Source organism: Entelurus aequoreus, linkage group LG12, assembly GCF_033978785.1.
Source record: "Entelurus aequoreus isolate RoL-2023_Sb linkage group LG12, RoL_Eaeq_v1.1, whole genome shotgun sequence".
Lineage (NCBI taxonomy): Eukaryota > Metazoa > Chordata > Actinopteri > Syngnathiformes > Syngnathidae > Entelurus > Entelurus aequoreus.
In genome coordinates, this window is record NC_084742.1 from 11,672,704 (window position 1) to 11,802,703 (window position 130,000).

General features: G+C 40.5%; 6 protein-coding genes across 19 annotated transcripts in view; 3 read left to right on the forward strand and 3 right to left on the reverse strand.

The window, feature by feature from the left end:
* Positions 1 to 7,160, reverse strand: part of ppfia2 (PTPRF interacting protein alpha 2) — a 149,266-nt gene extending 142,106 nt beyond the window's left edge. For all 7 annotated transcript variants that reach the window (XM_062064700.1, XM_062064699.1, XM_062064698.1 and 4 more), the window contains exon 1: positions 7,081 to 7,160. The gene's annotated coding sequence lies outside the window, so the exon portion shown is untranslated. The remainder of the gene's footprint in view (positions 1 to 7,080) is intronic.
* Positions 7,161 to 23,048: 15,888 nt separating this feature from the next.
* On the forward strand, positions 23,049 to 32,501 carry si:ch73-352p4.8 (cystine/glutamate transporter). Its single transcript, XM_062064721.1, has 12 exons — positions 23,049 to 23,425; positions 25,936 to 26,062; positions 26,131 to 26,246; positions 26,332 to 26,457; positions 26,518 to 26,617; positions 26,679 to 26,723; positions 26,788 to 26,911; positions 27,494 to 27,597; positions 27,679 to 27,775; positions 30,077 to 30,226; positions 30,289 to 30,466; positions 32,047 to 32,501. The coding sequence occupies exons 1-12, from the start codon at positions 23,203 to 23,205 to the stop codon at positions 32,109 to 32,111; spliced, it is 1,455 nt and encodes a 484-aa protein (XP_061920705.1). The 5' UTR covers positions 23,049 to 23,202; the 3' UTR covers positions 32,112 to 32,501.
* Positions 32,269 to 40,764, reverse strand: foxm1 (forkhead box M1). 6 transcript variants are annotated; one of them, XM_062064717.1, is made up of 9 exons: positions 40,696 to 40,764; positions 37,871 to 38,323; positions 37,666 to 37,796; positions 37,402 to 37,587; positions 37,200 to 37,328; positions 34,292 to 34,351; positions 34,116 to 34,158; positions 33,768 to 33,916; positions 32,269 to 33,704 (listed from the first exon to the last, which is right to left on the reverse strand). In XM_062064717.1, the coding sequence occupies exons 2-9, from the start codon at positions 38,277 to 38,279 to the stop codon at positions 32,943 to 32,945; spliced, it is 1,869 nt and encodes a 622-aa protein (XP_061920701.1). In that variant the 5' UTR covers positions 38,280 to 38,323; positions 40,696 to 40,764; the 3' UTR covers positions 32,269 to 32,942. The 6 variants fall into 6 exon arrangements, with proteins under 6 accessions (XP_061920701.1, XP_061920699.1, XP_061920696.1 ...); XM_062064715.1 differs by lacking the exon at positions 40,696 to 40,764 and adding an exon at positions 40,513 to 40,689; XM_062064712.1 differs by having other exon boundaries at positions 37,402 to 37,796.
* Positions 40,765 to 43,687: 2,923 nt separating this feature from the next.
* On the forward strand, positions 43,688 to 60,639 carry tulp3 (TUB like protein 3). 3 transcript variants are annotated; one of them, XM_062064719.1, is made up of 11 exons: positions 43,688 to 43,822; positions 49,608 to 49,652; positions 54,922 to 54,970; positions 55,105 to 55,267; positions 55,341 to 55,562; positions 57,075 to 57,391; positions 58,517 to 58,629; positions 58,695 to 58,812; positions 58,882 to 58,980; positions 59,682 to 59,853; positions 59,932 to 60,638. In XM_062064719.1, the coding sequence occupies exons 1-11, from the start codon at positions 43,803 to 43,805 to the stop codon at positions 60,063 to 60,065; spliced, it is 1,452 nt and encodes a 483-aa protein (XP_061920703.1). In that variant the 5' UTR covers positions 43,688 to 43,802; the 3' UTR covers positions 60,066 to 60,638. The 3 variants fall into 3 exon arrangements, with proteins under 3 accessions (XP_061920703.1, XP_061920704.1, XP_061920702.1); XM_062064720.1 differs by having other exon boundaries at positions 43,763 to 43,822; positions 54,831 to 54,970; XM_062064718.1 differs by lacking the exon at positions 43,688 to 43,822 and adding an exon at positions 46,409 to 48,661 and having other exon boundaries at positions 59,932 to 60,639.
* A 1,221-nt stretch (positions 60,640 to 61,860) lies between these two features.
* trim35-14 (tripartite motif containing 35-14) lies at positions 61,861 to 79,588 on the reverse strand. The gene is made up of 6 exons (XM_062064722.1): positions 78,790 to 79,588; positions 75,234 to 75,329; positions 74,932 to 75,162; positions 66,913 to 66,944; positions 66,712 to 66,833; positions 61,861 to 66,647 (listed from the first exon to the last, which is right to left on the reverse strand). Exons 1-6 carry the CDS (start codon positions 79,216 to 79,218, stop codon positions 66,100 to 66,102), a joined length of 1,458 nt encoding a protein of 485 aa, XP_061920706.1. The 5' UTR covers positions 79,219 to 79,588; the 3' UTR covers positions 61,861 to 66,099.
* A 45,397-nt stretch (positions 79,589 to 124,985) lies between these two features.
* Positions 124,986 to 130,000, forward strand: part of ptn (pleiotrophin) — a 78,837-nt gene continuing 73,822 nt past the window's right edge. The window contains exon 1 of the mRNA XM_062064723.1: positions 124,986 to 125,134. Within this exon, the coding sequence (XP_061920707.1) occupies positions 125,133 to 125,134 (2 nt within the window). The 5' untranslated portion in view covers positions 124,986 to 125,132. The remainder of the gene's footprint in view (positions 125,135 to 130,000) is intronic.

Below are 130,000 nucleotides of genomic sequence, written 5' to 3' on the forward strand. Positions count from 1 at the left end.
CATTCTATTATTTTGTCCAAATTAGGACACGTGGTAGAAAATGAATTATTAATCTACTTGTTCATTTACTGTTAATATCTGCTTACTTTCTCTTTTAACATGTTCTATCTACACTTCTGTTAAAATGTAACAATCACTTATTCTTCTGTTGTTTGATACTTTACATTAGTTTGGATGATACCACAAATTTGGGTATCAATCCGATACCAAGTAGTTCCAGGATCATACAATGGTCATATTCAAAGTCCTCATGTGTCCAGGGACATATTTCCTGAGTTTATAAACATAATATGAATTTTTTTTTTAGATGAAAGATGTTGTGATGCAAAAAAATATCCACGTAATCATAGTAGTATCGACTAGATACGCTCCTGTACTTGATATCATTACAGTGGATGTCAGGTGTGGATCCACCAATGGCATTTGTTTACATTGTGACGCCGGTGACCTACAGGGTGTAGTGAAACATGTTTAGCTATTCCTCGTCTTGCAGGGATGATACTTGTAAGAAATGTACTTAATTTGTCGCCATGGAGACTAGGATTAGTGATTTAGAAGTAGCTAAAACACTACAGACCGCGGCTGGTCTTTAGCCGCTAGCTAGCTATGTCTTAAAGCACCTCTTCCTGAGGGTGTTTCAGTGTTATAACTTCACCTTTATCGTTAGTTTTTAAGCCAAAATGCGTCCGTTTCTCCCTTTTCTGTCTACACACATTGTCGGCTTGTAAGTACTCCGTGATTGTGTGCCGCCGAACATGCTCGTCTGCTCGCAAACCAGCAATGACACGACGTGACGACGACAAGGGGCTGGGGACGGGTACTTTTTAGAGGCGATATAATACCGAATATGATTCGTTAGTATCGCGATACGACACTAATACTGGTATACTGTACAACCCTAACTTTTACATTGCACAACTTGCTTTGAAAACATTAGTATTTTATTTCTATTTAAAAATGGTTTGAATGTTTGATAATAAATTTTTGCATAATTAGACAATATTTAAGTTAACATAATTTGCGATTACATGGAGTACTAGAAATGTCTGATAATATCGGACTGCCGATATTATCGACCGATAAATGCTTTAAAATGTAATATCGGAAATTATCGCCACAGTGTTCAAAAAGTAAAACGTATGACTTTTTAAAATGCCGCTGTACGGAGTGGTACACGGATGTAGGGAGAAGTACAGAGTGTCAAACCTTAAAAGGCACTGCCTTTGCGTGCCGGCCCAATCACATAATATCTACGGCATTTCACACAAACAAGTGAATGCAACGCATACTTGGTCAACAGCCATACAGGTCACACAGAGTGGCCGTATAAACAACTTTAACACTGTTACAAATATGCGCCACACTGTGAACCCACACCAAACAAGAATGACAAACACATTTCGGGAGAACATCCGCACCGTAACACAACATAAACACAACAGAACAAATATCCAGAACCCCTTTCAGCACTAACTCTTCCGGGACGCTACAATATACATCCCCGCTACCCCCAACCCCCCCAACCTCCTCATGCTCTCTCAGGAAGAGCATATCCCAAATTCCAAGCTGCTGTTTTGAGGCATGTTAAAAAAAATAATGCACTTTGTGACTTCAATACTAAATATTGCAGTGCCATGTTGGCATTTTTTTTCCATAACTTGAGTTGATTTATTTTGGAAAACCTTGTTACATTGTTTAATGCATCCAGCGAGGCATCACAACAAAATTAAGCATAATAATGTGTTAATTCCACGACTGTATGTATCGGTATCGGTTGATATCGGAATCGGTAATTAAGAGTTGGACAATATCGGAATATCGGCAAAAAAGCCATTATCGGACATCTCTATGGAGTACACTTTTTTTTCTCCCAAAATAGAAAGAAATAATTCATTTAGTAAGAAAAGTTACAGTACTTTATTGATACACATTTACAGGCTTTCGAGGGCCGAAAAAATGATGCTGCGGGCCGTATCTGGCCCCCGGGCCTTGAGTTTGACACCTGTGACTTAGGGTGAATTTTCCCTAAACAGAAAAAAAATCATGCCTACTGATTGTGTGCGATACGACACGCGATACATGAAGTATCTGGGGTTAAAGGTCATATTTTGCAATGAGCCCACTCATGAGAAAAAAATACAAACCCACTACACCTGTTAAACTTTTCTGCTTCTGACCGTCCCAGACATGCAAGTGCACTCCTATATAAGAAAGGTGTGTGGCCCACAATCCCTTGCAGCGAAGTTACGCTAAGCCTCGAATCGATGCTCCCGCAAAGTCAGCAAAAAGTCAACGAAAGTATCGAGACACATCTTGTAATGAATCGTCCTCATTGGACCAGTGATTCTCCAACTGTGGTACGCCAAAGAATCACTTGATGAAAGTACAGTGTTTTATTTTCCCATATTCAAACTCGGTGTTACTGTTCAAACTTTGTGTAATGTTAGTGGCCAAAAATATGAAATATACTTGTTAAATAAAACCTCTGTCTTGTTTTTAATGAATACTTAGGCCTACTACGCTACTGTATTTTATTGTTGGTGATTCTAGTGGTGCTTGGAGAGCTTTCTGAGGTGTCATTCGGTGGAAAAAAAAAGTTAGACAACCACTGATTTAGACCGGTCGTCATCTGTCAGGCGCAGGACTCATCCATTCCACTCACGGTCATTCACGGGGAGAACATTACAGCGTCATATACGGGGATGCTCCCACAGAGTCGAACCCGGGTCACCTGACTGCAGAGGTGGGTAGTAACGCGCTACAGTTACTCCGTTACATCTACTTGAGTAACTTTTGGGATAAATTGTACTTCTAAGAGTAGTTTTAACGCAACATACCGTATTTCCTTGAATTGGCGCAGGGAATATAGTATTCGCACGTCTAGAATTACTGCCGGGTCAAACTCGTTTCTCAAAATAATTAACGCATGCTTGGCCTTATCGCCGGTTTATTATTGAAGCTGGATCAAATTTGTTTCGCAAAATATTAATGTTATTATCGCATGTCTATAATTTTCGCCGGGTCAAACTCGTTTCGCAAAATATTTAACATATGGCTAGAACTTCCACCGGGTCAAATTCGTTACGTCACGAGTGACGCATCTGTCCTCATTTTCAAAATGGAGGAAGCTGCTTTCAGTAGTTTACAATCGCACAAAGGAAAAAAGATAAAGAGCTTTTCAGTAGGATTTAAGGTCCAAGCTATTGAATACCGGTACAGTATGCTAAAGAGAACAGTAAGCAGCTATGTTGTATTAATATACCGTAGCTGCGTGTGTGAAATACTGTATAAGTCATTAAATGACTCCCGCCTCCTGGTGGTAGAGGGCGCTGCCGCGCTAGTGATCCTTCTTGCGACTTCCGGTACTGCAGAAGAAGTGAACACACGCAGCAAGAGATTTTTTTTTCTTCCTTTTAACAAGGATTACATACCGGTATCTAAAATAAAACAGTTTTCTAAACTGGACTTTCAATCGAAGCAGGAGGTAATAATTAAAGGAATATCTCCATCGAAACAGAGACTTTTAAAACTGAAGAAAGAAAATAAGGAAGACTTCTATAAACAAGTTATCGATGCTTTTGGTCAGAAGGAGCTGCAAATGGACTCCATTTATAAGTACAGGTAAGACCATAACGTTTTTTTAATTAAATGTGCTTTTCATGATGGTATGCTTACATCACACTCAAAGCGCACGCCTAAATTTTATGGATTCCTTTTGGTAAACGCCGGAGTGAGAAGAGGTTTTAAAATAATTACCGCATGCACGGCCATCTCGCCGGTTTCCGGTAAACGCAGGTGTGACAGGAGGTTTTAAATTAATTAACGCCCCTGCGGCTATTCAAGGAAATACGGTACTTTTACTTGAGTATATTTATAGAGAAGAAACGCTACTTTTACTCCGCTCCATTTATCTACATTCAGCTCGCTACTCGCTACTGATTTTTATCGATCTGTTAATGCACGCTTTGTTTGTTTTGGTTTGTCAGACAGACCTTCAAAGTAGGATCTATGGCATGCCTGTGTTTCACCAATCAGACGCTGTCACTGGTGACGTTTGACTCCATTTCACCAATCAAACAGAGCCAGGCGGTCACATGACCGTCACACGTGGACCCCGACTTAACCAAGTTGAAAAACGTATTGGGGTGTTACCATTTATTGGTCAATTGTACAGAATATGTACTGCACTGTACAATCTACTAATAAAAGTTTCAATCAAAAGTGTAAAGGAAAAAAAAGACACTTTTATTTCAACCGTACTTCCCGTCAAAAGCCTAAAGACTGACCACACAGTTCCTGTCTTCACAATAAAAGTGCCGCTCCATCGCGCCTGCGCTAACAAAATAAGAGTCTCCGAAAGCCAGCGCAAACAAGCTAGCAAGCTACGGAGTTTGCCGCCAATGTATTTCTTGTAAAGTGTATAAAAACGAATTTGAAGCTGGACATATAAGATGCCAAAAACCAACCACTTTCATGTGGTATTAGACAGAAAGGAGGAACTTTTTTCTCCTCCATTTGAAAACGTGGACATTATCAGCACTGCTGTCTGATTCCAATCAATGCAAGTCATCAGAATCAGGTAATACACCAACTTATATTCTTGTCTTCATGAAAGAAAGGAATCCGTATGTGGGCTCTGTACCGAGGATGTCGTTGTGGCTTGTGCAGCCCTTTGAGACACTTGTGATTTAGGGCTATATAAATAAACATTGATTGATTGATTGATTGATATATGTTAAACATGCATGTATATTCATTAAAACACCTTTAACATGTGAACAAAAACGGCAAAATAAATATAAATTATATACTGTGTATATAAATGTATGTATGTATATATATGATATGTGTGTGTATGTGTATGTATATATGAGGTAGATCACCTCGACTTGCTCATTTAAAAAGTAGCTCGCCTGCTGAAAAAGTGTGGGCACCCCTGGCTTACATGAACTCAACGTCAAATTTGAAGAAGCACATCGCGGTAAGTGACGTTAGTAGATTGGCTGTCACCGTAGGCTGATGTTAGCTCCCCTGCTATGAATCACTGTCAAATGTACATCGTGTGGGGACATTTATTAACGCACTGCAGACTCGCAGACACACACACACATACACACACACACACAGAAACACCAATCAGAAGTGCACAGTGTGTTTACCATGAATTGATAGCAGTCAATTGTATGGAATATGTACTGTACTGTGCAATCTACTAATACAAGTTTCAATCAATCAATCGATGAATGCCTACTGAGCCTACGGTGCTGTTAAGTTATTGTGGCTCAATTTGCCTTAATTTTTTTTTATTTTAATGTATTATTATTTAATATATATTATTGTTTTACTTGCTTAAGAGATATACCTGGCTCTGAATTTGCTCATTGCTATTTTTATGTTTTTGTGGATTATTTGTTAGCAGACGCGCTATCCGACGCTAGCCGCCGACCGCATCGATGATCGGGTGAAGTCCTTCGTCGCGCCGTCGATCGCTGGAACGCAGGTGAGCACGGGTGTTGCTGAGCAGATGAGGGCTGGCGTAGGTGGAGCGCTAATGTTTTTATCATAGCTCTGACGAGGTCCCGTAGCTAAGTTAGCTTCAATGGCGTCGTTAGCAACAGCATTGCTAGGCTTCGACAGGCGGCACAGCATTAACCGTGTAGTTACAGGTCCAGTGTTTGGTTCGGTGTCTCCTGATAGTAGTATTGTTGATCTGCTGTCTATCCTTCCAGTCAGGGGCTTATTTCTTTTGTTTCTATCTGCATTTAAGCACGATGCTATCACGTTAGCTCCGTAGCTAAAGTGCTTCACCGATGTATTGTCGTGGAGATAACAGTCACTGTGAATGCCCATTTTGCGTTCTCGACTCTCATTCTCAAGAGGATATAGTATCCGAGGTGGTTTAAAATACAAATCCGTGATCCACAATAGAAAAAGGAGAAAGTGTGGAATCCAATGAGCCCTTTTATCTAAGTTACGGTCAGAGCGAAAAAAGATACGTCCTGCACTGCCCTCTAGTCCTTCACTCTCACGTTCCTCATCCACGAATCTTTCATCCTCGCTCAAATTAATGGGGTAATCGTCGCTTTCTCGGTCCAAATCGCTCTTGCTGCTGGTGTAAACAATGGGGAAATGTGACGTCACGCTACTTCCGGTACAGGCAAGGCTTTTTTTTTATCAGCGACCAAAAGTTGCGAACTTTATCGTCGATGTTCTCTACTAAATCCTTTCAGCAAAAATATGGCAATATCGCGAAATGATCAAGTATGACACATAGAATGGATCTGCTATCCCAGTTTAAATTAAAAAAAATCATTTCAGCAGGCCTTTAAACGAACAAGTTACTCATCAGTTACTCAGTACTTGAGTAGTTTTTTCACAACATATTTTTTTTTACTTTTACTCAAGTAAATATTTGGGTGACTACTCCTTACTTTTACTTGAGTAATAGATCTCTAAAAGTAACAGTACTCTTACTTGAGTACAATTTCTGGCTACTCTACACCACCTCTGCCTGACAGTAATAAAACCATGAACCATTTAGGAGCAATTGTTGCGCAACACTGAAGAGTGCACAGAGCAAAGTCACACACACACACACACACACACTCCACATTTACACTTCCTGTGTCAATACTTATGTCTACATGTGACACACACTCACACACGCACACGTACAAGCCTTATCTACACTTGTGTGTGTGTGTGTGTGCAAAGTGAAAAAAGAAATGACGTCTTCGCCTGCAGCCATTCACCCCTCCAGAGCTTGTGTGTGTGTGTGTGTGTGTGTGTGTTCATTCATTAAAACACACACCGGCAGCAGTGTGTGTGTATGCATGTGTGTGTGTGTGTGTGTGTGACAAGCCGCTTGATGCATTATGGTTTGTAAAAATGTGTGTGTAGGTGGGGGCTGGGGGGGGGGGAGCATCCTTGGCTATTGTCTCAAGTGCATTACATCATGCCCCCCCCCCCCCCGTTTCCCCGCAATGTCACGCACGCACACAATCACCTTGAGCGTCCACCGTGCACAATGTAGGTCAATTGCGCGCGACACCCAGACACACAAACGCACGCACGGCTCACCTTTTCTCCCTGCGCGTTCACGAGGCTGACGACTGCGGCTTCCACGTACACGCACCTTCCTCGCCCCCCCACCAACCCCCACCAAAAAAAAAAAAAAAAAAAAAAAAAAAAAAAAAAAAAAAAAAAGCTGCCCACCACCACCACCACCACCACCACTCCCGCCCCCACGGTGAGACAGTCAGTCCGTCAGTCAGTGGTGGGTCCGCGCGGCCCCCCCACGCATCACCGCCGCTGCTGCTGCTGCTGGCATGGTCACGAACACGCGCGCGCGCGCGCCCGTGCGCCACGAAGCCCACGACATTTGGTTTCCGGTGCTGCACGCACGCGCGGCGGTCACGGCGTCACGGCGCGTTCGGCGCGCTGGAGGAAGGAGACGAGGAAGAGGAGGAGGAAGAGGAGGACGAGCCGGGAAAGACCATTGAGGGGAGCAGCGTGGGGGCGGCGGTGAGGGAGGGGCGTCTTAAAGTTGCAGCTGATCAGCCTTTCTTCCTCATTAAAGCGTCCACCAATCAGGGGGAGGAGCTTCGAGCACACCTGCGCGCGCTCATCCCAAGCTTTGATTGATTGATTGAGACTTTTATTAGTAGATTGCACAGTACAGAACATATTCCGTACCATTGACCACTAAATGGTAACACCCCAATAAGTTTTTCAACTCGTTTAATCAATTCACGGTATAACATGCTAATGCTCGCTGCAAGTGTAAAAAGAAGCGAACCACTGGAGCATACTTGCCAACCGTGAGACTTCCAAATTCGGGAGATTTGGTGGGGGGGTTGAGGTGGGCGGGGTGGTGCTGGGGTGTTACGGGGGAGGAGTATATTTATAGCTAGAATTCACTGAAATTTAAAGGCCTACTGAAATGAATTTTTTTTATTTAAACGGGGATAGCAGATCTATTCTATGTGTCATACTTGATCATTTCGCGATATTGCCATATTTTTGCTGAAAGGATTTAGTATAGAACAACGACGATAAAGATTGCAACTTTTGGTATCTGATAAAAAAAAAAGGCTTGCCCCTACCGGAAGTAGCGTGACGTAGTCAGTTGAACATATACGCAAAGTTCCCTATTGTTTACAATGATGGCCGCATGAAGTGAGAGAGATTCGGACCGAGAAAGCGACAATTTCCCCATTAATTTGAGCGAGGATGAAAGATTTGTGGATGAGTAAAGTGCAAGTGAAGGACTAGTGGGGAGTTGAAGCTATTCAGATAGGGAAGATGCTGTGAGAGCCGGGGGTGACCTGATATTCAGCTGGGAATGACTACAACAGTAAATAAACACAAGACATATATATACTCTATTAGCCACAACACAACCAGGCTTATATTTAATATGCCACAAATTAATCCTGCATAAAAACACCTGCGTGTTTGTTATGCTAGCTCCTAGCTCCTCTGCTAGCTCCTAGCTCCATAGAACACGCCAATACAATTCAAACACCTGATCAACACACACAATCACTCGGCCCAAAAGACCGTTCACCTAACCCAAGGTTCATAAAGCTTATATATTTTTAAAAAGTTACGTACATACGCAAAAAAAAGTTGCGCACATACGGTCAAGCGATCAAATGTTTAGAAGCCAAAGCTGCATACTCACAGTAGCACGTCTGCGTCTTTGTCATCCAAATCAAAGTAATCCTGGTAAGAGTCTGTGTTGTCCCAGTTCTCTACAGGCGTCTGTGTATCGAAGTCAAAAGTCCTCCTGGTTAGAGTCTCTGTTATCCGAGTTCTTCCATCTTGACTGCATCTTCCGGGAATGTAAACAAAGAAGCGCCGGCTGTGTACTGTTGTTGCTGACTACGTTCGAAAAATACGTCCATTTCGCACCGACAACTTTCTTCTTTGTTGGCTCAGCTTCCTTCTCCATAATGCAATGAACATGATTGAAACAGATTCACGAACACAGATGTCCAGAATACTGTGGAATTATGAAATGAAAACAGAGCTTTTTCGTATTGGCTTCAATGTGGAAGGCATACCCGTGTTCGCCGGTCTACGTCACGCGCATACGTCATCCTCAGAGGGGTTTCGAACCGGAAGTTTAGCGGCAAATTTAAAATGTCACTTTATAAGTTAACCCGGCCGTATTGGCATGTGTTATAATGTTAAGATATCATCATTGATATATAAACTATCAGACTGCGTGGTCGGTAGTAGTGGCTTTCAGTAGGCCTTTAAAGGCCGACTGAAATGCGATTTTCTTATTTAAACGGGGATAGCAGGTCCATTCTATGTGTCATACTTGATCATTTCGCAATATTGCCATATTTTTGCTGAAAGGATTTAGTAGAGAACATCGACGACAAAGTTTGCAACTTTTGGTCGCTGATAAAAAAAAGCCTTTCCTGTACCGGAAGTAGCGTGACGTCACAGGTTGTGGAGCGCCTCACATCTGCACATTGTTTACAATCATGGCCACCAGCAGCGAGAGCGATTCGGACCGAGAACGCGACGATTTCTCCATTAATTTGAGTGAGGATGAAAGATTCGTGGATGAGGAAAGTGAGAGTGAAGGACTAGAGGGCAGTGGAAGCGATTCAGATAGGGAAGATGCTGTGAGAGGCGGGTGGGACCTGATATTCAGCTGGGAATGATTAAAACAGTGAATAAACACAAGACATATATATACTCTATTAGCCACAACACAACCAGGCTTATATTTAATATGCCACAAATTAATCCCGCATAACAAACACCCCCCCCCCCCGTCCATACAACCCGCCAATACAAATCAAAAACCTGCACAACACACTCAATCCCACAGCCCAAAGTAACGTTCACCTCCCCTAAGTTCATACAGCACATATATTTCCCCAAAGTTACGTACGTGACATGCACATAGCGGCACGCACGTACGGGCAAGCGATCAAATGTTTGGAAGCCGCAGCTGCGTACGTACTCACGGTACCGCGTCTGCGCATCCAACTCAAAGTCCTCCTGGTAAGAGTCTCTGTTGTCCCAGTTTTCCACAAGCCAATGGTAAAGCTTGACTGTCATCTTTCGGGAATGTAAACAATCAAACACCGGCTACGTGTTTGTGTTGCTGCAGCCGGCCGCTAATACACCGCTTCCCACCTACAGCTTTCTTCTTAGCTGTCTCCATTGTTCATTGAACAAATTGCAAAAGATTCACCAACACAGATGTCCAGAATACTGTGGAATTTTGCGATGAAAACAGACGACTTAATAGCTGGCCACAATGCTGTCCCAAAATGTCCTCTACAATCCGTGACGTCACGCGCAAACGTCATCATACCGAGACGTTTTCAGCAGGATATTTCGCGGGAAATTTAAAATTGCACTTTACTAATCTAACCCGGCCGTATTGGCATGTGTTGTAATGTTAAGATTTCATCATTGATATATAAACTATCAGACTGCGTGGTCGGTAGTAGTGGGTTTCAGTAGGCCTTTAAGTATTTCTTATATATATATATATATATATATATATATATATATATATATATATATATATATATATATATATATATATATATATATATATAAATAAAATAAATACTTGACTTTCAGTTAATTCTAGCTATATATACTGTATATATATGTATTTTATTATATATATATATATATACATACATATAAATAAAATAAATACTTGAATTTCAGTGTTCATTTATTTACACATATACACACAACACTCCTCTCTACTCATTGTTGTATTTGAAAGTGCAATGCTTTGCAGCCAGTAGCACAGCCTTTGAAGGGGCATAGGTATGGGCAGTGTAATATTCTGGGTTGGAGTCAATAACCAGGCGAGGTGACAAAGTTACGTCTCTTTACTTCATACTTCAGAACCGACTCCCACACTTGCCGCCAGGGTGCGCAATACAACGTAAACCGTTGGCCAACCAAAAAGTAACCACAGAACACTATACGGTATAGTGTTCTGTGGTTACTTTTTGGTTGGCCTCGCGAACGTGACGACAGGCTGTCCTCACTGAGGTCCGCACGGACCTGGAGGGGGCGTACCTTAAGTACGGCTGGAAATCGGGAGAAATTCGGGAGAATGGTTGTCCCGGGAGATTTTCGGGAGAGGCACTGAAATTCGGGAGTCTCCCGGAAAATTCGGAGGGTTGGCAATTATGCACTGGAGAATCATGTGATGATTTATCTCTCAGCGTTACAGTAATCCAAAGTAAATTGGTTCCGTGCCAATTTTTCCCCGCTATTATTAATGATACATTTTCATAGCCAGAGGATAAAAACATGTCTCTGAGCTTCTAAATATGTTTTTTTTTTAATTATAAGAGCCCTCTCAAAATGAAATAACACTCATTAGTCACCTTTACATTCCTTCCATCCAGTCTGGCTGAGGCTGAGCCAATCAGTGGCCACGATACTAAACAGCACTCTTTCTTTTCATCCAGTGGCCAATACTACTTCAGTATTGATATTTTTAGACCGTTTGTGTCAGGTTCAAACACTGACGACATCTATTAAACAAGACAAGAAGCAAGGAATTAAACAGAGACAGAATTAAATTTGGCTCAATTGAGGAGAGACGTCTGGGCTGTACTCTTGCACAGTCTCCATCACGCTCTGGCGAAAGATTGTACGCCTCCTCTTTTATTTGGACTTTCCCTGATTAAAGTTAAAGTACCAATGATTGTCACACACACTAGGTGTGGTGAAATTTGTACTCTGCATTTGACCCATCCCCTTGTTCACCCCCTGGGAGGTGAGGGGAGCAGTGGGCAGCAGCGGTGGCCGCGCCCGGGAATCATTGTTGGTGATTTAACCCTTCATCCAATTCCAACCCTTGATGCTGAGTGCCAAGCAGGGAGGTAATGGGTCCCATTTTTAGTCTTTGGTATGACTCGGCCGGGGTTTGAACTCACAACCGGCAACAGCTGTTTCTAAGGGACAGGGGTCGTAAACAGCCATCGCCTTTGATTACAACAGTTCAAAGAAAAGGTCGTAAAACAGTTCAAAGAAGCGGTGCCTGGAGGGGAGTCTGGTCCTGCTTCCTCTCCCCTTTGTAGTTCTCGGGTCAAAACAATATCTTTCTGTTGATTACAATACATCAAAGAAACAGAACACCTTCATGTTGCTTCCCATCCTACACAGTGGAGTTTTACAAGCCTTCTGCTTGGTAGGATTAAAGACAGCTTTTGTCTGCTCGCCGGGAACTCATTGAAACACGTTTTGTGATAACTTAGATACAATTATTCTAACAGTTTGTATGCTAGAAATGCTTGATTTAGGGCAATAATATTTAAAAATGTTAAAAAAAATGTGATTCTGGTAAATGGGTTATACTTGTATAGCGCTTTTCTACCTTTAAGGTGCTCAAAGCGCTTTGACACTATTTCCACATTCACCCATTCACACACACATTCACACACTGATGGTGGGAGCTGCCATGCAAGGCCCTAACCACGACCCATCAGGAGCAAGGGTGAAGTGTCTCGCTCAAGGCAACAACAGACGTGACGAGGTTGGTAGAAGGTGGGGATCAAACCAGGAACCCTCATGCTGCTGGCACGGCCACTCTCCCAACCTCGCCACGCGAGGTTGGGATGTACTGTATATCCATCCATCCATTTTCTACCGCTTGTCCCTCTCGGGGTCGCGGGGGGTGCTGGAGCCTATCCCAGCTGCACTCGGGCGGAAGGCGGGGTACATCCTGGACAAGTTGCCACCTCATCGCAGGGCCAACACAGATAGACAACATTCACACACTAGGGCCATTTAGTGTTGCCAATCAACCTATCCCCAGGTGCATGTCTTTGGAGGTGGGAGGAAGCCGGAGTATCCGGAGGGAACCCACCCACCAACATGCAAATTCCACACAGAAATACCCAGAGCCCGGGGATTGAACCCAGGACCTTGGTATTGTGAGGCACACGCACTAACCCTTCCTCCACCGTGCTGCCCTATATATATATATATGTTTTAAAGGCGTCCATGCCTGGCTAACTTACCTCCTTTAAGTTCCTTCAACATATAGCATTTCTCTCATTTCTGGTGTTTGTTTTTGCAATTTGCAGCATTTTTCTGTTGCATTTGTTTTATGGCATGTGTGTGTGTGTGTGTGTTAGGGTCATTTCTGTGTTTGGAGTCCGGCTATCATAGTTATGAAATGCAAATATGAATTTATTTCTATAAGTTTACAAAATCAGCAGTTATTTTGACCTTTTCCCAGCGTATATATTCTTAAGTTCTTCCTGTAGTGCCTTTTAGTACCCCCATATGACTACCAGACGCTCACTGAGCTAAAGTCTCACGTGATTTGCTGACGTTTGGACTCCAAGTTTTGTTTGAGTTCCTGCAATATCTGATTTACTTTCAGACACGTCTGTGTCCACATTTGTGTGTCCAGTTGCCATGGTAACAACCCGCTGACCAGCCAAAATAGTTTGAGCTTAAATACAAAAAGCAGTGTGTGTCGCTGTCCATGGTGCTGAAAGCTACATGCTAACACTATTAGTTTGACAGATTGGCCAACTTAATGCAACCAAATTATTGTTGTTGACATTAAAGTTGTGTTTACACTCACTCATCACAGTATTTGGTACATAGGTGTCTCCATACTCACACCAACTTTAATATAAACAAACAGAAAATGTGTCGCATAGTCTGTGCACATGCAAAGACGTTTTGTATTCCATGTTTTTCAACCAATCTTGCTCCAATTTGTCAAACACGCAGTGTATATTGCCTTTTTTCTTACTTACCATTACATATACTGTCTTTTTTTTTATCGTACTCATTTACATTTTTTAAATGGGACTATTTTATATATATTTTCCTCCAACACCTTTCCTTTATTCTTCCCTGCTTAATTCATAAGCATATTTTTTTATATATATTATTGAATTTTGCCTTTCTGTCAGAATGTTTCATTCATTATCTATTGATTGTTACATGTATCCTAAATATTGTTACTTTTTGATATGATTAGCATTCTATTCATTCATATTTTATTCACACCTACTGAATTTTTTAAATTTAAATGTTAACATGTTCATTGCATTTTCACGTACCACTGCACATAATGTATTTTTTAAATTGATCATTAATTACATTTATTCTTAAGTACATTTTTGTAATCTTTGTTTCAACTTTATTTTTCAAACTACTAATTATTTACTTCAACACCTTTTTTCCCCCAATCCTTAATGTTTATGAATAGTGCATTTGTGTTAACATTTTACTTCAGTACTTTTTTAAAATTTCTTCTTTATATATTTAATATACAATACATGGGGGTTTTTTTGGTAACATTTTTATTTGTGTTATTACTTTTTTTTGGATTGCTTTTAAAGGGTGTTTGTCGAAATCTCAAGTTTTGTCGACTGATTTGCTTGTTAGCCTGCAGTGAACGCTGGTAATCAAAGAGAGAAGGGGAGTGTTATTGCTGCTGGATCTAATAGAAACGTTATACTATACGTGTTCATTGCAAATATTTACATGAAATCAGAAGTGATGGCGTTGATAAAGGGGGGCTGTATGTCCCTAAAAAGTATACGCACAGGAAATAATGTAAAAAAAAAAAAAAGCTGACAAACTACATCCTTTACAGTCAACATTGCCGCAGGTAAAAAAAAACTGGAAACAAAGCAGCATCTTCACCAGGTTTCTTACGATGAGAAGACAAGCTCAGGTACAACTCCTGTTGCATGTGGTGCTCCTGATTGGCCGGAGCCGGGTTCCAGTTGCCAGGCAACCATGCAACTGGGGCCTCTTGCCGACAGACGGACGTTAATGAAGGAAAAGGGTTGGGCCGGGTCGCTTTTTTTTGTTTTCATGCCTCGCACGTCCTCCTGCCGCTGCGCACAGGTACATGCATCTAGACCCACTGTACTTCCTCCTGTGTTTGTGTGTGTATTTGTGTGTGCAAGAGATAAGAGCTCCCGCTGGGAGCATTGATGCAATCATGTCTCATCGAAACCGACCCCCAGCTCTGAGTGGGGATGCAAAGACGCACACTGCAAACTTGATTCACACTTCGTTCGTAAACACAATCTGCTATTTTGTAAGTGTCTGACCAAACAGGTGGCAGTGAGACATCCTGACGCCGCCAGTGTCATCAGCACACATCAATAATTCACACGATGCTCCATTCCAGCAGACAACTGGTTATGAGAAGAGGGGTTGGGGGGTACACTCTGGACAAGTCACTACCTTATCGCATGGCCAACACAGATATCATTTTTTTAATTTTCAAAACTTAATTTAGATTTGTTTATTGCGTCTTTTTACCCAACATTGTCTTTTACAAACTCCTATTTTATTTATTTTACTTCTTAAAACATTTTTCAAAAATTTTTTTTATTTGCATTTATTCATATTTGTTAAAAAAAAAAAAAATATATATATATATATATATATATATATATATATATATATATATATATATATATATATATATATATATATATATATATATATATATATATATATATATATATATATACAGTATATATATATATATATATTTTTTATTTTACTTAACACTGCATATACTGCCTTTTAAGCTTGAGTACTGTTTTATTTGTTTTACTCAGTGAAACTTTAATTTTTTTTTTAACTTGATATTTCTATTTATTCTTAATTGTTTTTATCTTTTTTTTTTAACCTGCTTTCTCTTTTTTTGGCAATTGAAAGAGGACTGAGGTTTTCCCAGAAAGTAATGTCATGTCTACTTGTCCGTCGTCTGCTTCATTCTAACTACTGTTTTATTTATTCATTCAATGTTTAAAAAATAAATAAAAATGTATTATTATTTATCTTTCTTTATCTTTATTTTATGGTGTTTATTGCTTCTTTTTACTTAACACTGCATGCACTGCCTTTTTCAAAACTACTGTTTTATTTATTTTAATTTTTCCAAAAAATGTTGTACATTTGTCGAGTATATTTATTTCTATAAAATGAATAATTATTATAAATAATAACTAATAAAAATTATTTTTTTTCCAACAATGCATATACTTTTACCTCATTTTGTTATGCTACATCCTTATTCCAAAACGAAATAAATCCATGTTGGCCTTAAAATTCTACACACAATACCCCATACTAATGACAGTGTGAAAAGTAAAAAAAAAATGTTTTTAATTAAAATTAAATAAAAAAACTTCACATGTACATAAGTATTCAGACCCTTTGCTCAATACTTTATTGATGCATCTTTAGTAGCAATTACATCCTCATACGATGCCACAAGCTTAACACGCCTATCTTTGGGCAGTTTCGCCCATTCCTCTTTGACAGTTCCTTTTTGCAGCACCTTTCAAGCTCCATCAGGTTGGATGGGAAACGTTGGTTTACATCCAGGATGTATCTGTACTTTGCTACATTTATCTTAGTCTAGTCAAGGAGGTGACCAAGAACCCGATGGTCACTCTGTAAGAGTTACAGCATTCCTCAGTGGAGAGAGGAGAATCCTTCAGAAGGACAACCATCTCTGCACCAATCAGGCCTGTAGGCTGGCCAGATGAAAGCCATTTATTGGTAACAAGTTTGCCAAAATGCACCTGAGAGACTCTCAAATCATGAGAAAAAAATTATCTGGTCTGATGGGACAAAGATTTAAATCTTTGGCGTGAATGCCAGGCATCATGTTTAGAGGAAACCAGGCACCGCTCATCACCAGGCCAATACCATCCCTACAGTGAAGCCTGGTGGTGGCAGCATCATGCTGTGGGTGTGGTTTTCAGCAGCAGGAACTGGGAGGTTAATCAGGATGGAGGGAAAGATGAATGCAGCAATGTACAGAGACATCCTGGATGAAAACCAACACTTCCCATCCAACCCGATGGAGCTTAAGAGGTGCTGCAAAGAGAAATGGGCAAAGTGGAATGGGCGAAACTACCCAAAGATAGGTGTGCCAAACTTGTGGCATTGTATTCAAAAAGACTTGAGGCTCTAATTGCTGCCAAGCACGCATCAACAAAGTATTGAGCAAAGGCTGTGAATACTTATGTACATGTGATGTAGTTTTTTATTCTCATTACATTTGCAAAATAAAAGAAATAAAAAAAATCACATTGTCATCATGAGGTATTGTCAGTAGAAGTTCAAGGAAAAAAAAGAATTTATTCCATTTTGTAACATAAGAAAATGTGTAAAAAGTGAAGCACCGTGAATACTTTCCGGATGCACAGTGTTTGTTTATGAATAGCGCAGTTCTGTTCAAATGTTTACATCAATATTTAATCATTCATCTTCCATTTTTTCTTTATTCATTATTAATTATATATATTTTATTTATTTATTTGACCATTTTTCTTTAAAATCGCACAAGTTATGTACAGTTATCTTTTACTCATATTTTCCTATGAATAATGTTAAACTGTACATTACATTTAAAATATAATAGAATGGAATAACATGTAGACATATTCATCCTTTAAATCTATAAAAGCCAACAATACACATTCTCTGTTATTTATCTGCTTCTTCCTTCTTCATGACAACATAGTGTTAGCATGTCCAAAAAAAGAAAAACGTAGACTCTGGGGTGAAAACCCAAACCCTGTGCATCTCCATGGCAACCAATATAATCAACCAAATACCCATCCCACTCAGATCCACAGGTGCACCCAGTGCAACCTGCAAGCCTTCGGAATGCCGATGACTCTTCCCGTGAATAGCATAACAAGAAAAAAAAGTCAATAAGACGACAAGAGAGAAGCTAATAGCGCCGTTTGTCCACCTTTTGGACGTTCCTTCCATGTGTGTTGAGCTGCTCCATGACTTATTCATGGTTACTTCCTGCTGGAGACGCAGGAAGGAAGGCCCGGGTGCAGATCGATTAAAGCCGGAGGGAAGAAAAGCTTTGCGTCTACCGGACTTATATTGGAATATTCTCTTTTCATTCGTGGTATTGGACGGGCGTTTTCTGTGTGGTGCAGTAACGAGCAGTCATGTGCTTGCGGGAGCAACACCTGAGCTAATAGGAAACCCGAAGAAACGGGGTGTTTAATGTGTACTTTCCTCTTAAAGTTACATTCTAAAACACACAAATATCCCAAAAATTCTTGGCCAGTTAGCGTGTGGTTGAAAATGACATTTTTTATAAACCGGAACCCAAATAAACAGGAAACTGGTCCTTAATTAACCAGTAAAAAGGAGTTAAATTGTATTTTTCAACAGGAAGTGACCAAACATGGCAACCATCAAGGCGTCGCCCTACAAACAAGAGCAATCACGGCAGCTGATGACTGACTGACTGGTGTAAGGAAGAGACAGACGCAAATTGATTGATTGCAGACAAGGGAAGGCGATGGCGCCCGCCCCGTGGGTGTCTCGTCTTGAGCCGTCGTAAATTGTGGCGGGCGTAATGGCCCTTTAAATCATCCGAGGCCGCCGTGTGTAGTGTCAGTGCGGACGCCGAAGCCTCAACTCGGTCGTAGCCCGATGAGCGTCGCTTTAACAATGGCCGCACATGCACGGCGGCTGCTAGGGAGGGGTTGCCTAGCAACTAGTAACGGGCTGAGGTGTTTATCTTTACCCTCCGAACACGAGAAAAAGCTGGGGCCTTTTCTTTAATTGGCTCTTCAAGTGAAAATGGCGGGCGGGATACTCCATCACGTAAATCTACACGCCTTGGCGACTTTACACTCCCAGCGCCCCCTTAAGGTGATAAAACTCCACAATCGATCAGCACCTCATCATTTATTCCATATTCCAATCCAAACATGGAAGACGGACGGCTCCATGTTTTTTCCATACACTTGTTCAGACAAAAGTATTGGGACACAGCTCCAAATCAGTGAACAAGTGGTATTTGTCTTTTGTTTAACTGCTGCGTTGTCTTTTTTTAAATGCCGGATTTTGCAGCGGCTTTTTAAAAAAGTCGTTTTTTTTTCAAAAACTGAAATGCACAAGATTTTGACAAAGCTAACAAAATATGCTTCATTTGCACCTAAATGTGTGCATAGTTGGGAAAAACAAATATTGATGTTTACTCGTTTTATTAATACGGAGTATGAAACCTAACTTACAAGTAGACACTAGATGGCAGTAAAAGAACATTCTAGAACAGACCTGGGCAAAATACGGCCCTCGGGCCACATGCGGTCCATTAAAATTTTCAATCCGGCCCGCCGGACGTTCTACATAGTTTTTTTTAGACCTTTAACATCAAAACTGAAGCCGCCATTATGATGTGCAGTGCTATTTTTAAATGACCGTAAGTCTTGAACTATAGAAAGTATTTCAATGGTTGAAATCTGCGCTATTGAGTGTTGTACGAGTTATTACGGTCATCTATGTCACAGCAGCTCTGACGAGGAACAAAGCAGAGTGGGTGGGGTTTGTTTTCAGAGCAGCCAGCCCCAAACGCATGTGTCAGGAACAGATGGGTAAGCAAATTTGTACAACAAATGTCTGCATCAGAGTGATAATAAATCATATTGTAGGTGTTTATTACCCTTTGCGTTCATACTTTGCTGTTTGTTACATTTTTGTTGTGTTTTGCTTGATTGTAAAAGATACACAACTATCGAGGAGCTGGTTTGAGAATTAAAAGAGGAGCAATGTTCATATATTGTTAATATTCAGTGTTTTATTGTTAATAGTTATTATTGTAAATCACACTTTCTTTATTTTAATGTATTGGGTGTCCCATTCAGTAAAAAAACTGTAAAATTCCATTTCGTTTTTAGGTGGTCTGTCATAACTTTTTTAGAATTCTATTAGACATTGTGACATTTGGTATTAGTGTTCCTGAAAAAAAGGGACCCCAACACACATATACTGTACTGTAAAGCAGATTTTTACAGCTAAATGTGTCTATATCAGTTATACACACATAAACATTGGCCCCCCAGACACATTTTTTCTCTCAATGTGGCCCCCGAGTCAAAATATTTGCCCAGCTCTGTTCTAAAATCACATTGACAAATTAGTGTTTAATAAAAACAAACACCACCAAAGGCTCTCTTATTGCCCGCTGTGTGCTCTGTCGTCCACAAGTTGCAGAGATTTTCCACGCTTGTAAAGTTCCTGTCCATCGTCAACTTTAATTTATGTTCTAAAAATTGCATTCATTCAGAACATCGCGGAACTGTTGAGCTTGATTTATGGCGGGGATTTTTGTCACTAAATGAAAGACGATGAGAGATTATCATCACACTTCAAGATCTCTAACAAGAAACAAGAAAGTGCTAAATGTTTATATAGTACATTTTCCAGAAGGCTTAGCGCTGTGTGCAAAACAAGAAGGTCAGCTATGAAGAACAGGGGGGCTTAGCCCCCAGGAGGTTCCTGTGATGCTCGCGCTTGCAAGATCTTTTCGGCACTGGATTAGAATAACACAACACTGAATACGTCGAAATAGTTGATAGTGGAAGAAAGCTTTAGTCATCTTTAGTAAGCATGACATGTCATGCTTACTAAACACATAAGGACAGTGTTGTTGCATGGAAAAGCTAGCAGGCAACTTGCAAACAAGGAAACATTGCACAGATGATAGCACTGTAAACCAACTTGCACAGCACTACAGAGTTGACCTGAAAACATAGGCGGTTCTGGTAGAAACGTTCTTGCCTGGAAAACAGAGGCTGGATGTCCACCCAAAGTTATGTTGTCTGTGCACAACATGTTTGACTCAGAATTTTTGCACTTGCAAGATTTTTTTTTGCTTACAATTTGTTGTTACTGTATGAGAACTACACAGAAAATATTGAAGAAATCGTAAACTAATTTAAGGCATTTAGACCACAGGTGTCAAATTCAAGGCCCACATGCAGGCCACACCTGGCCAGTAAGGATGGGTGATATGGACTATCACAATAACCTACCATTTATGGTGAAAACGCTAAAAGTGAAGATAAAAAACACCCATAGAACTCCACCTTTTTGACTATGAGTCTGTCAGTGCATCCAGTCTTCAGAGCCCCCAAAACACGACTCTAACGTAACACTAAGGCTATTAAACTACATCCATTAAGTTTAAGTAGCTGTAGTAGAATGCTTTGCTGATCATACGGTATGGAAGTTATTTTTCTGTCAGCAATATTATACACATTATTATTATTATGAGTTTTACATTACAAATCAATCAGATATTGTTGTGACGCGACTTCAGTGTGAACTCTCCTGCACTCCGGTCGCATAGTGGAGAATTAATCGAAATAGTGGGATACAAAATAATTACTTGACATATTAGCAGAAACATGCAAAAATAATGTTTAAGGAACTCTCATCAACCAATGTTCCACCACTGATCCCCAACACGCTCTTCAGAGCAGACATCAGGGCAAATGTCCCCAAAACTGCGGGAGACATCTTCTTTCATAATCGTCTCCGCGGTTCAGAAAATGTTGACATTGATCGCACAGAATCCTTGAAATTGCCACAAATGCGCCAGTACTGAGATGACTAGAATTGAAGCATGTTAACTTCCGTAAACACTGCAGGAATGCGCAACGTCATGACGCCATGTCTGTAATCGGGTCAGTTTGCGTTGACATTTGAGTCTGAACACATTTTTTTGTAATGTGAACGACTTCATAAAAAGATCAGATTTGACAAAAAAAAATATCTGAATTGGACATCCTACCCTGCACTGTTGTGAACACACTGAATGTAGCCTTAATGTTGCTGTGGTCTGGTTCGACCTTGCTAAGGTAACAGTGAAAACATGGACTGGATTTTCAGAATAGTAATGCAGGCATTACTGATGGAATGAGTTGGATAATAAGCCCTGACAAAATGTCTTTCAATGATTTATAATCATACTGAATAATGACAGATTATATCATTATTTATTTAAACTCATATTCCTGCATATCTATATCGAAAGAAAAAAAAAAGAAATCACACAAAATTATTTAGGGGGGCTGTAAAATAGGCCTAATGACACCAATGGTTGTGTCACTAGAGCAGATCTGGGCAAAATACGACCAGTAACGATTTTTGTTTCCAAATACTTTTTTTTTTTTTTTTTTAGACCTTTAACATTAAAATTGTTGTGGGCATTATGATGTGCAGTGCCGTTTTCAAATTAACGTAAGTCTTTAAACATAAAAAGTATTTTAGTGGTTGGAATCTGCGCTTTTGAGTGATATACAGGTTATTACGGTAATATATGGTAGATAGCAAACGCAATCAGGGACTGGTTGTCAATGGCAACTCCTCCCCACTAACTCGCAATAAATGTTATCGCTCATAACTTCTTAAAGACTTTCGGAAAAAAATAAAAAAATTCAAGCTGCATGACAGTGTTGAGTGACTGATGTGTACAATTAGGAGGGAAAAAGAGCACTAAACAGCTGGAATTGAGAATAGGCAATGCATATATGCAACACTGCCATCTTGTGCGTGTAAAACAAACTGCAGCCGGCTTGTAAAGAAAAAAAAAAACAGAATCAGCCACAAAAATATGATTCTGTTCATTTCTTTCATGCACAATAACATGAATGGAACTGAACAAAAATAAATCAGCCCTTCTTAAACATTTATAGTCGCATGTTTTGGTTTCAGCTTATTTTTCCTAACTCTTTGTGGGCTCTCCAACATGAACTTGGCAAGCTGTGTTGTTGTGAGGCTGTAACTCGACGGGAGGGGTGGGTTAGGGGGCACAGGTCACAAACTTGTCCCAAGTCCCGTGATGCAGGAATGCAGGCCTCCGTGCGCGCACAAATACTCCGCTACGGTCCAGAGATAGAAGTAGGAAGGTGTACTGTACTTGTATGAGTGTTGGATATGAACACTCTGTTGAGATGGAATGAAGCTGACATGCGTTCAATGGTCAGACATGGGGAGGGGGGAAAGGGACAAGCGATGGTGGGGTCTCGCTGGATGTCTTGCTGTGCTTCACGTTTGTGCAGCTGCCTCCACATCATGGGCCCCTCCCCTTTCCCTTCTTCTGTGCACAAAACAAGTAAGCCTCCAGCCTATAAACGAGCATAATTACTGGGAAGAGTGCTGGCTTTGTTAGCCCTTTTGGGTCAGGGTGGGCGTCCAGGCAGCCAATCAGGGAAGGAGGGAGAAGGGGGATCTTTTGGTGTTTTTGCTAAACTTTCCTTCCTGCACAAGTTTCCAAAAGAGGCAGTGAAATCCCAAGGAGGAGGTTGCATACTAATTAAGTAAAGTAGGGGGTCATTTGGGGGGCGTGCACCGTATACGACCGGGACCAGGATGGACGGGAGGCAGGCAAAGGAGGACGGCGAGCCGCAAGCGAAGGAAGGGGAGGCGGTGCACCTGCGCAGGGAGATCGGTCTGCTGCCCGCCGTGTCCTTCATCATCGGCACGGTGGTGGGCAGCGGCATCTTCATCGCCCCCAAGGGGGTGCTGATGAACAGCGGCAGCGTGGGCCTCTCTCTGCTGGTGTGGCTGCTGTGTGGCGTGCTCTCTTTGTTCGGTGAGATACTTCATATACTTCTCCTTTGGCTTGTCTCACTTCCTGTTTACTTTCCGATTTAGATGGCAACCCGTTTAGGCGGCAAACTCCAATACTGTAGTTGGCCTTGGGGTTAATTGCACACTTCTGCTATGCCCCTATTAACACAAACTGCACTGAACTTCACTCACTTCCTGTTTTCTGCTCTGTATGTATTTGTGGTTTTAGCCCGTTTAGGCAGCAAACTCATAAGCTTTGCATCAACTGCGTTCTCTGTTTGCTGATAGTTGCGAAATGTAAATGAAATACCTTCATTTACAAACAATTTACGAAAACAACCACGCACAAAACTTCTGTCGCCTTCTGTTAATATTTTGGTTTCAGCTGCAGCCCATTTGGGCAGCAATTTACAAGGATTTGACCCTCTGCCGGTTGTTGACAAGTACTGAACTCTTTTACCCCTCTTTTAGGCAAACTGTTTGTATAAAATAACCCAACATAAGATTTTTTCACTTTTTGTTCATGTTTTTATTAGACTGGCAACCCGTTTAGGTAGCAGACTAGCAGGATTAGATCCTTTGCTGGTTGTTGACAAGTACTGAACTCCATTACCCCTCCTTTTAGGCAAACGGTTTGTACAAAGCAACCCAAAACAATACTTTCGCTTCATGTTTTTATTTCAGCGGCAGCCCGTTTAGGCAGCAATCTAACAGGATTTGAGCCACTTCCGGTTATTGACAAGTATTGAACTATGTTACCCTTCTTTTAGGCAAACTGTATGAAACAATAACTATACTTTTTTCACTTCCTCTTCATGTTTTTATTTCAGTGGCAGCCCGTTTAGGCAACTAATAACAGGATTTTGCCCTTTTGCCGGTTGTTGAAAAATACTGAACTCTTGTTACCCTTCTTTTAGGCAAACTGTACAAAACAATCAAACATAATACCTTTTTCACTTTTTGTTTATGTTTTTATTAGAGTGGCAACCCATTTAGGTAGCAGACTGTCAGGATTGGATCCTTTGCCGGTTGTTGACAAGTACTGAACTCCATTGCTCCTAATTTTAGGCAAACTGTTTGTACAAAAATTCCCAACACAATACTTCCTGTACATGTTTTTATTTCAGCGGCAGCCCGTTTAGGCAACAATCTAACAGGATTTGAGCCTCTTCCGGTTGTTGACAATTATTGAACTCTATAACCCCTCTTTTTAGGCAAACAGTACAAAACAACCCAACACTATACTTTTTTCACTTCCTCTTTAGGTTTTTATTTCACTGGCAGCCCGTTTAGGCAGCTAATAACAGGATTTGGCCCTTTTGCCGGTTGTTGACAAGCACTGAACTCTATTGTTCGTACAAAACAACCCAAGACAATACTTTTGTCACTTACTTTTCATGTTTTAAGTTCATCAGCCCTTTGAAGTAGCAGACTACATTAGATCCTCTGCTGCTTGTTGACAAGCACTGAACTTCCATTACTCCTTTATTTAGTTATGCAAACTGTGCAAAAGGATCTAACACAAAACTTCGCCCATTTCCTGTTTATGTTGTGGTTTCAATGGCAGCCCATTTAGGCAGCAAACTAGTAGAGTTTGTCTCATTTGCACCATCTGCCGGGAGCTTTAAGTTGAAAAATGTATTGTGCCTCAATTTACGAACTATTTGTACAAAACAACCCCTCACAAAACGCCTGTCATTTCTTGTTTTTGTTTCGGTTTCAGCAGCAGCCCGTTTAGGCAGCAAGCTAGCTGGATTGGACATTCTGCCGGGTGACAAGTACTGAACTCTATTATGTCTATATTTGCAAAAACTGTTTGTACAAAACAATCACTCGCACAACCTGTTTTGGCTTCATTGGCAGCTTATTTAGGTAGCATACTATTGTGCAAAACAACCCTGTACAAAAGATGCTCATTAACTGTTAACTGTGTGTTGGTTTGATTGACAGACAATATAGGCAGCAAACTAGTAGGGTATGGATAGATTACGTCCCCTGATGGTTGTGAAATCTTTTATTGTGTGCCTTAAAAACTATTTGTGCAAAACAACTTGGCGATAAACATATTTATTTCCTAATGTTCTGATTTCAGCAGCAGCCTGTTAAGGCAGCAAACTAGTTGGATTTGTATCACTTGTGCTCTCTACCAAGCCATGAAACCTGTTTTGTTCGATATACTGTACATAAAATATTTGTTCATCACAAAACATGGCTCTGTTCCGATCTGTTTTGGATTTAGTGGCAGCCCGATTAAGCAGTTAACTAGTTGGTGTTGAATAAGTTTTGCCATCTACCAAGTCATGAAACCCATTTTCTTATATTTCCAGAAAGTATTTGCTTATGAAAATCTCCCACAAAACGTTGCTCTGTTCCTAATTGTTTTGATATTTAACGGCAGCCCGACTAGTCAGCAAACTAGTTTGTATTGCATTAGTTAGTTGTGCCGTCAGTTGGTGTTTCCAGGTACTGAGCTCCAATGCATAACATAGCTTAATGTTGCTAACTTGTGCGTGATGCCACATGTCCCATTAGGCGCGCTGTGCTACGCTGAACTGGGCACCACGTTCACCAAATCCGGGGGTCACTACACCTATCTGCTGGAGACTCTGGGGCCCCTCCCGGCTTTCTTACGTCTGTGGGTCGAGTTCCTGTTCGTCAGGTGGGTCTTTCAACTTGCTGCATTGCGAGTCGCACGAACTAAATGTCAGACTCTCCGCCCATGTCTAGGCCGGCTGTGGCCTCCTACGTGTCGCTGGCTTTCGGGCGCTATGTGGTGGAGCCATTCTTCACCCCCTGTGAGGCCCCTATGGCGCTCATCAGAGTGGTCAGCCTCCTCGGAGTAAGTGAGTAGCCCCAACCCCACCCTCGCTTCCATTCTATCCCCACGCAAAGATGCTTTTAAGGTTGCACTGTTGTGTAACCCTGCAGCCTTCATTGTGGCCATCAACTGCTGGAGCGTCACCATGGCATCTCGCACGCAAATCACCCTGACCTTCATCAAGACCTTTGCCCTGGTCCTCATTATAGTTCCTGGCATCATGGCGCTGACCAAAGGTGGGCTGCAAATATCCAACACACCCTGACATCCTTTAAAAAACGTGGTCTTCTCGGCAGGGAAGACGGAGAACTTTCAGAATGGCTTTGAGATGGAAGCGCTAACTCTGGATAGGCTGCCTTTGGCCTTCTACAATGGCCTTTACGCATACGGTGGATGGTGAGCGACCTTAAATAACAAAAAAATAGCATAAAATGTATATTAATACCTTATTTTTTAGGTTTTATCTCAACTTTGTCACAGAGGAAGTCATCAACCCAAACAGGTACTAATTTTAGATCCTTTTGAGAACTTTGAAAGAATCTTAAGAGTCTTACATTGCGGCTCAGGACCATCCCGCTGGCCATCATTTGCTCCATGGTGACGGTGACCGTGCTCTACGTGCTCGTCAACGTGTCCTACTACACCGTGATGACCCCCGCCGAGCTGCTGCTGTCGGACGCCGTGGCTGTGGTCGGTGAAGACACTTCGCTAAAGCACACATGCACAACCCAGACATAAGAAACCCTACGATAACTAGATGAGGCAATTTCAGTGGAAATTGCATGTGATTGCTCTAATGCTGAAGCTGAACGGAAATGCTGGTGAAATGTAGAACAAATGTTAAAATTGTCTGAATGTTGAAGAGCTGACGCAGAATTGAAATGCTAGTGAAATGTAAAAATGGTTTGAATGTTTAACATCGGAAGCTTTGCTGAAACGTACCTTTAATATTGTTCGATGAGATACTTCATATACTAGACAGCAGGTTCTCCTTCGGATTGTCTCTTCCTGTTTACGTTCCGATTTAGACAACCACAATGTATCCGTATAGACCCATTCTAAATCCAGACTGTGATCCGAATCACCCCAAAATGTAACTGCTTATTCCTTATCCAATTTCTGACACTTCCTGAAAGTTTTCATTAAACATTTAAACCTCCAATTTCATTGATGGAATGGAATTGGAATTATGGGAAACATTCTCTGTCGGCCAGTCTGTTCTAATGCATGAGGTGTACCTAATGTTGTGTCCGTTGTGTTGTTCCTCTGCAGACGTTTGCCAACCGTGCGCTGCAGGGCGTGTCTTCTGTCATCCCCCTCCTGGTGGCGCTGTCCTGCCTGGGAGCCCTCAACGGGGGCTTCTTCTCATCACCCAGGTCTGCTGTTGTTAAACATGAATATCAGCACAGGACCGATGGAGGGTCTTACATACATGCTGGGTGGCCGTTGTGTTGCAGGATGCTGTTTGTGGGGGCCAGAGAGGGTCACTGGCCCCCCATCTTCTCTATGATCCACATCCGCAGACACACACCACTACCTGCTGTGTTGCTACTGGTAAAAGCACTTTCAATCCTTAGGAGTCAAAAAATCGGTTCATCTGGGTTTGTCTCTTTTTTTTGACATCCTTTAAAATCACCCAAAAACCTTGAATCTAACTGGTGAATATTTTAGATTTCATTCAAATAAAAAATAAAAAAAGTCAAACATGTGTAAAGAGGCCTTCTTATTATGGAGGATCAAATGGGACATGAATAAATAAATTGTTAAATACTTTAATGTGTTTTTAATTAATTAAAATTGGAAAAAAATAAATACATGTGTTATTCAACATACCATTATAGATATATAATCAATCAATATACAAAATACATGTTTTCAATATTTAATTATCTCACAATTTCCTTTTTCCCCACAATTCAATAACTTATTTCATGATATAATTATTTTACGATTAAAAAAATTATTCAATGCACCTGAGTGTCAGTGCTTTATGAATGTATTTTATTCGTTAAACTTACCCATCAAAGTCCATGGGCGGGGCTAACACAAATCTAGTCGGTATAGTAGTTGGAAGGATAAATTCTTGGAGAGGCCACAAATGAAATAAATCATGAAATAATTAATGAAAATGTGAAATAATTAAATCATGACATAATTAATTTAAAAATGAACTTATCAATTAAATCATGAAACAATTAATTAAAACATAAACTAATGATTTAAAACATGAAATTATTAAATAATTAATTAAATAGTAAAATAATTAAACTGTTAAATAAATAAAAAGTTATAATTATAGTAATAATATAATGATGACAAATGTAATTACATATTTATCAATAAAAATGCTAAATTTTTATTAATTAATAATACATTTCAATCATTATTTAAAGATTTATTTCTGAGACTTTTTTTTGGGTCATTCTGTCCCATTTGACTCTCCATATCTTTTCAAGTTGTATTTATAAAATGTATTATTTAAAAACTCATGTACAGACTAAGCAAACAACAAAGTTAAATGTAGACAAATAATTATAATAATTTACCTTCAAAGCCTGCCAAGGCTACTACTTAACAAATATGTCCTCTTTATTGAAAAAATAATACAAAAATAAAAGTTTTTGTCCACTTGAAGGCAGTTTTGACTTACCTTCCACTTTCTCTCTCTGCAGCCAAACGGCCTCTAATGCTTTGATTGATGGCAAGTTTTATCCACCAATAGGAAGTTGCCATTCCTGCACAGAGAGCAAATTGAAATGAGAAGAAATCTAACAACAAAACCAAGGCGACTATAATTGCTCGTTTCTGGGGCCGTACTTATCAAGCTTCTCAGAATTACTCCTAAGAAGTCTGCTAAGAGTTGACTTAAGAGTAAATAAATTCTTCGCTGAAAGCTGCACTTAAAAGTTAGTTATCAAGCGTCTTACTCACACTTTCAGCGAAGTGTAGGACTGAATCTTAAGTGTCACACTCAGAGCTGAATTACGACATTACTATGTGCCGTAAATGGAATTTTAGGTGACGTCATTTCTGTGTCCATAGAAATGATCAATCACGAAAGGGAATCCGTTGTCTAAGAATAAAGAATTATCTTGGAAATATTTAAGTGGACAATGGGAGTGTATATTTTGACAATAAACAACAAAATAATACAAAACAAACTAGTCCCCGCCGGCACTCACGCTACCGCTCCCTCTCTTCTGTCGCCCACACACTCACTGACGTCACTCACCTCACGGCCACACACATACGCTACTGTCATAACATTTTCTTTCCAATTCATTAATTAGGCAACTAATTTGAAACTGGTGTGGGTGGCTCTATATATACTAGCCCACTGCAGCCACATGCAGAAATCAACATGGAATCGAAAAGTATTAAATCTGTGACAAAAATAATACCCGCTCTGTCTAAACGATACCGTTTGATCTGCTCGTCATCAAACAAATCCAGAACATCGTTCCGCTCCCTGAATGTTCGCGCACGTCTCTCTCGCCTCAGTGCCATCCCCTGCTGGCAACTCCTAACCACTTAAGACACCTCTGAAGGTCTCTTAAATATCGTGGAGAGTAGGAGTGATTCTTAGACTTAAGAACGTTGATAAAAAGCTTTTATTCTTAAGTTTGAGAGTAGGACTAAATTTCGCAAATTCTCAGGACTTAAGTGTAAAATGGCACTCTAAGAAGCTTGATAAGTACGGCCCCTGGTTTCACGTGATCGATTCACACCATTTAAAGACTCCTAGACTTTAGACGCGAGTTGAAAGGTAGCGTCTGTGTAGCTGCGTCATAATTGGTCTCCTCAGAGCTGAGAACAAAAAGCAGATGGATAAGAAGTACTATGACGTGTCTCCAGTACCCCTTAGTGGCGCTCATGTTGATCTCCGGAGAGATCCAGCATCTCATCAGCTTTGCCTCCTTCGCTCGCTGGTTCTTCATCGCCCTGGCAACGCTGGGGATGCTCATCCACCGATACCGCTTCCCGTTGCACACTCGGCCTTTCAAGGTGAGACCGCTTTGGCACTGCGTCATCATCCAGAACTTATCCGTCACCTTTTGACACTCCAGGTCCCTCTGGTCATTGCCGTCACCTTCACCGTGGTCTGCTTCTTCATCGTGGGCTTGTCTCTGTACTCGGACCCTTGGAACACGGGGCGCAGTTTCGCCCTCACGCTGACCGGGGTACCGGTGTACTACATGGCGGTCCACCGCCGTCGCTTGCCACCCAAGTGGAGACGGATATTCAGTGAGTGGTTTCGTACTGTTGTGTGCAGGGTTAGCTAATACAGAGTAAAACATCCAGTACAGTGGTACAAGCTTACCTTTTTGGGGGGTTACGAGCCACCCCACTGCTATTTGAGCAATGGATGTCACAGTAGACCCCGAAAGATCCAGCCAAAAATATATTCCATAGAATTAGTTTATAGCTCGAGATTGACGTGACTTTGTTTTTCGAACCATGGGAAGGGAGAAAGTAAGTAGGCACTGTAAAAAAAAAGTGTGAAACTTTACGATAAAAGCACATTTTTACCATAAAAATAACAATAGTACCGTTTTTCAATGTTCTGTGTCAAAACCATTGTAAGTTTTAAACGGTAAGATCTGTTTTTTTTTAACAGTGTCAAAGACAGTGCTGAGAAGAAACGGTTTATATTTATTGAATTAAAGAAAGACATACCGTATGTTTCGGAGTATAAGTCGCACCGGCCGAAAATGCATAATAAAGAAGGAAAAAAAACATATATAAGTCGCACTGGAGTATAAGTCGCATTTCTGGGGAAATTTATTTGATAAAACCCAACACCAAAAATAGACATTTGAAAGGCAATTTAAAATAAATAAAGAATAGTGAACAACAGGTTGAATAAGTGTACGTTATATGACGCATAAATAACCAACTGAGAACGTGCCTGGTATTTTAACGTAACATATTATGGTAAGAGTCATTCAAATAACTATAACAGATAGAACATGCTATACGTTTACCAAACAATCTGTCACTCCTAATCGCTAAATCCCATGAAATCTTATACGTCTAGTCTCTTACGTGAATGAGCTAAATAATATTATTTGATATTTTACGGTAATGTGTTAATAATTTTACACATAAGTCGCTCCTGAGTATAAGTCGCAAACTATGAAAAAAACTGCGACTTATAGTCCGAAAAATACGGTAATCAAAAGCATGACAGTGTGTAGCTTTGATTGATTGATTGAGACTTTTATTAGTAGATTGCACAGTACAGTACATATTCCGTACAATTGACCACTAAATGGTAACACCCGAATACGTTTTTCAACTTGTTTAAGTCGGGGTCCACGTTAGCTAATTGGTAATGCAGTTGGAGTGTAGCACTGTTAGTCTGCATCATACTGAAGCAGAATGAGTCGATAATGCTTAAAATAATATCTAAACTGCTGACATTTATCCGTTATAATATGGAAAAGCCGCTGATGGCGTGTTTGACGAAAAAGCAGCAGGAAGGGGATGCCGCAAAGGTCCAGTCTTCTAGGGAAATCCTGTACATTATTAAGTTACTTCATAAAAACTCTGTAGTTGTTGGCACTACATTCTATTGTATTGTTTTTGTACAATATTTCTTATCTAAAAGTTGTTCTTTATAAAAGGGCAAGTTACATGGTAAAATTGTGCTTTTTTTGGGGAGGCTAAGCATGACTTTTTCAAGTGATACAATTTTGATAAATAGTTCTGTGATGCAGTATGTACCCCGAGGTACCATTGCATGTATGTTATAAAAAATTAAGAAGAGGACATGAATATAAAGATTAGATGCGCTCACAGTTTTCCGGTCTCTTTGTTCCCAGATTACTGCAGCAAGCAGCTTCAGATCCTTCTCGAAGTGGCTCAGCAGGAGGTGAAGACCTACTGAGGACACAGAAGACACAATCATTTTTAAAAGACAGGCCTGCCTGCAGCATCATATTTTAACATTGAAATTGTTAAATGTAAAAAAACAACTGTAAACTGGCGTTATGCAATCCTACAAGCCACCATTAACGAACACGACATAAAAATTGTGCTTAAAAGCGCAGACACCAACACATTTATTGTATGACGGTTAAAAAACAAAGGACATAATTATTTAGTGTTTCCAGGTGTCACTGCATGGATTGTTGCACTAATACGAGCCTGTAAGTGGAGTTCCTGTTCTGTTACCCTGTACAATGTGTCTAATCTTCAACGGGTTTGTGCTGAAAATGAAATCTTGTTGTACTTGTGCAATGACAATAAAAGATCCATCTATCTATCTAGCCATCCATCTATTGCTAATATATTATAATATGTAGTAGTCTTTTTGGGAGTATTTTCTGTTTTAAATATCTTGTTGCTAACAAACCTGCACCGCCTTCTAAAGTCCCATTCCAGAACTGACCCCTGGAAGCATCGTGCTGGTTTTTTCACAACATAAAGAAACAGAATTAAATAAGACCGAGTGCAAATTAACATACATCCATCCATTTCCTACCGCTTGTCCCTCTCGGGGTGGCGGAGGTGAAAATTACCGTACACAAACTATATCCTCTATTGACATAGGAACAACAAAAAAAAGTGTCATTAAGGCAGTTTTCCCCCAGACAAAAAGTGACTACAGGTTGAACTACAAGTGAAGAAGAGCAAAGCTGGAAGCATTAAAGTTAAATATCGATGACGCGGCAGTGATGTCTTATTGTCTTTGCGGTTCTTCGTGTAGTAAGTCAAGCTACTTGAGCTGAGGGATGATATCAGACAGGCTGACGTCGGCCAACTGCAGGTTGTCGTCCTCCAGGCCAAAGCTGAGGTCCACCAGGATCTTGCTCAGGCTGTCATCCATGGTGTCCAGGATGAGACCCTCTGTAAGTGAGCATTTGGAAGGCGTGGCGCCGCCGGCCAGGAGCAGCTCTCGGGAGCAGCCGCTCTCCCGGCACCCGTTCGGCGAGGTGGCCGGGGAGCAGAAGATGGCCCAGTCCTTAAAGGGGGTGCTGTTCAGGCTGAAGGTGGTGTAGTCGTGCATGGGCGTGACCGCGGGGCCGATGGGCGTGCGGATGGGGCTGAAGTCCAGAACGCTGCAGCCCTCTTTCCCCAAGGGGGTGACCTTCCATGGCTCGGCTTGGACGCCGGAGGGGGGCTTGCTGGGCGTGGAGGAAGTCAGGCGGCTGCGGCTGATTTTTATGGGGGTTTTGTAGGAGAAGTGCCGGTCGGGACTGCGATGCTCCTTTGGGTCGGGCTTGGCGTCCTGCTCGTCCAGGAGGGTGGGCGAGGTGGCAATACCGGAGTCAAAGTCAGAGCGTTCCGAGTAGATGAGGACAGGCTCGTCGTGCAGAGAGTGGACAAGATGTTGCTTCCGTCTGGACACCTTTGCAGGTTTCTCTGCCAGTGCTTTGGGACCCTTGCGCTTGACGGCAACGTTCAGCAGCTCAGTTTTCTCCTCCTCTCCGGACACTTTGCTGCATGGAGCGTCGCCATGGTTGCTCTGCGACACCTGCTGGTCACATCAGTAATCACATCATTGATGCTTACTTCAACTCTTGCAGAGAAAAAAACTCACCTTGGGAGCTTTTCTTGAACTCTTGGCTTTAGGAGGACTATGAGGAGGCGGCGTGTGTGCTGTCAAGGAGGAGGAAAAGGTTTTGACAGGGAGCTGGATGGGGACTATGTTGGAAGGCGTTGGAAGGGGGAGAAGCTCCACCCGCCTCTCTGAACGTATACGGGGGGAAAAAATCAGAGCAAATATAAATTAAATAAATAAATATGTATATTTCTCTTAGTACAATACAGTAAAAATGGATGTATTTCAAATATAGTTACCGTAATTAATTTGTAAACTGTGATTAATAATTTTTTTAAATTACAATTTGACATCTTTCATATTTTTCTGTGATGTCACTTGACTCACCGAAGCCAGTCTGACATCTCCTGTCAGCATCAACTGTTTGCTGCTATGAAACAAAACAAACAACAAAGCAGCGTGCATTACTTTTTACACTTGACAAAGGAGGGATGTTCACATCTTTAATACGACAATACACCACTTTAACAAGAGTCATATAAAACAAAAAAGTATTGTCTCACCTGTTGGGGGAATGAAAGAATTGGCTTGGTATAAGGGGTGGGCACAGGGGCACAGCCGGGCTGCGGGAGAAACGACACAGAGGTCAGCGTGAAGCAAATGACAAGACAGGACATTTTATTCACCATTGGAGGATCTCACAAATATCACCAGTTTTTTAAGAACACAAAGTACAGTCGCTCCTCGCCAGATCACGCTCCGAGGTTTGCACCTTGACTCTATTGCAGATATTGTAAAGCATTTTCTACCGAAATTATGCATTTTTAATGATGAAAATAGGAATCTGAGTGTGCTGATCATCATCACGGCTACTGATTGGCTCAGCCTCAGGTAGCAAATCTATATTGGCTTAAACGGATAAAAAGAGTGTAAAGCTAACTAAGTGGGTGTTATTTCATGTCCAGATGGCTCTCATAACCGTAAATAGTTTTAAAAAATACTTGAGCTATGAAATATTAAATGTATAATTAATAATTCCTACTTTGCGAAAATTATTTTTAATCAATTAACAGTGATGAATGAGGGTTCACTGTAATAAAAAAACAAGACTGATGATGTGGGAGATGGTGTTGTTAATTAGTTTGTCCAGTAGAGATTGATTAGTACAAAACAGTAAAACTACATTTTAAAAACAGTATTTTTAATTATTAAAACAATTACTGTATACATTTTTAAAATACAGTCCCTCTAAAATTTTGCAGCCTTTTTTTTGGATTGTTGGCCTAAAATACATGAATTCGCAGCAAGTTTTTCAAAAAGTTGCGGCAAAAGTTGCAGTGTTTTGAGGCTCACTTTTTTCAATATTTTATTAATTTTTTATCCTTTTATTGAAACCTTAACCTCAAAAAGCACAGAATTGCAACACAAATTGGAAAACCAATACTGTACTGCATTTTGCTCGATTTATACTGCACACTTAAAAGTAGACACTAGATGGCAGTAAAAGCAAATACTCAGGGCTCATTGTGAAATTAATGTACAGTACTGTTCTAAACTAAAACTAGTGCTAATTATTTAATATTACAGAAAGAAGCAGCACTAAAGGCATCCTTTGGCAGTGCTCTGCTCGGTCTTCCAAAAGTTGCAGACATTCTCCATGTTTTACATTTTAAAAGTTTTTATCGATCTTTAACATTTACTGATATTCTATATGTTTACCACAGTGCATTAAAAGCATTTGTGAACTGTTGAAAGCGATCTATTGTGGTCATTTTTGTTGGTAAATGAGAGACAATGAGAGATTATCATCCCACATCAACAACTCTGTCTTGTAAATTGTTTCTTTGTTCGGTCAGCATCGCAAATGAAAATCTGTTCCTAATTGCCTAATTCTGCAAAAGGTAAGGGATAAATAAACATTTTAGAATCTGTTTGCTTTTAACAGTCCGCTTTCAATGCACTTTGCTTTTTGTTTTTAACGCAAGTTGTTTTTATTGTTGACCCTGTCAAAGGAGAAGTTCTGTATGTGTTGGGACAGACAATAAAGTGTATCTATCCATCTAAACTAGGAAGTCAGCAGGCCAGTGTGTGGTTTAATGTTTCTATACTACATTACCTAAAAGGCTTAGAGACGTCGACAAAAACCGGAAGTGCAGTAGGTCTGAGCTATGGAGAGGACGACAATTGTGCGGCTTAATTTAGTCGTAAAGAGATTATATATTGATACATGTTTTTGTTCCTGCTTTGTCTACACAAGAAACAAAGATGAGTTTTGATTAGAACGCTGACATGCTCGTTTGAGAACCCCTTAGAGGCAAATTCAATTGGCGAAAAAGACGCTAATCGGCTAAAATGTGCGCAAAATTGGTTTGGACAAAGTTACGAGGGAGCTTATAATTTGTGAGAATTGGTGTGAAATTCTGGAATAACTGAACATAAATACCTTTAAAAAGAAAATATTCTTAGATATAGTCTAAATAAAACAAAATGTGCCAAACTTGTTGCACCAGATTAAAAACATGCATGTAGAAATACACTGCGTGCACAATGACTTGGCAAATGAGTATTATGAACAAATGATGATTTCTACACCTGTGGAAGTGCTTATGTGTGATGAGGGAGGGCGTGGCCTAACGAGATCAACACCCTACATCACTGTGTCAAACTCAAGGCCCGGTGGCCAAATCTGGCCCGCCACGTTATTTTATGTGGCCCGCGAAAGCCTGGAAATAATGTGTTAATAAAATGCTTAATCTTTTCTTACTAAATATATTTGTTATTTCCCTTTTGACATTAAAAATCATGTACTGCATGCAATTGCATATCTTTTAAAATTCAATATTATCATAAATCAAAATATTGTATTATCATGTATTTCAAAAATAAATATAAATATCTGCTTGACTTATGATTTCAAAACAAGTTATCAATCAAATTGTAGACTATAAAATTGACAATAGATTTTACGGTTAAATTCCGCTGACTGAGTTTGTTTTTTTTACCGTAAAATCAACTTTAGTAGTGTTTTTTTCCATATGGAGTAAGACACTAAAACGTTAAAAAACAAACAAAAAAAACATTAAAACGAGAAGATTTTACGGTAAAAAAAACAAAAACAGGCAGCTCTGATGCTTGCATTTTACCACTAAAAACAGTGGTATTGTTTTTACATTACATTCCGTTTATTACATTATTTTTATATGCTGTCAAAACCCACTGCTTTTACTGTAAAATTCTGGTGACTGAGCTGCCAGTTCTTTAAGTAAAATGTTTATATTTTTTTGCAGCCTATGTAAAAAAATATATTGTTAATGTATTTTATATATATATACACATGTATATTCATATATTACTCATTGTTAAAAGCGGCCATTTAGTACAGTGTAAATAATTTATGGGAGTGCATTTGTTACCATGAAACCCCTCAACACAAGGTCTACCTATATGTCATTGTCCATTTAGTGCGTCTACCTTGTACACCTGGTTCAGGGTGAGACCTCTGTTGGCTTCGGGCCGAATGGTCCAGAAGGAAATTTTGCCGTTGGGCGTGGGCTTCCGTAGAAACATGTTGTGAATGGAGAGGTTGTGACGCACGGAATTCTGGAAAAAGCAACACAAAAACTGAGTGGGTGTTTCAGACCACTAATTCCTCGTTATAGAAGTTGTCACTCACCTTCCATCCGTGCATCCGAGTCTCATCCCTAAAAAAGAGGAAATGATCCTGGAGCCACTTGTAGATCTCACTCAGCGTCATGCGTCCGTCCCTGCGGCTGTTTATGGCAAACTGGATCATGGTCATGTAGGAGAACGGTGGCTTCTCGCACTCGGGCTCCTCGGGGGCGGCGTCTACATCCGAAAACTGTGGGAAGACAGGAAGTGGACATGGTGGCGTCATCAGTGTCTTTCTTAACAAGCACACTGAGATCCCACAGTTGACCTGAAGAGTCTTTTGGTTTTCTTTATTGGCATCCGTAGCGTCATGTCCGGCTAGAAAGGCATCGCTCCTTTCCAGCCACTGCATGCAGGTAAGGCTGTCGTCAAAAGGGACGCCACCCTCTTCCTTTTTAACTGCAACACAACAGTAAGCATACATGAACTCAACACGCTTGACCGTGCCAGAAATGAAGCAATCAAGTTCCTACATTGTTTGATTTCAATGGAAGCAGTGCCATGCGTGGAGTTGTGTCCACTTTGTTGCTGTTTGGCTGCACTCCCCGTAAAGTCATCCTCCGTTTTAGCCTGGTAAAGACAGCCACTGTCCAGGGCGCCACTCTCCCCCAGAAGAATGAACTTGTTGCGGCCCTGGGCACCACGCTCTTTGCCTTTCAAAGTGAGGGCCTTGATGACGCTCTGCAGGTCAGCCCTTTTGGGAATGATCACCACCTGCGTGTTGGGAAGGCTGGGGTGATCCAGGATGCGGATGCCGTCAGGGAAGGGCTGAGTGGAAGGTAACTTTGCAGCCTCCTTAGGGCTTTTTGATGGTGGGTCATTTTGCTGAAAGGGCAGCTTTCTTCTTTTGAGGATCAAGGGTCTTCTGGGGCTCCGCCTCATTGTCAAAAAGCTGCTCAAAATGTCGCTGGATGTCCGCAGATTTACTGATAAAAGACAAATATTGGTATCAACAGAGAATATATTTTACTACAGTCAGTATGTGTGTATTTTCCGCTGGCTGGATCTCTGCAGTGGTCACCCAGAGCATTTCACACTTGATCGCGCCATCGTGAGTCGCAACCAGACCGCTGTTTTCAGAGTTCAACTGCGTTCACGCAGAACACCTTTATCCATAATATCGAAATTTTCGAAATGGACAAGTACTCGTGCCACAAAGCTCTAACAAAGTTTGGCAAGTTTCCACTCGTCAAAACTCCCCCGCAAAACATTTGCAGTGAGTAAAATGTTCATTGGAACCCTTATAATAATACAAGTTATACATTTACCAGTGAGACTGCCAAATATTGTTTAAATAGATCGATTTGCACACTGCTTTTCTGAACCCACCGATTGCCTGGCCGTTAGTTTTGTGACTCAATGTTTAGTCAAATTTTCCGTCACTTCCAGAACTAATTTCATGAATTCAATTAAAAAATCCACTGTAACTTTGAAACCTCTTTTTTCTGCTGTTTACCAAGTTTTCCAATGATACCAACCTTTTGTTTTTTAAATGGGGTAAATATTTAAGAAAGTTATGACATTTCTAACAAACAGGTTACACCTAAAATATTGAAAGGCATTGACTTTGTACTAAAGAAGCTGTCCATAAACTAGTGTGTTTTCACCGCTTTTAAAAAGGCCATAACGTTCCTAATAATTATCACAGGAAAATGGTACTTATTAGAGATGTCGATAAACGCTTTAAAATGTTGTATCGGAAATTATCGGTTTCAAAAAGTAAAATTCATGACTAAAACGCCGCTGTACGGCGTGGTACACGGACGTAGGGAGAAGTACAGAGCGCCAATAAACCTTAGCAGTTGCGTCTCCCTGTCATACTTGCCAACCCTCCCGATTTTCCCGGGAGACTCCCGAATTTCAGTGACCCTCCCGAAAATCTGCCGGGGTAACCATTCTACCGAATTTCTCCCGATTTCCACCCAGACAACAATATTGGGGGCGTGCCTTAAAGGCACTGCATTTGCGTGCCGGCCCAGTCACATAATATCTATGGCTTTTCACACAAGTGAATGCATGCATACATGGTCAACAGCCATACAGGTCATACTGAGGGTAGCCGTATAAACAACTTTAACACTGTTACAAATATGCGCCACCCTGTGAACCCACACCAAACAAGAATGACAAAAACATTTCGGGAGAACATCCGCACCGTAACACAACATAAACACAACAGAACAAATACCCAGAACCCCTTGCAGCACTAACTCTTCCGGGACGCTACAATATACACCCCCGCGCCTCAACCTCCTCATGCTCTCTCAGGGAGAGCATGTCACAAAAACCAAGCTGCTGTTTTGAGGCATGTTAAAAAAAATTATGCACTTTGTGACTTCAGTAATAAATATGGCAGTGCCATGTTGGCATTTTTTTTTAGTTGATTTATTTTGGAAAACCTTGTTACATTGTTTAATGCATCCAGCGGGGCATCACAACAAAGTTAGGCATAATATTGTGTTAATTCCACGACTGTATATATCGGTATCGGTTGATATCGGAATCGGTAATTAAGAGTTGGACAATATCGGAATATAGGATATCGGCAAAAAAGCTATTATCGGACATCTCTAGTACTTATGTCACTGAAATCGTCTATATTAGACCGGTCTTAAAATACTGATTTCATGTAAATTAATGCATTTTAAAACGTTACACACATACCTATTATGAGTTACAAGTTAATCTGTTCTCTTTAGTCATCTAATAATTTTCACCCCCAAGTTGAAACACATTATCCCCATTTTAGTTGCAGGTTGTAGTTGGTGGATAAGTTGTCAACACACGCGTTATGGAGCTTGTTGTTGTCTTTTGCACAATTAAATGAGTTTAATTGTCTCCTAATGACGAGCTAGTCGGCCACAAGAACACATTACATACTATTCATACACAATCATTGCTAGCTCGCTAGCTAAGCGTCTGGCATTTTTAACGTCACTTAAACCTTGTGTTTGTTGTAACTACCGTGCTATTGTGGCACTAATCACACAGTTTCAGCTATTTATTAAATATGGTATTAATTATTAGTTTCGGGCTTGTTGGCGTTGAAGTCAAAACAGAACTAGCTAGATAGAAAGCTAGTATGCTAACCAACTGCTAAATTATTAAGACAAACCTTCATATATCCGTGATGGCCGCGTCACCTGGCTGTATTCTTGCGAATTCTTCTGTCGGTGAAATCATATTAGGTGCAAAATAAAAACGAAAAGTCGCAGTTTTTAAAGAAACGTATTTTGAATTTTGGCGCTGCGGGTGCGGTGCCTGTGTTGTAGTGCCTGGTCACGTGGAAGAAACTAACCAATGGTAGCAAAGCTGGGGCGACGTGCTGGCCAATCGGGCGCAAGACTGACGGCCACCAGGAAGTATATTGTTCGAAAACTCTGAGAGAGTCAACAAAAGCAGCTTAAAGACAGCAAAACAGAAAGCAAATGCACATTATAAGCATGTAACACTCACGGTGTTACAAAAGAAGACCATCTTTAAGGTGAGTAGACGTGTTGGTGATTACGTGTAAATATTCTCTGAAGAGTATCGTCCGTGCATACTATGTGTACCGGAAGTGTGCAGAACAGTGCTTATATGTACTAACAACACGACATTTGCATCCCGACAGGTCTTCTATTATGATTTCTATTAATGCCACGCAAAAAGTCAAAGACAGCGAAGCCTCCGCTGCTGTTCGTGGAGCAGCCTCTGTGCGGCGCTGGACTGCAGTCTGGTCCTGAGGTGCAGGCTGCTATCCATCCTAAGGAGTATTTCACAGAAGAAGGCAACAGCAGCACACATCTTCACTCTTGGGTAATGTTGTGACATGCATGCATCCAATCGATGAGCATACTAGCAGAATTGTGCGTTTGTCCATCCATGCGGACTGGACACTGGCCGAGAGTTGGTGGGCGGCCGAGGGTGGAGTCGGTTGCTTTGTTGGGTCTGCTCTTGTCCATTTCCTAATGAAACGTTTGGCCTTTCTCAGTGTGTTTTCTGGGTCTATATGTTTTTTTGTTGTTTTACTTGTGTGGCCGTGTGTAGAAGTGGCTGGTTGCATCAGCTCTGCTCTTTAAATGTCTTTAATGTTGTCACACCGTGGTGAGGGATGTCTTGTCTTGGTTTTTTCTATCTTGTGAATTGCATGTTTTAATTTGGAAAGTAACTCTCCTCTCGTTTCAGGTCACTTGCCCTTCCTTTTGTGTCATCAGTCTGACATCATCCCTGATCCCTGATTGTTTCCACCTGTTCCCCATTACCCTCATGTGTTTTATAAGCCCACGCCTCCCTTTGTTCTGTGCCAGATTGTCTCGTTTGTTCGTGCCTCTCTAGCATCCTGTCCAAGCCTTGCCTCGTCCCTTGTTTGAATATTTTGATCCTGAATTCCCTTGTTGATATTTTGAGTGTTCGTTTTCTCCTCCTCAGCAGAGTGATTTTGGTTATTTAGTTTTGCAGCCGAAGTGGTGAGTTTTCAATTTTTCTCTTACAGTTCTTCCTTTTCCTCAATTTTTTGAGTGGCACCTTTCGTTAACCTTTTTTAATCAACGATGTAGAAGTTTTATAGCCATTGTTTCTCCCTCCTTTTGGAGCGTTTTTTGTTTATGATACATTTCATAGATTATATCCTGCGCCAAGTTTAGTTCGTTATTGTTTTTGTGTTTCCTCCTTTCGGAGTGATTTTCGGTTGTTCCTTTTTGTGTAAGCTTTTTTTGCCGACTAGTCAGGTTATAGCCTTTGTTGATTTGCCCTGACTCTGGAGGTGAAAAGAAACTTTCAAAATAAAAGCCTGTCTGATTGTTCCCTACTCTGCATCTGAGTCCCTTTTTTGATCAAGCCTGACAAATGTCCTTTTGTGTTCTTTAATGTTTTCGTCTTATGCACGTGTTTATGCATGCTATGGCTATGAGTTTTTTTTCCCCTTGGCCTCAGTCTGGAGTGAAAATTTTATTTAATTTTTTTTCTTTCTCACCCCCTAATCCCCCACCCCCCTTTTTTTGTAAGGGGCGCCGGAAGTTGGCAGTCCCGTCAGCGATCCTGTTCTGTCTCCCTGTAATGTTTGTCTGCTCTTGAATGGGATTGTGCTGAAAATCTTAATTTCCCCTCTGGGATTATTAAAGTATTTCTGATTCTGATAATAGTGCATCCCTGCAGCCTTGTTTACCCCTTTTTTTCTTTAAGGTCACCTCACAGTTTGACACTTCAGTCGCACCACGACGAGGGAGGAGGAGGAGGAGGAGGGGGAAGTGCCACTCGGTCACCAGCATTCTTGACGCTTGCAGCCAACTGCATAGGAAGACCAGCAGCGTGTGCAAGTTCCCCCCGTTGTCGTTCAAGTCCGGGTCAAAGGGGCAGCACCGCGCTCAGCAGGCCGCCAGCAACGCGGCGGATTTCGGAGGAAATGGTTTGGAAAACACTGCAGCGTGCCAGAAGATGCCAAAAAAAGCGGTGAGAAAAAGGAAGAATGTGAAGGCTGCTTCTAATGATGACGCTTCCGTGGGCAGCGTCTGCGCGCCACCCGATGTGGACACTCCTAAAGTAACGCGAGAGGACAAGCGCTCCTTGTCGTCTACTCCTTCTGCGCACTGGATACTGGCTCAGCCGCGTTCGCCGCCACATCAACATACACCTGACGTTCTCGTGCCGGACACGCCGGAGCGGCACTACGGCGTGAAAGTGACATGGAGGAGGAGGACAGATCTGATGTCGTTGCTCAAGGAGCGAGGCCTGCTGTCGGAATGTGACATGCTTATTGGCAGCTAAACGATCTGGTTACTTGTGTATGAAATTATTGGTTTGACGAGAAATGGAGGATTTGTTTTGGTTTAATTCATTCATCATTTATCAGGGTCACGGGTGATCTTGAGCGTGACACTGTGCATCCATCCATCCATTTCCTACTGCTTAGCGCCTGGCAAAACCTAATGATTGACAAATCAAGTATATGGTTAAAGTTTTCTGCAAGTAACATGGATTTATAATTATGAGTCACTGTGTAACATCAGTGTAAAAATAAGTTGAGCATTTACCCCAATTGTGTTATGTAAAATACATGGAATAAACCCACTTTGCATTGAGTTTAGTGAACAATTGATGCATTGCAACACAATAAACATTAGAAAAAATACACTATATCAATCAGCAAACCTTTGATTTATCTCACACCGTCAAAAAAAACGTTATCTTTGTGACTGAGAAACGATTAAAAAAACCTATTAATGCAAGCACTTTTACGACAAAAACACGCGCGCCGAGCCCGCCCCCTTTGGGTGACATCCACCAATCACACGCGATTTAGCTGAAGCGCCCACCAATGGCGGCGTGCCTTGTTGGTGTGTGTGGTAACTAAGGACGGCGTTGCTGAGTTTGCTCGGCGAAAAAAAAAGTGGACAGGAGGATCTTCCTTAGCAACCGTGGATAAACATGAGTTATTACAGCATCAGGTGAGGGAAAACACCTTATTTCTAATCACTTGTAATGACAAATAATCCTCCTTCGTGTGTATTGTTAAACAAGAAACTCGTCGCCGTGGCTCCAAGCTTCACTTGGGACCCCAAAAAGTTGTCTCGTCGACGGTAACTTTTAGCCCCGGGGGGCTAGCGCTAGCTGCTAACGGTAACAAACTAGCTAACAACATTACACGGCTAACAACAACTTGAGTTGATAACTTAAAAAAAACCCACGCATTCTTAAAAAGAACAGTTTACAGAAAGACTGTAAAAACTAATGTAAAAACAGATTCTACAGCATAACGTTAGTTTAATTTACGTCTTGTGTTTTTTTTCTTCCATCCATTTCCTGTTTTTTCACGTTAGGTAACCAATGTTGCAGCACACTACACTACAGGGGGCATTGCAACGTTACAGTAAATAATGCACGTTTGAACTCGCTCTCCTATGTTTTGCTTCTTACTACATTCCGATGGAACTTTGTCATGAAACAACGTGTGTGCCTAAAAGTCCATCTATCCATTATTCAAAGACTTTGGTAGAAAAGCGCTATACAAGTATAATCCATTTATTATTTATTTATTATTAATAATACTTACAGCTGTGGCAGAATGAATTACATGTACTTCTTCCTACTCTTTTTCGGCATGTATGCGTTACTGTAATCCTGGGTATGTCATGTCTGACACATCCATCCATCCATTTCCTACCGCTTGTCCCTTTTGGGGTCGCTGGAGCCTATCTCAGCTGCATTCGGGCGGAAGGCGGGTACACCCTGGACAAGTCGCCACCTCATCACAAGACCAACACAGATAGACAGAACATTCACACTCACATTCACACACTAGGGCAGTGGTTCTTAACCTGGGTTCGATCGAACCCTAGGGGTTCGAAGGAGGTCAAGACACACCCGACTCATTGTGTAAATAAAAACTTCTCCCTATCTGCGTATTACAGATACAGCAACAGCAGAAGTCACACTGATTTGCAGGTGTGTAATTTGTTGTAGTTCATGCACTGTGTTTTGTTCTTTGAACAAGGTGATGTTCATGCACGGTTCATTTTGTGCACCAGTTAAAAAACATGGTAACACTTTAGTATGGGGAACATATTCACCATTAATTAGTTGCTTATTAACATGTAAATTAGTAACATATTGGCTCTTAACTAGTCATTATTAAGTACTTAATAATGCCTTATTCGGCATGGCCTTATTATAACCCTAACCCTCACCAAATAACTCTAAATAAAGTCTTTGTTACTTAGAATATGTTCCCCATACTAAAGTGTTACCACTTTAGTATGTATCAGTATCAAAACTTTGTCTTGAATTTGAAATAAAACATTTTATTTTTCACTAAAGAAGGGTTCGGTGAATGCGCATATGAAACTGCTGGGGTTCGGTACCTCCAACAAGGTTAAGAACCACTGCACTAGGGCCAATTTAGTGTTGCCAATCAACCTATCCCCAGGTGCATGGTTTTGGAGGTGGGAGGAAGCCGGAGTACCCGGAGGGAACCCACGCAGTCACGGGGAGAACATGCAAACTCCACACAGAAAGATCAGAGCCCGGGATTGATGCACTAACCCCTGTTCCACCGTGCTACCCATGTGCCAAATCATACCATGTTAAGCCTGCAAAAGTCCAAAATTAAGCAATTAAGCAACATTTTTCAGTGGTGTGTTTATATTTGTTTATTTGAAGGACAATGTGCAGTTACAATAAAAAAGATGACTGCATCAGATTTAGCACCATGCTAATTTTTATCTGTAGTCCTTTTATGGCGCATCTAACATCCACAATAAAATCAAACATGATTGAAAATACACAACAATATAAAAAATTACACCATAATAAACAATTTAAAATATAAATACAATACATAGAGGGTATGTGAATTGCAAATCAGTGGGCGGTGAAGTTACAGTGTATTAGCAGCTTCATTTAAGGTGCAGAAGTTTTTATCAAAGTCCACATACAGTTAAAGTACCAATGATTGTCACACACACACTAGGTGTGGCGAATTTATTCTCTGCATTTGACCCATCACCCTTGATTACCCCCTGGGGGGTGAGGGGAGCAGTGAGCCACACCCGGGAATAATTTTTGGTGATTTAACTCCCAATTCCAACCCTTGATGCTGAGTGCCAAGCAGGGAGGTCATGGGTCCCGTTTTTAAAGTCTTTGGTATGACTCGGGCGGGGTTTGAACTCACAACCAACAGAGCTCAGGGCGGACACTCTAACCACTAGGCCACTGAGTAGGTCTTAAGGGCTATAGAAATAAACCTTGATTGATTGGTACAGTGCAGTAGCCATCAGATGATACCCATAAGGGTATCATTCAATAGCTAGATACCCCATTGATATTACATACATAAACAAGTTTGCGATGTTACCAGACTGGAATGGTACTCTGGTGGCCATCAGACTACTCCCGCCAGGTTATCATCTGATGTTCAACTGCCTGTCTGGTATTGCTAATGTGAGCAGGACTGGTGGTCTAAAAGCCAGTCTTTGACTGCCTGCCTGGTATGCACAGTGTTTACAATATTTACTGTCATGCCCCCATGTAGTGTTTTGCACCTGATCATATTTACTGTATTTGTAAATTTCCACATACTGAAAAATCAAAAGGATGCAGCGGGGCCACTTTGATATTTTTACCAATCAATCAATCAAAGTTTATTTATATAGCCCTTAATCACAGGTGTCTCAAAGGGCTGCACAAGCCACAACGACATCCTCGGCTCAGATCCCACATCAGGGCAAGAAAAAACTCAACCAGGAGGTTATTTGATGCCTGGGTTTGTTAGACAATCTTCACACTGCAGGTCAACTCTGATTTTTTTACACCCAAATGTGACCTGTACAAGATTATGCCAATGCAAACTGTAGGCTACAATTACAATGTTTTCAAATCCGACTCATGCAACTGTAAATCGGATATACAGTATATCTGATTACACTGCCGTCTGACCATTCTGGTCGTGTTCATCGAGCACACGTGTCAAACTCATGTGCTGGGAGCCAAATCTGGCCTGTCCACATGGTTTTGTGGCCTGCAAAAGCCTGGAAATAATGTCCGTCAACAAAGTCCTTTTTTTTTTTTTTACATATTTGTTTTTTAAATTTTGACAGAAAAAAATGCATGTGCTGCATAAAATTGCATGTGTTTTAAGCTTTGACAATGCAAAAAAAATTATGTTAACACAGGGGTGTCCAAAGTGCAGCTCGCAGCTTCAGTTTTGTTGACCCGCAGCATATTTTTGGATAAAAAAACAACAGTAAGAATTAAAAAAGAGCAAAACTTGTGATGTAATGACAGAAAAAAGCTGACAATTTGATACTAATACCTCAGGGGTGTCCAAACTTGCTTACTGAAAAGTCAAAGTATGTGGGGACCATTTAAAAAAAAAAAAAAAAAAATTGTAAATAAATAAATAAAAAATACTTAAAGACAAATGTTAGGGTCAGCTTTGTGTTATAAATGACAGAGTGTATTATTATTATTAGAATCAACATTTCAGCCTTTCTCACTACATTATATCTTTTTGCTCTTTTAAAAAAACAATTCTGTTGTTTGAACAACAATATAAAATATCAGATTTAACAAAAATCATATCCTGCAGTGGCCTTAGCTAGTTAGAAAAGTAACTCAAAAAGTTGTTGCCGGTTTTTAATTAATCTTTTAGGAAATGTCAGAAATGGGATAAGGAACACGTAATTAGATTTTGGGGGTGATCTGAATCATTTCTACCATGTTCCCTTGCATTTTAATATGTTCCCTTGCATTACGCTACGAGACTCCTCTGTGTGTTTATGCTTGCATACCCCCCTCCACCCACAGATACAAAGAGAGTGGATGAAACGGGTCACTTTGTTTATTTTATTTCGCTCTAGCTCCAAAACATAACGGTAGATTTTAATGAAACTGTTAGAAAATGTCTGAAATGGGATAATGGGACAAGTGATTAAATTTTGAGGGTAATCCAATTTACCATCTGCCTTCAGGATTTTTTAAAGGATTCTTTAGTTTATTGGGAGTTAGGGCCTGGCAGAGGTCTGCGCTCTCTGAGGGCGTTTTGTTGTTATTTATATTTTTTTGTTAGGTAAAAAGGCTAAAAAATAAAAAAGATGTGTTATTATTAGTTATTAGTATCAATATTTCAGCGGGTTATTTTTTACATTACAATTACTGCAAATGTGTCTATTATTACTCTGTCTTGTCTGCTTTTTTCCGTCATTTGTTTTGGATTTACTTCAGCAATTACTCCCACCGGTGAGGCCATTCCACTCCCTTGCTGTTCATCAGTCGACTTTCATGTCATTCTGAACGCCATCCCCGAGGACAAACACTCACAAACAGGCTCCCACGTTGTCGCTCTTACGCGTGAAGGAAACTAAAATAGAAGACAGAGAGGTTCTGGTTTCCTAGCACCGAGCTTGCTGTCTTTTTAGGATAGCAATCTTACAGGTGAGTGTTACTTGGAACATCTCACTCACATCCTGTCAGTTATGGAGGCTGTTCCAAACCCTATGGGCTCTCAACATTAAGCAGTTATCGAGCACCTTTGGATAAGTTGCAGCAAAAGTAGTCAGGAAGTCCAAATATTCTTCCCTGGAGAACATCCACACCTTGACTTTTTCTAGCCGAGCATTTGTGCATTGTGTGAAGTCATGGCAACGACCCCCTCCCTCGGGTGGGACCTCACCGTATTAACTGTCGCCCACATACGAGCGAGGGATCTCTCAGGGAGAAAACTCTGGAATGAGGATGGAGTCGATGAAGAATGGTGCCTCACAGCCGGTCTACAGCCGCTGGTCTTACAGGTAGAGCGCATCATCTCATGAAGGATGATTGCAAGTAAAATATGCTTGAAAGGAGCGCTTGTTTTGATTTTGGGGCAAGCTGGGTTGTCGGTAGCATGCATCAGATTTGCTTAATGCTGTCAAGTGAATTATGTGAGTAAAGATGAGTCGACGTTTGTTGCTTTTAACTGTTACAAGCTCAACTTGCACTTTTGTCTCTCATTGTGGCAGCTGTATTTTTTTCTCCGATTGAGAATTAGGAACGGAATCTAATTTTATTGCCTGCAGCAGAGCTTTGTCGCTCACGTGCCCTTGTGAGTTAATTAAACCTCCAACAAAGAGACCTAACAGGGAATTTAACAGTGATAATATGACCAAATCTGCCTTTACAAAGATAATAATGCTTACTTTTTACTGTGTCATACTGAAAAATGTTTTCTAATTGTTTGCTTTCATTATTTAGCTGTGCGAATAGAATACATGAAAACAAACATCCGTCAGATGCCCAGGGATTGTGACAGTCTATGAACGCGTCTCTTTGTTCTCATGGTTGTAGTTAGCGTTGGTCCAAAACTGTAAGCCAAAAAAAAGTAGATGGTCAGCTTTGTCACAGCGCTCGTATTGGACCGCAGGTGTCGTTCTGCTCGCGGTAATTGGACAATCTGGGATCTTTGGCGCCAAAGCGAGAAGGCGTCCAATTACAGAGCAGCTTAAAAGCGTTTAAGCCACAGTTAATGTAGAAGGCGTCCAATTACAAAGCAGCTTAAAAGCGTTTAAGCCACAGTTAATTGTTTCTAAATGAGCCGGAGCGGCAATCTCCATGGTTACCTCTGACCGTGTTTTCTCACCTAAGCCTTATGAAACATTGATTAGCAAAGCCTGTGATCATGTGTTGTTTCACCAAACTCTATCTTCTCTTCTGCTCTTCCCTCGAACACCAAATTGCCGTTTTCCCCCAACCACGAAGACCCCCCAGCTCCACCGGCTTCTCGTCCAGCTCGACAACAACAAGGTAAACAATGACAACACCCTTCCTTCAACCCTTTCACTTTGTCACCAGCACCTGTTCTTACCATAGTCCTTAGACGAGAAGCTGTCGTCTTTAAGTACAAATTAATCAATGTTGTCTTAACACAGTTGAATATGTACAGTAAATACAAATGCTAAAGCATGTCATGGAAGAAGAGTCCACATCAGAGACCTTACACCCTGCTGTTGACCTTCTGACCGTAGCCAAGCAACACATGGCCTCTTGCCCTCTGAGAGGCGTCCACCAAGAATTCCGGTCGGCATTACCTGGTACAGGCGCTCACATGCCCCCCCTTCTTAATAGTATTTGACCTAAGAAAAGTGCTATACAAGGAAAATCCAATTACTATTTACTAGGGCTGTGAATTTTTGGGCACCACACAATTTGATTCGATTCTTGGGGGTAATAATTCAATTCAGAATAAATTCTTGATTCAAAATTATTCTCGTTTCAAAATCAATACTTTTTTTTAAAAACACTGGATGCCAGTTCTATGATTTACTACATTCCTTTATAAAATAAATGCACAGCTTTGATCAATTTCTATATTACTTAAAAGAAAACTGGTTTCTGGTTTTAATAAAGTAAAATACAAATTGTCAAGACTTGGTCTATGGCGTGGTTTGCTCTCCCGTGGTGCAAAAGAAATGGAACGGACGTGGCGTGCAGGTAAAGACATATTTAATTATTACTATTAACTCAAACAAAAGGTACAAACAAAAGGCGCTCACAGCGGAGGTAAAAAACTTGACTAGAAAACAAAAGGCGCGCACAATGGCGGAGAACTATGAACATTAAACAAACAAAAACTTACGTGACAAGGAACTGTGAACATGGCATGAATGTATGATGTCGCCAGGACGAACAACAGAAACAGAAAAGCCTATATAGTGACATGAAAAGTGAAAACAGGTGCGTGACTAACTGTGAAAACGTGAGACAGGTGTGTGTGAGTCCAAACGTGGAACAGGTGAAACTAATGGTTGCTATGGTGACAAACAAAACCAGGAAGTGAAACCAGGAACTAAGGAAGTGTCCAAAAAACAAAACAGCACATGGCCAAACAAAAACATGAACACAGACATGACAGAACCCCCCCCTTACGGACAGATCCCAGATGTCCAAAAACAAAAAACAGGATCAAGAGTCATGGGAGGGGGGGAGGGGGACATGGCGGTGGGTCGCCAGACCAGGTGTCCCCGAATCCACCGGGGCAGAGTCAGGTGGCGGCGGCGGGTAGACCGCCGCTGAACCTGACGAGGTGGGCGACCTGGGAATGGCCACATTCGTGGCAGACGAGGAGGTCGGCGCACCTGGCGTGGCGGACGCCCATGGAAAGGCCACATCCTTGGCCGACGAGGAGGTGGGCGCGTTGTCGTGGCAGGCGGCGAAGCTTGGCGTGGTGCGTCAGGCGGCGAAGCTTGGCGTGGTGCGTCAGGCGGCGAAGCTTGGCGTGGCGGGTCTTGACGAGGGTCTTGGTCTTGGCATGGGTCTTGGTCTTGGTCTTGGCGAGGGTCTGGGTCTTGGTCTTGGACTTGGTCTTGGCGTGGTTGGTCTTGGTCTTGGACTTGGTCTTGGTTTGGGTCACTTGGCGGGTCTTGGTCACTTGGCGGGTCTTGGTCACTTGGCGGTTCTTGGTCACTTGGCGGTTCTTGGTCACTTGGCGGTTCTTGGTCTTGGTCACTTGGCGGGTCTTGGTCTTGGTCACTTGGCGGGTCTTGGTCACTTGGCGGTTCTTGGTCTTGGTCACTTGGCGGGTCTTGGTCTTGGTCACTTGGCGGGTCTTGGTCTTGGTCACTTGGCGGGTCTTGGTCACTTGGCGGTTCTTGGTCTTGGTCACTTGGCGGGTCTTGGTCTTGGTCACTTGGCGGGTCTTGGTCTTGGTCACTTGGCGGGTCTTGGTCACTTGGCGGGTCTTGGTCACTTGGCGGGTCTTGGTCACTTGGCGGGTCTTGGTCACTTGGCGGGTCTTGGCGTGGGGCAGCCACGGGCGGCACTTGGCGGCGTGGGGCAGCCACGGGCGGCACTTGGCGGCGTGGGGCAGCCACGGGCGGCACTTGGCGGCGTGGGGCAGCCACGGGCGGCACTTGGCGGCGTGGGGCAGCCACGGGCGGCACTTGGCGGCGTGGGGCAGCCACGGGCGGCACTTGGCGGCGTGGGGCAGCCACGGGCGGCACTTGGCGGCGTGGGGCAGCCACGGGCGGCACTTGGCGGCGTGGGGCAGCCACGGGCGGCACTTGGCGGCGTGGGGCAGCCACGAGCGGCACTTGGCGTGGAGCAGGTACTGGTGGCGCTTGGCGTGGAGCAGGTACTGGTGGCGCTTGGCGTGGAGCAGGTACTGGTGGCGCTTGGCGTGGAGCAGGTACTGGTGGCGCTTGGCGTGGAGCAGGTACTGGTGGCGCTTGGCGTGGAGCAGGTACTGGCGGCGCTTGGCGTGGAGCAGGTACTGGCGGCGCTTGGCGTGGAGCAGGTACTGGCGGCGCTTGGCGTGGAGCAGGTACTGGCGGCGCTTGGCGTGGAGCAGGTACTGGCGGCGCTTGGCGTGGAGCAGGTACTGGTGGCGCTTGGCGTGGAGCAGGTACTGGTGGCGCTTGGCGTGGAGCAGGTACTGGTGGCGCTTGGCGTGGAGCTGGGCGTGGAGCAGGTGGATCTTGGCATGGTCAAAAAACTGGTGGTGGTGGTCGTGCTGGTGGCTTGGCAGGTCGAAAGACAGGTGGTGGGGGTCGTGCTGGAGGCTGTGGCTTGGCGTGACGAAAGACAGGTGGTGGGGGTCGTGCTGGAGGCTGTGGCTTGGCGTGACGAAAGACAGGTGGTGGTGGTGGCCGAGCTGGAGGCTGTGGCTTGGCATGGCGATGCTGACCCACCCCACCTGAACAATTCCCAGCCCTAGCCCCCCCCTCAAGGAGCGGATCCCAGACGCGCTCCCCGCGGTCTGGAACCGTCTTTTGGGGTGGGCGGAGGGGGTTCAGGAGGAGGGCAGAATCCTCCCCTCTAAATTGTCCAAAATGTCTTTCTTTCCCTCCCACCTGGGATCTTGTGGGTGAAAAAAAAAAGTGTGACTTGGGCGTGGCTTGAGTCCTGGGGGGCGGGGCATGGAATTTGGGCGGCTTGGATTGACAGGATCTGATTTCTAAAAACATGTCCTGGTAATGTCTTATCATGTTTTTAGAGTCTTTGGCTGGAGGCGGATGATCAAAAGAAAAAGAGTTCAGAAAAAAAAAATCCTGGTCTGTGATGTCATTTTGGAGCTGTGGAGCTGGCAGCAACCTGCTTCCGCCCGGAGTGGGAGGAGCCTGCGGCAGCGCCGCATGCTGTCCGCTCGCCTTCCCTGATGTCTTTGGTCTGGAGCGGCGCTTCCAGGACTGCGGTGACGCAGCGCCATCCTCGGACCAACTGGAGCTCAATGGCACCAGATTTCCATCTGGCCCCCACATCAGGTCTCTGCGCTTACCGGAGGAATAACGCAGCGTCTCTTCCTCCAGCGCGCGGAGGACCTCCCACGTTGCCTCGTCAAAATTGTCCAATTTTTTTGCGGGAGAGCTCTCGTGCTGGCGACATCTGTCAAGACTTGGTCTATGGCGTGGTTTGCTCTCCCGTGGTGCAAAAGAAATGGAACGGACGTGGCGTGCAGGTAAAGACATATTTAATTATTACTATTAACTCAAACAAAAGGTACAAACAAAAGGCGCTCACAGCGGAGGTAAAAAACTTGACTAGAAAACAAAAGGCGCGCACAATGGCGGAGAACTATGAACATTAAACAAACAAAAACTTACGTGACAAGGAACTGTGAACATGGCATGAATGTATGATGTCGCCAGGACGAACAACAGAAACAGAAAAGCCTATATAGTGACATGAAAAGTGAAAACAGGTGCGTGACTAACTGTGAAAACGTGAGACAGGTGTGTGTGAGTCCAAACGTGGAACAGGTGAAACTAATGGTTGCTATGGTGACAAACAAAACCAGGAAGTGAAACCAGGAACTAAGGAAGTGTCCAAAAAACAAAACAGCACATGGCCAAACAAAAACATGAACACAGACATGACACAAATAAGGCAACAAGACCAGTATCCAACACTTTTATTTTCTAAAGTAAATCTCTACAGCAAATATGGGCATCTACATCAACAATATGATTTGCCTGGTTGGACTGGACAGATAAAAAAAAAATTAAATTTTTTTTAACAATCGATTTTTGATTTTTTTGTAATCGATTAAGTATCGTTACAAATAAGAATCGCAATTAATTCGAAAATCTATAGGTATGTATATATATATATATATGTATGTGTGTATATATATATATATATATATATATATATATATATATATATATATATATGTATATATATATATGTATATATATATATATATGTATATATGTATATATATATATATATGTATATATGTATATATATATATATATGTATATATATATATATATGTATATATGTATATATATATATATATGATTTTATATATATATAATTATATATATATACATACATGTATATACATATATATATATATACACATATATATATATATATATATATATATATATATATACATACATGTATATACATATATATATATATATATATATATATATATATATATATATATATATATATATATATACATATATATATATATATATATATATATATATATATATATATATATATATATATATATATATATATATATATATATATATATATATATATATATATATATATACACATACAATAGATGCATCCTTCTTTGGATCATGTGACTTAGGAATATTGAAACATTTTCAGAGGGGGTCATTTTGGGGTAACAGGACTGAGTTAAAACCAAGGGGCACAACTAAAGTGTGAATTGAATTTTAACTTAAAAAAAAAAAAGCTTAAGTATATTTAGAATAAAGATAATCTAAAATTTATAAACTTTCTGAACGATTTAAATTATTATATTTAATGATAAAGTCTAATTCTAAGAAACGGGAATGGGCAATAATTGCATTTTCCTAGTGTTCCAGGCAGTTTAAATTAATGTTTTACATTATATCAATGACATATGCAATCAGATCAATGTATAAAACACTTTGCTTCATTAAAAAAAAACACCTTTTATACTTAATTTTATCATGTATCCATTTTATTTCCCAGGGAGGCAATTGGCACTGATTTGGTAGAATGGCGCAAGTACAACGTGTTGACAGCAGGTGCATGATGGGAATGTTTCTTCTCTGTCCTGCAGTGGATTTGAAGATCACAGCAGCATCATGCAGCAGAAGCTGGAAAAACAGGTGTGGAGCTAATACCAAACTCTTATTAAAACTCTACTGGGCTGACTGAAGAGAACTAGTAGTTAGTTTGGTGCAAGTATTTGCTACAGAATGGAGTACCAGAATGTGTTATAAAATACATTTTGGTGCCACAGAGGTCTTTGCTGGAGCAGAAGCAGCGGAGGAAACGTCAAGAACCCCATATGGTCCAGCCCAACACGGAGGCCCGGCAGCGACTGTCCCGCATGCGGCACGGCGAGGAGCAGGCTCCGCTGGTGGACTCTTATCCTCGCAATGCTGGCGACATCAACGTGGACGGTAATAGCAGGACAGCGGACAACTGCAGCTGGGAACAATCAGATTTGTAAACTGTTTCTGTCCTCGGCGGTAGGTATTGACGGACCGGCAGCTGTTCTGGGACCCAAAACTCCTAACAAGGGAATAAAAACCAAAGTTGCGTTGGTGAACAAGGCCCAGTGTCTGTCCTCGCAAAAGAGCCAGCCCCCTCCTCCTCCTTCTCCGACTTCAGTGGCAGGGGAAGCGGAGAAGGTCGCAGACAGACAGACGTTGCTGGAGCCCAAGACGGTCATCCACGAACTACTGCTGAAACAAGGTGAGGCTTGGAAACTGCTGAGCGCAACCATCTAACAAGGGCGTGGACAGTCTCCGTGTAAAGTTAGCAGTCACGACACAAAGACAGAGCTCTGTTGTGCTTGCGACTCTACAAACCTTCACATGACGCAAACTAGAGGTGGGGGAAGTAATCGATATTTAGATGCATCGCAATTCGGACATGGATGATTATAAAATCATTAAGTAATTGTCGATAATTGATAAATTATTTATTTAAAGTAATGCACACAGCTCTAAAATTTGGCTGACTGCAGCGAGCCACCTCACCGAGAGGTCCGACCAGCTCCTTTATTGTAGGGCACTTACAGTATGTTCAAGTTTTGCACACATTTCCATGAATTTAATAAATGTGATGGGTTCTTCTTATCAAATTTCTGTTTTTAAAACTTACAAGTGATAAACGCTTATTTAGTGAAACAAAAAACGGCATCAATATACATATATTAAAGATGCATAAATAATAGATTTTTATTCGAATCGTAGCTCCTGAATCATATCCGTAATCTAATCGTGAGGTGGCCAAAGGTTCCCACCTCTAATGCAAACCATGTAGGATCACGATGAAGTACCAAGTACATATAGTTCAGTGTTGGACTGGGAGCTGTGCATACAGGGCTACTCAGTACATACATACACATATACTTTTTGGTCATAAAGTAAGCATTTTCAAGCATAAAAATGAAGTGAATTATATTTATATAGTGCTTTTCTCTAGTGACTCAAATCGCTTTACATAGTGAAACCCATAATCTAAGTTACATTTAAACCAGTGTGGGTGGCACTGGGAGCAGGTGGGTAAAGTATCTTGCCCAAGGACACAACAGAAGTGAGTAGGATGGTGGAAGCGGGGTTTGAACCTGGCACCCTCCAGTTGGTTGCACGGCCTCTCTACCAACCAAGCCATACCGCTCGGCTATATTTTTTTGTTTATTCAGCCGCAAAAATAGCAATACAACAACCACTAAATGAGACCAAACCAATCAGAGCACACTGTTCAGTATTGTGGCCACTGATTAGTTCAGCTTCATGCAACATTACTATATTGAATTGTAATTATGTAAGACTGTAAAGGTGACTAAAGGATGTTATTCCATGTCTAGAACGCTCTCATATTGTTAAAACACCCATTTGGAAGGTCGTAAACTGGTTGTTTATGCTTAAACTATGAAAATATTTGATTTAAAATTAATTATTCCTACTTCGCAGATATTCATTAATCAAAGTCATATTTAGAACCAATTGACAGCAATAAACAGGGGATGACTGTAGTACTTTACGAACATTTAGTTATTTGTGGCCGCCTGCAATGGATACATTTAGACCGCTACGAACAAATGTGGCCCTGTCTGAGTGGCTTGCAGTTACAACTCGAGACAGCAGATGGCATCATTGCTCCGCATAGTCAGAGGTTTGTTTGAGGAAGGTGGTCTTTAATTTTTGTGAGCAGTCCTTTCCGGCTGTGCTCACAAGTGTTCCTCCTGTGCTTGTTCAGGGCTGTCAGGCAGCATGAACTTTGACGAATCCAGCGAGGACAACGAGGACGAGCGTCCGCAATCCCCAACTCCGAACGTGGATGCCATAAGGCCCGCCTCTGCCTCCAGTGCCAAAGACTTTTTCCCGGAGGTAGCTGGCAGCTCGCCTTCTTCCCGCAGTTCGCCTCTGGAGGTGACAAATTTAGAGGAGTTTGTTTTGGTCCCAGCCCCGCGCGGCGCCACCGTCAAATGCCGCATCAGCCGCGACAAGAAGGGCATGGACCGCGGCCTGTACCCCACGTACTACATGCACATGGAAAGGGAGGACGGCAAAAAGGTAACCGTGCGGCACATTCGGTCGTCACACTGCAAAAAGTCAGTGTTCAAAAACAAGAAAAAAATACAATAAAATTAGGGGTATTTTATTTGAACTAAGCAAAACTATCTGCCAATAGAACAAGAAAATTTGGCTTGTCAAGACTTTCCAAAACAAGTAAAATTAGCTAACTTCAATTAACCCAAAAATACCTTAAAATAAGTATATTCTCACTAATAACAAGTGCACTTTTCTTGGTAGAAAAAAAAAAGAGACCTTTTTGCTCAATATGTTGAAAAATATTCTTAAATTAAGTAAACGCTAGTGCATTATCTTGACATAATGATATGCGCTCGGCATTACATTTCATGAAACCAGAAAACTTATACTAAAAACAAATGTATTGTTCTTAATAGAAAGGCAACAAGGCAACCGCTTGTTACTCTCGGTGTCTCCTAGCCGCTCAAGCAAATCATATTGTCTAAAAATGCATTTTTTCATCGATAACATGATATCATCGCGCCAAGTGCATGCTCTTTCAGTCAATTAGTGCGCATATATACAGCCCGGCCCCCGGCCCAAAAATGTTTAATTGTAATTTTTAAGAATTCATCTGAATGTGCATGAACTATTTCTGTTCAAAATTGTTAAAAATGTCACATGTTAAATGTTTAAATATTAACTGTCAGTTTACTGTACTGTGCCAACTGTGCTACTTTATGAGTACATATTCTATATTGTTTCATTGGAAAATAAAACAGCAAAGTCCATCCGTTTTAATTATGAGACAAAATTGTGTCAAAGTCATGTTTTTTTTTTTCATGCTTGAAATAAGAAATGATTACATTAAAAAAGTAGTTTTATACTTGTGAGTGTTGATGACACAGCTTTGCAACAGTTGATATTCTAGTTTCAAGCATGTTTTACTCAATATAGGTCATAAAATCTCAGCTACAAGCTGTAATATCTTACTGAGATAATTTAGGACCAAAACCCTTAAAACAAGTATTGAGAAGAATTTTCTTATCAGACAGAAAATAAGAAAATATCACCCTTATTTGAGATAATTAATCTTACTTAGATTTCAGTTTTTGCAGTGCATTATGCTGCTTGACTCAACAGTCTTCTTGGTCTCGCTGTCCTTAGGTGTTCTTGTTGGCGGGCAGGAAGAGGAAGAAGAGTAAGACGTCCAACTACCTCATCTCAGTAGACGCCACCGACTTATCACGAGAAGGAGAGAGCTTTATCGGCAAGCTGAGGTACAACTCAACGAGGGGATGATTAATCGCATTCTCTAAAGTGTTTCCTGTGGGTTCCCCGCCAGGTCCAACCTTATGGGCACCAAATTCACAGTGTACGACAACGGCACAAGCCCCTGCAAAAACCCTGCGGCGATGGTAGAGGGCTGCAGCACTCGACAGGAGCTGGCCGCTGTCTGCTACGTGAGTGACACACACAGGCCAGATTGTATTCACTCACTCTCCATCTGCCTTCTCTCCACCGCCGCGTAGGAAACCAACGTTCTGGGATTCAAGGGACCCCGCAAGATGACCGTGATAATCCCAGGCATGAACGCCAACTTTGAGCGGGTGCCCGTTAGGCCCCAAAACGTGAGTCTGCCGCCCCCTTTTGTGGACCCCTATTTTTCTCTTTTGCATTTGTACCGTATTTTTCGGACTATAAGTCGCTCCGGAGTTTTAGTCGCACCGGCCGAAAATGCATAATAAAGAAGGAAAAAAACATATATAAGTCGCACTGAAGTATAAGTCGCATTTTTTGGGGAAATTTATTTGATAAAACCCAACACCAAGAACATTTGAAAGGCAATTTTAAATAAATGAAGAATAGTGAACAACAGGCTGAATAAGTGTATGTTATATGACGCATAAATAACCAACTGAGAACGTGCCTGGTATGTTAACGTAACATATTCAAATAACTATAACATATAGAACATGCTATACGTTTACCAAACAATCTGTCACTCCTAATCGCAAAATCCGATGAAATCTTATACGTCTAGTCTCTTACGTGAATGAGCTAAATAATATTATTTGATATTTTACGGTAATGTGTTAATAATTTCACACATAAGTCGCTCCTGAGTATAAGTCGCACCCCCGGTCAAACTATGAAAAAAACTGCGACTTATAGTCCTAAAAATATGGTACTCTTGATTTGATTGAGACTTTTATTAGTAGATTGCACAGTACAGTACATATTCCGTACAATTGACCACTAAATGGTAACACCCGAATAAGTTTTTCCACTTGATTAAGTCGGGGTCCACGTTAATCAATTCATGATGCAGGATCAGGAGAGCCTGCTGAGCCGCTGGCAGAGTCAGTCCCTGGACAACCTGATCGAGCTGCACAACAAGAATCCCGTTTGGAACGACGACACGCAGTCCTACCAGCTCAACTTCCACGGGCGCGTCACGCAGGCTTCCATCAAGAACTTCCAGATAGTCCACGACAACGACCGTAAGTGTCCCTCGCAGAGGTTTAAATCTCCAACAGCTGAACGTAGCTTCACCTGTCTTCTCCCTCCGCTTCCAAAAGTCGACTACATCATCATGCAGTTTGGCCGAGTGGCCGAGGACATCTTCACTCTGGACTACAACTACCCCATGTGTGCCCTTCAGGCCTTCGCCATCGGCCTGTCCAGCTTTGACAGTAAGCTGGCATGCGAATGAACTGCGAACCGGACGTCGCCTCCCCCCAAGACAGGCTAGGTGACACAGGCGCTCCGTCAAGCGGATGAAGTTACGTTGTCACGCTAACTAACAATGCTCGTCCGCCATTTATTTGTTCTCATGTACGCGACTTCAGCAAGTCAACACTTTTAAACAATTACCTCCACTGTGTGAGGGTGAAATTTGTCAAGAGGAACAGTCGGAGACACCACACTGGTAGCATCTCACTAGTATCGTAATATTTTCATATCAGTCTAGATTTTATCACCATTTTCTCTTGTGTGGGAAATGCATTATGGACTTTTTTCTTTTACTTTGCGACTTACAAGACTCCACTGCAAAATTGCACATTGATAGATGAATCATCCTGTAAATAAAACACCTTGTAAAGGACACACATTTCAATGATTCAAAAACAACAATAAATCATTTGGAACAACAGCGACTTTAATATAGTCAGTAATTTACATGTTTTTTGCTTTGTTTTTTTAACACGTGCTAGCAGTGTATAAAATAGCTTTTGAAAATAAAAAAGTGCATTATGAAGAAAAGTTTTATCGAGATTCTTTTGTTTCCAACGCAAAAGAGGTCAGTTGAACCCAAGTACTTTTTTTTTTCTATCACTGATACACCTTGAAATAAAATGTCCTGTACATTAAAGTGCTTCACAGTACAGAATTTTACCACAGTATACAAGTTTAATTGGTTCTGTGACCCAGATCATACCTCAAAAATGTGTATTACGAAACAGCGTCACCCAATAAAATGTATAAAACAGCACAATTTTAACATGAAACATGCCTTTTTAAAAATAAAACAAATATTTGATAAGAACTGCATAAAAAACAATACAATAGAATGTATTGCAAACAACGACATTAGTTTTATGAAGTAATGTAATAACAATGGACAGCATTTACTGTACCTTGCAGAGTGGACTTTTACATCTATCTTCAGGCTGCTTCTACGTCAAACACACCATCAGCAGCTTCTCCATATTTTCATGTATAAATGTTCGGCGTTGAGATATTTTGTCGTATTGGCTGGCGTGATCTACTCATTCTGCTTCAGTATGGTGCAGACTGGCAGGGACCCGCTCACACTGCTGTTTTTCATGATTTCTTTCCTTATTTCAATGATTATCATCCACTTCTTCTCAGCTCTGTCCTTCACTCTTTTTTTCTTTCCCATGGTTGAAAAAAACAAAGTCATGTCGATATCCAGCGGTGATCTAATGTTACCCAGTAAGACCGGCTGTTTTTGTCGAATCTTACGAGGTTCACTGTGGCATTCGCGACGCCATCTAACGGTGGGGAGGCTCGTAACCCGAATGTTTGCTCGCAACCTAAAACATAACAATTAGCCGAGAGACTGCTCGTATACGGAGGTACGACTGCACTTTTTAAAAAACATTGCTGGTACACCTTGAAGATTAAAGTGTTTCACGGTAAAGTGGTACCTCTGCTTTTGTTAGGAATCTGCTCCAAAAGGTCCAACAAAAAAATGACTCATACAAAAACACATTTTAGTAAGAAATAATGAAAACACATTTATAGAGAATAATTATTTTTACATGCAGAAAACAATGTGAAATACATATAAATGATGAAATATAGAAATGAACATTTAACATTACTGTTACCTTTATTAAAGACTTTTTGTTACCGATCTTTCTTGAATTCAGTAGTGTGCATCACCTTCTCATCAAAGTGCTGGTATTGCAAATTTCTCTGGCCCCAAGGTGGATATTTTTTTTTGCAGTTGTCCTTAATTAAAAAAATATTAATTAAAAAAAAAGAGTAGAGACTGAGTCACTAACGCGTGGGATTCATCCATTATGTAGAATGATACATGCACCAAGGGACTAGATTGTTTGGCCATACAATAAATGAGACAGTGTACAAAAACCGGGGAAATCTTTTTTGTCAGAAACCAAATCAGACAAAAAGTGGGGTGCACAAAAACCCAGATAATGCTGTAATGTAAATAAATCAAACTCAACATTGTAATGACTTTAAAATGATTCGCTAAACTGGACAAGAACGATAGATCATTTCGAATGATAACTTTAAAATAGTCGATAATTACAATCATTCACAACCAAAACTTTTCTCAACGAGTGTCGGCTGCGAACAAAATAGTTTTAAAATCTCAAAAAGTGCAATGTGGTTTAAAGGGAGAAACATTTTAAAGCAGGGGTGTCCAAACTCATTTTAGATGGGGGGGCCACATGGAGAAAAGTCTACTCCCAAGTGGGCCGGGCTGGTAAAATCACGGCACGATGACTTAAAAATAAAGACAACTTCAGTTTGTTTTCTTTGTTTAAAAATAGAACAAGCACATTCTGAAAATGTACAAATCATGTTTTTTTTTACACTTACACGTTGCGGTTAATAGTATTCCATCTTTAATAATAATAATAATAATACCTGGGATTTATATAGCGCTTTTCTAAGTACCCAAAGTCGCTTTACATGTTAAAATCCCATCATTCATTGACACCTGGTGGTGGTAAGCTACTTTCGTAGCCACAGCTGCCCTGGGGTAGACTGACGGAAGCGTGGCTGCCAATTTGCGCCTACGGCCCCTCCGACCACCACCTATCATTCATTCAACAGTCATTCACCGGTGTGAGTGGCACCGGGGGCAAGGGTGAAGTGTCCTGCCCAAGGACACAACGGCATGGTAAGAGGCGGGGAGCAAACCTGCAACCTCAGGTTTCTGACACAGGCACTTTACCCACTATGCCATGCCGCCCCTTTATATGTCGTTATTTATACTTTCTGGATAAATGATGTGATGATGTTCATCAGTCAACTCATTGGTGTTAATTTTCAATTTATCAAGACAAAAAAAATATCAAAATCAAATTACAGGATGTTATTTATTTAGTTTGATCATTTTCCTTGACTGGTGCACTAACATGTGGTTTTCTTTTTTTTTTACATATATACCATCATATACAAAGAAACAAATTGCTATTGCGACATCTAGTGGACACATTTAGAACAGCAGTTTCTTTCATTAAAAAAAAAATTCCGCTTATTTTTATACTTGGCAAACTCATCCTGTGGGCCGGATAAAACCTGTTTGTGGGCCTGATCCGGCCCACGGGCCGTACGTTTGACACCCCTGATTTAAAGGGACTCTTTTTCCTCAGCCTCTTTCACTCCACTGCAGGAGGAAGGCCTCACCAATTTTCCATTTTGTTGCCAAGCAATGCCACTCGGTGCTGGTAACTCTTTTATATCTTACATTAAAAGAGGTCAGCGAACACCTCATCCTTCTGAAAGTACTCTTTTCCCTGGTATGTCTAAAAATAGAACGTCTGGTACATCAAACGCTTCACGTTCTTTGTGGAGACAAACGAAGCATTCTCTGCCAACATGGACCGCTTCGCGTTGGACAACTTTTTGTACCTGATGAGGAAGGAGGGGTAGGTCTGAAAGCCGTCTACGGTGATAAACACATCGGGCTGGTACACGCTGGTAACGCACACTCTTGGCATTCTTCACCCTTGCCCCTGGTGCCACTCACACCGGTGAATGAATGATGAGTTGTAAAAATGAATGATGGGTTCTCACTTCTCTGTGAAGCACTTTTGAGTGTCTAGAAAAGCGCTATATAAATCTAATCCATTATTATTCTCTCGATGAGCTTCAAGAGGTAGTCACCTGAAATGGTTTTCACTTCACACACTGCAAAAACTGAAATCTAAGATGAAATATCTCAAATAAGGGTGATATTTGCTTATTTTCTGTCTGATAAGACAATTCTCACTAAGCAGATTTTATGTTAGAGTGTTTTTGGTCCTAAATTATCTCGGTAAGATATTACAGCTTGTTGCTGAGATTTTATGAGCTATATTGAGTAAAACATGCTTGAAACCAGAATATCAAGTGTTGCAAAGCTGTCATCAACACTCACAAGTATAAAACTACTTTTTTAAAGTAATAATTTCTTATTTCATGCATGAAAAAAAAATCATGACTGACACAATTGTGTCTCATATTAAAACAGATGACAGCCAAATGGACTCTGCTGTTTTATTTTCAATGAAACAATAGAACATACGTACTCATATAGTAGTGAGAATATACTTATTTTAAGGTATTTTTGGGTTCATTGAGGTTAGCCAATTTTTACTTGTTTTGGAAAAGTCCTGACAAGCCAAATGTTCTTGTTCTATTGGCAGATAATTTTGCTTAGTTCAAATAAAATACCCCTCATTTTTGTATTTCCCTTGTTTTTGAACACTGACTTTTTGCAGTGCAGGTGTGCTTGAATATCATCGAGAGAATGCCAAGAGTGTGCAAAACCGTAATCAGAGCAAAGGGTGGCTATTTTGAAGAAAGTGGAATATAAAACGAGTTTATTTCACCTTTTTTTGTTAAGTACATAACTCCACGTGTTCATTCGTAGTTTGGATGCCTTCAGTGACAAACTACAATGTAAATAGTCATGAAGATAAAGAAAACCCATTGAATGAGCAGAAGGTGTGTCCAAACTTTTGGCCTGTACTGTATGTATGTTTATATATAAATATAAAATGTGTACATAAAACATTAATGTTTTGACGTTGTATAAGAAGGCTTTGAAGGCTACGATGGTGACGGCCCTTAACATTGTTTATGTTCTTTTGTTTGTTTTTTTTGTTTTGCTTAGTTGTTTTTTTGTTTTTGTTTTGTTTTGTTTGTTTTTTTTGTTTGCTCCATGCTTTTTTAACCTGTAAAGCACTTTGGTGCAACCTAAAAAGTTGTTGAAAATGTGCTATATAAATAAAGTTGACTTGACTTGACTTAACCGCATCTTGCAAGCGTTTTAATCTTTAGGATCCTCAAAAAAAATAATACACGTGTTCTTGTGCCGCATAAGGATTGTTTGTTTAACGATAGGCACCATTCCAAAATAAGTGCATTTAAAAATAATCCATATATTTGATCAACCTCTCAACTTCTTTAATTGACTTAATTTTACTTACTACAAATAAATCCCAAAGTACATCAAAATAATATTGCACATTTTAGTTAATTGGAATATTCTATTAAACACAGTTGAATCTTTTTGTATATGAATAATAGTATATTTTTATATAAATTTAAATACAAAGACGAGTATTAATGTTTTCAATCAATACTCCCAACAGTCAGTTTTTGTAGGTGGATCACTTGACTTTTTGCAGTGCAGGTGTGCTTGAATCTCATCGAGAGAATGCCAAGAGTGTGCAAAACCGTAATCAGAGCAAAGGGTGGCTATTTTGAAGAAAGTGGAATATAAAACGAGTTTATTTCACCTTTTTTTGTCAAGTACATAACTCCACATGTGTTCATTCGTAGTTTGGATGCCTTCAGTGACAATCTACAATGTAAATAGTCATGAAAATAAAGAAAACCCATTGAATGAGCAGAAGGGGTGTCCCAGTACTGTATGTTTATATATAAATATATATATAAATATAAAATGTGTACATAAAACAATGTTTTGACGTTGTATAAGAAGGCTTTGAAGGCTACGATGGTGACGGCCCTTAACCGCATCTTGCAAGCGTTTTAATCTTTAGGATCCTCAAAAAAAAAAATACACGTGTTCTTGTGCCGCATAAGGATTGTTTGTTTAACGATAGGCACCATTCCAAAATAAGTGCATTTAAAAATAATCCATATATTTGATCAGCCTGTCAACTTCTTTAATTGACTTAATTTTACTTACTACAAATAAATCCCAAAGTACATCAAAATAATATTGCACATTTTAGTTAATTGGAATATTCTATTAAACACACAGTTGAATCTTTTTGTATATGAATAATAGTATATTTTTATATAAATTTAAATACAAAGACGAGTATTAATGTTTTCAATCAATACTCCCAACAGTCACAGTTTTTGTAGGTGGATCACTAACGTGCGGGTAATGATAGAATAGTAAAAGTCTGGATCTGAAACATGTAAGAAGTATTTAAGACCTTGAAATAAGGCAACTCTCCATGGCCAGATAAAAGTTCAATAAAAAGGATGCTGACATAGCAAGGTACTCAAAAGGTGTCGGCAATGACTTTCACTAAGACTTCAACAGGCTCCAGCTTGATGGGGCAGCGCTGACAGCCCACCCAGAAGTAAGGGTACAGCCTCTCTTTGGAGACAAAGTGGAAGGTGTAGATGTGGGCTTTGTTGTGGCCGTCCAAGAAGGACACGCACCCATTGTCGTAGTCCAGCTGCACGCGGATCTTGCGCAGGTTTTTCTTCAGCGAGAGTTTGGTCAAGGGGGACGTGCCCGCTATGTACATCTGCTGGTAGAAGTAGAGCGTCAGGTAGCCGTTCTTCAGCACCGGCGCCTCCTTCTGCTTACGCTTGACAGACTCCTTAGCCACGCCCACCACCCACGCCATGTTGGCGCCCACGTTGACGTCCCACACGTGTTTCCCCGACGTGAAGCCCTGGCGGCCCAGCACCACCGTGTCGGGGTTGAATCTCTCCGGGGTGTCGGGCAGCATCCGGCGCTTGTCGCTGTCGCTGACGCTGGTCAGGTCGTGGGAGAGGACGAGCCAGGGGGCGGCCGTGTTCGGGTCCAGGACCACGGGCGCTACAAAGTACATCGTTTTTACAGCTGACCCTTTTTTTGTTACATTAAAAAAAACAACACTCACTGTATTTGACGATGTGTCGCATCTTTTGCCACACGTGGAAGCTCAGCGAGCCCAAGTATTTGGCCTCGTCGATGAGTCCCCCCGTCACCGGCGGCGCCTGCTTGTCAACCAGGCTGACATCACTGAGGATGGAGAAAGAAGGAGAAAAGAATGACGGCTTTGAGACAATGAAGGAGCCAGGAGACCAAGAGCCATATTTACCAGGCAGTTGCTGGCATTGAGCGCTTTTCTTTCTGAAAAATCCAAGAGTGTGGTGTTAGCGAGGCGTCACAAGCGAGCATGGACATGTTCGTTGACGTTCGGAACATCAGGCCCGACGGGTGTGGAGAGCTGGGCCGATATTCCAATAAATGAAGCAACCCGACGATAAATGAAAAACGGACACGGTAAGTTTTGCAGCGCCGATAATGGCCGTGTTTAGGGCTGCAACTAACAACTCATTTGATAATCGACTAATCTGTCGATTATTACTTCGATTAATCGATTAATGGAAACTACACTACCGTTCAAAAGTTTGGGGTCACCCAAACAATTTTGTGGAATAGCCTTCAAAATGGGACCCGGTTCCCTCCCTGCTTAGCACTCAGCATCAAGGGTTGGAGTTGGGGGTTAAATCACCAAAATGATTCCCGGGCGCGGCGCCGCTGCTGCCCACTGCTCCCCAAGGGGATGGGTCAAATGCAGAGGACAAATTTCACCACATCTAGTGTGTGTGTGACTGTAGTAGAATTTCTGACCTTTTGACCTATATTTCTTGTCTTTTAAGAATGTCCGCTCATTTTCAATACTCTTGTATTTTTGTGCCATTGAATGGACCAGTTGTGGGACAAAAGTGAATATTAAGTCGTGCCAACCTGTCTATAGAATGTGTTGACTGTCTACAGAATTCGAGTTGTTATGGAACAGATAGGAAAAGCAAAACAAGACATTGACGCATTTGATAAGGAACGATGACGCACAACACACATATAAAAAATGGGAGAAGACCGGAACTCGGGGGTGATTTTGGCTTGTGTGTGTCTTGTTGGCTCCGGAGTAACTTGTGGTTTGTCTGCACGACCAACTCAATTCAACCTGCACTTCTGATAATGGGTAAATAAATTTGTTGTACTAAACTACTTTTGTTGCCTGCTTAAGCTTCGGACAATCCACTACATGACAATCATTGGTACTTTAATCTTTAATCTTAATTTCTAAGAACAAGAATAGACTGTCGAGTTTCAGATGAAAGTTCTCTTTTTCTGGCCATTTTGAGCGTTTAATTGACCCCACAAATGTGATGCTCCAGAAACTCAATCTGCTCAAAGGAAGGTCAGTTTTGTAGCTTCTGTAACGAGCTAAACTGTTTTCAGATGTGTGAACATGATTGCACAAGGGTTTTCTAATCATCAATTAGAGCCAATGAGCAAACACATTGTACCATTAGAACACTGGAGTGACAGTTGCTGGAAATGGGCCTCTATACACCTATGTAGATATTGCACCAAAAAGCAGACATTTGCAGCTAGAATAGTCATTTACCACATTAGCAATGTATAGAGTGTATTTATTTAAAGTTAAGACTAGTTTAAAGTTATCTTCATTGAAAAGTACAGTGCTTTTCCTTCAAAAATAAGGACATTTCAATGTGACCCCAAACCTTTGAACGGTAGTGTACATTTCTATCTTTTCCAGTATTTTATTGAAAAAAAACACCATACTTATTTTGATTATTGTTTCTCAGCTGTTTGTAAATGTTGCAGTTTATAAATAAAGGTTTATAAAAAAATAAAAATGAAATAAAAAGTAGCCTCTGCGCATGCGCATAGCATAGATCAGGGATGTCCAAAGTGCGGCCCGGGGGCCATTTGCGGCCCGCAGGTAATTTTTCTAACGGCCCCACGGCACATTGTAAAAATACGATAAAAAAAAATTAAAAACATAAAAAGTGGTATAAAAGAGACTAATAACACTAAGCTGTCATGCAGGCTGTTTCTTTCTTTAAAACATAATAATGAATCAAAAACAATGTTATTATGAATTATTGACCTATTCAAGGCTCCAATTAGGTCACATTAAATATTCCACTTTGAGATATTTTTTGGGGAAAATGTTGCATATTTTGTGTTTGCCATGTAAAAAACTATGTTTTTTTTTTATTTTTTAAAGAAGGGCCTAAAATGAACAAACAAGGAACATAATAAGCAACAATACAAGTTATAATTGACGGATAGATCTGGGGCCGTACTTATCAAGCTTCTTAGAGTGCCATTTTACACTTAAGTCCTGAGAATTTGTGAAATTTAGTCCTACTCTCAAACTTAAGAATAAAAGCTTTTTATCAACGTTCTTAAGTCTAAGAATCACTCCTACTCTCCACGATATTTAAGAGACCTTCAGAGGTGTCTTAAGTGGTTAGGAGTTGCCAGCAGGGGATGGCACTGAGGCGAGAGAGACGTGCGCGAACGTTCAGGGAACGGAAAATGTTTTTGTTTGATGACGAGCAGCTGATCAAACGGTATCGTTTAGACAGAGCGGATATTATTTTTGTCACAGATTTAATACTTTTCGATTCTTTGTTGATTTCTGCATGTGGCTGCAGTGGGCTAGTATATATAGAGCCACCCACACCAGTTTCAAATTAGTTGCCTAATTAATGAATTGGAAAGAAAATGTTATGACAGTAGCGTATGTGTGTGGCCGTGAGGTGAGTGACGTCAGTGAGTGTGTGGGCGAGAGAAGAGAGGGAGCGGTAGCGTGAGTGCCGGCGGGGACTAGTTTGTTTTGTATTATTTTGTAGTTTATTGTCAAAATATACACTCCCATTGTCCACTTAAATATTTCCAAGATATTTCTTTATTCTTAGACAACGGATTCCCTTCCGTGATTGGTCATTTCTATGGACACAGAAATGACGTCACCTAAAATTCCGTTTACGGCACATAGTAATGTCGTAATTCAGCTCTGAGTGTGACACTTAAGATTCAGTCCTACACTTCGCTGAAAGTGTGAGTAAGACGCTTGATAACTAACTTTTAAGTGCAGCTTTCAGCGAAGAATTTATTTACTCTTAAGTCAACTCTTAGCAGACTTCTTAGGAGTAATTCTAAGAAGCTTGATAAGTACGGCCCCTGAAGTTGATCTCGAGACTATTGTGTTAACAGTTTTAAAACAAAATACGATTTATTTTTTAACACTTTACTGAGCAGGACCCTTTTGGATTCCCAATAATTTTAATGGGTCTTTTTTTTTTAAGTGTCATTGCTCAAAAAATAATAAATAAAAATCAATGTTGTTATGAGTTATTTTATGAGCTCCAATTATTATATAATCTGAAATGTTCCACTTTAAAATTTTATTGGGGGAAAATATTTCGTTTTTTTTTTTTTTCCATAAAAAACTGGGTTTTCTTTGACAAAAAGGGCATACAACTTAAATCTAAAAAAAACCCCGTTATATTGACAGATATACCTAATGTTGATCTAGATATTTAAACTTTGAATAATAATAATAATAATACTAAATAATGAATTTTTTTTAACCTAAACCCTTTGGAGTCCCCGGTATCAAGCCTGAGTGGAGGCCTAAATGTATATTTTTTATACATATATTGTATTGGTTTTTAAAATAAAAAATATCAAAATGGCCCCCGCTTGCTTTGATTTTTCAGTGTGCGGCCCTCAGTGGAAAAAGTTTGGACACCCCTGGCATAGATCCAACGAATCGATGACTAAATTAATCGACAACTATTTTTATAATCGATTTTAATCGATTTAATCGACTAGTTGTTGCAGCCCTGGCCGTGTTCATGCGCTTTTACGAGCTGCAAGAGACACAGATACATGCACATAAACCCTGGTAATGATAACCGCTGTAAAACTCCCGCCGGTTACCGTATTAATGATAATGATCAATTTAATGATTAATATAATGATCGAAAAACCGTGTTTGATAACCACACGTTGATAAAATTACGGATCTTGTAGCGCAGGGGTCGGCAACCAAAATGTTGAAAAAGCCATATTGGACCAAAAATACAACAACAAAAAAAATCTGTCTGGAGCCGCAAAAAATGAAAAGCCTTATATAAGTGTTGTAATGAAGGCAACACATGATGTAAGTGTCTATATTAGCCTACTATCGAAGGCTGACGCAAATCTTCGTTGACAGAAATGTTGGATTTTTTAATCTTTATTCTACACATTTTTGCAACATTTGAAATCATTAGTAAAATGGAAGCTTCTCACAGGATGAGATAACTTCTGGAATTTACTGGCTCGGAATGGCCAACGGTATAGTTTAAGGAAACGGCAGGCTGTCTTCTTCTAATAGGTTTGTTACAATCTTTGCAAGCTGGGTAATGTTTGCTGTGGTCTGGAACAACATGGCACACAAACAACTATCAGAAATGCAGTCAATATTACATACAGATAATGTGTCATGAGACATGCAAATATAGATTAAATACACAGAGGGCATCAGTAAAGGATACTTAAATTATCTTAAAAATACCTACAAACGATTAGCACTCCAGCAAATCAATACAATCAACAAAGCTCACCTTTGTGCATTCACACACAGCATCAAACGTTTGGTGGACAAAATGAGACAAATGGGTGACATAAAACACGTTTTTCTGTGGCAACATCGGAGAAAGTTGTACATGTAAACAAACTACTATGAGTTCAAGGATCGCTGAAATTAGTAGGACAAAACGGTGCTTGCCAAATGCTCCCATCAGTGAAGCATGTATAACATAAACAGTGGCATTTCTAACAATTACGAATGTTTGTCTTCCTACAAAAATCATATTAAAACAACTCCGGAGCCGCGGGTTGCTGACCCCCGTTCTAGCGTTAGCTTGCCAGCTAGCTTAAATGCTAACACAAAAACAATACCACGATAATAAAGATAACCTTGATAATTTGGGTCACAATAACTTTATTTAGCCATTGTATTTATTGTTTTGGTTGTGTATATTCGGGGGTCACCCAAACCTTCAACAGAGACACAATCTATTTTATTGCTTTGGGTTGTGATTTTTAATCAAATGCAAAGTTTTGTTAACAGACAGTTATTAACTTGGATATTTAGAAGTTTACATTCCAATTACACCGTTAACCTTACACTGTTAAACTGTTACCCCTGCTCAGTGGGCTAGTGGTTAGAGTGTCCGCCCTGAGTTCGGTAGGTTGTGAGTTCAAACCCTGGCCGAGTCATACCAAACTCTAAAAAAATGGGACCCATTGCCTCCCTGCTTGGCACTCAGCATCAAGGGTTGGAATTGGGGGTTAAATCACCAAAAATGATTCCCGGGCGCGGCCACCGCTGCTGCCTACTGCTCCCCTCACCTCCCAGGGGGGGAACAAGGGGATGGGTCAAATGCAGAGGACAAATCACACCACACCTAGTGTGTGTGTGACAATCATTGGTACTTTAACTTAACTTAAAATGTAAGAGAGCAGAGCAGTTGAAATTGCATACTTGCATTATTATTATTGTGTGCAATAATGTGCAATACATGTTCATAACATGGTCACTACTGCCTAGTTTCTTTTGTTATATTCTTATTTTTACTGTTATATTTTTATTCTTATTGTTGCTTTTTATTTTTTATTGTTATTGTTATATTTTCTATTTTATTTCCATTTATACCCCCATTATTGACTTTTTAAATTCGATCTCAATTCTGTACACTGCTGCTGGAATTTTAATTTTCCTGAGGGAACTCTCCTGAAGGAATCAATAAAGTACTATCTATCTATCTATCTATCTATCTATCTATCTATCTATCTATCTATCTATCTATCTATCTATCTATCTATCTATCTATCTATCTATGTTTATCCATGAGAGCATTTTTGTTGTAAATTGTGAGGTGTGTCTGTTAAAATCATGGTTGTTTTTACAAATGATGACCGATGTGAACAAGAGCTTGTATTTTTTTTGTGTGATGATGTAAATGAGGTGTGGTTGTATTGTATATTAAGTATGTGTCCATGAAAGGGCATTTTATAACTTTTTTCTTAACTTTTTTCTTAATACTTGTGTATGATGTTATTGTCATAATTTTAATGCATGATTTTTGTATCCCTTTAATTTAGGAAGCCAGGGACTGCAGATGGAAATGAGCTATTTAGCTATAATCTGGTACAGAACATATCTGTCTTTGAGCTTAATGTTTCTGTGCATTGTCCCTTCAAATAAAGACTAGACCAGGGGTCACCAACGCGGTGCCCGCGGGCACCAGGTCGCCCGTAAGGACCAGATGAGTCGCCCGCTGGCCTGTTCTAAAAATAGCTCAAATAGCAGCACTTACCAGTGAGCTGCCTCTATTTTTTAAATTGTATTTATTTACTAGCAAGCTGGTCTCGCTTTGCCCGACATTTTTAATTCTAAGAGAGACAAAACTCAAATAGATTTTGAAAATCCAAGGAAATATTTTGAAGACTTGGTCTTCACTTGTTTAAATAAATTCATAATTTTTTTTACTTTGCTTCTTATAACATTCAGAAAGACAATTTTAGAGAAAAAATACAACCTTAAAAATGATTTTAGGATTTTTAAACAGATATACCTTTTATCCTTTTAAATTCCTTCCTCTTCTTTCCTGACAATTTAAATCAATGTTCAAGTAAATTTATTTTTTCTATTGTAAAGAATAATAAATACATTTTAATTTAATTCTTCATTTTAGCTTCTGTTTTTTCGACAAAGAATATTTGTGAAATATTTCTTCAAACTTATTATTATTAAAATTCAAAAAAATTATTCTGGCAAATCTAGAAAATCTGTAGAATCAAATTTAAATCTTATTTCAAAGTCTTTTGAATTTCTTTTAAAAATGTTGTTCTGGAAAATCTAGAAGAAATAATGATTTGTCTTTGTTAGAAATATAGCTTGGTCCAATTTGTTATATATTCTAACAAAGTGCAGATTGGATTTTAACCTATTTAAAACATGTCATCAAAATTCTAAAATTAATCTTAATCAGGAAAAATTACTAATGATGTTCCATAAATTATTTTTTAAATTTTTTCAAAAAGATTCAAATTAGCTAGTTTTTCTCTTCTTTTTTTCGGTTGAATTTTGAATTTTAAAGAGTCGAAATTGAAGATAAACTATGTTTCAAAATTTAATTGTAATTTTTTCCTGTTTTCTCCTCTTTTAAACCATTCAATTAAGTGTAAATATCATTAATTATTAATAATAACAAGAGTTAAAGGTAAATTGAGCAAATTGGCTATTTTTGGCAATTTATCTAAGTGTGTATCAAACTGGTAGCCCTTCGCATTAATCAGTACCCAAGAAGTAGCTCTTGGTTTCAAAAAGGTTGGTGACCCCTGGACTAGACTAAACTAAAACTATCTATCTATCTTAAGTATTATTATATCAGTTATTAATTTGGTCTCAAAATAATGTTGACAATAATATTGTTTATTTGCAATAATTTGGAGGTCACTATATTGTTGCGTTGACCAGCATTCCTCCAATGGGGAATTCAAATTGCTAGTCTCTCCCAGATTCTTTTTATGGCAATACGCTGATGTTTATATTCAATCTCCAGGCAATAGTTGGTATTTTGTAGTTTATTCTCAAAGCTTAGAGGACAAACCTGAGACCAACCCAGCACCCAAGCGTTCCCTAGCCCGGTCCAGATCGGTCTAGCTCAAACCCCCCGGAAGTCCCGTGATCTTCCGTCTGTCCCTCGCCCCCACTCTCTTTGTTTAGACTACTCCGAGTTATCTCTACTCTGACACATTCCAATCTAGAAGGCCAACACCTTACTATGAGACTCAAAAGAAGGAAGAATACTAGCTATTCTTTATATGACTATAGGAGTTTAGAAAGAAGTAACACTTAAATATGGATATGCTTCCAACAAGTCCCCCTTTAAGATATTCTAATAAGATCTTTATTACTTGTACAAAACTTATAAAGCACGCCCCACATTAAAGTAGGTGCTGTTTTTTTCTTTAAGCAAGCTAGCAGTAAAATAACAGCTTATTTACATGGGAGATAGATGGAAGGAGTCCACGTCAATGTCGTCATGGTCAGGGAAGTAAACCAACAATTCTCGAAAGTCTTAAAGTTTACAACAAGCAAAATGTGTTATCAACCCAGGACTAAGGGTGTGCAGTAGCAGATAGTGGTCAATGACTACCAAGTTACCGCGTCAAAGCACCGTCTCCTTTTCTTCGCAGGCTTGTGCAAAGTCGCTCTGAGCCTCAGCTTCCTCACCTGAAAGACGGAGATGCCCGTCATAGCCAGCCTGTCCTCCAGAGCTTTTATGGACTCGCGCGCAGACTCCAGGCTGGTGTTGGCCTGGTTGATCTTCTGCGTCATGGCGCGAGCCTTCTCCTCCACCTCCTTCTGCAGCATCACCATGCGGGCCTCCTCCTCGGCCTGGAAGAACCTGCGCAGGCGGGCGAACTCGTCGCGGGTGCACTTGCGCACGTACTGAGCCTGGACCTGGAAGGACAGGAAGAAGCGTCAAGCGGCCGTGTGGGGGTGGGGCTGGATTCGGGGGCGGGTGTAGCCACCTGAATGTGTGCCTTGGCGTCCTCAAAGCTTCCCTTGGTTTTCTCCAAGGTGTCCTTCCTCTGCCTCAGAGAACATAGTTCTGCCTTCAGTTTGGCCTGAAGAGAAGAAGTCATCACAAAAAAATGTGAGGCCAACAATTTTTGTTCTATTTCGTCAAAGGACAATAGAAAATAGATTCAGCTTGGGTATACTTCAGAGTAGTCAGTGTGAAGCTTACATAGCAACATAGATTTACTGTCAACATGCAGCGGTTGATGTCTGACAGTCAGGCATGCTTTACAATGTCACAGTGTATGTCGGAATTCAATGAACCGTAGCTCTTCCATTGCCGGCAGCACTTGTGCATAGGCCAGGGGTCGGCAACCCAAAATGTTGAAAGAGCCATATTGGACCAAAAATACAAAAAAACTAATCTGTCTGGAGCCGTAAAAAATGAAAAGCCGTATATAAGTCTTATAATGAAGACTACACATGATGTAAGTGTCGCCATTAGTTATAATAGCCTACTATCAAAATGACAACATGTCGCAGGCTGACACAGATCTTCGCTGACAGAAATGTTGAAATTTAATATTTATTCTACACATTTTTACTAAATTAGAAACCATTAGTAAATCAGAGACTACTGAGAAGGTGAGATAACTCCTGGAAATTACTGGGTTTTAATGGCCAAAAGGTATAGATGTGTGTGTCCAAGTTAAAGGAAACGGCAGGTTGTCTTCTTTTAATAGATTTATTACAATCTTTGGCAAGCTAGGTAATGTTTGCTGTGGTCTGGAACAACATGGTAATGTTTGCAGTGGTCTGGAACAACATGACACACAAACACCTATCTGAAATGCAGCCAATATTACATACAGATAATGTGTCATGAGACATGCAAAACTAAATTATATACGAGGATAAAAGTAAAGGATATTTAATGAGCTCAAATATACCAACAAACGATAATGATGCAATATGTACATACAAATAGCATGTTAGCATTGATTAGCTTGCAGTCATGCTCTGACCAAATATGTCTGATCAGCACTCCACACAAGTTAGTAACATCAACAAAGTTTACTTTTGTGCATTCACGTACCGCATAAAACTTTTGGTGGACAAAATGAGACAAAGGAGTGGAAGATTTTACATGTAAACAAACTGTTGTGTTTGTTTGTATTTCCACCCCATCTTTTTTGCATTTTCAATCCTTTTCTAAAACTGCTCCAGGGAGCCACTAGGGTGGCACTGAAGAGTCACATGCGGCTCGAGAGCCACGGGTTGCTGACCCCCGGCATAGGCCAATAGTCAATAAATCAATTAACTGAACGATAGATTAAAACTAACAACTTAACCACTTCTGTGTGTGTTTGTTGTATTGTCTCTCATTTTCAAACAGAGGGCAAGAGGGTTCACTCTGTGCATCGCTCTCAGCACCTGAGCATGTTTATTCAATAGCAGAATTAAATGAACGAAGTCATCTACAATCTTTGTCTCGGTGGGCAGAGGCGGGACTGTTAGCTTTAATACACACACAGGATGCACTGATAACGAGCCTAGCGAGTCCATAGTCAAATGTAAGAAGCACCCCAAAATACAAATAATTAGGAGGAAAAATGACGATTGCAAAGTGTGGGAATATTTTGACTTCAAACCGAATGAGCAAGATTATTGCATCGACAGAGGGCCACTATGCCTATTTTTGTTGGAAAGTGAAACCAACATTGACAATCGAGTGAGAAGTTTTTGACATTCAAATTACAATGTTAATAAAGCTGCGAGCAACATTACACGGGCCCTCGCCCACACCGCACAAAGCGGCGTTTGGTCATTTTAACTTGAAATAAATTATATCGATATTACAAAATGTTCTTAATTAATGTCTTGTTTAAAAATATTTTGATTAATCGCCCAGCCCTAGGATATTGTGACTGTTGGTATTAGTGTACCTGAATAAAAAGGACCCACACACATACACTACCGTTCAAAAGTTTGGGGTGACCCAAACAATTTTGTGGAATAGCCTTCATTTCTAAGAACAAGAATAGACTGTCGAGTTTCAGATGAAAGTAATCTTTTTCTGGCCATTTTGAGCGTTTAATTGACCCCACAAATGTGATGCTCCAGAAACTCAATCTGCTCAAAGGAAGGTCCGTTTTGTAGCCATTTTGAGCGTTTAATTGACCCCACAAATGTGATGCTCCAGAAACTCAATCTGCTCAAAGGAAGGTCAGTTTTGTAGCTTCTGTAACGAGCTAAACTGTTTTCAGATGTGTGAACATGATTGCACAAGGGTTTTCTAATCATCAATTAGCCTTCTGAGCCAATGAGCAAATACATTGTACCATTAGAACACTGGAGTGATAGTTGCTGGAAATGGGCCTCTATACACCTATGTAGATATTGCACCAAAAACCAGACATTTGCAGCTAGCATAGTCATTTACCACATTAGCAATGTATAGAGTGTATTTCTTTAAAGTTAAGACTAGTTTAAAGTGCTTTTCCTTCAAAAATAAGGACATTTCAATGTGACCCCAAACTTTTGAACGGTAGTGTATACTGTATATCAGATTTTTACAGCTAAATGTGTATATATGATTTATACACACATACACACTGCCGGCTTAGTGTACTTGCCGTATAATGAATGACTTGGAATGCCTACAAAAAATTTGTTCTTGTTTTGCATAGGGATTGTGAATGATAGACAACATTCCCAAAAAAGTGCAGTTCCCCTTTAAGGGAAAATACTATAGAAAGTAAAATATGATATACTATAGTCTGCGTACTATCCAATAAAAAATGTGTCAATATAACGCCATTATTGTCACATTGTGTAAGTACGAGTACAATGTCTTGCCTACAGCCAAGCATCATAGTCTGGAGTCGGCAGGGAGCTGTGGTTCAAACATGGATTCTAACTAGGGATGTCAGATAATATCGGACTGCCGATATTATCGGCCGATAAATGCTTTAAAATGTAATATCGGAAATTATCGGTATCGGTTTCAAAAAGTAAAATGTATGACTTTTTAAAACGCCGCTGTGTACACGGACGTAGGGAGAAGTACAGAGCGCCAATAAACCTTTGCGTGCCGGCCCAATCACATAATATCTAGGGCTTTATGCAACAGCCATACAGGTCACACTTAGGGTGGCCTTATAAACAACTTTAACACTGTTACAAATATGCGCCACACTGTGAGCCCACACCAAACAAGAATGACAAACACATTTTGGGAGAACATCCGCACCGTAATAACATAAAATACCCAGAACCCCTTGCAGCACTAACTCTTCCGGGCCGCTACAATATAAACGCCCGCTACCACCAATAATTAATATCGGAATCTGTAATTAAGAGTTGGACAATATCAGAATATCGGCAAAAAAGCCATTATCGGACATCTCTAATTCTAACATGTATTTTTTTAAATCGTGGAAAGTAAGGTAAAGGTGATGGAGAGGTGTGCTCACCTGTGCTGCCAGTTCTTCAGAAAACGTCTATGCGTGTTGACAGTCACTTTCCAAGCTGCACACTGACTACTCTTCTACTGTAACGCCCTACCTTGACGTCCTCAATGGCCTCGCTGACAGGACAGCAGTCGTGCTGTTTGTGTCTTTTGGACTTGGAGCAGACCACACAAATGGGCTCCTGGTCGACGAGGCAGAAGAGCTTGAGCTCCTCCCTGTGAAGAAGGCACATTTCCTTGGGCCTGCAGGACAGCTCGCCGTCCTCGTCGACGTTCTCGTCGACGTCGTCCTCCTGCATGAAGGACTCGCACAGGTTCTTGATGGTCAGGGAGGGCACCGGCTCGTCCCACGACAGGCTGCGGCACAACGGACACGACCTGAGCTCGGTCTGGAGGGCCCAGTGCTGCTTGAGGCAGGGGCTGCAGAAGCTGTGGCTGCACTTGAGGACCACCGGGTCCTTGAAGATGTCCTGGCAGATGGTGCAGGAGAGGTCGGCCTCGGGCAGAGACAACCTGAAGGCCATCAGTGCGGGTAAGCCCTTGTGTACGAACCGCGCTGACTTGGCATCTGTCGCCTTTAGACTTTTATCATGCGGAATGACGTTCAAAGTGTTTACAAGTCGCCACAACGACTTCCGTTGCGCTAATTAAGGGATTAAAGACGACCGTTGAAAGAGTCCAAGGCGAACTGCAACACACGTCATTATCGTCGTCGTCGTCTCTTCAAACGTCCTCCACAAAAACACCCCCGGTTTATGTCATCTGAACTAGATAAGTAGTCGAGTAAAAACATGTGTTCTCTTACTGTAATAAAAAACGCTACTAAAACAACCGTTAAATCGAGCTAAGATCCGTATGCGCATGCGCAGCAAACACAACACCTTAAGTCAGGGGTCGGCAACCCAAAATGTTGAAAGAGCCATATTGGACCAAAAATACAAAAACAAATCTGTCTGGAGCCGCAAAAAATTAAAAGCCATATTACATGTGTCATGAGATATACATTTAATTAAGAGGACTTAAAGGAAACTAAATGAGCTCAAATATAGCTACAGATGAGGCATAATGATGCAATATGTACATATCGCTAGCCTAAATAGCATGTTAGCATCGATTAGCTTGCAGTCATGCAGTGACCAAATATGTCTGATTAGCACTCCACACAAGTCAATAACATCAACAAAACTCACCTTTGTGCATTCACGCACAACGTTAAAAGTTTGGTGGACAAAATGAGACAGAAAAAGTGGCATAAAACACGTCTTAGAAAGTCGGAGAAAGTTATACATGGAAACAAACTATACGGTGAGTTCAAGGACCGCCAAAATAAGTAGGACAAAACGGCGCTCGCCAAATACTCGAATCAGTGAAGCATGTTTAATGTAAACAGTGTGATTTATAACAATTAGGGAGGTTTGTGTCATGTTTGTCCTCATACAGAAACCATACTAAAACAAAAAAATAGATTTTTTTTCCCCTCATCTTTTTCCATTCTTCATACATTTTTGAAAAATCTCCAGAGAGCCACTAGAGCGGCGCTAAAGAGCCGCATGCGGCTCTAGAGCCGCGGGTTGCCGACCCCGACTTAAACAAGTTGAAAAACTTATTCGGGTGTTACCATTTAGTGGTCAATTGTACGGAATATGTACTTCACTGTACAACCTACTAATAAAAGTCTCAATCAATCATCAATCAAACCTTTCTGTCGTGTCACGCAAACTGATCGTTTCCAGGTACTTCCGGTTTCTTTCATCCTGGACCAGGCACGTGCACACATAGGGCCCTATGGGTGCTTGAGCCCCCGCCCTTTTTTGCCTCGTCTTAAAAAGTGCCCTCTGCCTGTGTGTGTGTGTGTGTGTGTTTTTTTGTTGTTTTTTAAAAAAATTTTCTTTAAACAACATTAATAAATTCCTGTCAGGGATGTAAAAAAAAAACAAAAAAAACAACAACAGCCTTTTCTTGTAAGACCGGGTTGTTTGAGCCTGCCGCTTCAGCCAGAGAGAGAGAGAGAGAGAGAGGGCGAGTGAGTGAGTAAGTGAGAGGAGAGAGAGCCAACTGCGCCCCTGAGGAGACGTGAGTTATGGTCTAGTCGCCGTCCACTTATTCAGCATCTAATATGGGTAATATTTCAGAAAAAATGATTCTATTATTCAATGTGTCAGCTTCTGTTTTTGCCGGACGTCGGAGCGCGGCGCATCAACTGAGCACGGCACATCAATTCCGCACAGAGCAGAGCGGATCGTGCGGCACAGGAAGTAGTGTACAAAATACAAAATAAAACACCGGGTTAATTTTCAAAATAAAATGCACTGTGTTTACGGCGGATCACATTTCTCTCACAGTAGAGGTTTAGATATAAAGTTTATTGTGACTTTGCTATTACTGTGTGGGTTAACAAAATAATAATAATAATAATAATAATAATAATAATGATAATAATGATAATAATAACAATAATAATAAGAATAATAATGATAATAATAATAATAATAATAATAATAATAATAATAATAATAATAATAATAATTATTATTATTATTATTATTATTATTATTATTATTATTATTATTATTATTATTATTATTATTATTATTATTATTATTATTATTATTAATAATAATAATAATTTCAGCATTCTGGGGATATAAGATGTAGGTTATCTGTTAGGAATATTACCATCTGTATTTAAACTTGATTCATGTTGATTATGCCTGCAACACAATGCCAAAAAAAGAAAGGATACAGAAAAGGAAGGAGAAGGAGCGCCAGGGAGCAGCTAAGGGCAGCAGACCTCTTAATGCATGGCTAAAACCAAGTACTAGCACCAGAATTCAAGAAAGACCACAGACCTCAGAAAGTGTCACACCTGAGAGAGAGGCAGAGACCTTAGAAGCAACACCTGAGAGAGAGGAGGAGGAGAGTGTAGAAGCAACACCCTGGTCCATATTTTTGGCCCTGTATTGCGTTTCAGTTGTTTAGTCTGAGCATTAGGTGAGAAAGACCACAAGTTACAACTTGATGGTGTTTTCATCAAGTTAAGGGAAGAAGGACAGATTTTCACATTGAAGTTTTTTCCATTTGGGTATTTATTTTTGTATTTTTTTTCAAAGTTCATGTTGCACTGTTCAATGTTCAATATTAAAGTGCTTATCTTTAAAATAGTCTAATAATAAACCAGTGTTTTGTTGCTTTTCATGTCTTCCAAGCCTATGATAATGTGAATTAACTCATTATGACAATAATTTGTTGACACAAAAGAAATGGCAATTACTTTTACCTACAAATGACACACAGCTAAGTAGTTAGCTTCCTATTAGCAAATTTAATTTTACATTAATTTCCATATTGTGTAAAGGACCAAAAAAAAATGTCCTGCCCTTTTCTGACTTTGAGCCTCTGCCCCTCTATAATCATGTGCACGTCCCGGTCCTAGACAATATTCATGACACATTTGTGCTTTGTTTTAAAGATGTGCTATTTGGATGTACACAGTATGAACATTTTTTTATAGGAATTTTAACTTTGCAACCTCATTATACTATTGGCTACGATTTATATTCATAAATGTAAGTTTCTCAATACCCGACCGGTTTTTTGTGCCTTTAAAAAAAAATTATACCTCTACTTTAAAACACTCTCTACCTCCAACAACCAAAAAGCTGTTAAAACTATGATGCTGTGTTCCACATTTAAACTATTTACGGAACTTGTGTGATCCTATGGCTTTACATTTTGTTACATATATATTAGAGATGTCCGATAATATCGGCCTGCCTATATTATCAGCCGATAAATGCTTTAAAATGTAATATCGGAAATTATTGGTATCGGTTTTTAATTATCGGTATCGGATAGGTTGATTGGCAACACTAAATTGGCCCTAGTGTGGGAATGTGAGTGTGAATGTTGTCTGTCTATCTGTGTTGGCCCTGCGATGAGGTGGCAACTTGTCCAGGGTGTACACCGCCTTCCCCCCGATTGTAGCTGCGCCCCCCGCGACCCCGAAGGGAATAAGCGGTAGAAATGGATGGATGGATGGGTGGTTTATTTTTATTTATCTTTTATTAAATCAACATAAAAAACACAAGATACACTTAAAATAAGTACACCAACCCAAAAAACCTCCCACCCCCATTTACACTCATTCACACTCATTCACACAAAAGGGTTGTTTCTTTCTGTTATTAATATTCTGGTTCCTACATTACATATCAATGTATATCAATACAGTCTGCAAGGGATACAGTCCGTAAGCACACATGATTGTGCGTGCTGCTGGTCCACTAATAGTACTAACCTTTAACAGTTAATTTTACTCATTTTCATTAATTACTAGTTTCTATGTAACTGTTTTTATGTTGTTTTACTTCCTTTTTTATTCAAGAAAATGTTTTTAATTTATTTATCGTATTTTATTTTATTTTATTTTTATAAAAAGGACCATATCTTCACCATGCCTTGTTGTCCAAATTAGGCATAGTAATGTGTTAATTCCACGACTGTATATATCGGTATCTGTTGGTATCAGTAATTAAGGGTTTGGTCTATATCGGAATATCGGATATCGGCAAAAAGCCATGATCGGACATCCCTAATACATATATTTTGCATTGTATTTTAGTTACTTTATTGAGTTTACAACCCCCTGGCGCTGTTTTGTACTGTTTGTGTACTATTTTTGTACTTGTTTTGATTATTATTATTTATCGATTGTTTGTAAATGTTGCAGATTACAAACAAAGGTTTATTAAAAAATAAAAAAATAAAAAATTCTTGTTTCCTACGGTGGCGGCCATCTTGGTGCGGTGAAGACAAACTCTACTCCCGCGCCTTCTTCGTACGTATACACCGAGTTACCGTCTTCAAAATGTGACATTTTCTGCCATGTCTGTGTGATATAAGAATTACATTTGATATTGTCTTACTTCGTGAATTTTCATTAATGTCATATGTATCAGTTTTACAGATTGAACTGTGAAAATGAAGACTGGGTATTTTAATTTCAATGACTTTAGCATGGCTTCCATTCATATTTAAACATCCATCCATCCATTTTCTACCGCTTGTCCCTGTCGGGCTTGCGGGGGTGCTGGAGCTTATCTCAACTGCATTTGGGCGGTAGGCGGGGTACACCCTGGACAAGTCGCCACCTTTTCTCCTTATCTCTTCCAGCTTCCTACTCACCTTACTATAATAATCTTTTATTTTGTGCAAATTCTCCTCCACTCCCTTTGTTACTCTCTTGAATGGGACTTTTTCCCCCCCCTCACAATGACTTCTTTCTTACAAATGTTTGTAAGTTGTAGCACACTCTCTCTTTGACTCTCACTTTTACACACTATCATTAAATCTCCATCATTACGTCACCTGTATACTTTCACAGAGAAATCGAGTGACAGCAATCGGCCCTTCCTTGAATTTTAGAAATACTTTAAACTCTCCTTCCCTATCGATCTTCCTTCGTACCACCCTCTCTCTCCCACAATTATCCTCCATTTTTCCTCACTCTTCAATTTATTTTCACTAGCAACATTCCGCCTGCTGCATTTAGTATTATTTCCTGTTAATACCACAAGTTGCCGCTAGATGCCAGTGTTTGTCCACATGTTGCAGATTATACCACACATTGTCGCTAGATGCCAGTGTTTGACCACATTTTGCTTAGTGGACTTTGTTTTATTAAAGTCAAATAAAACAAAGTCTAAATGGGTTCCAGTGATATTCAGCCCCCTAGCAAATATCATTAGTGTGTTAGTGTGAACAGTAAAAAGCTAATTTGACATCACATTGATGCTTTATTTATGGGCTTGCAGGCATGTGCTGGTGTTTTAATCATGAACAACACATTAAAGACATTGTGACAAAAATAAAGTGCCCAGATAGCAACAAACCTGCTCGTCGCGGTGACACCTGAGCTACAGTGCAACTCCACTCGTGTCATGTTTAATAGATAATTCATGCTCTGCTGTATATGAAATCTGCTGCTGCGGCAATGTAATTTTAATCGGCGCCTGCAGTGAGACAAGAAAGTGAGCAAAGCAGCCAGCCAGGCTGAATTATACCCTCTGCCTTCCATGTTTGATCTTTCTCCTATTTCAAATATAGGCACGTCTGCTCGTCACATGACGCCCTTCCGCCCCTCCTCAGTCGCCCTCGTTTTCAGTGTTTAGTCACACTTCTTGCACCGCGGAAATATCTGGAACAAACCGGTATTGATTGCACCCCCTGCAATCTCCGGAGCACAATTCCTGCAAGGCATGTGTGGGAAAAATGCAACTTTTATGACCTTTGCCCTCCCCCTGGCAAGTGTTGCAGTGCCTCATCTGACTACCAGATGTCGCTGTTTCTTTCTCAGAAGACATTTTTACAAAATGAGTGATGAGGTGGCGACTTGTCCAGGGTGTACCCTGCCTTCCACCCGAATGCAGCTGGGATAGGCTCCAGCACCCCCCGCAACCCAGAAAGGCACAAGCGGTAGAAAATGGACAGATGAATGTTCATACAAAAAGAAAACCCAATATTTTCCTGCCGTCTCTCCCTATCCTTTCCCTGCTGAGTGAGTCCCCGCCCCCTCCCTCAAGTTGCCATGGTAACGGCCTCAGTAAGCGTGACAGGGCAATTGATTGCGCCCCACGAATTCTGCCAGCGACATGTTGCAACTGTGGAGTTTCATGAGAAAATTATACTTATGCGGCAATGTTTCATGATCAGAATCAGAATCAGAATCAGAAATACTTTAATAATCCCAGAGGGGAAATTAAGATTTTCAGCGCAATCCCATTCAAGAGCAGACAAACATTACAGGGAGACAGAACAGGATCGCTGACGGGTCTGCCAACTTCCGGCGCCCCTTACAAAAATGGTGAAAAAACAGGTAAAAGCTGGGGGGCGGGGGGGAGAAACAAAAATATTCAGTCTAAGCCTGGGACCCTGGAGAGGGGGTCCAGACTGAGGCCAAGGAAGAAAAAAAACCTCATAGCCATAGCACACATAAACGTGTGTAAGAGGGAAACATAAAAAAACACAAAGGACATTAAAAGAGCAGAGCTGATGCAACCAGCCACTTCTACACACAGCCCATCCATCCATCCATCCATCCATCCATCCATCCATCCATCCATCCATCCATCCACCCTTCTATCCATTTTCTACCCCTTGTCCCTTTCGGGGTCGTGGGGGGTGCTGGAACCTATCTCAGCTGCATTCGGGTGGTAGGCAGGGTACATCCTGGAGAAGTCGCCACCTCATCACAGGGCTCTACACCACAGCCACAAAAGTAAAACAACAAAAAAAAAACTTATACACTGTGGTGGCCTCTGCGCATACTTGCCAACCCTCCCGTTTTAACGGGAGAATCCCGGTATTCAGCGCCTCTCCCGACAACCTCCCGGCAGAGATTTTCTCCCGACAAACTCCCGGTATTCAGCCGGAGCTGGAGGCCACGCCCCCTCCAGCTCAATGTGGACCTGAGACTGAGTGGGGACAGCCTGTTCTCACGTCCGTTTTCCCACAATATAAACAGCTTGCCTAACGAATTCAAACGAATGGAAACAAGAATTTCAGTTCATCCAGGACAGTTCGAAGGGGAAGGTGTATGTTGCCTGTAAATATGTAGAACAGACTTCTCCATTGAACACGGTGGCCGAAATGATATACTCATCATGAACGGAGAAGTTAAACAGGACAATACTGCCATCTAATGGATAGCCACCGGAACACTGAAATACAAGTATTTCTTTTATGTAAATAAAATAAATAAATATATATATATATATATATATAGCTAGAATTCACTGAAAGTCAAGTATTTCATACATATATATATATGAAATATATATGAAATACTCGAGTTGGTGAATTCTAGCTGTAAATAACCACGCCCCCAACCCCCCCCCCCACACCCCCCACACACACACCCCATACCCCCCACCTCCCGATATTGGAGGTCTCAAGGTTGGCAAGTATGCCTCTGCGGTGTTCCACGCCATCGTCTGCTGGGGTGGGGGGGAGCATGGCCAGGGACAGGAGCAGACCCAACAAAGCAACCAAGAGAGCCAACTCCACCCTCGGCCGCCCACCAACTCTCGGCCAGTGTCCAGTCCGCATGGATGAACGAGGATACGTCCAAGGAGACCGAGGTGTCCGATACCTGCTCATTCAGCCAAGACACTGTGAAGCTTGTCCGTCCCTGCGCTAACGCCAGCTCCGCAGCCCTGTCTCTTCATCCGCATCTCCTCCAGTCTCGCCAAATTACATAAATTACATAAGCTATTTTTATACAAAGAAAATATGTGTTTTATAAAAACGTTGACATGTTTTGTCTGGGATGATCAAAAATGTATAATTAACGCTTTTAGAAAAAACAACATTAACTGGCCAATATTTGGTAACATATTACAGTTATGGAAGGAGTAGTAGTCATTTTTCAAATCGTAAATAAATAATAAAAAACAACCCAAAAATTCTGGAAAAAATATCAAGCAGCATCAAATTATTGTGATAATATTTTGATAACAAAAAGCGCTAATAAAAATGAAGACGCGTCGTTTCAAGACATGTGAATGAACATGTTGCTTGGTGACAAATGTGTCCTGACTCTTTCCTGAGGCGCTGCTGGAAAGCCTGGGTGGTGAAGGGGGGGGGAGGGGCACGGGGTGGGGTGTCCCCGTATATATATACCCCTATTTTTTTTGTCTCTCTCTCACACACGCTCACACACTCACAGTACGCACAGTTTAAAGGAGTAATATGAGTCGAATGAGGCTCGGCTACAACACAGCTGCACTCTGATTATTTCCGCTCTTTTCCTCCTCCTTCCTTCCGTTTCATTCCAGCCATTTTTGTTCTCGCCGGATGACTCGCTGATGGTCCCCAATTTTTTTTCTAAGCCCCTCTTGAGGTCTCAGCTGGGACATCCCTTTATTCCTCTCGCTCTCTCTCCCTTCTATCTCCGTGTGATTTTTTCCCTCCTTCTTTCTTGTAAAATTCATGTGCGGAACCGATCACAGGAGATGTTGTATAGTCGCGGTTGTAAGTGCTAGAAAATCCTACTCTACCCAAACACGTCACAGCAAGCCATGGGACGTCACTCAGTTCTCCTATTGGTGATAGTAACCAGGAAGTAGTCGTCAAAAAATTAAACATTGAACAAAAAGGGCTTTAATGATGACCAGCAAAACTACAGAACTTTCCTCCAGAAGGTCTTATCTTTGTACATGTGATGTCAGATGAAACACAAATTAGCCACAATACCCAGCAATATGTTTGGAGGAGAAAAAGTGAGGCCTTTAATCCCAGGAACACCATTCCCACCGTCAAGCATGGTGGTGGTAGTATTATGCTCTGGGCCTGTTTTGCTGCCAATAGAACTGGTGCTTTAAATGGGACAATGAAAAAGGAGGATTACCTCCAAATTCTTCAGGACAACCTAAAATCATCAGCCCGGAGGTGGGGTCTTGGGCGCAGTTGGGTGTTCCAACAGGACAATGACCCCAAACACATGTCAAAAGTGGTCAAGGAATGGCTAAATCAGGCTAGAATTAAGGTTTTAGAATGACCTTCCCAAAGTCCTGACTTAAATGTGTGGACAATGCTGAAGAAACAAGTCCATGTCAGAAAACTAACACATTTAGCTGAACTGCACCAATTTTGTCAAGAGGAGTGGTGAAACATTCAACCAGAAGCTTGTGGATGGCGACCAAAAGCGCCTTATTGCAGTGAAACTTTCCAAGGGACATGTAACCAAATATTAACATTGCTATCTGTATACTTTTGCCCCAGCAGATTTGGTCACATTTTCAGTAGACCCATAATAAATTCATAAAAAAACAACAACTTCATGAATGTTTTTTGTGACCAACAAGTATGTGCTCCAATCACTCTATCTCAAAAAAAATAAGAGTTGTAGAAATGATTGGAAACTCAAGACAGCCATGACATTATGTTCTTTACTAGTGTATTTCAACTTTTGATTGCGACTGTATGCGTTTGTTGTTGCTAACATGCTAACACGCTAACGATGAGCAAAGATATTTCCTAAGATGTTCCTTGATTGCCTGTTTTGCCACTTGTTACTGTCTTGTTCCGTACTGTGGAAAATAAGTTCAGCCAACACACGACGTGCCGCTAACTGTACTTTTATTCACGACTCTTGGGAATAACCTTTCACATCTCTGGCAATGATAAAACAGGAAGTCTCATGTCACATGGGCCAATCACATTGGTGTATACTTCAGGGACCGATCGGAGATCGTATTAACTAAGAATATTACATCCCCCTTCTTTTAAGAAAAATCTGAAACATAACATTCAAAGATAGCTCTTTCTGTGCAGTAAACCCTTACTAAAACATATTGAAAATAAAGTAGGACATGTACGACTGCCATAAAGTAAGGATTCAACAACAGATTAAAATGATCACTTAACTTGCTCGAATTTCATACTGGATTACATATTGTAAGTAGAACACAATCAAAATATCATTGACTTATATGTATCTGAACACCATTGAGCATATTTCTATAAGTCCATAACAACTCTGGGCTTAACCTCACATCCAGACCTTGTCTGATACCGCACAGCCTGTTGGGCTGTCACTTCTGTTATCTTTGAGATGTGTTGTGTGTCAGTGTGCAGTGTATGTTGTGTGTCATGTTTTGTGTTTTCTTCAGTCTGAGTAGTCAGTGTCTCTGTTGTGTCCAGGAGATGTCATCTGTTTCGCCTGTATTCTTGTCCTGCGGATGCGCGTATGTGGTATGATCTTTCAGTATCAGCTGAACGAATGACATCTGTTGGTTTCCAGTAGCCTTTTTTGTCCTGAATGCGGATGTATTGTCCCTCATGCAGAGGTGACATCAGCTTGGCTGATCTGTTATTAGTATTTCTTCTGCTGGTGTTGTTTGTGGGTTCTCATGATGTGAACATCTTTGTGGCTGACGGTTTTGGGTTAGGCAGGATTGAACGTGTGCGACGACTCATGAGCAGCTGAACTGGTGATTTGAAGTTGTCTACTGGGGTATTGCGATACTTAAGCAGACTCAGATAAGGGTCTCAGCTTTGGCCTTTTCCATGAGGGACTTTGAAATGTGAACAGACTTCTCGGCTAAGCCATTACTTTGAGGATAGCATGGGCTGGAGGTAATGTGTGTGAACCCCCATGTGTTGGCAAAACCTTTAAACTAATTAGATCATTGTCTGATATAACAGTCTCTGGTATCCCGTGTCTTGCAAAATAAAATTTCAGTTTATGTATAACAGCAGCAGCTGTGGTGCTGTGCAATCTGTCTAGCTCAAAGTATCTGCTGTAATAGTCTACTGTGACTAAATAATCCTCATTGTTCCAAGTGAACAGGTCAGTAGCCACTATTTGCCATAGCCTGTCTGGGATCTTGTGACTTATCATTGGCTCTTTACTGTTTGACGGTTTATGTTCATTGCAGATGTGGCATTTCCCAACTAACTCCTCAATCTTTGTTCATCCCAGGCCAGAAGATGATGGCACGCGCTCTTTGTTTGCACTTTTCCATACCCATGTGACCTGCATGGATACGGGATAACATCTCTGTGCACAGTGAGTTGGTTATGATGATTTTTTTCCGGCTTGAACAGGATGTTTTTCATCTGCGAGAGCTCGTCCCGGTGGTTCCAATATTCCGCTATGTTCTGAGGGCATAGTTTCCTCTCCTCAAGTCACCCTGATTTAATTGTCCTTCTCAGCAAGATGAGTTGAGCATACTTTCGAGGCTCTGCCTTGGTGTCTTCAAGTCTGGTGTCACTGACAGGTAGATTGCTATAAACATTGTGCACCTGCATGTCCATACCTTCACTGAGGCTGATGTCCTGGTCAGGCAGTGACTTTCTGGAGAGAGTGTCTGCGACAGGAATGTCTTTGCCTGGTCTGTGAGTGATGGTGAAGTTATAGCTCTGTAGCTGAAGCATCATTCTTCTTAAAACTCCCACCCCCATTTACACTCATTCACACTCATTCACACAAAAGGGTTGTTTCTTTCTGTTATTAATATTCTGGTTCCTACATTATATATCAATGTATATCAATACAGTCTGCAAGGGATACAGTCCGTAAGCACACATGATTGTGCGTGCTGCTGGTCCACTAATAGTACTAATCTTTAACAGTTAATTTTACTCATTTTCATTAATTACTAGTTTCTATGTAACTGTTTTTATATTGTTTTACTTCCTTTTTTATTCAAGAAAATGTTTTTAATTTATTTATCGTATTTTATTTTATTTTATTTTTATAAAAAGGACCATATCTTCACCATGCCTTGTTGTCCAAATTAGGCATAATAATGTGTTAATTCCACGACTGTATATATCGGTACTGGTAGATATCGGTATCTGTTGGTATCAGTAATTAAGGGTTTGGTCAATATCGGAATATCGGATATCGGCAAAAAGCCATTATCGGACATCCCTAATACATATATTTTGCATTCTATTTTAGTTACTTTATTGAGTTTACAACCCCCTGGCGCTGTTTTGTACTGTTTGTGTACTATTTTTGTACTTGTTTTGATTATTATTATTTCTCGATTGTTTGTAAATGTTGCAGATTACAAACAAAGGTTTATTGAAAAATAATTAAATAAAAAATTCTTGTTTCCTACGGTGGCGGCCATCTTGGTGCGGTGAAGACAAACTCTACTCCCGCGCCTTCTTCGTACGTATACACCGAGTTACCGTCTTCAAAATGTGACATTTTCTGCCATGTCTGTGTGATATAAGAATTACATTTGATATTGTCTTACTTCGTGAATTTCCATTAATGTCATATGTATCAGTTTTACGGATTGAACTGTGAAAATGAAGACTGGGTATTTTAATTTCAATGACTTTAGCATGGCTTCCATTCATATTTAAACATCCATCCATCCATTTTCTACCGCTTGTCCCTGTCGGGCTTGCGGGGGTGCTGGAGCTTACCTCAACTGCATTTGGGCGGTAGGCGGGGTACACCCTGGACAAGTCGCCACCTTTTCTCCCTATCTCTTCCAGCTTCCTACTCACCTTACTATAATAATCTTTTATTTTTTGCAAATTCTCCTCCACTCCCTTTGTTACTCTCTTGAATGGGACTTTTTTCCCCCCCTCACAATGACTTCTTTCTTACAAATGTTTGTAAGTTGTAGCACACTCTCTCTTTGACTCTCACTTTTACACACTATCATTAAATCTGTGAGTGATGGTGAAGTTATAGCTCTGTAGCTGAAGCATCATTCTTTGTAACCTTGGAGGCGCTGCTGCAAGTGTTTTTTGTGAAATGCATTAAAGTGGCTTATGGACACTTTCCACAGTGATGTGGCGACCATGTATGTACTAGTGGAAAGGCTTGCACCCAAACAGAATAGCATATAACTCCTTCTCAATTTGTGCATAATTTAGTGCATGTGCCTCACAATATGGGCTTTCCTTCTTGTAACAGTACTGCCCCTAATCCATATTTTGATGTGGTCAACTTGGAGTCTGAGTTCCTTGCTCGGGTCAAAATATCCTAACACTGGAGCTGGTTCCTGAGTGAGCAGCTCTTTAATTTTTCCGAATGCTTCACTCAAATATTTTAACAGGTGACGCATGGGTGCATTGGCATGAGACAGTCCAGGGGCAAATTTGGACAAATAGTTCATCAGGCCAAGGATTGTTTCCAGCTCACCTTTGTCTCTTGGTGGCTCCATGTGTTATATATAAAGTTATAAGTTAAAGTACCACTGATAGTCACACACACACTATATGTGGTGAAATTACCCTCTGCATTTGTGAGGGGAGCAGTGAGCAGCAACGGTGGCCGTGCTCGGGAATCATTTTGGTGATTTAACGCCCAATTCTAGCCCTTGAGTGCCAAGCAGGGAGGTAATGGGTCCCATTTTTATAGTCTTTGGTATGACTCGGCCGGGGTATGAACTCACGACCTACCGTTCTCAGGGCGGACACTCTATATCAGTGGTTCTTAACCTTGTTGGAGGTACCGAACCCCACCGGTTTCATATGCGCATTCACCGAACCCTTCTTTAGTGAAACTTAAATGTTTTTTTTTTTCAAATTCAAGACAACATTTTATGTTTTTTTTACTGGTGCACAAAATGAACCGTGCATGAACATCACCTTGTTCAAAGAACAAAACCAACACAGTGGATGAACTCACAACAAATTACACACCTGCAAATCAGTGTGACTTCTGCTGTTGCCTTTGAGAGACCAGTTCAGATATGTGTGGCTTCACCTTGGCAAGTGCCACTCTCAAGTCATTTTCACAGCAAAGTCTGTTCCTTTTCTTCGTTTTCCACCCAGCTATACAATACTGGTACACAGCTCATGAAAAACAATATTTTTTGTTATTGTCATTGTAGGTGGGCCAAAACACTTGTATTAGAAAATAATTTAATGGAAATGACTGCTGTCATTTGATTATAATGATAAAACATTTAACTTGTTATTTAGTCAGGTTTGGGACAGGTGTGCTGCTGCTGTGCATGTGCACGTCTGATGTTGCTCACATGGTGCTCCACTGAATGCTCAATGAGTTTTTGAGTTTGCTCACGCATATAGAAAATTAGAGGGAACATTGTTTGGGGGTATCCATAATACGCCGATAGGGAAAAGTTTTTATTTACACGATGAGTCGGGTGTGTCTTGACCTCCGTGGCCGGAGGCTCCGCCGAACCCCTGAGGCTGACTCATCGAACCCAGGTTAAAGGCCTACTGAAATTAATTTTTTAAATTTAAACGGGAATAGCAGATCCATTCTATGTGTCATACTTGATCATTTCGCGATATTGCCATATTTTTGCTGAAAGGATTTAGTAGAGAAAATCGACGATAAAGTTCGCAACTTTTGCTCGCTGATAAAAAAAACCCTTGCCTGTACCGGAAGTAGCGTGACGTCACAGGAGCTAGTATTCCTCACAATTCCCCATTGTTTACAATGGAGCGAGAGAGATTCGGAGCGACAAAGCGACGATTACCCCATTAATTTGAGCGAGGATGAAAGATTCGTGGATGAGGAACGTTAGAGTGACAGAAGATCAACAATACTATTAAACCATGTACATGTAACTACACGGTTAATAGTTCTCAGCCTGGCAAAGCTTAACAATGCTGTCACTAACAACGCTAAGGCTAACTTAGCAACTTAGCAACCGGACCTCACAGAGCTATGTTAAAAACATTAGCGCGCCACCTACGTCAGCCAGCCCTCATCTGCTCATCAACACCCGTGCTCACCTGCGTTCCAGCGATCGACGGCGCGACGAAAGACTTCACCCATCATCCGTGCGGTGGGCGGCTAGCATCGGCTAGGCGTCTGCTATCCAAGTAAGTAGTCCTTGTTGTGTTGCTACAGCCAGCCGCTAATACACCGATCCCACCTACAACGTTCTTCTTTGCAGCCTCCATTGTTCATTAAACAAATTGCAAAAGATTCACCAACACAGATGTCCAGAATACTGTGGAATTATGAAATGAAAACAGAGCTTTTTGTATAGGATTCTACGGGCTCCGAATACTTCCCTTGCCCTCGTGACGTCACACGCCTACGTCAGCATAATAAAACGTTTACAACCGGAAGTGTGGCGGGAAATTTAAAATTGCACTTTATAAGTTAACCCGGCCGTATTGGCATGTGTTGCAATGTTAAGATTTCATCATTGATATATAAACTATCAGACTGCGTGGTCGGTAGTAGCGGGTTTCAGTAGGCCTTTAAGAACCACTGCTCTATAACCACAAGGCCACTGAGCAGGTATGTCCTGTCCTCTTTCGCTGGTCCAAATGAGAAGGTAGCTGCACTTTTCGTCTTCTCCTTTTTTCTTAAACATACCAGAAAACATCAGCTCTACGTGGAACTTAAATTTCCGCCATGCTTCGGGCAGGTTACTCGCATCCCAATCCATACGAGTGGACGGAACTCCGGCGACGTCCATCTTGTTGCGAAGGTCTTCTTTCCTTTTATTCTGACACCATGTCTTGTTCCGTACGGTGGAAAATAAGTTGAGCCAACACACGACGTGCTTTTATTCACGACTCTTGGGAATAACCTTTCACATCTCTGGCAACGATGAAACAGGAAGTCTCATGTCACATGGGCCAATCGCATTTGTGTACACTACAGGGAACGATCGGAAATCGTATTAGCTAAGAATATTACAGTCACGTGACCAACTGCGTGTGTGATAAAAAGAAGCTGATGTCAGCAAACAGGAAATGGGGTGGGGGTGTGGTTTTGGACAAGGGAACCCCTTTAAAGGCCCACTGAAATGCAATTTTCTTATTTAAACGGGGATAGCAGGTCCATTCTGTATGTCATACTTGATCATTTCGTGATATTGCCATATTTTTGCTGAAAGGATTTAGTAGAGAACATTGACGATAAAGTTTGCAACTTTTGGTCGCTGATAAAAAAAACCTTGTCTGTACCGGAAGTAGCAGACGATATGCGCGTGACGTCACCGGTTGTGGAGCTCCTCACATCTGCACATTGTTTACAATCATGGCCACCAGCAGCGAGAGCGATTCAGACCGAGGAAGCGACAATTTCCCCATTAATTTGAGTGAGGATGAAAGATTTGTGGATGAGGAAAGTGAGAGTGAAGGACTACAGGGCAGTGGAAGCGATTCAGATAGGGAAGATGCTGTGAGAGGCGGGTGGGACCTGATATTTAGCTGGGAATGACTAAAACAGTAAATAGACACAAGACATATGTGACCTGTGCTGGCAAAATGAGTCACAATGAGGAAATTTTAAAAACTGAGTTATTGTTATTTACACATTCTCCATCTAAAGACCTTCAAAATGATATATGGTTTGTTGGAATCGGACAGAAAATGACAGAGTTACATCCGATTGAAGTCGACCAAGTTTGAGGGTCCGTTTTGAGAAAAACCAGCTTAAAGTTTACTGTTCCAGAACAGAATGTTCCAAAACAAAACTCCATAGCAACCATACCTTAAAAGTCCTTGTAGCAACACCAAAATTGGTATAATTAAAATCAAATCCCATGTCTAAAGGAAAAATATATATTCAACTCTATTGAAAACGGTTATGTACAAACATTTCAACACTGTTTTGTCACAGTTTTTTTGTTCACTGGTCAGTTTGTCAGCTGACCAGCAGCACTAAGAAGTCCTGACCAGCAGCACTAAGAAGTCCTGACCAGCAGCACTAAGAAGTCCTGACCAGCAGCACTAAGAAGTCCTGACCAGCAGCACTAAGAAGTCCTGACCAGCAGCACTAAGAAGTCCTGACCAGCAGCACTAAGAAGTCCTGACCAGCAGCACTAAGAAGTCCTGACCAGCAGCACTAAGAAGTCCTGACCAGCAGCACTAAGAAGTCCTGACCAGCAGCACTAAGAAGTCCTGACCAGCAGCACTAAGAAGTCCTGACCAGCAGCACTAAGAAGTCCTGACCAGCAGCACTAAGAAGATTCGCCGACTGCAGTGAATTTAGCGCACTTGCAACCGCCTGTGTACCCTCTCCATCTTCTAAATCCATTACGAAATGTAAAACAGTCTAACTTATCCACAAAAATAATAATTAAATGTTCGAAAATCACCTTTTTTCACATAATATTCCGCTCGAATTACTGTGTTGTTTTTCATCAGGGCGCTGCCATGATACCACAATGCACCGCGCGGGGTGATTCAACCAATGAGGGTACGCCTCACAGCGACCGCTTAGCAACAAGCCGGATTTGTTTACGTCGGGACAGGTTTAAAAACTCAAATTGTATTGGTTCAGAATGGCGTCATCGGGAATTCCATGCTCATTTTTAGAAAGTACGTAAACTTGGCCTCACGATGATACCAAATATGGCTAGGGGGATTCCCCCTTATTGCCGCGAGTGAGCGTTGAAAACACTTGATTTTCTCAAGGAATTTTAACACAAAGGACTAATTTCTGAAGACATACCTCGTACAAAACCTTCAAATAAAGGTGATTTAAGATGTTTTCTTGCTATTTCGATGATCGGGATCGCTGGATTGTGGCTTTATGGACTCATTTTTGTGAAAATCTCAATTTCAACCAAGATACATTTTTTTCACTTATTTGCCTGTAGCTCAAAATTAGCCTGTGCGCATTCCGACTCATTTTGCCAGCACGGGTCACATATATATACTCTATTAGCCACAACACAACCAGGCTTATATTTAATATGCCACAAATTAATCCCGCATAACAAACACCTCCCCCTCCCGTCCATACAACCCGCCAATACAAATCAAACACCCGCACAACACACTCAATCCCACAGCCCAAAATACTCTTCACCTCCCCAAAGTTCATACAGCACATATATTTCCCCAAAGTTACGTACGTGACATGCACATAGCGGCACGCACGCACGGACAAGCGATCAAATGTTTGGAAGCCGCAGCTGCCTACTCACGGTACTGCGTCTCTGTATCCAACTCAAAGTCCTCCTGGTAAGGGTCTCTGTTGTCCCAGTTCTCCACAGGCCAATGGTAAAGCTTGACTGTCATCTTTCGGGAATGTAAACAATGAAACATCGGCTGTGTTTGTGTTGCTGCAGCCGGCCGAAATACACCGCTTCCCACCTACAGCTTTCTTCTTTGCTGTCTCCATTGTTCATTGAACAAATTGCAAAATATTCACCAACACAGATGTCCAGAATACTGTGGAATTGTGCGATGAAAACACGACTTAATAGCTGGCCACAATGCTGTCCCAAAATGTCCTCTACAGTCCGTGACGTCACGCGCAGGCGTCATCATACCGAGACGTTTTTAGCAGGATATTTCGCGCAAAATTTAAAATTGCACTTTAGTAATCTAACCCGGCCGTATTGGCATGTGTTGCAATGTTAAGATTTCATCATTCAACACTACCGTTCAAAAGTTTGGGGTCACATTGAAATGTCCTAATTTTTGAAGGAGAAGCACTGTACTTTTCAATGAAGATAACTTTAAACTAGTCTTAACTTTAAAGAAATACACTCTATGCATTGCTAATGTGGTAAATGACTATTCTAGCTGCAAATGTGTGGTTTTTGGTACAATATCTACATAGGTGTATAGAGGCCCATTTCCAGCAACTATCACTCCAGTGTTCTAATGGTACAATGTGTTTGCTCATTGGCTCAGGAGGCTAATTGATGATTAGAAAACCCTTGTGCAATCATGTTCACACATCTGAAAACAGTTTAGTTCGTTACAGAAGCTACAAAACTGACCTTCCTTTGAGCAGATTGAGTTTCTGGAGCATCACATTTGTGGGGTCAATTAAACGCTCAAAATGGCCAGAAAAAGAGAACTTTTATCTGAAACTCAACAGTCTATTGTTGTTCTTAGAAATGAAGGCTATTCCACTAAATTGTTTGGGTGACCCCAAACTTTTGAACGGTAGTGTATATAAACTATCAGACTGCATGGTCAGTAGTAGTGGGTTTCAGTAGGCCTTTAAAGAAATGTTTTCATCCGTTCACACTGGGCTCCTTCTCTGGTCGTTTATCAAACAAATGATGTGCATCACACACAAACAAACACAAACACAGGCACGCACATACATTTTATTGGCGGTGAGGGTGGCGTTTTAGTCCGAGCCTGTGATTTGTTTTTGAGAGGTTATTTTTTGCCCCGAAGCTTCTCCTGTTCTCATGCTTCTGATTGGACGTATTGATGAGGACTGGGTGACCCACATGGGGCGGTGTCCCAATACTTTGAGCGTTTTTATGTAACACGTCAATTGTTTGTATGTAGCCCTGCGGGAGTCGCGCCACAAACAATCGACTCGCCCACCCTCCGTTTCGCATTTTTGCGTTGCTTTTTGGCGAGCGCACAGCACCCCCAGTTTATCCCCGCCCGCATGAAGGTCGTGTGTCATTGACGCCTGGCCACGGAACAGCGCTATCGATCCCATCGGCTTACTGTGCGTCAGAAATGGCCCGTGACAAATGTGATCACGTTGAGTCGTCACCGCTGTTTTTTTTGTTTTTTTTTAAATGGAAGGAGAGGTAGTTAGCAAGACAACACTAGCTAGCAACATTAGCGAGCGCTTGCTCATCATATCTTTGTGCAACAATAGTGTGTTGGTCTTAACGCTGGAATTTAAGACAGTTTAAAAGTGCTTTTGTCTGTCTGTAGCTTTTATGCTGTGTGTGTCTCCGAGAAGCGCTATTGTGTATTTCATCAGCTTTCTACACGTACACTCTCCTAACGTAATTGATGCCTTGAATAAAATACAACAACGTAACGATACCGAGTGGAACACGCGGTACACAAACATCAGCAACACTAGCATAGCTTTGCTAGCTACACTGCTAGCTTTAAACATCATGCTGGGTTAGCATTTTTGCTGAAGGAAAACAAAACCTATCAAACATCATTTTAGGATTTAGGTTCCATTCTAGAGGCTAACCTTTCCTGTGACAAAATGGCAACCAAGGTAATCAAAAAGGTTAACCAACGAACGAGATTTCTCTACAGAATCTCCTCTCTGGTCAACAAAAGCACCTTGAGGATTCTGGCGGGAACTCTCGTTCAACCCTTTTTCGATTATGCATGCACCTCCTGGTACCCTAGCACCTCCAAAACCCTCAAATCTAAACTCCAAACATCTCAGAACAAGCTAGTCAGGTTACTTCTAGACCTCCACCCCAGACCCCACCTCACTCCTACCCACTTCTCTAAAGTGGGCTGGCTCAAGGTGGAGGACAGAGTTAAACAACTTGCACTGAGCCTAGTCTATAAAATCCGCTACACCTCCCTGATACCGAAGTACATGTCAAACTACTTCCTTAACGTAAATGACCGCCATAACCACAACACCAGGGGGAGCTCCACTAACCACGTTAAACCCAGATTCCGAACTAACAAAGGTCTTAACTCATTCTCTTTCTATGCCACATCAATGTGGAATGCGCTCCCAACAGGTATAAAAGAAAGGGCATCTTTATCCTCCTTCAAAACCGCAATAAAAGTTCACCTCCAGGCAGCTACAACCCTAAACTCACACCCTCCCCGGATTGCTAATAATCAAATGTAAACAATCAAATGCAGATACTTTCTCTTTTTCTTATGCCTTCTGATCTCTCTCTCTCTCTCTCTCTCTCTCTTTCTCTCTCTCTCTCTCTCTCTCTCTCTCTCTCTCTCTCTCTCTCTCTCTCTCTCTCTCTATGTCCACTACTTGATGTCCATACCCCCCCCCCCTCCACACCCCTGATTGTAAATAATGTAAATAATTCAATGTGATTATCTTGTGTGATGACTGTATTATGATGATAGTATATATGATAGTATATATCTGTATCATGAATCAATTTAAGTGGACCCCGACTTAAACAAGTTGAAAAACTTATTCGGGTGTTACCATTTAGTGGTCAATTGTACGGAATATGTACTTCACTGTGCAACCTACTAATAACAGTCTCAATCAATCAATCAATCAAAGGAAAGCCTATTTTACTTCACCATACACATTATTGTTGAATCACAAGCTAAATTCAGAAAGACGTTTCTTCAGCGCAAAAATGATGACTGAAGTGAGGAACATATATTTGCATTTGCACTTTAACTTTATTGACAGTTTATGTAAGAAACAACGAGGAACTTTAGTTATTAGAGAGTTCCGGTCGGACGGTTTTTCACGGGACACATTTCCGGCGTTGTTATTGCACTAGTGAGCCACAGATGAGGAGATGCCGCTCCATAGTTGATTTAAGTAAAGTCTGTCATTAAAACAGTTAACTCCATCTTGAAAATTTGTAATAAAGAAATACAATCATGTGTGCTTACGGACTGTATCCCTGCAGACTGTATTGATCTATATTGATATATAATGTATATATTGTGTTTTTTATGTTGATTTAATGAAAAATAAATAAAACATTTTATTTATTTTTTATTTATTTTTTATTTCTTGTGCGGCCCGGTACCAATCGGTCCGCGGACCGGTACCACTTATGTAGACCACAAGGAAGTGTTTTATAGTAATAAAAAAAAAATAATAATATGACTCCTTTAATGCGCCCTATAATCCGGTGCGCCTTTTGTATGAAAATAGACCTGACTAGACCCGCTCATCGGCAGTGCGCCTTATAATCCGGTGCGCCCTATGGTCCGGAAAATACTGTAGTTATTGAATACGATTAAAATTAAGAGTAAGATTTCTAATTCAGTTTTGATATTTGAGTTGGCCCTGGGCCCCTCTGTAGTGGAAAAGTTGGATTCTGAGGTCAAAAAGGTTAAGAAGCCCTGGTTTAGGGGATGGACGTTGGAAAGAAACTTAAACCATAAACCGTAGGGGTGACCAAGTCCTTAAAGGTGCAACGATGCACTTTCACAAAGCAATATTTTTCAATGGGCCTTTAGATGAAAGGAAATCAGTAGACTTTGCGTTCATTACGATTCTAAAGGCCGCTCGCTTTCATAATCACTCCCATTTTACGACTCCACGCCAAGCGGAAAATCGCGGCAAGGCTGAGTGCGGAGGAGGAGGAGGAAGAGGAAGAGGAGGGGGGGGCGGCGGTGGCGTTTTCATTTGTGTTTTATTTAGGTCAGTTTGGCTGCATTGATGTGTGCGTTAGCGTCTGTTAGCATACAGATGAGCAAGAATGGCGAGGAGGGGGAGGAGGAGGAGGAGGATGATGATGATGATGATGAAGAAGAGGAGGTGCTTAATGAGGGCGAAGAGGGGTGGGCGCTGCGGGCAGGTGGAGACGCACTGAGTTAACCTTTAACACCCCCGTAAGCATCCGTCACCGCCGGCTGACAGATTGCAAACAATTCTCCAGGGCCGCGCTGGGAAATGAGGCTCGGGTTGGGGTCTGCCGAGACCTCCGTCTTGAGGCGACTTCATCCGTGTGTCGCCCTGCGCTCCTCATGCTCCTCATGCTCCTCATGCTCCTCATGCTCAGCCACACCGCACTCACCGTCGCCATCTTTGCCGCAGAACTCATGTCCTATGTACAGTGTTTTCATCACTCAGAAATATTAACGCGCTCTTTGCTCCAAAAATGTATTATTTCCCCCAAACTCTTCTCTTCCACCAGAAGTTGGTAACAATTCATGAATACTAGGTAATAATGTGTACAGTATAGTAACATAATACTAGGTAATAACTTGTACAGTATAGTAACATATTAGGTAATAACTTGCACAGTATAGTAACAAAATACTAGGTAATAGCTTGTACAGTATAGTAACATAATACTTGGTAATAACTTGTAAAGTATAGTAACATAATACTAGGTGATAACTTGTACAGTATAGTAACATAATACGTGGTAATAATAATACGTGGTAATAACTTGTACAGTATAGTAACATAATACTATGTAATAACTTGTACAGAATGCTAACATAATTGGTAATAACTTGTACAGTATAGTAACATAATACTAGGTAATAACTTGTACAGTATAGTAACATAATATTAGGTGATAACTTGTACAGTATAGTAACATAATACTTGGTGATAACTTGTAAAGTATAGTAACATAATACTAGGTGATAACTTGTACAGTATAGTAACATAATACTAGGTGATAACTTGTACAGTATAGTAACATAATACTAGGTGATAACTTGTACAGTATAGTAACATAATACTTGGTAATAACTTGTACAGTATAGTAACATAATACTTGTTGATAACTTGTACAGTATAGTAACATAATACTAGGTGATAACTTGTACCGTATAGTAACATAATACGTGGTAATAATATGTGGAAATAACTTGTACAGTATAGTAACATAATACTATGTAATAACTTGTACAGAATGCTAACATAATTGGTAATAACTTGTACAGTATAGTAACATAATACTAGGTAATAACTTGTACAGTATAGTAACATAATACTAGGTAATAACTTGTACAGTATAGTAACACAATACTTGGTAAAAATGTGTACAGTATAGTAACAAAATACTAGATGATAACTTGTACAGTATAGTAACAAAATACTACGTAATAACTTGTACAGTATGCTAACATAATACTTGGTAATAACTTCTACAGTATAGTAACATAATACTAGGTAATAACCTGTACAATATAGTAACAAAATATTAGGTAATAACTTGTACTGTATAGTAACAAAATACTAGGTAATAACTTGTACAGTATAGTAACAACATACTATGTAATAACTTGTACAGTATAGTAACATAATACATGGTAATAACTTCTACAGTATAGTAACATAATACATGGTAATAACTTGTACAGTATAGTGACATAATACTAGTTAATAACTTGTACAGTATACTAACATAATACTAAGTAATAACTTGTACAGTATAGTAACATAATACATGGTAATAACTTGTACAGTATAGTAACATAATACTTGGTACTAACTTGTACAGTATAGAAACATACTACTTGGTGATAACTTGTACAGTATAGTAACATAATACTAGGTAATAATTTGTACAGTATACTAACATAATACTTGGTAATAACGTGTATCGTATACTGACCTAATAATAATAACGTGTACAGTAAAGTCACATAAAACTTCCACCACATTTTCTCTGACATATTTGTAGTTTCTGGATGCCTCTGCTGTCAGTCTAAAATTGTTTGATGTTTTTACTCCATGTCTTTGTCTCACGCGTTTCCTCCATTTTCCATGTCTTTGGTTCCTGTCGTAGCTCCATGTCTTAAAGTCTTATCTTTGCTTTGTGTTTTTAGTCTGTTCTTGCTCACTCTTTGTTTTGTGTCTTTGGTTCATGTCTGTGTTCCATGTTTTTGGTCTTTGTCTTGGTTCCACGTCTTTGGTCCGTGCCTTTATTTCATGAATTCTTGTTCCATGCCTTTGCTTGATTTCTTTGCTCGGTGTCTTCAGTTCATGCCTTTGCTTCGTGTCTTTGCTCCGTGTTTCTGTCCTGTGTCTTTGGCTCGTATCTTTCGTCCGTGTTTTTGTCTTCGGCTCGTGTCTTCGGTCCAATTCTTTGGTCTGTGCTTTTGCTCCGTGAATTTTTAGTCTGTGCCTTTGGTCCATACCTTTAGGTCATGTATTTACACCAGGGGTCACCAACCTTTTTGAAACCAAGAGCTACTTCTTGGGTACTGATTAATGCGAAGGGCTACCAGTTTGATACACACTTAAATAAATTGCCAGAAATAGCCAATTTGCTCAATTTACCTTTAACTCTATGTTATTATTAATAATTAATGATATTTACACTTAGTTGAACGGTTTAAAAGAGGAGAAAACACGAAAAAAATGACAATTGAATTTTGAAACATAGTTTATCTTCAATTTCGACTCTTTAAAATTCAAAATTCAACCGAAAAAATGAAGAGAAAAACTAGCAAATTCGAATCTTTTTGAAAAAATTAAAAAAATAATTTATAGAACATCATTAGTAATTTTTCCTGATTAAGATTAATTTTAGAATATTGATGACATGTTTTAAATAGGTTAAAATCCAATCTGCACTTTGTTAGAATATATAACGAATTGGACCAAGCTATATTTCTAACAAAGACAAATCATTATTTCTTCTAGATTTTCCAGAACAAACATTTTAAAAGAAATTCAAAAGACTTTGAAATAAGATTTAAATTTGATTCTACAGATTTTCTAGATTTTCCAGAATATTTTTTTTGAATTTTAATCATAATAAATTTGAAGAAATATTTCACAAATATTCTTCGTCGAAAAAACAGAAGCTAAAATGAAGAATTAAATTAAAATGTATTTATTATTCTTTACAATAAAAAAAATGTATTTACTTGAACGTTGATTTAAATTGTCAGTAAAGAAGAGGAAGGAATTTAAAGGGTAAAAAGGTATATGTGTTTAAAAATCCTAAAATCATTTTTAAGGTTGTATTTTTTCTCTAAAATTGTTTTTCTGAAAGTTATAAGAAGCAAAGTAAAAAAATAAATGAATTTATTTAAACAAGTGAAGACCAAGTCTTTAAAATATTTTCTTGGATTTTCAAATTCTATTTGAGTTTTGTCTCTCTTAGAATTAAAAATGTCGGGCAAAGCGAGACCAGCTTGCTAGTAAATAAATACAATTTTAAAAATAGAGGCAGCTCACTGCTAAGTGCTGCTATTTGAGCTATTTTTAGAACAGGCCAGCGGGCGACTCATCTGGTCCTTACGGGCTACCTGGTGCCCGCGGGCACCGCGTTGGTGACCCCTGATTTACACCATATCTTTAATTCATGTTTTTGGTCTGTGTCTTTAGCTCATGTCTTGGTCCAGATTTTTGTTTTGTGCCTTTGCTCCATGTTTTTGGTCTTTATCTCGGGCCCATGTCTTTGGTCCGTGCCTTTATTCCGTGAATTCTTGGTCCATGCCTATGTTTGATATCTTTGCTCAGTGTCTTCAGTTCACGCCTTTGCTTCGTATCTTTACTCCGTGTTTTTGTGCTGTGTCTTTGGCTCGTATCTTTACTCCGTGTTTTTGTCCTGTGTCTTTGGCTCGTATCTTTGGCTCGTGTCTTCGGTCCAAATCTTTGGTCTGTGCTTTTGGTCCGTGAATTTTTGGTCCGTGCCTTTGCTTCGTGTTTTTGTTTCGTGCCTTTGGTCCATGTCTTTAGGTCATGTATTTTCTCCATGTCTTTAATCCATGTTTTTGGTCTGTGTCTTCGGCTCATGTCTTGGTCCAGGTTTTTGTTTTGTGTCTTTGCTCCATGTCTTTGGTCCATGCATTTGCTTTGAGCCTTTGCTCTGTCAATTTTTGCTCCGTGTCTTTGCTCTGTCTCTTTGCTTCCTGTGGCATTCACGTTTGAGCTCTTAAGGGAGGTCACTCAAGTACGTGAGGTGCATACCAGGCTTTGGACGGTCGCGTTACCGCTTGACCAAAGGAACAGGAATCCATCCATCCATCCATTTTCTACCGCATATTCCCTTCGGGGTCGCGGGGGGCGCTGGCGCCTATCTCAGCTACAAGCATTTTAAAAATGCATATTCAGCACAAAGAGTCCACTTTGTCCTGTCCCTAATCTGAGCGTCTTCCGTCTTCTCAGAAGTAGACATTTTTGGTACAGGCCCCCCTCAGCCGCCGCTGTTGTTTGAACAGCCGAGCAGGACATCCTGATCCCAGATGCTGCACTTTGCGATACCAGCTGTGTTTTTAGTTGCCTGGCGGCCCAGCGGGCTTGCACGGCGAGCACCTGCCAAAGGCCACCACGCCGTGTTTACAACTGTGGCGCAGCGAGGCCAAGGAACTTTAAAGAAGGGTTAAGAAGATGCGTCATGTCGGCGAGTATTTCGCCATCAAGAGTTGTCGCTGATCATTCCTCGTCCTTCGGGAGCGCCGTGTCGTCCCAGCGTAAACACGCGACGCTCCAAAGGTCTTCGATGTGTACTCGGATGTGAATTGGCTCGAGTATAAAGCAGATCTGAATCAGGCAGGAAGTCGACTGGCCTCCTTTAACTGACCTCTCAACTGTTTTTATATTTTTTTTACTTTTAATGCAAGTACACATGTTTATTTACATGAAGTACTTTCACTTTGCTTTGCCTGCATAATTCTCAGTATTTTTAACTAGAACCGCATGAAAATGTAAAAATATGTTCATAAACAGGAACCAGAAAATACTGTATTTTATGGTCTTGCAAGAGCCTTAATGTATGGAATATAACATGGATTTAAGGGAAAAAATACATTGAATTTAATTCAATTTATTTAAACATTTCTTTGTTGCAACTATAAAAGAAAGTGCCTCCTCAATATACAGTTTTTCTTTATTTTAATGTACTTAGATTTAACTGTAGGTAATCAAATGAAACATTTCTCAGGTGAGAAACATCCATCCATCCATTTTCTACCCGCTTATTCCCTTCGAGGTCGCGGGGGGGCGCTGGAGCCTATCTCAGCTACAATCGGGCGGAAGGCGGGGCACACCCTGGACAAGTCGCCACCTCATCACAGGGCCAACACAGATAGACAGACAACATTCACACTCACATTCACACACTAGGGTCAATTTAGTGTTGCCAATCAACCTATCCCCAGGTGAGAAACAGGTCAGTGAAATAAATACAAAATACATTAAATAAATTCAATTAGATTTAATAAAACCTTTCTTTCACACCAAATAAAACAAATACATTTGCTGTGTTTTCTTGAATTTAATTTGATGAAATATCATTTCTCAGTTCTCAGTTGGAGAAATAAAGTCATGCAAACTGCAATTACAAAAAACTAGAATAAAGCTGAAAAAGAACTTAAGTCAACTAAATGGACTTAAAACAAATTGAAATAACCAAAAAAGAAGGATAAAATAAACTAAATTCGAATAAATTAATTAAATAAACTAAAAATGTAACTAAAAATAAAGTAAGGCTAAAATAAAACCGAAGTAAAGATAAAATTGTTCAATTCAAGATTTATTTGTTGTATTTTCGGATTATCTTATTCTATTAAGTGTATTTTTGTATTGGTATTTTCCTGTTATTTCTTTGCTTTTCTAAGCTGTCGTTTCCTGGTTGCCAGGTCACTTGGAGTCAGGTGAAGGGTGCTACCAGGAGGCACACCTGTTTCAGATCTGCAATTAGGCCTGATTATGCCAGCTGTGTGCTGGTAATCAGTGCAGGTTGGTCACAGCACATGTTCACGACTACTGGATCTCTACTCTTTCTCTGATGTCCTCGTCATTCCTTCTTCTCTCCAACTAGCCCAGTAAGATATCATGCATTTCCGTATGCTCAGTAGTTTTCCAGTTTCTGATGTTTATGGACAGTTCTACTAGCCACTGACCTACACCTTTTTGTTAGCATGTTTTCCTAGCCTTTTGTTACACCTTTTTTTTTCAGCATGTTTTTCTAGCCTTTTGTTACACATTTTTTTAGCATGATTTCCTAGCCTTTTGCTACACCTTTTTTTTAGCATGATTTCCTAGCCTTTTGCTACACCTTTTTTGTTAGCATGGTTTCCTAGCCTTTTGCTACACCTTTTTGTTAGCATTTTTTCCTAGCCTTTCGCTACACCTTTTTGTTAGTATTTTTTTCCTAGCCTTTTGTTACACCTTTTTTTAGCATGTTTTCCTAGCCTTTTGTTACACCTTTTTTTTAGCATGATTTCCTAGCCTTTTGTTGCACTTTTTTTTTTAGCATGAGTTCCTAGCCTTTTGCTACACCTTTTTGTTAAAATGGTTTCCTAGTCTTTTGCTACACCTTTTTGTTAGCATTTTTTCCTAGCCTTTTGCTACACCTTTTTGTTAGTATTTTTTTCCTAGCCTTTTGCTACACCTTTTTGTTAGCATTTTTTCCTAGCCTTTTGATACACCTTTTTGTTAGCTTTTTTTCCCTGGCCTTTTGCTACAGCTTTATGTTAGCATTTTTTCCCTAGCCTTTTGCTACACCTTTTTGTTCGCATTATTTCCTAGCATTTTGCCACACCTTTTTGTTAGCATTTTATCCAAGCCTTTTGCTACACCTTTTTCTCATCATGTTTTCCTAGCCTTTTGCTACACCTTTTTGTTAGCATTTTTTCCTAACCTTTGGCTACACCTTTTTGTTAGCATTTTTTCCTAACCTTTGGCTACACCTTTTTGTTAGCATTTTATCCTGGCCTTTTGCTACACCTTTTTGTCATCATGTTTTCCTAGCCTTTTGCTACACCTTTTTGTTAGCATTTTTTCCTAACCTTTGGCTACACCTTTTTGTTAGCATTTTATCCTGGCCTTTTGCTACACCTTTTTATTAGCATTTTTTCCCTAGCCTTTTGCTACACCTTTTTGTTAGTATTTTTTCATAGCCTTTTGCTACACCTTTTATGTTAGCATTTTTTTCCTAGCCTTTTGCTACACCTTTATGTTAGCATTTTTTTCCTAGCCTTTTGCTACACATTTTTGTTCACATTTTTCCTAGCCTTTTGCTACACCTTTTTGTTAGCATTTTTTCCTATCCTTTAGCTACACCTTTTCGTTAGCATTTTATCCAAGCCTTTTGCTACACCTTTTTGTTAGCATGTTTTCCTAGCCTTTTGCTACACCTTTTTGTTAGCATTTTTTCCTAACCTTTGGCTACACCTTTTTGTTAGCATTTTATCCTGGCCTTTTGCTACACCATTTTGTTAGCATTTTTTCCTATCATTTTGCTATACCTTTTTGTTAGCATTTTTCCCTAGCCTTTTACTACACCGTTTTGTTAGCATTTTTTTCCTGGCCTTATTGGTACACCTTTTTGTTAGCATTTTTTCTAGTCTTTTGCTACACCTCTTTGTTAGTATTTTTTTTCCTGGCATTTTGCTACACCTTTTCTGTTAGCATTTTTTCCTGGCCTTTTGCTACACCCTTTAGTTAGCATTTTTTCCTGGCCTTTTCCTACACTTTTTCGTTAGCATTTTTTCCTGGCCTTTTGCCACACCTTTTAGTTAGCATTTTTTCCTGGCCTTTTGCTACACCTTTTTGTTTGGACTCCTACCTCCTAGAATACTCTTTTGTGGATACACTGTGTTTATTGAACCTACTCAAGACGTTTGTGTTTTGCAAACAACTCAATGCTGTAAAGTAATTTCAATGAACAAAAAATAAAATATATTAGCAATACAATTAAAACAAAGCTGAAGCTAAAGTTAAAACAAAAATAAAATAAAATTGACAACAATAAATCAAACTAAAAAAATACTAAAACTGAAAATAAAGTTGCACTAAAGCTAAGCTTAAAATAAATTAATTCAATGCTCATCCTGTTCAATGTCCGAGACTGGCTGAAGCCTATCACAGCTTGCTTTGAATGTGAGGCGGTTAGATTACTGTGAGGAAAAGGGAGTTTCTTAGTTTAATGAATACAAATACATGTGTATTAACCAATCAGTCGTGGAACGCAGCAGGCGGAAGCTAAATTTATCTGTCTCATTTTATGGAAGTTTTTTCTAATGAAAGCCTCGTAGCGTTGAAACATGATATATTATAAAAATGTTACACACACACACACACACACACACACACACACACACACACACACACACACACACACACACACACACACACACACACACACACACACACACACACACACACACACACACACACACACACACACACACACACACACACACACACACACACACTAAATAAGCTCCTAATATCTTGTGTCCATCAAACAAGAAGACGCAAGGTCACGCTCTTCTTCCCCCCCCATTTGTAAAACATCTTGGCTTTAATGATCCTTCGTCTATGCGCACAAATTTAAGATTGAAAAGTCATTAATGATAACACAGCCGCTGTGGTGCAGAGACACAAATAAGCCATTAGAGATTAATGAATTTTTAGGGGGTGGGGGGGAATAGATAAACGCTGGGTGCTGGACTGGAAATTGTCACTCAGAAATGAAGTGGAGAAACAGGACGGAAGACTTGTGACTTCCATGAGTTGGCCTGGCTTTGGAGGGTCTCTTCCCTGAGGACCCCTGAGGTTTCCGTGCCTTCTAGCGCTCATGATCACAGTCCAGTATCGAGCTGATAAATCAGCAATCGGCTAATCCATCGATTTCACTCGTGTTTTATTGCTCGCCTTTCAAGCCGGCCGCGACTACTGAGCAGCAGGCCGTTTCCACGCTACTTTTTTAGCGCCGACATCATTGTGAGAAATCCTTGTCTGCATTGTGAAAATCCGGCGGGAACGTGAGCAATAAGAAAATCTCCTAAATTTTATTAGCTGGAGCACTGATGCTGAAATATTCCTACTCAGCTAAGAGCTTTATGAATACACAAGTGAGCTAGCAGTGCAGTGTTGATCAAGATAGAGACACTTCATTACGTTTTAGCCCTGTTTACAAGGATTAAAAAAACAACAACTTTTAATCCAGATTTGCATGAAAATGCAACCATTTTCTATTTGCCCCCTCGCCGTCTCTCTACACCAGTGTTTTTCAACCTTTTTTGAGGCAAGGCACATTTTTTCCCATTTAACACACCACCAGCAGCCTTATTTTGAGTTTGTTGGTGTTTTCCTGTGTGTAGTGCTTTAGTTCTTGTCTTGTGCTTTTATTTTGGTGTTTTCCTGTAGCAGTTTCATGTCTTCCTTTGAGCGCTATTCCCCGCACCTGCTTTGTGTTAGCAAGCAAAACTATTTACGTTGTTGCTATTCTTCTTTGTGTGGACATTGTTGCTCGCCATGTCATGTACTTTGTGGACGCCGTCTCTGCTCCACACGCTGCAAGTTTTTGCTGTCGTCCAGCATTCTGTTTCTGTTTACTGTGTAGCCAGTTCAGTTTTACTGTCGTTTTACATAGCCATCCCTATGCTTCATTGCCTTTTCCTTTCCCTTTTGATCATTTCTGGCTTAAGCGTTACTTACCTTTTTACCTGCACGCTGTGGTCTGCATATTGGGATCACAGTTCTACACAGCACGGACACTAAGGAACGGCACAGTATTTGCAGATTATAATTATTGATTTGCAAAAAAATATTTTCTGGACCAATTAGGTGAAGTTGCATAATTTCCCACGGCACACTAGTGCAGTGTTTTTCAACCACTGTGCCGCGGCACACTAGTGTGCCGTGAGATACAGTCTGGTGTGCCGTGGGAGATTATCTAATTTCACCTATTTGGGTTAAAAATATTTTTTGCAAACCAGTAATTATAGTCTGCAAATGATGTGTTGTTGTTGAGTTTCTGTACTGTCTGGAGATCGGCAGACTTACCACGTTATACTCTTCCATATCAGTAGGTGGCAGCCGGTAGCTAATTGCTTTGTAGATGTCGGAAACAGCGGAAGGCAGTGTGCAGGTAAAAAGGTGTCTAATGCTTAAACCAAAAATAAACAAAAGGTGAGTACCCCTAAGAAAAGACATTGAAGCTTAGGGAAGGCTATGTAGAACAAAACTAAAACTAAACTGGCTTACAAAGTAAACAAAAACAGAATGCTGGACGACAGCAAAGACTTACTGCGGAGCAAAGACAATGTACATCCGAACATGACATGACAATCAACAATGTCCCCACAAAGAAGGATAAAAACAACTGAAATATTCTTGATTGCTAAAACAAAGCAGATGCGGGAAATATCGCTCAAAGGAAGACATGAAACTGCTACAGGAAAATACCAAAAAAAGAGAAAAAGACACCAAAATAGGAGCGCAAGACAAGAACTAAAACACTACACACAGGAAAACAGCAATAAACTCAAAATAAGTCAGGGCGTGATGTGACAGGTGGTGACAGTACACCTACTTTGAGACAAGAGCTATATTGATGTATGCTTGGTTATGCTTTAAAGTCATATCCAACAATTGCGACAACAACTTTTTACTGTCAACTGAGTTTCGTTTTTTTAATGATTTCTGCTGGTGGTGTGCCTCCGCATTTTTTTCAACGCAAAAAATGTGCCTGGGCTCAAAAAAGGTTGAAAAACACTGCACTAGTGTGCCGCGGCACAGTGGTTGAAAAACACCGCTCTACACTGCGTTGTATCTTTGTCGTAATTTCCACTAACCGACTCCAATGCCAAGCAAGTAACAAGCGGCAATGATAACAAAAGATCTTGCTTTGCACTTTTTGCGCTATGCGAGAAAACCAAAAAATGAATAGGAACAAGAATAAAACATGCATCGTTGAGAGTAAAGTGAGATACACTTACAATAAGTGCACCAACCCAAAAAACCTCCCTCCCCCATTTACACTCATTCACACAAAAGGGTTGTTTCTTTCTGTTATTAATATTCTGGTTCCTACATTATATATCAATATATATCAATACAGTCTGCAAGGGATACAGTCCGTAAGCACACATGATTGTGCGTGCTGCTGGTCCACTAATAGTACTAACCTTTAACAGTTAATTTGACTAATTTTCATTCATTGCTAGTTTCTATGTAACTGTTTTTATATTGTTGTACTTTATTTTTTATTCAAGAAAATGTTTTTAATTTATTTGTCTTATTTTACAAATTTTTTTAAAAAGTACCTTATTTTCACCATACCTGGTTGTCCAAATTAGACATAATAATGTGTTAATTCCACGACTGCATATATCGGTTGATATCGGTATCGGTTGATATCGGTATCGGTAATTAAAGAGTTGGACAATATCGGAATATCGGATATCGGCAAAAAGCCATTGTTCGGACATCCCTAATCAAAATGTAAACAAACGTCATTGGTGGATCTACACCTAACATCCACTGTAATGATATCAAGTACGGGCACGTATTTAGTCGATACTACTATGATTATGTCAATATTTTTTGGCATCACATCTTCTTTTGTTTTTTTTAAAGTATGTTATGTTTATAAACTCAGGAAATATGTCCCTGGACACATGAGGACTTTGAATATGACCAATGTATGATCCTGTAACTACTTGGTATCGGATTGATACCCAAATTTGTGGTATCATCCAAAACTAATGTAAAGTATCAAACAACAGAACAATAAGTGATTATAAAATTTTAACAAAAGTGTAGATAGAACATGTTAAAAGAGAAAGTAAGCAGATATTAACAGTAAATGAACAAGTAGATTAATAATTAATTTTCTACCACTTGTCCTTAATAATGTTGACAAAATGATAGCATGAAAAATTATACAATATGTTACTGCATATGTCAGGAGCCTTTGTTTGTTTACTTTCAAGTTGTCTTGTATGTTCACTATTTTATTTAAGGACTTAACTGCAATAACAAACATACGTTTAATGTACCCTAAGATTTTTTGTTAAAATAAAGCCAATAATGCAATTTTTTTGTGGTGCCCTTTATTTGGAAAAGTACCAAAAAATATCTAAATAATTTTAGTACCGGTACCAAAATATTGGTATCGTTACAACCAGAGATGCAGTCCGATATTATCGGCCGATAAATGCTTTGAAATGTAATATCGGAAATTATCGGTATCGGTTTCAAAATGATCGGTATCGGTTTCAAAAAGTAAAATTCATGACTTTTTAAAACGTCGCTGTGTACACGGACATAGAGAAAAGTACAGAGCGCCAATAAACCTTAAAAGCACTGCCTTTGCGTGCCGGCCCAATCACATAATATCGACGGCTTTTGACACACACAAGTGAATACCAAGCATACTTGGTCAACAGCCATACAGGTCACACTGAGGGTGGCCGTATAAACAACTTTAACACTGTTACAAATATGCGCCACACTGTGAACCCACACCAAACAAGAATGACAAACACATTTCGGGAGAACATCCGCACCGTAACACAACATAAACACAACAGAACAAATACCCAAAACCCCCTAACTCTTCCGGGACGCTACAATGCTGTTTTGAGGCATGTTAAAAAAAATAATGCACTTTGTGACTTCAATAATAAATATGGCAGTGCCATGTTGGCATTTTTTTCCATAACTTGAGTTGATTTATTTTGGAAAACCTTGTTACATTGTTTAATGCATCCAGCGGGGGCATCACAACAAAATTAGGCATAATAATGTGTTAATTCCACGACTGCATATATCGGTATCGGTTGATATCGGTATCGGTAATTAACAGTTGGACAATATCGGAATATCGCATATTGGCAAAAAAGCCATTATCGGACATCTCTAGTTACAACACTACAAGAGAACAATCTTGGACGAACCCCCAGTTTGGGAGGTTACTGGTCAGGAGAGTATCAGGAAGATAAATGTCTGGACAGTGTTATCTTTTGCCGACGATACGTAATCCAATTTAATGATAACAAAAGCTCTCGCCTTGCACTGTTTAGCTAAAATATTTGGAACAGCACTACACCAAAAAAAAAAGTAGCCGTTATTGTGTTTGTGAAGGCAGAACATGGTGATGCAGATCTTGTATAAGTTTGTGTAGACCAGGGATGTCAAACGTACGGCCCGTGGGCCGGATCAGGCCCGCGAACAGGTTTTATGCGGCCCGCGTGATGAGTTTGCCAAGTATTAAAGTATTTTGAAAGAAAGAAACTGCTGTTCTAAATGTGTCCACTGGATGTCACAATAGCATTTCTGTTAGGACTAGCAAGAAGTACAAAGTAAAGCGTGGCGTCTTCCTCTCCCTCGACCGAAATGAAACAGAAAAAATCTTGGGTTTTATGTCTTCTGCTTCAAACACATCGTTAATTTGGCTCCCTTACTCCCCCATCATGTCTCTGTCAAAAACGAGAAAACTTAACCCTTCTGAATAGTTTTTACCTCCGTTTCTTACGGTTTGTTGAGTTAGCACTGGATTGATACGTGGACATGACAAAGGAGGTATTTGATACCTAGAAGAGTTTACACGTTGTGATTTAGGGCTATATAAATAAACATTGATTGATTGATTGATTGAATCTTTAAAGTTTAATCCTAGCTTTGTAGATACACCGAGACAAGGTCTAAGCTCATTGTTTTTTTGAAGCTGCACCAATTTCCTCAGAACTTTCAACAAATTTGAAGTGATTTGTCCAGAGGATTATCTGTGATTTGTAAGTTTTCAGAATGTGCTTGTTCTATTTTTGGCCAAAGTAAAACGAAGATAACAACCCGGAGTTGTCTTTATTTTTAAGTTATCATGCCATGATTTTACCATTCCGGCCCACTTGGTAATAGATTTCCCTCCATGCGGCCCCTGAGCTGAAATGAGTTTGACACCCCTGGTGTGGCCATTACTCATAGAGACACTTCATTACCTTTTCCCCTGTGCTCAGGACGATGTATGTTTTTTATCTTTATCTCTCAGAGTGCACTTTTTGCGCTGTGAAAAGGTAACCGAATTATTTGGAACAGTACACACTGTTTTTGTCAACGCTCTTGTGTTGGATCTCTTGTGTGTTATTACGGGATGTGTATGGTCACACGGCCTTCCCAGACATCCGTGAATCCATTTCCTTGCCGATACGTCGGCCAAATTGAATTGTGGCTTTTAAGGAGAGAAAAAAAGACCGATTATTTAATCTGCAGCTAAGGCACTGCAGATTTGCAGGCTTCCTGTTGGCCAGCGGACATGTAATCAGTGAAGAAACTTCGGGCCTGGCGGTCCTCGCAATGACCACAAAGTGAGTTAGGAAGTACTTTTGGTTTTAAACCCCCCAAAATAAGATCCTGCGTTTGTCCTGTCAGCACGACCTCTCTTGGAATCTTTTTTCATTTCATCTCCTCTAATCAAATGAGGCGAAATTATATCAGGCTCCCGGTGGCGGCCACTAAAGCGTATCCCCGCGCTGGAAGAGGGTTGGGGGGATGGGGGGGGGAGGGGGTGGGGGTGGTTGTTCCAGGGACGCAAATGGATGAGATGGATTATTAACGAGAAGAATATGAGACCACTGCAATGCGATGTCCTCATCAGCAGGGCGGGGGGAGACATGCCGATGGCGGGGACCACAGCTGGAATCCGGCACGGGGACAGGTGTGACGTGGGTTCAGGGTTACTTAACACCGGGAGAATCATGTTTGAAACACAGGTGGCATACGCAGGCGTTTTGCATGCTTTGCTTTGGATATCAAAACTAGCCCTGGGGACGGCGTGGCGTGGTTGGGAGAGCGGCCGTGCCAGCAACCAGAGGGTTCCTGGTTCAATCCCCAGCTTCTACCATCCTAGTCACGTCCGTTGTGCCCTTGAGCAAATGGTAAATGGGTTATACTTGTATAGCGCTTTTCTACCTTCAAGGTACTCAAAGTGCTTTGACAGTATTTCCACACTCACCCATTCACACACACATTCACACACTGATGGCGGGCGCTGCCATGCAAGGCGCTAACCACGACCCATCAGGAGCAAGGGTGAAGTGTCTCATACTTGCCAACGCTCCCGATTTTCCCGGTATACTCCCAAATTTCAGTGCCCCTCCCGAAAACCTTCCGGGGCAACCATTCTCCCGAATTTCTCCCGATTTCCACCAGGACAGTAATGTTGGGGGCACTGCCTTTAACGCCCTCTAGACCTGTCGTCACGTCCGATTTTCCTCCGTACAAACAGCGTGCCGGCCCAGTCACAAATATATGCGGCTTCTACACACACCTGAGTGAATGCAAGGCATACTTGATCAACAGCCATACAGGTCACACTGAGGGTGGGCCGTATAAACAACTTTAACACTGTTACAAATACGCGCCACACTGTGAACCCACACCAAACAAGAATGACAAACACATTTCGGGAGAACATCCGCACCGTAACACAACATAAACACAACAGAACAAATACCCAGAAGCCCTTGCAGCACTAACTCTCCCGGGACGTTACAATACACCCCCACCCCCCCCCCCCCAAGGGCACAACGGACGTGACAAGGTGGGGATTGACACTTCACCCTTGCTCCTGATGGGTCGTGGTTAGCGCCTTGCATGGCAGCTCCCGCCAACAGTGCGTGAACGAATGGGTGAATGTGGAAATGGTGTCAAAGCACTTTGAGTACCTTAAAGGTAGAAAAGCGCCATACAAGTATAACACATTTATCATTTACAGCCGTAAAAGTCTGAACCGGAATAGGAACGACATGAAGTCAAAGCCGGTCAACACAAGGAGACACTGGTGTGTGATAAGAATGTCAATGTTAAACCTCTTCAAGATCCATCCATCCATTTTTTTCTACCGCTTGTCCCTTTTGGGGTCGCGGGGGGTGCTGGAGCCTATCTCAGCTGCATTCGGGCGGAAGGCGGGGTACACGCTGGACAAGTCGCCATCTCATCACAGGATGTTTTTTTAAAAAAGTTTTAAATATATTTGCCATGACATACTAAACAGGAACAACATGGATTTAGAGCAGGGGTGTCAAACTCATTTTAGATCGGGGGCCACGTGGAGAAAAATCTACTCCCGAGTGGGCCGGACTGGTAAAGTCACGGCACGATAACCTAAAAATAAAGACAACTTCAGTTTTCTTTGTTTAAAAATAGAGCAAGCACATTCTGAAAATGTACAAATCCCAATGTTGTTGGGTGTTTTTACACTTACATGTTGCGGTTAATAGTATTCTATCCTTATTTGTCGTTATTTATACTTTCTGAATAAATGTGATAATGTTCATCAGTCAATTCATTGGTGTTCATTTTTAATTTATCAAGATATACAAATAATATCAAAATCAAATTACAGGATGTTATTTATGTAGTTTGTTCATTTTCCTCGACTGGTGCACTAACATCATGTGGTTTATTTTTTTTTTTTACATATGTAGCATCATCTACAAAGATACAAATAATTGCTATTGTGGCATCTAGTGGACACATTTAGAACAACAGTTTGTTTCATTCAAAAATGTCCGCTTATTTTTATACTTTGCAAACTCCACCCATGGGCCGGATAAAACTTGTTCTGGCCCACGGGCGGTACGTTTGACACCCCTGATTTAAAGCCAATTGACACACGGTAACAGAGACAGTTCCGTCCATCCATTTTCTACCACTTACCCCTTTCGGGGTCACGGTTGTGTGACATTAATGTTAATGTTGAACCTCTTAAAGAAGCGTTTTTCCATCCATCCATTTTCTACCGCTTGTCCCTAAAGGGGTGGCGGGAGGTGCTGGAGCCTATCCCAGCTGCTTTTATTTTGTATTATAAATAAACATGTCATAACAGACGAGAAAGGGACAATAACGACATGCATTTAGAGCCAATCGACACAGTGACACAGCCGTGCGTCATTGATGTCAACGTTGAACTGATTCAGAAGTTTTTTTTTCTTTTATATCTCTCATAAACGTGTCCTAACGGATGGAACAGGAACAACCTGAATTCACACACAATCAATTTCTGCCATTGACAACTATGTCAACGGCAGAAACGAACCACTTTATGTGTTTTTCTTTGTAAACAGGCTGAAAATAGAGGTGACATAAAGGACTAAACAGGAACAGGAAGGACAGATGACACAGTTGACATACACAGGCAGGAATGAGCGGTGTATCCTTCGCTTTGGATATCAAAACTAGCCATAAAAGTCTGAAAAGGAACAGAAACAATATGAATTCAGAGCCAGTGACAAGACACAGGTGTGAGACACTAATGTCAATGGTAAACCTTATCAGTATGTTTTTTTCTTTTAAATCCTAAATAATTGTGTCATAACTGACTGAACAGAAACAACGTGGATTCAGAGCTAACTAACACAAGGAGGCACATGTTTAAGACAACTATGTCGTTGGCAGAAAGGAACCTCTTCAAGATGAGTTTTTCCTTCTTTAAAAAAGACTTAAATCAGGGGTGTCAAAGGCCGTATCAGGCCCGTGAACCGGATTAACTGGCCCGCGTATGCTTTAAATTATCAAAATACGTATATATTAAATGTTATTATAAATGTGCTCTTTACTACATTACATATATACTTACATCAGGGGTGTCCAAAGTGCGGCCCGGGGGCCATTTGTGGCCCGCAGCTAATTGTTTACAGGCCCGCCACACATTCTGGAAATGCTATTGCAAAAATGTAAAAAACATTTAAAAAAGTGGAATGAGGTGAAATCTAACTAGAAAAAGTTGCAATGTTGACACAAAGCTACCATGCTGGCTTTTTTTTTTTCTTTATTCAATATTCATCTTTCTTTTTTCTTTTTTTGCCATTGCTCCAAAAAAAAAAAAAATCAATGTTATAATGAATTATTACGGAGCCCCTAAAGCAGGGGTCACCAACGCGGTGCCCGCGGGCACCAGGTAGCCCGTAAGGACCAGATGAGTAGCCCGCTGGCCTGTTCTAAAAATAGCTCAAATAGCAGCACTTACCAGTGAGCTGCCTCTATTTTTTACATTTTATTTATTTAATAGCAAGCTGGTCTCTCTTTGCTCGACATTTTTAATTCTAAGAGAGACAAAACTCAAATAGAATTTGAAAATCCAAGAAAATATTTTAAAGACTTGGTCTTCACTTGTTTAAATAAATTCATTAATTTTTTTACTTTGCTTCTTATAACTTTCAGAAAGACAATTTTAGAGAAAAAATACAACCTTAAAAATGATTTTAGGATTTTTAAACACATATACCTTTTTACCTTTTAAATTCCTTCTTCTTCTTTCCTGACAATTTAAATCAATGTTCAAGTAAATTTATTTTTTTTATTGTAAAGAATAATAAATACATTTTAATTTAATTCTTCATTTTAGCTTCTGTTTTTTCGACGAAGAATATTTGTGAAATATTTCTTTAAACTTATTATGATTAAAATTTAAAAAAAATATTCTGGCAAATCTAGAAAATCTGTAGAATCAAATGTAAATCTTATTTCAAAGTCTTTTGAATTTTTTTTTTAAATTTTTGTTCTGGAAAATCTAGAAGAAATAATGATTTGTCTTTGTTAGAAATATAGCTTGGTCCAATTTGTTATATATTCTAACAAAGTGTAGATTGGATTTTAACCTATTTAAAATATGTCATCAAAATTCTAAAAGTAATCTTAATCAAGAAAAATTACTCATGATGTTCCATAAATTCTTTTTTTTATTTTTTCAAAAAGATTCGAATTAGCTAGTTTTTCTCTTCTTTTTTTCGGTTGAATTTTGAATTTTAAAGAGTCGAAATTGAAGATAAACTATGTTTCAAAATTTAATTGTCAATTTTTTCGTGTTTTCTCCTCTTTTAAACCGTTCAATTAAGTGTAAATATCATTAATTATTAATAATAACATAGAGTTAAAGGTAAATTGAGCAATTTGGCTATTTCTGGCAATTTATTTAAGTGTGTATCAAACTGGTAGCCCTTCGCATTAATCACTACCCAAGAAGTAGCTCTTGCTTTCAAAAAGGTTGGTGACCCCTGCCCTAAAGGGACATGGGAATTTATTTTTTTTTAGACATGTATCTCGTGGCCACGAGAAAGTTTCTCGTGCGCACGAGAAACTTTTTATAAAAAAAAAAAAAAAAAAAAAAAAAAAAATTATTATTATTATTATTATTTTTTTTTTTTTATAAAAAGTTTCTCGTGGCCACGAGAAAGTTTCTCGTGGCCACGAGATACTTTCTCGTGGCCACGAGATACATGTCTAAAAAAAAAAAAATTCCCATGTCCCTTTAGGGGCTCCGTAAATTATTGACCTATTCAAGGCTCCAATTATTTCAAAAATTTCACTTTAAAATGTTTTATGTGGGAAATATTGCATATATTGTGTGGTTGCCATACAAAAACATCAACATTTTATTTGACAAAAGAGCATGAAACAAACAAAAGAATAGTTCAAGCGTAAAATCGACAGATATATCTGAAGTTGATCTCGTAACTTAAGTGTTAAAAGTAAAAAAAAAACTAATACAAATGTATCACTTTCTGAGTGGGGCACCTTTTGGATCCCAAATATATTATCTTTTCACTGTGATTACTCAAAAATAATAATGAATTAAAATTAATGGTGTCCTTTATTGATATTTTTAAGGCTCTAATATCTTCACATCAAACATTGCTTTCTGAATGTTTTGGGCAGTGGGGGAAAACTGCATATTTCAGTTTTATTATAAAAAACTAAGTTGTCTTTGACAGAAAAGGCATAAAACCTTTTTGTTTTTTTTAACTTTATATCAACCTGTAGTTGACATACTGTACAGATTTACTGTAAGCGTTATATAAATAAAAAAATAATAATTTGACTTGTTTTTAACATTTTAATGACGTAAACCCTTTATGGTCCCCGGGAGCCCTAAAGGTAAAAAACAAACAAAATCCATATATTTTGTTATGGTTTGAAAATTAAAAATATCAAAATGGCCCCCGCATGCTTTAATTTTTCCGTGTGCGGCCCTCAGTGGAAAAAGTTTGGACACCCCTGACTTACATCATGTATATAAAACCCTAATAGAGGTATTTATGTTATTTTAATGGCTTTATAGGCGGAATTTTGCGGCTTACGTAGGCTCAATTGTAAGCAAACTTTTGATCGCATTTATTTAATATTTAGAAAGCAAACCCCCCCACAAACATCCATCGTCATGTTTTCCACAATGATTGTGAACGATAGGCAAAATTCCAAAAACAAGTGCAGTTTCCCTTTTAAATGTAGGAACAGGAACAGGAAGTAGGCTACACCTTAAAGGCCTACTGAAATGACATTTTTTTTATTTAAACGGGGATAGCAGATCCATTCTATGTGTCATACTTCATCATTTCGCGATATTGCCATATTTTTGCTGAGAGGATTTAGTAGAGAACATCGACGATAAAGTTCGCAACTTTTGGTCGCTGATAAAAAAAGCCTTGCCTGTACCGGAAGTAGCGTGACGTCGCAGGTTGAAAGGCTCCTCATATTTCCCCATTGTTTACACCAGCAGCGAGAGCGAGTCGGACCGAGAAAGCGACGATTACCCCATTAATTTGAGCGAGGATGAAAGATTCGTGGATGAGGAACGTGAGAGTGAAGGACTAGAGTGCAGTGCAGGACATATCTTTTTTCGCTCTGACCGTAACTTAGGTAAAAGGGCTCATTGGATTCCACACTTTCTCCTTTTTCTATTGTGGATCACGGATTTGTATTTTAAACCACCTCGGGTACTATATCCTTTCGAGAACGCGAAATGGACATTCACAGTGACTTTTATCTCCACGACAATACATCGGTGAAGCACTTTAGCTACGGAGCTAACGTGATAGCATCGTGCTTAAATGCAGATAGAAACAAAAGAAATAAGCCCCTGACTGGAAGGATAGACAGCAGATCAACAATACTACTATCAGGAGACACCGAACCAAACACTGGACCTGTAACTACACGGTTAATGCTGTGCCGCCTGTCGAAGCCTAGCAATGCTGTTGCTAATGACGCCATTGAAGCTAACTTAGCTACGGGACCTCGTCAGAGCTATGATAAAAACATTAGCGCTCCACCTACGCCAGCCCTCATCTGTTCATCAACACCCGTGCTCACCTGCGTTCCAGCGATCGACGGCGCGACGAAGGACTTCACCCGATCATCGATCGGGTGAAGCGCGTCGGATAGCGCGTCTGCTATCCAACTCAAAGTCCTCCTGGTTATGTTGCTGCAGCCAGCCGCTAATACACCGATTCCACCTACAGCTTTCTTCTTTGCAGTCTTCATTGTTCATTAAACAAATTGCAAAAGATTCACCAACACAGATGTCCAGAATACTGTGGAATTTTGCGATGAAAACAGAGCTGTTTGTATTGAGATACAATGTGTCCCAATACTTCCGGTTCAACCATTGACGTCACGCGCAAACGTCATCATACATAGACGTTTTCAAGCGGAAGTTTCCCGGGAAATTTAAAATTGCACTTTATAAGTTAACCCGGCCGTATTGGCATGTGTTGCAATGTTAAGATTTCATCATTGATATATAAACTATCAGACTGCGTGGTCGGTAGTAGTGGGTTTCAGTAGGCCTTTAATTCAGGAGTCGGCAACCAAAAATGTTGAAAAAGCCATACAAAAAAAAATATTTCTGGAGCCACAAAAAATTAAAAGCCTTATAAAAGTGTTATAATGAAGACAACACATGAAGTGTTTAAATTCGTCTACTATCAAAATGAAAATGTGTCGCAGGCTGCCACAAATCTTTGTTGACAAATATGTTGAAATGTAATATTTATTTTACACATTTTTACGACATTGGAAATCATTACTAAAACGGAGGCTTCTCAGAGGGTGAGATAACTCCTGGAAAGTACTGGCTTAGAATGGCCAAAGGGAACCTGCAGGCTGTCTTCTTTTAATAGATTTAATACAATCTTTGTAAACTGGATAATGTTTGCTGTGGTCTATGACGGCACACAAACAACTATCAAGAAATGCAGCCAACATTACATACAGATAAGGTGTCATGAGACATGCAAATATAAATTAAATACACAGAGGACACAAGTAAAGGAAATTAAATGAGCTCAAATATACCTACAAACGAGGAATGATACAATATGTACATACAGCTAGCCTAAATAGCATGTTAGCATTGGTTTGCTTGCAGTGATACACTGACCAAATATGCCTGATTAGTACGCCACACAAATCAATAACATCAACAAAGCTCACCTTTGTGCATTCACGCACAGCATAAAACGTTTGGTGGACAAAATGAGACAAAGAAGGAGTGGCATAAATCACGTCTTTCTGTGGCAGCGTCGGAGAAACTTGTACATGTAAACAAACGGACCGCCGCAATTAGTAGGACAAAACGGTGCTCGACAAATACTCTCATCAGTGAAGCATGGTTAATATAAACAGTGGCATTTCTAACAATTAGGAAGGTTTGTGTCATGTTTGCCCTCCAATAGAAACCATATTAAAACAAAACATATATTTTTTCCACTATCTTTTTCCATTTTCATACATTTTTATTTTGAATGTTCTGTGACTTTATTTGAATATCAACTGGGTTCTTCCTTAATTGTCATTAAAAATATCACTTAACTGAAAAAAGTATACATTTGTAAATGTATACTTTTTTTTAGTTAAGTGATTTAAAAAAAAAAAAAAAAAATCACATACAAAATAAATAAATAAATAAATGAGTAAATAAATATAAAATATAAAAATAAATAAAGGACGGCGAATCCATGTTGGATCCGCCGTCCTTTATATATTTTTATTTATTTATTTTTATTTTTGGATCCACTGTTCTTTATGTATTTATTTGTATATCATTATTATTATTTTTAATTTTAATATTACATTTTTAATTTTTAATTTTTAATTTTTTATTCAATGTTTATTTATATAGCCCTAATCAGTCCAACAAAATAATACACACTAATACCATAATAATACAATTCCAATTCCAAAACCAAACCCGACCCAGCAACATTCAGATTAGCAACCAACAGAGCAGTTGAGAGGACACACAAACATGACACAAAACAGTCCAAAAGTAGTCAAACAATTTTTGAAAAAGCGCCAGAGATTGATTGATTGAAACTTTTATTAGTAAATTGCACAGTACAGTACATATTCCGTACAATTGACCCCTAAATGGTAACACCCGAATACGTTTTTCAACTTGTTTAAGTTGGGGTCCACGTTAATCAATTCACGAGCCGCAGGTTTCCGACCCTCGCCTTAATTGAATACAGAATGGTTGGCGCTGGGCGGGGTTTATGACAGGCATAACCTCTCAAAAGCAGACATTACTCGTCGATGGAAAGTGGATCAAAGTGTGTTTTGTGGCGTGCTGATTGTCCCACCAGCATCCATAAGAACTGTTCCAACATGTCCCGTCTCATGTGACGACATCTTGACACGGATTTTGTCAATAATATCGATCGACGTCCCATTTCCATGATTTATGTAACTATAACTTCCTGTGGGCGTGGCTCAAACAGAGCATCTTAATTGTGTTGACTTCCTGGACTGCATGGGGTGAGGTGAGGAGGTGAGGGGGTGTGGGGTAGGTTGATGGGTCTCGCCCTCCATTTCCCGTCTCCACTATAGTCGGGGATCCCGGCGGGGCGTCCCCGGAGTGACCTTGGGGGTAATGAGTTCCTGATCACGAGTCCTCGCACCCGCCCCCTGACCCCACCCCCTCACCCGTCCTACGCTCACACACACACACACACACACACACACACACATAGAGACACAAGGAGTAGTGGTAGAGGTTCCCGATGAAAAGAGCTTAGAGGAAGACTTTTCTCCCGGCGCTGACACACAACGAGCAGACCTGCGGATAAAATGTAAGTGAGTCTTTGTTTTACTAACGTCGGGAAGACAGAAGGACTACTTTGTCGTTGCCGGGACGCCATTGGAGAAAGTTTAGGATGAAACTCTGTGAAAGTTTTGCTCTCGGCAGTTTTTGTTGGAGGAACAAAGAAGGAGGAGAAGTTAAAAGTTTCCGATGTTTGGAATGGGAGGCCATACTTGTTGGGAATATTAGGATAAAGAGTCGTTCGCGTCTATTTGTTGTTTCTTTTTCCCCAGGATGCTGGGATTTGTGGGATTTGGGTCAGGCCTGAGCGGAATGACAATCCCGCAGCGGGCGCTATTGTATCCGCCTGGTCCAGCGGACCTTCTCACTGGCTGCCGTTGCCATGGTTTCCCTCATCTAGTCGGGGTCACGCCAAACACTCTTCCTGCGTCTTATGTGCATTCCTGCGGCAGACAAAAGCCCCCCTCCCCTTCCCTTAACCCCCTTTTATCCCGCTCTCATGCTCTAAATGAGGCGTCATTCGTTGTGGTCCTGATGAAAGGTCGGGCATGGCCGAGTTTTTCCAGGACTTTTACGACTCTTTTGTTCATGGAAACCTTAAAACATCAAAGATTCTTGACCTGTTTTCACAACACCTGTGTCTCTTTCCTTCTGTGATGCATCGCCCCCGAGTTGTTCCTGTTCCTGCTCAGTCTTAATTATTTGTTAGGAACATTTCTAAAAAGAGCATTTTGAAAGATTCATGCCTGTCTTTGTCACTTTTTGTCTTATACCACTGGCTCATCGGCCCCTAGTCCGAATCGTTCCTGTTCCTGTTCAGATGTTTGTGGGTCATCATGTTGAGCTTCCGGTCTCGCCCTGCCACATATGTAGGATAGTTCTTGTTCCTTGGTGGTCAGTACTTTATGGCGCAGGTGTATGAGGTTCCTGCTTTTCTTCACCTGTCTCTTCTTTTCTCAATTGCTTATGAATCAATGTTGTTCCTGTTCCTGTTCAGACTTTTATAACTAGTTTAAGAACGTTTTTTAAAAAGCTCATCATAATGAGGGTCCTCTCCCACCACTTGGTCATTGGCCCTAATTTGATATTGTTACTGTTCTGTTTTTGTGTCATCATATTGAGCCTCCTACTTGGCGGAACAGTTCCTGTTCCGGTTCTGTCGTTTGTAAAATTTTTGAAAAATACAAATCATCCTAAGGAGTCTCCTGCCTTTGTTAGACATATTTTTCCACGTGCCTGTCTCTTCCTGTGTTAATTGATTTTGAATTTGCGATGTTCCTGTTCCTGCTTAATCTTAACAGTGACAGGATTTATATTTATTTAAAGGGGTATCTGAAGAAAATTCCTTCTTGTTTTAGACACATTTGTCTTAGACCTGTCTTACACTACTGGATCATCGGCCCCTAGTCCAAATCATTCCTGTTCCTGTTCAGATGTTTGTGGGTCATCATGTTGAGCTTCCGGTCTCGTCCTGCCACATATATAGGATAGTTCTTGTTCCTTGGTCAGTACTTTATGGTGCAGGTGTATGAGGTTCCTGCTTTTCTTCACCTGTCTCTTCTTTTCTCAATTGCTTATGAATCAATGTTGTTCCTGTTCCTGTTCAGACTTTTATAACTAGTTTAAGAAAGTTTTTTAAAAAGCTCATCAGAACGAGGGTCCTCTCACACCACTTGGTCATTGGCCCCGAGTTTATATTGTTACTGTTCTGTTTTTGTGTCATCATATTGAGCCTCCTACTTGGCGGAACAGTTCCTGTTCCGGTTCTGTCGTTTGTTAAATTTTTTGAAAAATACAAATCATCCTAAGGAGTCTCCTGCCTTTGTTAGACATATTTTTCCACGTACCTGTCTCTTCCTGTGTTAATTGATTTTGAATTTGCGATGTTCCTGTTCCTGCTTAATCTTAACAGTGACAGGATTCATATTTATTTAAAGGGGCATCTGAAGAAAGTTCCTTCTTGTTTTAGACACATTTGTCTTAGACCTGTCTTACACTACTGGATCATCAGACCCTAGTCCAAATCATTCCTGTTCCTGTTCAGATGTTTGTGGGTCATCATGTTGAGCTTCCGGTCTCGCCCTGCCACATATATAGGATAGTTCTTGTTCCTTGGTCAGTACTTTATGGTGCAGGTGTATGAGGTTCCTGCTTTTCTTCACCTGTCTCTTCTTTTCTCAATTGCTTATGAATCAATGTTGTTCCTGTTCCTGTTCAGACTTTTATAACTAGTTTAAGAACATTTTTTAAAAAGCTCATCATAATGAGGGTCCTCTCACACCACTTGGTCATGGGCCCTGAGTTTATATTGTTACTGTTCTGTTTTTGTGTCATCATATTGAGCCTCCTACTTGGCGGAACAGTTCCTGTTCCGGTTCTGTTGTTTGTTAAATTTTTGAGAAATACAAATCATCCTAAGGATAGGATAGGTCTTTATTGTCACTGCAACATGTACAACGAAACTATGTTTTCAGCACAAACCCGTTCAAGATTAGACAAACAAACATTGTACAGGTTTACAGAACAGGAACGCTGATGGGTCGCCACGAGGCGCCCCGTAAAAGGTGGGAAAGTCTCCTGCCTTTGTTAGACATATTTTTCCACGCACCTGTCTCTTCCTGTGTTAATTGATTTTGAATTTGCTACGTTCCTGTTCCTGCTTAATCTTAAAAGTGACAGGAGTTTTATTTATTTAAAGGGGCAACTGGAGAAAGTTCCTTCTTGTTTTAGACACATTTGTCTTAGACCTGTCTTACACCACTTGTTCATTGGTCCCTAGTCCAAATCATTCCTGTTCCTGTTCAGATGTTTGTGGGTCATCATGTTGAGCTTCCGGTCTCGCCCTGCCACCTATGTTCTTGTTCCTGGTCAGTTCTTAATGGCTCAGGTGTATGAGGTTCCTGCTTTTCCTCACCTGTCTATTCTTTTTTTAATTGCTTATGAATCAATGTTGTTCCTGTTCCGACTTTTATAACTAGTTTGTTTAAGAACGTTTTTTTAAAAAGCTCATCTTGACAAGAGTCCTCTCACACCACTTGGTCATTGGCCCTGAGTTCATATTGTTACTGTTCTGTTTTTGTGTCATCATATTGAGCCTCCTACTTGGCGGTGCCACCTTGGTGGAACAGTTCCTGTTCCGGTTCAGTCGTTTGTTAAATTTTAGAAAAATAAAAATCATCCTAAGGAGTCTCCTGCCTTTGTTAGACATATGTTCCCACGCACCTGTCTCTTCTTGTTAATTGATTTTGAATTGGCGATGTTCCTGTTCCTGCTTAGTCTTAACAGTGTGTTTGTTAGAATCATTTTTTTTTTTTTAAAGGCATCTGGAGAAAGTTCCTTCTTGTTTTAGACAAATTTGTCTTAGACCTGTCTTACACTACTGCATCATCAGCCCAGAGTCCATGTAATTCCTGTTCCTGTTCAGATGTTTACGGGTCATAATGTTGAGCTTCCTGTTTGGCCCTGCCACCTTTTGTAGAATAGTTCCTGTTCCTGGTCAGTCCTTTATGGCTTAGTTGTCTGAGGTTCCTGCTTTTCTTACACGTCATTTTCCTCACCCCTGTCTCTCCTTGTGTTGATTGATTGTGAATCTATATTGTTCCTGTTCCGGTTCAGACTTTTATAGGTTGTTTGATGTTTTTTTTTGTTTGTTTTTGTTTTAAAGAGCATCTTGACAAGGGTCTTCTTACACCACTTAAATCATTAAGTCCAGTTCCTGTTCCGTATAAGAGTCATTATATTGAGCTTCCTTTTTAGCAGTGCAACCCACATTGCACCATTTTCCTCACACCGATTTCTTCTTGTGTTCATTGACTCGGAAGCCACGTTGTTCCTGTTCCTGCTCAGCCCATTATTGCTCATTTGTTTCGGAACATTTTTCTAAAACAAGCACTTTAAGCGGGTCTGTGCCATCCATACACCTTTTTTCCTCACACCCGTGTCCCATGGCTCTGATACCATGGGGTTCCTGTTCCTGTTTCGACCTTCAGGACGTATTTGTGTAAAAACCCAATACAAATAATATTATTTAGAGCTAGGGCTGTGACCTCCAGTGGGGGACAAACTCATAAAAAGACAGAAAAGGACCAGGACCTTTTCCAAGCCAGTGTGACAACATTGGGGGCCTTTAGGGAGACCTTTTTGGACTCTCCAAGACCACGTGACGGCACCTATAGAGCACAAAGACCTCTTCCTGCGCCTGCATCTTCACAAATGCTTTCTCCATGGAGGAGCTGCAGCAATAAGGCCGCTCCGGGGGTGTCCGTTTGAGGGGGGGATGATGTGAATGGCTCTATAAGTGACAGCAGAAGAAGTGGGGGTCTTATGAGGATGCTCGCAGTGAGTGGCTGGTGCATTCTTTAAAGGGGGACACACTGACCCCCCCCCCAAACCCCTCTTCACATGTGAACAGAATGAACCTCCATGGCGAGCAGAGGGCCTCCATAAAGAGTGGGAGGAATAGAAAGCAGGAGAATAAGGTGGGGCGGGAGGGGTGCTGGGGGTCTCTGTCCTCTGAAATGTGCAAAAAAATTCCTAAAGAGCCAGAAAAAGATTAATTTAGTCTCTTGACGTTTGAGGCTTGTGTATGCCAACACCAGCCAATGAGATCCTCTAGGGCCAAATTATTGACAAAAAGTGAAGCGCAATGCCACATTTGGGTTTGTTAACTAGTTCGCATGCTACTTCCTGGTTCTCGGATGACGTCATCGTGACTCAAACTTGCCAATAGTGTAAATATCGTGCTCAATCAGCACACTGAGTTTAAGTTCTGGTCGAAGTTTCATCCTCTGGTGAGTTCTTTCTTGCCTCTGTCGCCAAAGTGAGGAAAAATAAATGGCGGAATGCCCTATTTGTGTTTGTTAGCTGGTTGGCATGCTCTTCCTGGTTCTCGGAT

Bases quoted from the DNA above. Each gene is read 5' to 3' on its own strand.
- si:ch73-352p4.8 (XM_062064721.1), top strand. From the start codon at position 23,203: ATGGACGGGAGGCAGGCAAAGGAGGACGGCGAGCCGCAAGCGAAGGAA. The intron at 26,912-27,493 runs GTCGGTGAAGAC...GTTCCTCTGCAG, and splicing joins TGTCGGACGCCGTGGCTGTG to ACGTTTGCCAACCGTGCGCT. The intron at 27,776-30,076 runs GTAAAAGCACTT...ACGTGTCTCCAG, and splicing joins TACCTGCTGTGTTGCTACTG to TACCCCTTAGTGGCGCTCAT.
- foxm1 (XM_062064712.1), bottom strand. From the start codon at position 38,279: ATGAGGCGGAGCCCCAGAAGACCCTTGATCCTCAAAAGAAGAAAGCTG. The intron at 37,329-37,401 runs GTGAGTGACAAC...TGCTTTTTCCAG, and splicing joins CTCGGATGCACGGATGGAAG to AATTCCGTGCGTCACAACCT. The intron at 34,352-37,199 runs GTAGACGCACTA...TTTCTCCCGCAG, and splicing joins CCCTGAACCAGGTGTACAAG to CCCGGCTGTGCCCCTGTGCC.
- tulp3 (XM_062064718.1), top strand. From the start codon at position 48,600: ATGAGGATGGAGTCGATGAAGAATGGTGCCTCACAGCCGGTCTACAGC. The intron at 55,563-57,074 runs GTGAGGCTTGGA...GTGCTTGTTCAG, and splicing joins CGAACTACTGCTGAAACAAG to GGCTGTCAGGCAGCATGAAC. The intron at 59,854-59,931 runs GTAAGTGTCCCT...CGCTTCCAAAAG, and splicing joins GATAGTCCACGACAACGACC to TCGACTACATCATCATGCAG.
- trim35-14 (XM_062064722.1), bottom strand. From the start codon at position 79,218: ATGGCCTTCAGGTTGTCTCTGCCCGAGGCCGACCTCTCCTGCACCATC. The intron at 75,163-75,233 runs GTGGCTACACCC...CTGTCCTTCCAG, and splicing joins ACGCCAAGGCACACATTCAG to GTCCAGGCTCAGTACGTGCG. The intron at 66,945-74,931 runs GTGAGGAAGCTG...TGGATTTTTCAG, and splicing joins CGGGCATCTCCGTCTTTCAG to AAAGAAAAGCGCTCAATGCC.